This window comes from Sciurus vulgaris (genome assembly GCF_902686455.1).
Source record: "Sciurus vulgaris genome assembly, chromosome: X".
Lineage (NCBI taxonomy): Eukaryota > Metazoa > Chordata > Mammalia > Rodentia > Sciuridae > Sciurus > Sciurus vulgaris.
The window spans coordinates 123426135-123546158 of NC_136471.1; the positions used below are offsets into that span (position 1 = coordinate 123426135).

Consider the following 120024-nt stretch of genomic DNA (forward strand, 5'->3'; position numbering starts at 1 on the left):
AGAAAGAACATTCAGCCTTTGGTTTTGGGGAATTGACTTATTTTACTTAGCATGATAGTCTCCCGTTCCATCCATTTACCAGCAAATGCCATAATTTCATTCTTCTTTATGGCTGAGTAATAGTCTGTTGTGTATATGTTCCACATTTTCTTTATTCATTCATCTGTTGAAGGGCACCTAAGTTGGTTCCACAGCTTAGCTATTGTGAATTGAGTTGCTATAAACATTGATGTGGCCGCGTCATTGTAGTATGCTGATTTTAAGTCCTATGGGTATGTGCCAAAAAGTGGGATAACTGGGTGAAATAGTGGAGAATCTGTATTTTTAACAAGACTTCTAAGTAGTTTACATACATATTAAAGTTTGAGGACTGCTAGTTCAGTGGATACCAGTTGAGGGTTGTCATAGTCCATTGGGACTGCTATAAGAAAATACCTTAGAATGGATATATATAAACAACAGAAATTTGTTTCTCACAGTTTTGAAGGCTGGAAAGTTCAAGTTTGAGGCACCAGCAGATTTAGGGTCTAGCCAGAGCCTGTTTTCTGGTCATCACATGGTGGAAGAGATAGGGAGCTCTCTGGGTCTTTAAATAAGGGCACTGATTCCATTCATGAGGGCTCTGCTCTTGTGATCTAATCAGTTCATAAAGGCCTCACCTCTTAATACCATCTCATTTGGAATTAAATTTCAACATTAGAATTTTAAGGAGACACAAATATTCGGACCATAGCAATGGTCTAGCCTGAATCCATTCCTCTCCTACTCCAACTTTCGTTCCACCATATAGCCCATGTGACTCAGGGTATACTGATCCCATCCCCAGCTGCAGAGTTGGTTTGATGGTTCTTCCCCAGTAGGTCTCAATATGGTTCCCAAGCTAACAACATCAGCATCACTCAGGAACTTTTAGAAATGCACAATCAGAAATGTAAATTCTTAGACCCAACTTATGATTACTGAGTCAGAAATTCTGGGGTTGGGACCCACCAATCTGTATTTGAAGAAGCGTTCCTGGTAATTCTGATGTAGGCTTACATTTGAGAACCACTGGTCCTCATCGATCATAATAATCACATTCCCCTTGATAGCAATTGGTTCTTGAACCCAGGCTTAAGCCAATCAGTGTCTAGCATTCCGCTGGCAGCTGTAATTGGTCCAGAGGTGGTCATGCCACCAGTGGACTGAAAGGAAGGCTATTTACTCACAGTAGGAGAAGAGTCCTCCTCCAACTTGTCCTTTCTCCTCCCTCTTGATGACACAACTAAGGTAGTATGTTGCCTTCTTTGTTCCTGACAGCACATAACTATGAAGGAAACCAGACTGAGGACAGAGCTGAAAGTATAACAGCAAAAAGGGACCAGAATCTTTGCACTGTGTATCTGATCTTCCTGTTCCCTGACACAGTGTATTTCCTTATGGTTTAAGCCAGTAGAATTTGTGGTTTCTGATACTTAACAGCCAAAAATGTCGTAACTACAGATGAGACCAAGGAAGTAAAGGAACAATAGGCATACCAAAAACATTTTAAGATAATTTAGGTCAACAGGCATTTTTTTCCACCAAGTTCCAAAACACTAGACCTAGGTAGACTAACTGCTACAACTTGAGAAAAGACACTTAATATAAATAAAATGAACTATTACTTAATACAGTAGGTCCTTGATTGGTTAATTAACTAAAAATGTACAAATGGCAGCCAGGCATGGTGGTGTATGCCTGTAATCACAGCAGCTCGGGAGGCTGAGGCAGGAGAATCACAAGTGCAAAGCCAGCCTCAGCAACTTAGCGAGGCCCTAAGCAGCTCAACAAAATCAAATATAAAAAGGGCTGGATGGGGATGTGACTCAGTGGTTAAGTGCGCCCCTGAGTTTAATCCGTAGTACCAAAAAAAAAAAAAAAAAAAAAGTCAAATTGTTTTTGAAAAGTGAGAGTGGTGGTGGGTGGTGGTAGGGATTTAAAATAAGACATATACTTACATGGAATTAAAACAGACAAACAAAAAAAGAGTAATGTCCAAGATGAAAGTAAGGAAGTGCTCAGAAAAGGATAGGGACACAGGAGCCAAACTGAAAATCTCCTAATGACCAAAGCTATGACAATCTGGCAACAAAATAAATAATAATAGCATTGGTTTATAACCCAAAGACTAAGACAACTATCTATGAGCCTATGTTGAGTTAAATAATAATTGAATAAGTAAAGAAATGAGGAAGAAGATACAGCTCTTCCCTCTGGAAAAATTTGGTGAATTAATGAAGAAACAATGAGGGAAATAGCATCTCAGTGATATTTGTTTCATGCAAGATTCACCAACGGATGCTAAAGTTAGTGGGAGAAGTTTTTAGGAGAAACAGGTTACTTGCATAGTCTCAAAGTACCTTCTTCCAGAGGAAAATGGATACATAAGGCAAACTGGAGGGTATATAAGGGTATATCTGTCCAGATTTGCCCTCTGAAATGTGCCCTAAGAGATAGGAAAAGCAAGAGAAAGATTTAATATTGCAGGGTTGGGGATATAGCTCAGTTGGTAGAGTGCTTGCCTTGCATGCACGAGACCCTGGGTTCAATCCCCAGCACCACAAAAAAAAAAAAAAAAAAAAAAAAAAGATCTAATATTGCATGGTCAGGACTTCATGGATTCCTCCTGGAAACAAAAAAGTCCATTACTATTTGGAGCTCTTCAATTAGCACTAAGCTGGATGTGGCCTGGCCCCCAAATTTGCCTCCTTTCTCACTACTCAAGAGCCCCAAAGGCTCATCCCCTCCCCCAACTCTCTATCCTCAACCCCAAGGCCCTAGGATTGCTCACTGCCAGGCAGGGTAGTGGTGAGTTTCATAAACTAATCTCAGCATGCAGATTGACCAGGTTGCCTTTAGTTTCCTCTGGATTTTCGGGTTATTTGTATTGGCCCAGGGCCACGTTCAGCTCTTCCCAAACTGGAACACATTCTCAGAAAGGGTTGGTCCCACCATCCTCATCTTGGCTGAAGCCAAAGTCTGGTTTCATTTTTCATTAAACTGTCATTCGTAACTTTCATTGAACAGAATGACAACATGTCCAACTGTCTTCATTCAGTATTCACAAAAGAGGGCCTTCTTGCCTCCCAGGAGAGTGTGTGATTTATTTATCTCCTCTGTTGTGCAATTGGTTCACCACCATTACAACTAACGCAATGTTCTGGAGAAAAATGTTGCTGTATCACATGGTGACATCACTCAAGTTGGCAGAGGCTGGTTTCTCACCTAGATCCACCAAAGCCTACACCAATTGAGGAGAATTGCATCACCAGCAATTCTGGTCTGATTGGGAGTGAGTGACTGGAGGGCTGGGGCCTTGCTCATCCTCCTCTGTCCTGGGTCTGTCACATAGCAGGTGTGATAGTCATTGATGCTGTTCACCAAGTGTTTCCAGCTTTTCACTTCCTGGTCTCATAGGGCTGCATCTCCTGGCCCTTGGCACCTAGGTGCAATTTATGTGAACAGTTCCACATGATGAGTTGGGAGCAAAATTGTCAAACATTACTAGTTTGGAATATGTAATTGCTTGTGGTCCAGAGCCCTTTTTTCCCTCCAGTTTGGAGTGCTTGCAATACAGAAAGTCCCTCTTCTAACTATAACCCATAAACCTTTGTTGTGTTAACCACTGAGATTCTCTCAGATTCATTTCCCCCCACTCCTCCCAGTACTGGAGATTGAAACCAGGGTCTCACACATGATAGGCAAGTGCTCTCCAACTGAGCTACATCTCCAGCTCTTCTATATTTTGAGACAGGGTCTCACTAAGTTGTGATCCTCATACCTCAGCCTCCTGAATAGCTGGGATTATACGTGTGCACCATCACCAGCAGCTAACCAGTGAGACTGAGGGCTGTTTGTTACTGCATCATAACCTGGGCTGTCCCTGATCCTTTTGGCATAAATGTTTGTCGAATGAATGAAAGAATAACATAAGCCAGAAAAGACTCTTGAGAAGTATTACACTAGAATGTCTATAAAGGAGAGATACATGCATGGTAGTTTAATTACAGGTGCCTGAGAAGTTAGAGCCATGTTAGCTAGGGAGTTTTTCTTAATTTCTTTGTATAGTATGCAGTTTTTATTAGATGCCTTTTATTTGGAGTGTGGGAATGTTGAGGGAAATGAAATCACCCAAACCAACCAAGTCTTGGCATTACCACTGAAGTTTTGATGGATCTTGCCACCTGCTATATGTTTTACAAATGAGAAACTGCGGCCCAAATTGTCTAAGTGAAAATGCCAATTAGTTAGTGGCAAAACTGATGGACACCAAATCCCTCATTTCCTGATTTTTTGTCAGGGACTTTTGTCATGTTATCATTCTACTTTCCTATGCAGATGTTAAGAAACCATGGGTTGAAAAGTCACACTCTGACCAATTCCAGTCCTGGCTCTACCACTTACTAGGTGTATACCTTGGGAGAAGCTACTCAACCTCTCTGTGCTTTAGTCTCCTCAATCATACAATCCTCAGTGAGTTGCCATGAGAACTTAGTAAAATGAAGTATAAAGTCTGTAAAAGTTGCTTATTATTATTGTTATTATTATTTTTATTGATGCTATAGACCCTCAGCTCTCTGTCTTGACTTCAGTCCCATGTTCTTATCCTGCTCTCCTGTCCTTGGGAAATAATGAATCTGTTTTAGACCATTGTGTGGTATATTTATAGACTATTTAGCCACAGATAAATTGCATTTGAAGATTTAAGGAGAACTGGGCCAGGGCACTGGTGAACTGTCCTCTTCTGCCACCTCCTTTGCTAAGAGTTCACATTACAGGGTCCGCCAATGGAAGGGAGCAAGGAGACAAAGATTTCTGCTCTTCTTACTCAGCCTCTTCCATATTTGATAAGTAATCTGTGTCTGGTGCTCAAACTCAGTTACCAGCTCAAAGAACCTGTGGAGTAAGGGCCAGTCACCCACTCGCCAGTTATCCAGACACCAACCCACAGACTTCGAATAAATATTTAACCACAAATCCTTAGCACCCACAATCTTCCTTCATGTCACCTGTGTGGGAGGCAGGTGATCAGGGCTTCCTGTTGGAAAAGGCAGGGCCCTCAGTTTGAGAGACTAGATCTTCTGCTTGGTCCCAGCCTCTTTTCTCTTCTGTAGGTCCTGATATTGATCTGAGAGTGCTTGTCAAGAATGAAAGTTTGGGGCTGGGGTTGCGGCTCAGTGGTAGAGTGCTTGCCTAACATGTGAGAGGCACTGGATTCGATTCTCAGCACGAAAGAAAAAGAAAGAAAGAAAGAAAGGAAGGAAGGAAGGAAGGAAGGAAGGAAGGAAGGAAGGAAGGAAGGAAGAAATCATGTCCATCTACAACTAAAAATATTTTTGAAAAAAGAATGAAAGTTTGGCTGGAAGTATAACAAAATAAGAATTTTTAATGTTATGGTGAGGACTGACTCACTTTTGGTTTTTAGACATATTTCTTTAAAGTAACTTTTTTTTATTTTAAAGCAAATTGTTTAAAGGAAAATCATAGTCTGGTACCTTAATTTTAGAAATGCAAGCAACTTTTTCTATAAGGTATGAGATATGTATTTTAACTTTTTATTGAAGTGAAACATATATACAGAAAGTGTACATGTTATAGTTGAGCAACTCAATGAATTTTAACAAATATAATAAATTCGTGTAACCAGAGTCTAGATCAAGTTTGTTACGGGCATCCTGTAAGCCCTTCTTATTCTCTCTTTTAACTCCCCGTTACTTCACCAGTGACCACTCTCTTGACTTCTAACAGCACAGATTAGTTTTGCCTGTCTTATCCTTTATAGAAGCAAAATCTCATAGCATGGGCATCTCTGACTTGCTTCGCTCCACATTGTTTATGCAGACCATCTATATTCAATGTTGCAGTGGTTCATGAGTTCTCATTGCTGTCTGACATTCCATTTGGTGACTATACCACCACAACCTTTCAATCCATTCTACAGTTGGCAGGCATTTGGGCAGTTTCCAATCTGGAGCTATTACAGATGCACTGGTATGACAGTGTAGCTCATCTCCTTTAGTAAGCAGACACGCTCATTTGACCTAGAAGGAGAGTTGCTCTCTATAGGGTGAGTTGTACTCTCAACTTTAATACATTCTGCTAAAGAGCTCCAAGTGTTATAAGCAATTTACACTCCCACTATCAGTCTATGAGAGTCCTGATGGCTCTATACAATATGAAGTTTATTTTATAGTAAGTCAAACCAGTAAGTAAGTTAGTTTAAACAGAATCAACTTAACCCTTTGGTTACTCATACACTCTCCCCCCCACCCCATCATTACTTCTAACTTGTTATATAGCCTGAATGCGCTTCCTGACCTCCACTCCCCCTTAATCCAACCAGCCAAAAGTCTCTCTGAAAACATCATCCATTCATGTATCCCGCTAGAATGTTGTGTCAATAAATTGGTGTTTGCAAAACAAATTCAACCCCTTCTGTGAAGCAGAGTATATACCTCATCTCTGATGTGGCAGAGTCAGCCAGGATGTGCTCTGCAGATCTGCCCTTTATAAACATCAGGTCTCCAGGGACGTGAATGCAATTTGGAATTCAGATCATAAAGAAAAACGGTATATTCTTCTGCAGATTTTAGCGAGAGAACAGTGTTCTTAAAGTGATAAAGCATTTCGCAAATACTGGTGTTATTTCACTATAATGGGGGAGGGTAGAAAAAGGAGCCAGAGAGGGAATTCACTGTTTAGTATTTACCTGGTCTCTATGACTAATTCGTATTGTAGAACTGAGCCTTGGGTTTCCCATCTGCAAAGTGGGGTACTTTGCAAGCTGCTTAGGTGATCTGTAAACGTTATCCAGATCTAATTTTTATTCTATGAAAGTGCAGAGGGTGGAGATAATGACAGCATGAAAAGGTGGAGGGGACCAGGGACAATCAACTTCATATACTGCCACCACACCCCTCTAACTGCCACCAAACGCAGAGCGCTGAGGACCCTAGTTTCTAGTTACCCAGTGAATTATGTCCTTCATCAGGAAACCCCGAGTTGAATCTTTTCCCAGGACGTTTGTCCTTTATCAGTCTCTCCAAACCCCCCTCTCAAGTGGTCTGGTTTCTGCATTCAGGAATATTCTGGCAAAGAGGCGACCTCGAGGCTCCCACCTAACACCATACCACAGCACGCGGCGCTGAAAGTAGTGGGACAGGCCTTTGGGTACCAGGGCGACCCCTAAAGGTTAGCCACTGGGCGTGGAGGTTGGGGATCCCGAGAGGAAGCGCGCCGGGTTGGACGCCCAGCATCCGAGGGTCTATTGATCCCGCGAGTCCAGAAACACCGCGGGGGCTCAGGCGGGAGTCGGGTGGGCTCGCGGCCCACACTTCTTCCTACCTCTCCAGCCTCAAGCTCCCTGCAGGGCCTCGGCCGGCGACGCGCCTCGCTCACACCCTCCTCTCTCGGCGCCCCGCCCGCTCCCCACCTCCGCGCCCAGCCTTGCCGCCGCCGAGCGCTGGACGCGCCACGCCGCGCTGGGCAGCTGGAGAGCGGGAGGGCGCGCGAGCCGTCCGGGAGCGGCGGGGGCGGCGCCCGGCCTGCGGGAGGGAGGAGGGACGCGGGCCGAGGGAAAGGGGAAAAGGAGGGCCCGAGGGCTCCAGCGGCCAGCCCGTCGCTGGGACCGGCAGGTAAGCGTGCGGCGCCGAGATGGGTCGTACCCTCGAGCTTCTAAGACCCAGCCGAGAGCTGGCGACAGGCGCGGGAGGCTCGGTCGCTTTGTGGACCTGGAGGGCGACGGGACGGCGGGGGAAACGCTCCCTCCGCGGGCTGCGACTCTCCGCCCCGGCCCCGGGCTGTCCAGAAAGGCAGAGGCAAAGCGCAGAGCCAGGGGGCCGGCACTCCGACAGTGGGAAACTGCGCGCCGTGGGAAAGGGGGCTCCGGCGACGCGTTCTCTGAGGGGGGGCTCGTGTATCCCAAACTTTTCAACGGATTCAAACCCTCCCCGTCCCTCTGGGAAAAGGAGCCACGAGCGTTACTCGCGCTGGAGGTCTACGAGACGCGCGTCCCGGGGACTCGGTTTACCGCGCTGGGCAGTGGGTGCGGCGGTGCCTGAGGAGCGCTAACGCGCCCCGGTCCCCGGACGGCTGGGCTAAGCACCACCTGGCGGGGCCCAGAACAGGTGGCCCCGGGCACAGCGGGATGGAGTCGCGGCCCGGAGCCAGGGGGTGAGCATCTGGCTGGTGGTTTCGGGGTGATGGGGCCTTGAGTTCTGAGACTCCGGAACTACATACAAAGTGAGGGGGAGAAAAAGCGCTGCCCCGCTGCCCAAGAGCCTGATGAAGCCAGAGAAAGAGGTTTTCCGTGGCTGCCTCGACAGTGACACTTCTAGCCTGTACTGTGCACACTAATCCCTTGGGGATCTGGTTAACATGGAGCTCTGATTCAGTAGGTCTCGGGTGGGGCCCCAGAGTCTGCATTTCTAACAAGTTCCCAGATGCTGCTACTGTTGCTGCCTCACGGACTACACTTTATATGGCAGACTACTTTATATGGCAGTACTATATAGAACTACTTTTTGTCCAACAGGTTAAAAATTTTAGGGAAAGTGGGAGATCTGGAGATGAAGCCCTAAGACGTTCCAACCCCATCTGTACCCCAAGCACACACATTTAAAATGATTTAACTATTGCTACTCATGTAATAGCAAAATGTTTTACTTTTCTTACCGACTTTCTAGCCAATACATTTCTGATAGCAGAGCTGGCTTCATGGACGTGCATCCTACACTTGATTTAATGCTGAAATTCTGAATGATTTTTGAACAAGGGCCTTTGCATTGGGCCCCACAAGTTATGTCGGATCCTATCTCATAATCACCATAAGTGGAAAAAGGATCATTTATTTGATCAGGGTTGGAACTGGGTGGGTGATGCCTAGTAAAGTTTTATTAAGCAAGATGTTGCAGTTTTTCTAATCCTTCTTAACTTTTCTTTGATTATTATAAGAAGAACTCCTGAGATTAGCCCCAGTCATGCATGGTATGACAGAATTTATTGCTTTATTAATAATTAACAGTACATTAAGAGTTTCACATTAGTAGACAATACTATTAGGTTGATGTCAAAATAATTTGTAAATTAACAGACAAGGTATGCTATTTCCGACGGATTTGTAGAGTCTTTATTTAGTGTGTCAAAATTTTGCTTAGGTAAAATCCAAGATGAGCTGGACATTGCTTGGTTTGGCCACTTACACAGCTCAAATGCAAAGCTGGAATACAAAAAGTGGCCAAATTTTGTAGCTATTCAGAGGTATTGTTTTACAGGGCCTCAGCATCCTGCCAGCCCAGATCATATTCCCTTCTGCTTTTATCATTCCCACATCCTTGCAAGGTGACTTTCATTAAAAGGGGGATAAAGCAAATTTCGCTACTGAAAAAACACTGAAGAAATGCAGGGCCAGCATCCTTGTTTTGTCTGAATAATTCTTGCCAAAAAAACACAGATTCCAGGTGTGTGTATTTTTCTGGAAAAAAAAGAAAAGAAAAAAAATGAAACTCTAATTATGGCTATGATTTTGTTCAGCTGAAGGAGAAAAAATTCTAAGAAATGGAATTTCATTGGCGGATTTGGCAAGGAAAGGAAAGCCGCTATGTTTTTGGTACCATGAACGGCCTTCCAGAAATGGCAAAGTGAGTTTGCTCAGGTGTTAGGGTGAGCCAGCAAAGAAACTGATTTTCCATGGCTGATGTGGTCATTCTGGGGACTCAGAGAAGGTTCATCACGACAAATGTTCCTGGTGCTTTCGCTACTCAGATGAAACTGACAAATACATTTTTCCATTTTAGAGAGTGCCAAGTCACTTTCAAATACACTATTGGGACCAGCACCATTAAATTAAAAGATTGGGGGGGGGGTGTTTCTGTAATGTTAACAGTTCCAAAAATAGAGATTCTGACTTCAGTAAAAACCTGGGAACTGGTTTTTAATGCCTCACTGAGAAAGGCCTTCTCTACCTCAAGAGAGAGAAAAAAGTTATTTTTAAATGTTGTAAAATGTCTAGACCTTTAATCTTGTGTGGAACTTTATTTGGGGGGGCATGGCGTGAAGTAGAGGGTATTTGAAATATTTGGGAAAAATTATCATAAAATTAATTTCCTCAAAGATTCTGAGTCTATTTCATATTTTTAAAACTGCAATTTAATTTATTATGCTTCACTCTTTAATTTGTTTAAGTTGTAGATGGACATAATATCTTTATTTTATTTATTTATTTTTATGCAGTGCTGAGGATCGAACCCAGTACCTCACACATGCTCTGCAAGCATTCTACCACTGAGCTACAACCTCAGATCATACTTCACTCTTTTTAGTGTACAGTTCTAGAAATGCATATAATCATGTAACTATCACCATATCAAGTTATATTCATCCTGTGAAGATAGAGAACAATTCTATCCCTCCAAAAAATGTCCTATTGACTCTGTTTTTGTAGTCAATCACTCCTATCACTGACAGCCTCTGGAAACCACTGATTTGTTTTCTATCTCTATGATTTTTGTCTTTCCAGACTGTTCCATAAATTAATTCATGTTCTATGAATTTTGAGTATGACCTCTTTTACCTAGCATATTACTTTTGAAATTTATCTATGTTATTGTGAGCTCAATTATTTATTCCTTTTCTTTGGTACCAGGGATTGAACCCAGGGTTGCTTAAGCACTGGACCACATCCCAGCCCTTTTTAATTTTTTATTTTGAGATAGGGTCTCGCTAAGTTGCTGAGGCTGGCTTTGAACTTGCAATCCTCCTGTTTCAGCCTCTTGAGCCACTGGGATTACAGGTATGTGCCATTGTGTCTGGCTTAATTCATTCTTTTTTATTCCTGAGTAATATTCCACAGTTTATCCACTTGCCACCTCTCATTGGTTAATGAATAAAGCCAATATAAGCATTTGCATGCAGCATAGATTTTCATTTCATTCCAGTCAATACTTATAAGTAGAATGGCCATGTTCTGTGGTAAGTTTAACTCTGTATTAAAAACAAACAAACAAACAAACAAAAAAACCTACTACCCAACTTTTCCAAACTGGTTGTACCATTTTGTTTTTTGATTTATTATTTTTTTTTGGGTGGTGCTGGTGATTGAACCCAGGGCTTCAACACATATTAAGCAGAAACTCTGCCTTTGAGCTACATGCCCTGCCCAATCCTTGGTTGTACCTTTTTTTTTTCCTCCCCAGTGCTTGGGATTGACCCCAGGGGTGCTTAACCATTGAGCTACATCCCCAGCCCTTTTAAATTTTAGTTACTTAGGGCCTCACTAAGTTGTTGAGGCTGGCTTTGAACTTGCCATCCTTCTGCTTCAGCCTCCCAGGTCACTGGGATTATAGGCATGCACCACCATGCCTGGCCTGGTTGTACCACTGTGCATTACCACCAGCAATGTATGAGGAGTCTAATTGCTTGGCATCCTCATCAGCACTTGGTATTGTCAATTTATTTTATTTTAGTCATTCCTGTGGGCTTGTGAGGCATCACTTTTGGTTTTAGTTTGTTCTTCTCTGAAAACTAATGACGTTGAACATATTTTCATATGTTTTTTGGTCATTTGTGTATATTCCTTTGTGAAGTGTCTTATTTTTTTTCAGTGTGTTTGATTATTGAATCATGAATTTCATGCAACTGGATGTAAGATCTCTGTTAGATATATGTATTATGAATACTTTCTTTTAGTCTATGACCTACCTTTTCATTTTCCTAATGATGTTTCTTTGAAGAGCAGAAGTTCTTAATTTTGTGGGCAGGGAAGGTACTGGAGATTGGACCCAGGGATGCTCCACTACTGAACTACATCCCCAGCCTCTTTGTTTTGTTTTGTTTTCCTTTGGTACTGGGGATTGAACTCAGGGGCACTCGACCACTGAGTCACATCCCCAACCCTAGAGAGTCAGGGTCTCACTGAGTTGCTTAGCACCTTGCTTTTGCTGGGGCTGGCTTTGAACTCACAATCCTCCTGCTTTAGGCTACCGAGCCGCTGGGATTACAGGTGTGCGCCACCGCACCTGGATATCCCCAGCCTCTTTTATATTTTTTTTAATTTTGAGACCAAGTCTCATGAAGTTGCTGAGGCTGATCTTGAACTTGTGATCCTCCTGCTTCAGCTCCAGAGTTGCTGGGATTACAGGCATGTATGGTGGTGGCACATGCCTGTAATCCCAGCAACTTGTTCTCAAAATTGTAGTTGTATCATTTATATGTAGGTCTCTCACTTCATTTCAAGCTTATTTTTGTATGAAGCAAGGGTCAAGGTTCACTTTTTTCCCATAGAGATATCCAGTTGTTTCAACATCATTTGTTGAAATGATTCTTCTTTCCCTCCATCATGCCCCCTTGTCCCCTTTGTCAAAAATTGACTGCATATGTGTGATTCTATTTATTTCTCTATTGTGTTCCATTGATCTGTGTGTCTATCCTATGCCAGTACTACACTGTTGGTCTTATGCATCCTTTTAGATGAATTCCAAAATTGTTTTTTTGTGTGCAATTTTTATTGCTTTTAGAAATCATATCCTTTTTCTCATTTCATCTTCTGATTACTATACTATTGAGTAAGAAGGCTATTTACTTTTTTTGGTAGACCTATCTTATATTCAAGCCATTTTACTAAACTTTTATTCATTTCATAGTTTTTCTATTAATTTTTGTGCATTTTCAAAGTAGATAAGTAGATCATCAAATTGTCTGTGAATGGCAATAGTATAGGAATCTCCTCTCCCCGATATTTTTACCTCATTTTGTTTTCTTTTCTTAGTGGCCAGGCTTCCTTCTAGGATAATATTGGATAGTAATTTATGATTTGGGTGGGAATGCTTGTTTAACATTTTGCCATTAAGTAAAGTATTATGCTTGCTGTAGGAGTCTGGTAGCTAATTATCTTTAGGAGGTTTCTTTTCATATTTACTTTCCTGAAAGTCTAAAGTTTAATTCAAAAATTTCTTGTTCTGCTTGGAATTTTTGTTTTTCATTGAAAGCTTAATAGATTTATAGCCACTCAGTCTTCCTTACTTTGGGGGTTCATATTTTGATCTCTTTAGAGAAGTCAGTATAGGACTAAATCAGTGGTTTTATTTAGTTAGATTAGGAAGAAACTACATTTGGGGAATTTTCATAATGTGCTCCCTTGGGGGGATGCTGGAGGCAGTGGGGAAGGGAGAGAATAAAGGGATAGTTATAACCTCCTCATGTATAAATAAATAACTTTTCATAGTGTTTTTCAAACTCTTCTTGCCCACCATTCGTAGTGAGAAGTGCATTTTATATTTCAACCTAATATAAGCATACCTGCATATAATTGCAACAAAATCTCAGTGTTACATATTTTCCCCATGTGCAATGTATATTTCATTTCCCATCTGTTCTACTTTATTTTAAAATAATCATGATCCTCTAAATTGATTTGACTACCCTTTTACCTTTTCATTTGATTTTTTCATTTGACCCACAGTCATGCTTTATAAAACTTTTCATTTAGGGTTTTTGTTTATTTTTTTGTTTTGATGGTACTGGAGATTGCACCCAGAACCTCAAGTCTCCTAGGTAAGCACTATACCACTGGGCCACTCCCAGCCCCTTTTATTTTTATTTTTGATTTTGAGATAGGGTCTCACTAACTTGCTTAGGCTGCTGATCCTCCTTTCTCAGTCTTCCAAGTAGCTGGGATTATAGGCAGGCATAAACATGCATAAATTAATGAATTAGTGAATTAATTAATTTTTGTGGTGCCAGCGATTGAACCCAAGATCGCACACATGCTAGGCTAGTGTTCTGCCACTGAGCTACCTCCTCAGCCCTTCATTTAGTTCTGAAGCCCCTAAACTGCTGGATCATGTCCAAAACAGGTTTGTTTTCTATCAGATCCTGCTGTGATGCAAAGTGAGTTTGTTTATATTACCCAGAGATAACTGTCACTACCTACATTTTTCTCTGGAATGATAGTTGAGCCTTTAAGCCACCCTCCCACCATCCTCTCTTGCCCCTACAGACTAACCAGTAAATGCAGTCTTATAATTCCATGGTCGAAAACTTTCTAATGACCTCCTTCCACACTTAGGATGAATTCCCAGGTCTCCAATGTAGCCCCCTTTATCTCTTCTCACACTTCTCCACACTGGTCCTCACCCAAGCCAAGCATTTGCCTGCCTCTGAGCATTTGCATTTGTTGTTCTCACTGCCTGGAACACCATTTCACCACATAGTCCCATAACTTGTTCCCTGGTTTCATTGGGATGTTCTGTAACTCTTGTTCTAAAAGAGCGTTCTTCATCTACTACTGGAAAGGCCCATTCTCTTATCCCATTTTTGTTAACACTCTTGCAATTCTATTTGTTTACTAATTCCCTATCTTTTTTTTTTTTTTCTCTGCTGGAATATAAGTCCCAGGAAGTCAGGGACTTTGTGTATCATTGTTGTTTTGTCAGGATCTAACACACTACATGGACATAGTTGGTGCTGAATGAATATGTGTTGAATGAATGAATGAGCATGAATAGAATCTAGAAGAAATCAGACACTAATTCTAAGAAAAATTCAATACTCTGAGCCTTTCTCTTCATATTTAGTGTGGACATTTCTTTGGGTTCAGCATTGAGTCCATTTTAATGTAAACAGTTTATTAATCCACAGACATTCATCTAGTAACCACTACATTTCTGACTGTGATTATCATAATGGTAGCTAATAGTTGATATTTACTGCTCAGGCACTACTCTTAACTGCTTCACATGTATTAACTCATTCAATCCTAACATCTTGAAGCAGATATTATTATAACTTTACAGAAGAGGAACCTGAGGCACAAAGAAGTTAAGTACCCAGTCTAAGGTCATTCAAAAGGTGAGTAGTGGGTCCAGGTTTTGAATACAGACCATCTGATTTCAGAGCCTGTGTTCTCCACCCTAAGGTTCCTAGCAGTAGCAAGGAGTGTGCCTAATTCCTGACCTTTAACGATATGTAATATTTATAGCTTTTGTGCTCCTAGCATAGTGGTTCTCAACATGTGTGTGATGTGTGTGTGTGTGTGTGTGTGTGTGTGTGAGAGAGAGAGAGAGAGAGAGAGAGAGAGAGATTTGTAGCAATGTCTGGAGACGTTTCTGGTTTCTGGTTGTCATGACTGGCAGGGGTGGAGATGCTACTGGCATACTGGCATCTAGTGGGCAGAGACAAAGAACGTTGTTGAACATCCTATAATAAATAGGACAACCCCATAACAAAGAATGATTGTGCCCAAGCTTCAGTAGTACTGAGGTAGAGGATCCTTGCACAGTAGTTCTGAAAGCTTGACTACATGTTAAAATCACTTGGGGAGTTCTAAAAATAAATACCAATCTCTAGGTCCAGTTCTTGGCCTTAATAAACCTCAGTGGACCTTCAACATTGCCCAGCAATCCTACTATGCTTGCCTAGTGGATTTGCCTTTCCATTCCCCAAAAGAGCTGTTTCATACTTTTATTTCCTCTGCTCTTCCCACATCACCTGCTGTCTCGAGCTCATTCGACAGGAACCTCCTCACATTCCTACTGCTCAACATGCCCACATCTGTACAAAGACTCACGGTGTTTGGCCATTGATTCGTGAAATTATGAGTGAGATGCCCCTGATGTGTTAAAAACCAACTTTTCTAGGCTCTTCTTTGTCTTCCCAAGTGCATGATTCTTTTGTTGATCACTTTTACCTTTTATTTGGAAATAATTTTAAACTTTACAACTTTTTCACTTTTTTTGTAGAAGTGAAAACGGTATAAAGAATGCCTATACACTGCTGGGTTCAGTGGTGCACACCTGTAATCCTAGCTACTTGGAAGGTCAAGGCAGGAGGATTGCAAGTTCAAGGCTAGCCTCAAAATAAAAAAAATATATCAAATAAATAAAAGGCCAGGGATGTAGCTCAGTGGTAGAGCACCCTTGGGTGCTCTCTAATAAATAAATAAATAATAAACTAAAATGGGCTGGGTATGTAGTACAGTGGTAGCCCTCCTGGGTTCAATCCCCAGTACTGAGGAAAAAAAAATACCTATATACCCTTTATCCAGATGCATCTATTGTTACCATTTTACCCTATTTGCTTTATCATTTGCACTCCTGCTCATGTACTTAATTTTTTCTGAATTATTAGAGAATAAATTACATACTCCATGGCCCTTTACTCCTAAATACTTGAGTTTCCTAACAATAAGAATATTCTCTTACATTATCACTGTACTGTTATCAATTCTGTAAATTTAACATTGATAAGATACTGTTATCTAATCTTCTATTTCTATTCCAATTTTGACAATAGACCAGATAATATCCTTAATAGCACTTTTTCCTTCTAGTACAGGATCCGGTTTAGAGTTGTTTCTGTATTTAGTTATCATGCCTCTTAGCCTCTTTTAGTCTGGAACATTTCCACAGCCTTTTTTTGTCTTTTAGGACATTAATATTTGGGATGAATACAGACCATCCCCTCATTTTCTTTTTTTAATAGAATATTCTTCACTTTTGGTTTGTGTGATGTTCCTTGTGATTAGACTTAGGTTATGCATTTTTGGCCAGGATACTACATAGGTTATGATGTGTCCTTTTAGGGCATTTTATCTTGGGGGCCCATGATGTCCATCTCTTCCTTGTTGGTGGTGTTAATTTTGATCATGTGGTTATCTAATTTCTCCACTGGATAGTTACTGTCTTTTCTTTGTTCTTCCAAATCAGCGGTCTTTGGGAAGACTAAATATTCTACTCCTCCTTAATATTTTTCTCTAGCTTTAGCATCCAGTGATGATTTTCGCCTGATCCGATCTTTAATATGATGGTTGAAAATAATGATTTTTCAACTTTAATATTCCCTCCTCATTTACCAGTTAACTCTCAGCAAAAGCCATTCCTTTTGCCCTATTTATTTATGTATTCACCTATTCATTATTGATATGAACTCATAAATACCTATGTTTTTGTAATGGTTTATAATTTATTGCCATACTTAACTGGTTTGTTTGCCCAACTGTAAAGGACTTAATTCTTTATTTTGTTTCCTTTTTTCAGGGCCAGGTGTGTAGCTCAGTGGTAGAGTGCTTACTTAGCATGGGTTCCATTTAGTACTGCTTTAATGAACTCCTCTCTCTCTTTTCTGGATCATTTCCATCAGCTTACAATCATACTCTAATATCACCATTAATTCCGCATCCCCTTTCACTATCCCCCCCATTTCTGGTCATTCCTCCTCAGAGGAACTTCTTCAAGGATGCTTGTACTTTATTGCTCCACATTCTTCCTTTGTCCAGTCTACTCAGGTGTGTCAGTCCTCCGTGAATTCCACATTGCCAAATACAGCTCTTACCTGACTTACCATGCTCCACTTGACAGCAGCATTTAATACAAGTAGTCGTTCCTTCCTTCAAATACTTTCTTCTTCTGGCCTTCATTATCCTACACTCTCTTAGTTTTCCTACTCCTATTGTTAACTCATTCTAAGTCTTCATTTCTGTCCAGTCCTCCTCTGCTCAGTGTACAAAGGTTGACATCCCTCTAGGCATTGGGACTTAACTTCTTTTCTCTTTCTACACATTCTCCTGAGATGACCCCATTTAATCCCTGTGGCTTTACATTCCATCTAGATACCAGCACCTCTAGGCATGACCTTTCCCACCACCCAAGACTCAATAATCTGTGTGGATATCTAACAGGCATGTCAAACTTAATGTTTCCAAAGCAAAATTTGAATTCTCTGTCACCCTTCATGCAAAATCTGATCCTCTCCCCATGAGACCCATCTCAGTCTGCGATACCACCATCCACTCAGTTGTTCAAGCCCCAAACCTACCAAGTTACATACCTCACATCCAATCCATCAACAAATCTTGGCAATTTAACTTCCAAAGTATATACCAAATGTTTCTGCTTCTCTCTACCTACACTCCTCCACATGTGTCAGCTCACCACCATCTCTTTCTTGGATGATTGCAGTGACTTACAATACATATACAATATTTACAATATACAATAATACAATATTTACATGATAGCTAGAATAGTTTTTTAGGCCACTAATTGGATCATGTCATTCCCTTAATGGATTATGGTGTTCTGCCATGTCCTGGACCCTGCTGTTCATCTCTCTGTCTGGCCCACTGTGCTTCTTTAGATTCTGCCGGCACATCAAGCTCCTTTTGGCCTTTTATACTGTTTGTTCTCCTTGGATGTTCTCTCGCCTTCTGCATCTTTCTATGGCTGATTCCTCATTCAGACCTCAGTTTTCACCTTACGATTCTCAATACTGTACTTATTATCTATTAGTTTCCTTGTTTATTTGTATTTTTATTGTGCTACTATCCTTTCCCTCCCCCATACTTAGGTTACCCTTAGTGCCTAAGAAAATATTTGGTATATAGCAGGTATCCAATAAATATTTGGTGAATGAATGATACATTCAAACCATCTGACACACCACATTAAAGACACCCAGGAAATGTTCTCTTTCTCCCATAGTGCACCCATATGTATGGGACTAGTCTAGAAGCTTCCGGTGAGGAGAGGGATCTGATGAAAAGATCCACATTTATGTGTTAGGATTCTAATTATTCGGGTTTCCAGAAAAAAAAAAAAAGGGGGGGAATTACATTTTACCAGGAAAAAAAAAAGTGATAGAATTCCAGAGATCACCAGTGTCACAGTTTTCAGTGGGGGACTTTCCTAGTCCTCCTAAATATAAGACTGGCTCTTAGATTTTTAAAAAGTTGGAATATCTTGGGATTCAGGCATGTAAATTCTCTAAATGCTCTATTTTGGAGGACTGCATATGGAATTTTAGATGGGTAGAGGGGATAACAAAAGAACTGACATTGACGTCTGCCTTTTGTTAATAGTATAATCCACTGTGTCCATTTCAGCGATTGTTCTGGAATAACACAAGTGATAAGCTGGTGTGTTACTGGAATTTGGGAAAAGGACATCAAAAATGTTTCCTAGTAGGTGGTTCTGGTCTGACAGTCATAAATTGAATACATGGGGAGAGGGGGAGGAATATTGGGAGGTTGTATACTGAAATGATTTCCTTTTGGGGATTATTTGAAGTTTTTTGTTTGTTTTTTTGTGGTGCTGGAAATCAAATCCAGGGCCTTGTGCTTGCAAGGCAAGCACTCTACCAACTTAGCTATCTCCCCAGCCCTATTTGAAGATTATTGAAGTTCTTTTCCTGGTGCTGAGAATGGAACCCAGAGCCTGGGGCATGCTGGACAATTGCTCTATCACTGAGCTACAACCCCAGCCCTTAGCTGTGGTTTAAAAAACCAAATGAAACCTCTAACAGAGGACTCTATATGATAAAAAAAGCTTTCAGGAGAGTCAGTACAAATGAGCTCAAGTAGTGATTTTCTTATCCAGATGATTAACTTTATGACAGAAGGCACCACATGTTTTGGTGTATTTGGAGAAACCATTACCCTTGATCCAGTAGGGTCTGATTTTCTAAATTGGGCCAAATGCTTGTTGTATTCACAGTTCATACCGAAGTCAAGAGATGTGTATCATTATTCACTCTCATGATATTTATCACCTATGCGTCACTGTTTGTCATTTTCTTTCTAGCACCCATTCTTATGAAATAGGCATATTTGTCAAGTAGCATTTCATGGACCCATTTAGAGACTTCTTTTTTTTTTTTTTGGTGGTAAATGGACACCTTTTAAAATTTATTTTGATGTTTTTATGTTTTATTTTATTTATTTATTTTTATTTTGACTTTTTTTATTTTTATTTTTTATTTTATTTTTTTATTTTTATTTTCATCTGTGAAAGTGGATCAAGTGCACATACATCTATTTTTAAAATTACACTTGTATTGAAGTACAAATTATACACATTATAAATATATAGCTCAGCATACCCCTGCCACCAGCTCCCATATCAAGAGTCAGAACATGAGAAGCTCTCAGAAGCTCTTCACACCCTTCCAGTAACTACTGTCCTGACTTAATGACATAGATTAGTTTTGCTTGTTCTTAAATTTCATGTGTATGAGCCCAGATAGGATTGCTGACTTCTTCCACCAGTTATTGGTTTTGAGATCCTCCATTGTCCTTTTGGATAGTGGTGGCTGGATCACCTCCCTGCTGTGAGGTACTACATCCTGTGATTCCCGCAGTTCATCCTTTCTGCTGTGAATGGGCCTTTGGTTTGCTTCCAGTTTAAAAACAATGCTGGGAGGAACACTTGCATATCTTTTGGTGAATACATGTGGGCATTACTAGCAGGTAAATACTGAAAAGAAAGCTTTATAAAAGCTTTTAAAATATTTTAATTGTTTTCACATTTGTCAATTATTTTTGGTGCACGGCTTTGGACATAGCTCATACATCTCTATCCATATACAAGTGAGTCTTTTAAAAAATACATATATATGATTTGAAATAAATTTTGGCATCAGGTTATTTTGGGTAAGAATCTGTTTCTATGCTTCTTTATTCCCTTACCAACTACCTATATCAAAACATCATTTTTAAATGTCTTAAGAATTTTGTGTTGCTTTTTCTTTTACTGCAAACTGTCTCTCTCTTTGAGTCGCTCTTGTTTTTTGAAATAAAAAACACTCCTGGAACTGTTGAAATGTGTTCTGCAGTTACAGAGGCACAGATTCACCACCTGAATGGACTTAAAATCATACAAGTGTAGTGGGCATTGATTCCTCATTTTGCTGGAAAAGAAAAAAGGGAAAACAAGGGAAGAAAGAAGTACCTAAAAATGGTCCTGGGTTTCGTTTGGAAAAACTAAGGTATGCTTTCTTTTGTCATGATTCCATCAGGTCAGTAGGTTGATACTTTTTCCTTTTCTCCATTCAGCAAATCTGGTTTTTCCAACACTAGAATGGAGCAAAAGCACCACTTGTTTTTGGTGCAGACACATTGCCTGCACGTACTTTTTATGCAGAGGGAACAATTAGCCAAGAGTGTCATCTACAGCAGTGCTTTTCAAATTCCATTGTGCTTAATGATCACCTGGGGATCGTATTAAAATGCAGATGTCGATTCTGCAGCCTTGGGTTGCTGCAGGAGATTTGTGCATTTCAACTCCTAGGTGGTGCAGATGCCGAGTGAAGCTTTAGAGCACAGCTGCTTCTCAGTTCCTGGGGATTTTATGGGGGCATTTGTCTATTGCCCACTTATGATGATAAACATCCCTACCCAAGTGCCTTTCTAGACTGGTCCTCCCACGCTGGCTGAAGAATCCGGTTATGTACAGTCTGCATTACAGCGGTGGACAAAGCCCGATGTGCTTTGAGCACTTCTTTTAATCTCAGTTAGCAACTTCTTTCAAAGCAACCCCCGCCCCTCCCCCCCACTTGTTTTCTCCTCAAATGTAGCAAACAACTGAAGAGAAACCACTGAACTCATCCAACACATGCCAAACCACAATGTGCACATGCACTCAACCCCAAGTACTGAGGTGAAGAAAGGAGTGAGGTGGGGCCAGCATGAAGCCACCCTCTTTTCTCCTGGCTTTAATATTTCATGTTTCCTCGTTGGTTCATTCCAGAGAGCGTAGGCATCCATTTCAACCTCCCTGACCACTTTGGCATACACCAGCCCTCCTGCCAGCTGCAAATGTGTCTGAGCCTGTTCAACCCTCAACCTCACCCCTGAGCTGCCTTCAGAAATTGGATATATATACTACCCCAAGTTCCTTTGCCTGCAAGAGGGATAATTCCCAGAATTCCTAGGACTAATCTCCAGTTGCCCCCCCCCCCACCCCCGCCACCCAGGGGTAACTGACTTGATGATGGTGTGTGTTACCTGCCTGCCTGCCCCTCTCACATTTCCCGTTCTCCTGTGTTTCCTAGAATCATGTCCTAAATAAACCACTTTCTCCTCAATCCATGCCTCAGAGTCACCTTCTGGAGGAACCCAAACTAAATCAAGGCTCTTCAAGGCTAATGCTCATGAAGTACTTTTGTTTTTTTTTTATTTTTAAGAAGTCCTTTTATAAGAAAATAAGATGGGACCCCTCTGGGGTTTGTTCTAAGGCCTGGTCAGGGGAGGGTCACCAATATTTAGATATTTTTTGGCTGGAAATAGGCTGATAATGGAGAGAATGCTTCCATGTTCCTGGGATCATGTCAACAGAGTTGATTTTCAGGGCTCCCCAGCCAAACTGGTTCCCGTCTTTCTGTGCCCCTCCCAGGATGGTGGATGTATGAGTTCCCCCTCAGAGCCTTGACCATGCCCTGGCTGCATCCTGTTTCCATGCTCTTTTCACAAGGCTCTCTGCCTAGCCTCTTGTGATGAGGAGTCCTTGGACATTGACTTTACTGAGTGGAGGCCCATGACATTAAGTTTCAAGGATGCATCTACACACCCGTTTTTCCAAGCTTTGCATCAGTGGTAATTGCTTCTCCTAGCCACATTCTTAGCTTTCTCCCTCCCGCTTTCTTCCCCAGACCAGAAACACACCTGAACCTTGTCATAGTTTAAGGTTTTCAGTACATTTTAGGGGATTTTATGACTGCCTGGTCCTTGATTGGTGGTTCTTAGTCCCCCTATATGTTCAGAATTATGATACACAGCCTTTCCCCTTCAAGATCTTGTATTCGAAGTTCTCCATGGTTCCTTTCATGTTCAAAGCCCACATAGGCAGGGATGTTGACCTGACTTGTCACTCTGGACTGAGTTTCTCATAGTTTTGTTGTCCTTGGCCAGGTTGCACTGCCCAGCAGACTAAGTCTCTGTCTCTCTATTTGGGTTTCATGGAGGTGCTTATTAGGGACCCTTGGTCCTTTGGACTTGCTATCTTATGAGTATATGCTGTATTGACAGGGCTAACTCTAATGTGAACAACTATTAAAACATCCAGGGTGGCTAGGTAATTGCTTCTCCATGATTTGGGAAACCAAAGAATATAACTTTCTTTTCATTTGTTTCTGGTAGTTAGCTACAAGGACAAATTGCTATAGACTGGATGGCTTAAACATCAAATTTATTTCTCACAGTTCCGAAGACCGGAAATCCAAGGTCAAGGTGCCAGCATGGTCAAAGTCTAGTGAGGGCCCTCTTCCTGGCTTACAGATAACCACCTTCTCTTTGTATCTTTACTTGGCAGAGTGATAAAGAGAAAGATGTCTTTTTCATTTCTTATAAGGCTATAGGTCTATCAGAGTAGGTCCCCACCCATGTGACCTCATTTAACCTGAATTACCTCCTAAGACCCATATGCAGTTACATTGTTAGTTAGGACTTCAACATATGAATGGGAAGGGGGTTAAATTTGGTCTATAGCAATAACTGCCCAGCTTTCCCCACTTCCCCTGCCAGCTTCTCACCTATTCATCTGACTGAAGCCTGAAATTGCTCAATTAGAGATTCATTTTTTAATGTGTTGTTAAAATATAAATGGGTACAGAATCTGGTTGACATGCCTCGGTGTGCCCTTTTCCTAAGAGCAGGCAAGGGTTCAAAAAGTTTGTATTGGGTACCTACAAGTTGGGAATGGGCCCCATCTAGAGGACAGAAACGGTACTAAAGAGGGAGTCGGTTTTCTCTAATGTCTGCTTGTTAACTTTGGGAAGCTGTCCTAGTCTTCAGAGTTATTTTTTTTTTTATCAGTTTCTGCAAAATCGCCTTTATGATAAAAGAATTGAGTACTTAACTTTGTTTTCTTGGATGTGCGAGTGGTCAAGAGACTTCTTTTTTAAAAAGGGAGTCATATTTAGAGAGAGGTAGGAGTTCAGCTTTTGGTTAATCCAGCCTTCCATCAACACAAACTCTTCATTAACCAGCAAATTATGTGTAAAGACAATAGGTGTTTGTAGTAATGATTCTATGTGCTGCTGGAGCCTAAAGTACTTTTTGAAATGTCAAAGATTAATTACGTATGGATGATTTTTATATTAACTATGATTTTGAGAAAGTCTTAATTACTGTTTTTTACCAAATGGTAATCTTTTTTCAATCAGAATGTTTTCATCTGATTACTTCATTTCCCTCTGCTGCTGGCATCAAAATGGCACCTGAAATGAAGTGAGCCACTTCTGGTGGCTCCTTATTGCTGGGATCAGCTGCTTATGGACAATTAATTCAGTGTGTCGCCATTGGGCACATAACTCTGCTGCCTATTTGGCCTTTATTCTCAGAGGGACCTGTTGAGGTGGAGTCAGTGTTGGGTCAGTACCTGGGAGCAGGGGAGGAATGCATATGGAATTCTGTCCCTTTTGGACTGCTCTAACAACCCTGGCTGTGCATCAGCTTTTAAAAAATGTGTGAATATAAACACTATTCTGAATTTGGAGTTTATCCTTCTTGTTTATTTCTTATAGTTTTCCTGCTTCTAAGCAAGAGAGAATACCACTCACATGGCATGACTTTTTTTTTTCTTTATTCTTTAAGACAGGGTCTCTCTAAGTTGCTGAGGTTCTTGCTAAGATACTGAGGCTGGCCTTGAACTTTTGCTCTTCCTGCCTTAGCCTCCTGAGTGTCTGGGATTACAGGCATATACCACTGGGCCTAGCTCACTGGAATGCTTTTAAACTACTTCTAATTGTTGTTTTATTTTTTTGGTACCAGAGATTGAAGTCAGGGGCACTCAACCACTGAGCCACATCCCAGCCCTATTTTACATTTTATTTAGAGACAGGGTCTCACTGAGTTGCTTAGGACCTTGCTGTTGCTGAGGCTGGCTTTGAACTCTTGATCCTCCTGCCTCAGCCTCCTGAGCTCCTAGGATGACAGACATGCATGCATCACCACACCCAGCATGATTCGTATCTTTTTTACCATCATTTTCCTATGCAACTTTCATTTCATTCAACGTTATTTTTGTCAGATTCAGCCTCATTGCTCTATGTAACTGTAGCTCATTTCTTTTCCTTTGCTTTACCTCTGAACCATTATCAGTGAACAACCAAACCCACATTTGCCAGAATGGGGAGAGAGCAGGGATTGTGCGCTCGTGCATGCACACGCGCTTGTAATTAGTTGATCTGGAACAAAACTCAAGCTATTCTCTTAAACCCAAATCAAGCCAATAATTCATGTAACTTTTAACTAGCTATTTTAGAAACTGTTTTGTAGGGCTTTGGTTCTTCCATATTATTCATAACTCACAAGTTTGGTTTAGGAAATAATCCTTTTTCCCTTTGTCTACAAAGAATGGCAAAGTTGAGTTTGAGTTCATTTGCAGTAGCTTTTCTTCCCCTAGGTTTTCAGATAGTGTTATCTTTCTCTGTTTCCTTTTTTGCTTGGCATGGATTTGCCCTCCTCTCCCAAAAGTATGTCCAATTCCTTCATAATCTCTCCATTCATTCATCTGTGCATTCTTTTGGCATGTTTATATCTCTACTATGTGCCAAGCACACTTCCAGGTACTGGGTGGTGGATAGTGAGCCAAACAGACAAAAACCTCTGCCTCAGTGAAGCTTAATTTCTAGTGGGGGAAGCAGATGATAAACAAGTAAAGCATACAGTTTGTTGGATAGTGAGTAATGCCATGGAGGAAAACAAATCAGGTAAGGGCATAGAGAGCGCTGATGGGTTGCACTTTCAAATCGCATTTCTCTAGGCCAGGGGTTGGCAAACTGGCCTGTGGAACTCCACCTGTTTCTGTAAATAGGGTTTCATTGGCACGCAGCCACACGTGCCATTCATTTCCAGATTGTCTGTGTCTGCTTTGGCACTGCATTAGCAGAGGTCAGTGGTCACAGCAGAGACCATGGGGACTCCAAACCCTAACATGTTTGCTATTTGGCCTTTTACAGAAAAAATTTACTATTTGCCTTTGTATTAGGAATGCAGGTTTTTACACATAACTTTTGGGAATTGTTTTCCATGTTATGTTTTTCCGTATCCAAAAGATTGTCATAAACACTGTCCCATCTGAGTGCTACGCAAGGTGGTGTTGTGAGGCAGGTCTCAGTAGTTTTGTTTCACAGGTGACTGAACAGAGGCTCCGCTAGGTTAACATGGTTGTCCAGGGTTACCTGCCTTGTAAAGTGGTGGTGCTTAACTCTAAAAGCTGATGCTTTTTACAGCCCAATCTCCTACTTCCTAGTAATAACTACAACCTGGTTTTTACCCTGTGGAGCTTCCTATCATATGAAACACAGAAAGGCAATACCCAGTACCCCCCAAAAAGGGCAATATCAAAAATAACAAAACAAAACAAAAACCAACCAAACAAATAAACAGAAAGGCAATACTGGATAACCATGGAGCATGGGCTCTGAAGCTCCACTACCTAAGATGAAATGGTCACTCTGCCACTTCTCTCTGTGACCTCAGACAAGTTGCTTGACCTCTCTGGACCTTGTCTCAGTTTCCTTGTCTATATAGCCATCATAATAGTATGCCTTCTAGGTAGGGTGATAATGCATCTGATTTGTTCAGGGAAGGCCTGATTTGTGCCTGTTTTCTCCACATTAATTAATAGTACCCCATTTTACTCTCAGGTATCCTACTTTGAACATTAAACTTTATGCATACGCTAGCTAGGGTCATTGCAGAGATTGAGTCCATACAAACAAAGCAGTTAAAATTATGCCCAACTGGAGTAAGCATTTATTAGACTATGGCTGCCAGTTCTTATCAACACCATGCCAGTCCTATCACTTAATTTTCTTCTGACCCATTACTGGGTTTCATTTGGTCCAAACTGATTACTGCCGGAAGTGATTATTGTCTGGGTTAACAGGCCATTCAGGATTCTTCTTGCAATTCACAGTGCCTCTGCCTTCAACCATTGTCCCTAGGGGACCTTCTGGTGTACCCCTGACCTCTTGTAGCAGCTCTTGAGTCTACCTCCCTACGGTTATCACCAGCCCTTCTCCTGACACACTTCCTATCCTTTCCTGCGTTGTATTTCTACTTCATACTTATGATTAACAGACAGGTTTTACTGAGCTATTAATATTTCTTGTGTTCTTTTTTTTTTTCTTCTTCTTTAACAGTCCCAGGGCCTTGAGCATGCTAGGCAACTAACTGCTCTACCACTGAGATATATCCCCAGCTCTCTAATGATGTTGGTTTTATTTGGTTTTGTTTTTAGTACTGGGATTGAATCCAGGACACTTTACCACTGAATACATCCCCAGCTCTTTTTATTTATTTATTTTTAATTTTTATTTGGAGGCAGGATCTCGCTAAGTTGCTGAAGCTGGTTTTGAACTTGAGATCCTCCTGTCTCAGCCTCCAAGTCACTGGGTTTACAGGCATGCGCCATTGTGTCTGGCCCTGATAATGTTTTAGTATAGCTTGTTTTTGCTGCTATGTAGACAGAATAAAAACAGAAACAACCCAAAATACATTATGCCTGTAAGATTTTTCTGTTTTCAAAAATAATGTGTTTTCATCATTAAAATTCTGGAAATTAGAGCTGCGGATATAGGTCAGTTCATAGAGTGCTTGCCTGTCAAGCACAAGGTCCTGGGTTCAAGCCCCAGCACCGCAAAAAAAAAAAAAAAGAAAAAGAAAATTCTGGAAATTACAGAAAACTGTAGTGAAACAACTAAATACAATGCACCCATGGTCCTGCATCCCCTTTCACCACCAGAGTTGATGTTTTGATGTGTATCAAGATAAAAACAGGCTTCCCCAAGCTATAGAGGGAGTACATTTTCCAGTCTAATTGTGTAACTCTAAAACCTTACAGGCAAATGACCATTTCCTAGGTTCTCTGAGTATAAGTTGAGCATCCCTAAATCTGAAAATCTGAAGTCAAAAATGCTTCAGAATCTGAATTTTTTTTGAGTGCTGACATGACACTAAAACCATTTTGGATTTTGGAGCATTTCAAATTTTGAATTTTTTTGTATTAAAGATGTTCAACTGATAAAATGTATGCAAATATTCCAAAATTGAAATAACTCTGAAATCTGAAACTCTTCTGGTCCCAGGCATTCCAGATAAGGGATATTGAACTTATATTACAAATTTGATTCCTTGAAGATAAACTTTTCCCTCCATATTTATATCTGAACATTAATATGAGAGAAAATATAAATACACTGTTCTATCCTGTCTCATCTCTAGAAGTAAAGCAAACAAACAAACAAATGAACGAGTGAAATGGAATGTTCCCCTGCTTGGAGCTAAAGTTTTCTAGGCATGTTGGCAAAGCCTGACTCCTGCCAAATTGAGTGTCTTAATAGAAATTATCATGGGTGTCACACTTTTTATTTGCTTTCTTTAATATATTGAGCAAGTTGTTTTCTGTGTCATTGTCTCCTCTAAGAATATAATTCATCTCCATGTTAGCTTTAAAACTGTGTTAGTTTTAAAACTTAAAAACGTGTCACTATTTCATTGATTTGTCCATTTACCTTTTTATTTGCTTGAATGTCCCACTGGCATGGATGGTCCAGAGGGGCACAGTTGTGTCTGTCTTGTTAACCAGTATGCTCCTAGCACCTCACAGAGTGCCTGGCACATAGTATTTACTCAATAAATATTTGTTGAATGGGAAGGTGCCTGAACATAACAGGGAACATGTGCCCTCCATGCAATGGGGGTGTCCTGCTGCTGGGGCCAGGTTGGGGGTGACCCTCGTGTAAGCCCTCAGCATATGAAAATAAACCCCTAAAATGTGGTCCCTGACCCTCACATATCATCCACACTTTATTCTCCAGGGTCCAAATTCCTGTAACAAAAGACAAAGTTATTAATTCAGCCGAGTCGGTTTAAAGGGCAGATGCCTTTTGAGATAGGGGGCTCCTTAGGGCCTTCACACTAAGAGGTCAAGGGTGGGTATTAGCTGTGTTCCTGGGGGCAGTTGTGATAAGGTAGGAGTGAAGAGGAAGGCACCAACGGTGGGCCCATGGCAGACAGTCTTTTCTAGAGAAGTGTGATTGTCCATTTCGCCCACAGCCCAGGGACAAGTATGGAGCAGTTAGCAGAGTGCCAGGCAATGACGGCGATAACAGCAGTAGCTATGTAGTACAAACTGAACTTCGAGCCTAGCACATTTTTTGACTGACTCACTACCCACAAGAATTATATAGGACACAAATATGATGATCCCCATTTTATGGATAAAGAATCCAAGGTACGGGTAGTAAATATCAGTGACTACTTGATCTAGCAACTTATGATAGGCTAAAATAAATATTGGCCATTATTCTCATGATACAGTGAAAGTATCTCACTCCCTTCCCTCCATCTATAATCTTGTATGTGAAAAGGTTTTGACATTTTTGTCAATGATTGGACGATATTGGGCTGGGGATGTAGCTCATTGGTAGAGCATGTGGTTTGCATGCATGAGGCCCTGGGTTCAATCCTCAGTGTCTCAAAATAATAATAATAATGATAATAATAATAATTAGGTATTTATTGTAGCATAACTAAAGGGAACTTATGATTCTTCTGGAAAGCAAATTTTAAAAGCAGGTATTTGGGGATTTTTATGCACTTACTTTTACTTGTATGAGCACATCATTATTCAAGCAGAATCATTTTTATAACAAATGGTATTATTCCACTTTTTCTTAACTACAATACTGATTGTTACTATTTATTGAGCATTTGCTATGTGCCAGGGAATATTTTGTGGGTTTTACATGTATTGTAGCATGTATATGTCCCAACAATTGGGAGATGAATGCTATTTGTATTATCTTCATTTTATAGATGAAGAAACTGAGGCACATGAAGACTGAGTTACTTGCCCCAAGTTTTAGGGGCAGCAAGTGGCAGAGCCAGAATTTAAGCTCAGGGATTTATGCCCATTTAAAGGCTTCACCACCTGTCCATCTGTAAGTGGACACAGTAATCTTTTCTTTCCTATGGTTAATACCTAGTGACATTGGCAAGGAATTGGGAAGTTAATAAATATTCCTTCTGGAGAACTCCACTAGCTGGCTTTCCCATTTTGGTTCATTTCATTTCAACTCCATCCTTTCCAATGGGAGCTTGGGAGACTGAAATATTCTGTCATATTGACCCTGCTCTTTCTTTTTTTACCATAAAAATTGCCATCTGTTCCTGATATGAAACTGTGTGAATATTAGAGAAATAATGTTTATATTTTTTCTGAGCTTTCTCTTCATCATCGTAATTAACAAGTCACTAGCTTTACCAATAAGACATTTTTGGCTTTCCATGTACTGACTAGCAAGGTGGGGATTGCTGACAGTCAGGGTGACAGAAGACCTATTGGGAGCTGCTTCCAGAGAGTGGCCTTTCTGCTATAAAGTTGCTGAGCACTCATAGTATTCAAGTTCAAAGTAACTGATACACACAGATATCCCACCACTTTCCCTGTCGTGTGTTAATGTGAGTTTCAGACCTGTGACAGATAGGCCCAGTGCACCTCACAGTTCACGGAGTCATTGGGTTCTGGTAGCAAGTGATTTGCTTTGGGAGCAACTTGACTCATGTATTCTGTCTTCTCAAAATATCTGGGGAGCCGGTCCTTTACTGGGAAAAAATAATACTCCTATGCCACTTGGAACACCCCAGTTTTGGAAAAATCACTTAAAAATGTGCTCTAAAGCCACCCATGCTGCATCAGTGCAGGAGGGCCATTTGGGAAAAGGCAATGTCCAGACGCTTGTGGGAGGTAGGATTTTTATGGTCTGTTTGTGTGTCCAGTTTTGCAATCTTCATAGGACTCCATTCAGGCTGTCAATGAAAACCATTGAACCTGTCAAGTTGTTGTTTGCCAGGTCTCCTGGAAAAACACACTGAAAAATCTCAGCACTGGGTGGGTCAAAGAGGATAGTACTAAAAAAAGAAGAAGAAAATGGATGGCCCTGCTCTGGTGGGAGGCCAGGGCTTGGTGCTGCAGCCAAGTTCCCTGGTGATAGAGGAGTTTCCACCATCGGAGGCTTCCCGTTCTGGCTTTCCCCACCCTACCTTACACCATCCAGTCTTTAAAAATAACTCTACTTCTGGTGGAGCCAAATAGAATGATTTGAAGGTGACGTAAGCAGAAGGAGCAGGTAGTGCTGATGCTTTAGGAGAGAATATTCTGATGAGGGAAACAAAGGGAAGGCCAGGCAGCAGCTGGGAGATTTTCCTGGATGTCAGTGAGCTGAGTGGGCTGGCACTTACTCCTGCTTCCCACCCCTTCTGTCATTCTGTGCTCACCAAATGAGGCATTGACTCCATACTATGCTGATTTTTTGTTATTGGTACTTGCCTTATTTTCAAGTTGTTTTATATGAGATAGTATGATGGAAAGGCCAGGAAGTGATGTTAGTTAACTGTATAGAAATTGTATGTGACTGTGAAGGCCAAGAGCATTTTGAGGAAGTATCCCATACACTTATAACCTTACAACAGAAGATTGCAAGGACACTGTGGGGTTAGGGGGCTGTGAATGGGGCTGGCAGATGGACACAGACTGTGGTGGGAAGGCCTGCTGAGCTGAGGATTGATGTCCCCAGTGCAGACTCAGCTACTCATTTCCTCTAAGCCTCACTTACTTCAAATAAACTCTAGGCAGGGACTGCCACTCTCTCCTGGGTTAGCATCCAACCCACATATCTCAAAAGAAAAAATACAAATGACCAACAAATATATGAAAACAATTTTAACATCATTAGCAATTAGGGAAACTTAAATCAAAATTATACTGAAATTTCATCTCACTCTAGTTAGAATGACCATCATCAAGAATACAATCATAAATACTGGAGAAGATGTGGAGAAAAAGGAACACTTTTACACTGTTGGTGATATTGTAAATTAGTACAACCACTATGGAAATCAGTATGGAGGTTCCTCAAAGATGAGGCATGAAACCACCAAATGACCCAGTGATACCACTCCTCAGTATTTACCTAAAGAATTAAAGTCATCATATGCAAGTGATACATGCATATCCATGTTTACAGCAGCACAATTCACAATAGCCAAGCCATGGAACCAGCCTAGGTGTCCCATCAGTGGATGAATGGATAAGGAAAATAAGGTGTATATACACAATGGAGTTTTACTCAGTCATAAAGAAGAATGAAATTATGTTATTTGCAGGAAAATGGATGGAACTAGAGAATGCTGAGGAAATAGGCCAGACTCAAAGTCAAGGGTTGTATGTTTTCTCTCATACGTGGAAGCTAGAGAGGAAAAAGGAAAAGAAAGGTGGGGGAGTAGAATCTCATGAAAATCAAAGGAAGATCAGTAGAGTAGAGGAAAGGGACCTGGAGGCATGGAGGAAAAGGAAAATACCAGGTACTGATATTGGTCAATTATATAGTTACATTGTGTGCATGTATGGATATGTAACAATGAATCCTACCATTATATGCAACTATAATGCACTAATAAGAAATAGGGAAAAAGAGAAAAGAAATCCAACCCAGACCCAAGTCTTATCAGTTCTCCTCCCAAATACCTCCCAAATATGTCACATCACCACCACAATCTTCATCCAATCTGTCATTGTATCTCATTTCAGATACTAGGATCACTTCCTCATTGGTATAGAACAGGGCAAACTGCTGCCCATGGGCCAAAGCCTGTGAGACAGCTGATTTTGTAAATAAAGTTTTATTGATACACAGCCACACCTGTTCATTTGCAAATTGTCTGTGATAGTTTTTGTACTACAATGGCAGAGTTGAATTGTTGCAGCAGAAATGCTGCAGCCTGCAAATCTGGAAGTATTTATTATCTGACCCTTTATAGAAAAGTTTCACTAACTCCTGGTGCAAAGGGAATACTTATTTATATAATTATTTTGAATCTTCCTCCTTTTATGAACTCTAATTCCAATGATATTTTAGTAGATTTTTATGTGTGTATCAAATAAACAAATCTGGAGTTTCTATTTCCTTGATTATACCTCTTATTTTGGATGTTCGTTTTATTGTTCACACTTTGAGAACATTGTTTGAGAATGGAGTGCAGAAATCTGAAACTTTTGCTCTGCTCTGCCTCCAATTAATTTTCAATGCAACACCTAGAACGATCTTGTCAAAATGTGCATCTGAACACATCACTCATTGTTTAAAATCCTTCACCGACTTCATTGCTCTCAGAACAAAGGCACAGCTTCTTACCTTGGCCACCCATGGGATTTGGGCCTTTCTTGCCTCTCGGGCCTCATCTCTTGCAGTTCTCACTTGTCCTTCCAAGTCCTGCCCACTCTGGCCCTTTTTTTCAATTCCGTACATGTACATAGGCTGCACCCTCTCCCACCACAGAGCCTTTGCACATACTTCTGCTTCTACTTGGTATGGTCTTTCCCTGCCTCTGTGCTGGGCCAATTCCTCCCATTTAACCTTCAGGTTTCAGCTCCACAGGGAAACCTTCCATGACCATTGGCTTCACTCAGAGTTCCATATGCTTTTCTTTGGCACTTTGTACAATTGCAGTATGGCATTTCTTGATGTTAACTTTTGTATCACCTCTTTGTTTCCCTAGTAAGATAGTAAATTCCCTGAGGGCAGAATTGTCTTGCACTCCAGTGTAACCCCAGTCCCTAGCACAGGGCTAATAATTTGCCCTGAAGCTACTCTATAAACATCTGTTAGTCCAGTGAGGTAATGTATACAAAAGCATTTTGCTTACCATAAATCATTGTACAACTGGAAGAAATTATTACTATTAATAACAGAGGAGAAGAGGAAAAGTAATTCTTTTTCAGACACTTCCATTATTCTATAGATGGTTTAGGTCTATAGACATAGGAAGGGAGATGTTGGAAGATGCTTGAAACAATGAAGTCTTCCTCTGTTCTTGCAGAAGACTGCATGAGGAAATCAAGAACAGTCCTGGGAAGCCTTCCTAAGAGTATACTTCCTATTTACACTAGTTGATGGAAGCTGAGAAAATATCTGTCCATGTGATATTTTGATTGCCAGTTTTGAAATACGTGCACCTAGAAGAAGAGAACTTCTCCAGGGAATCCTAAGGGAGAAGAGTCCCATTTCAAATATCATAAAAAGAAAAGAAACATTTATCCAACCCCAACATCTAATTTGACCTTTGTAAACATTAATGTCATAACCACAAGCAAATGGTGGGTTCCAAGACACCAGGGAAAAGTAAGTTTTCAAAAAGTCTGTGAAAACATCATTCAGGAGAAAAAAATAAGTTAGAGCGGGAACAAAGTAGAGACTGTAAATGTGGAAGAGGAAAGAAAAGCCTTTTAAGAAACGACCTTCTTCTGGCTTCTGAGTTGTACTGAGTGGTTTGATGTCATTAGCAAGATGATCCTATTGATTTTCTTTTATTTGTGTAGTAAACAAATGGAAATCTAAGCATTTTACCACTCACAGTGCGTTGTTTCCTGTAGTTATATATATATATATATATATATATATATATATATATATATATATTTTCTGCTCTCTTAGCCTGGGCAACCACGGGAGGGAGAGTGTCTTAGGCTAGGCCCCTTAACCCTTGTGTGTCTGGCTTGCAGACCAAGTATCTTATTATACTTCCCCTCCAGTAGCTAGGAATTTAACAGGTAGAAGGGAAATTTAGAACATACTCAACAGGTCACAGTGACAAATGATCCTCCCAGGGAGATTATCTCAAGGAAGTACCCAGAGATGACCTACCAACTCTGCCAAACATCCACCCTATAGCCAGCTGGTCCCATAGGCAACTTGCTTCATCTCTGTGAGTGGGGCCCACACACTGTGCAAGGTCTGCAGTGTTGGCCCTAAGCAGACTTTGTATTCCAGAGAGTATTAGTCTGTTTCCTGTTCCTAGAATGAAAGACCTGAGGCTGTGTACTTATAAAGAAAAGAGGTATATTTAACTCACAGTTTTGGAGGCTGAATGTCTAAATAGCATAGTGCTGCCTCTGGTAAGGGCCACCCCTACTATATTACCTCATAGCTGATGGCTTCACAGGGGTGAAGGAAGGGAACGATCACATGACCAGACAGGAAGGCAAAGAGGCTAGGCTTGTTCTTTTATAACAAACCTCTCACCAGAATTAACTCAGGGGTCCTATAAGAACTACCTTGATCCCTTCTGAGGACTGCACTCTCAATGACCTTTGAGGCCCAACCTCTTAAAGGTCTCATTACCTCTTAACATCACTACACTGGGGACAAAGTTTCCAGTATATAAACCCTTGGGGGACACATTCAAACCATATCCAAACCATAGCACAGAAGGCATGGTTTAGAAGAAAGTGAGAGAGGCTTTGAACTAGACACAGCCTAGGCCAGCATCTTAAACACACTGTGTGCTTACTTGTAGTACTTAGAGAAGGAGAAGAAGAAAAGAGTGGGTGTTGGATTATGATAGAGAGGAAGGGAAAGTGAAGAGGAAGGAAAGGAAGAAGGATGATAAATAAGTTAGCTTTTTCTGTGTTACAGAATACCCCAAAACTTAGTGACCTAAAACAATGACAGTTAATTTACAGTCTGGGAGTGCGCACTCTTGGCTGGGTCCAGTGGAATGGTCTTCCTGCTAGTCTCAGTTAGGTTAACCCAGGCATCTGCCGTGCCATCTGCTGCCAGTCAGCTGCCAGTCAGCCAGATGATTCTGATCCTGGGGGTTGGCTGACTGTCCGTTGGAGCAATGTGGGTGACTGGGCCTGTGGCTTTCATCGTCTGACAGGCAAGCACAGGCTTGTTTCTATACTTACATGGTGACATGAGGTTCCAGGAGCAGCAAGACAGCAAATCCATGCTTAAGTACTTTTCAAGCTTCTGCTTGCATCACATTTGTAATACCCCACAGGGCAAAGCAAATGACAAGGCCAGCCCATATTCAAGGAGTGGAAAAAAGACTCCACATTTTGATAGGAGGAGCTGCAGAGTCACATTGCAAGTGACTGCAGAAGAATTGATGACTAGTTTTACAGTCTACCACGGAAGGGAAGGGGTAGACATTTCTTTTGTTAGCAAAGTCAGTGAAGACATGAAGGTCTTGAATTTTAAAAATGTTAATAAATCATTAAGTTCCTACCTTGCACAATTTATTTGTCAAATAGGACCAAAAGATAATATAACATGTTACTCATTTCAAATGGGAATAGTAAAAACTTTATGGGTAAGAATTTCCTTGTCTTTTACCCCCTAGAACTTAACTAAGGAGCAGTTAAATGTTTAGTACATCTCAAGTGGCAAATATATTTGGAAACAGAAAAATTTTAACACACCAGTCTTAGTTTCTAGTTCAAATACACAACAAAGGAAAAAATTATATGTGTGGTTTTCTTAGTTACTTGGTGGGACCCATCCTACATGTACAATTGTTCTTTCCTTGTCTGTGTATCTTTTCACCATTTTTTTCTCTCATTATTGAAAATACAGCATTGAAACATAATTTAAACAGAGGGAAATTCTCAAAGCTTTTTGCTATTCAGTGGAAAGAGAAGTTCAAGTTTACTAGAAAAAGTCAGTCATGGCCATTGGGATTGATTAAGGGTGTGGTAATTATCTACATTCAGTTTTCCTGGTGAAATGTTTTTATACAAATGGAAGAAAGTTCACTTGTAGTTAATTTTGTACAAACACAGCTTAATATAAGACTGGCATTTAAAAAATCAAGGATAAGGTCAGGGAGTCATTTGAAGGTGAGTCTGTCACCATGTGGTCTCTAATTCTTCTCTGGTGTGGGCAGAGACAACCAGCAGTGTTCCAGCTTCTAGGACACATTTGGCACGCCTCAAGATAGCTAAGGGGAGGGAGGGAAAAGAGAGAAACTGTGGAATGAGCAAGAGTAGAAAGAAGGAAGATGGACCAGGAGAGAAAAGAAAGCTTTTGGACTTGGGAATGTAGCATGTACTAGGTTCAATCCCCAGTAAGGCAAAAAAAAAAAAAAAAAAGAAAAGAAAAAGAAAGAAAGCTTTTTTTTTTTTTTTTTTTTAATTTAGAAATACATCCTTTATTATGCCTTATATGCTGTTACATTCCATTGAAGTATTTTACTTTTATTCAAACAGTAGTACAATTATCAAGACTAAAATTTGTTTTTAAGTTTTAGGTCTAGGAAAAAAAAAAATGAAGCTCTCAAATACCTAACCAATCAGAACTTTAATCTGTATGCACTACTGGTTTTTCTTATTATTAATTATAACTAGTGGGAAAAAATAATTAAAATTGTTATAGGATAATCAAAGTCAAATTTTGATTACACTTTTATGACAAATAACCAGGGTGGCCCTTCCCTGGGATTTAAAAAAAAAAAAAAAAAAAAACCCTAATATTTTAAGGGTATGAAACAAGCATTTTTGTGTGTGTGGTGCTAGGGATCAAACCCAGGGGCCTCGCATGGCAGGCAAGCATTCTTCCATTGAGCCATATCCCCAGACTAAAACAAGCTATCATATATAGTTCTGGACTTAAACAAAAACAAAAAAACTTGGGAATTATTCAAATAAAATAAGCACACACTCAATTATCTCATTTCCTATTTCAGAGAAGATACGTTGAACATTCATGTCATTAGTTTATTTACAAACATATCCAGTATGCTATGAATCCAAGAGTTTGATTCATTTTTCAGAGACTGCACCTCTTAAAACAGTCTTCATATCTGTTAAATGTATGAATCACAACATCCCTATTTCTTAAGCAGTTGGTGTCTTACTATAAAGAAAGGTGCAGCAAAACCTGATCCAAAGAATAAGGTCATCATAACCAGTAAGCGCCACTTGTTTTCCACTGAAAATGGCAAATTCTTCCCGGGGCCCTCCTCATAGTGGCTCCGACGGACCACCGAAGTCGTGAACTTCCGAATGCTCTGTCCCAACATGGCGCTGCTGGGGCCTCTGCGAAGAGCGCTGAAACCGCAGGCGGAAGAAAAGCGTCGAAAGAAAGCTTTTTAATGCTGCAGAAAAAAATAACATGGGTGCCAGTGGTTGAAAGAGACCTACTGGCCACTTCTCTTGGCCTATTTCATTCCTCCTCTGCCTCCCCAGATGGGCTAAGAGGTCACCTTTTGAGGTGGTTCAGAAAGCAGTTCCAAACGCCCCCTTAGTCTTTTCTATAAATTAACAGTGATGGATACCAGGGCATTCTTCTTCCTGATTAGTTTAAGTTCTTTGGCTCTGTGTCTAGGTTTAAGCTATTTCCTTTCTTTGCAATGATCTTTCCCATTTCTTCATGTTAAGAAAGTTGTGTGTTCTTTAGGATACAGCCTGACTGTTACCTCCTTGATGTAACTTTGCTGAATCCATTTTCCCATACTGTGGTAGGGGGCCTTTCTCAGTGCTTCTGTTACTGCCTGCAGCTGATTCGTATGGCACCTCTAGAAAACCTGGCATCCCAGATTCTGCTCCATTGATTCCTATGGCCAGGAAACCTTGTGCAGGGTACAACTTGCACAACCATACAAAGTGGCCCTGTTTGGGGCACAGAGTAGGCATATGGTACACACTTGTTGAGTGAATTATCTTTAGAATTTTCCAGAGCCATCTCACAACTTTACCCCTCTTGAATGGTGGTGTCCAGAATGAAACAAACCAGCCTGTGCAGGTAAAGGTCCTATGATGAAAGGAGCAACTTTGAGATTCTAGAACCACTCTTGTCTGCTCCTCAATGGCAATACCTACCACTCTAAAACCAAGAATCTATACATCCCTGACTTTCTGGATATGCATATGCCTATCCTTTACCATCATCTCCATTATGCAATTTGTTTCTCCTGTGATGTAGAGAAATTTCTCTTTGCCTATTTCTTTTTTCTTTCTTTCTTTTTTCTTTTTTTTTTTTTTTTTTTAGCACTAGGGATTGAACTCAGGGGTGCTTTGCCACTGAGCAACATCTCCAGCCCTTTTTGAGATAGGATCTTGCTGAGTTCCTTAGGGCCTCACTAAATTGCTAAGGATGGCTTTAAACTTCTGATCCTCCTGCCTTAGCCTCCCCAGCCACTGGGATTACAGGTGTGTGCCCCTGCAGCTGGCTCTCTTTGCCTGTTTTCTGACCCCATTCCTCAATTATCAGGGCCTCTTTGTCTTCTAATCCTTTCTCCATGGTATTGGTGTCATCACCAGGAATTGCAAGCCAGTCTCTGCCCCTCAGTCTGGGTCACTAATTAATCACTAAATTCTAAATGAAGCATTGAGCCTCCCAGGATGATGCATGTCACCATTGTGTTTTGTTTTGTTTGTTTGTTTTGGGTTGCTCCCTGGACCAATGTCACATTACCCCAGAAGGCAGTGGGACAACTCCTTGAAGCTGCTGTTACCTGTGGACTTTCCTCATTGGGTTGATGATTACCCTCAGGATATGTGTCTCTGTGGCCAGCCACCCAGCGCAGTTCTGATTCTTGGATGCAGCCTCCCTGATGGCTTCCTCTGCACTGGGGCAGGGCTGTAAGTTTACCCAGAGAGGTTTCCTTCCAACCCAAACTATTTATGAAGTCCGCTTGCCTTTTTTTTTGTTCACACTGGTATTACCCTATGTTTTAGCCAGCTTGATAAATAGAGGAAGTTGGAGACATTCCCAGCCTCCCTGATGTCATGGTTTGGGGCACTGCAACTGCAGGAGGTTTCAGTTAATCCTAGCAATTGGTGAGTTTGCTGTTCTCTGAGAAACTTTTCTGTTCTGTGCCATGTCTTACATAAGTTGATAGGGTTCTTTTTGTGACTTGCCCTTTCCTTTCAATGATGTAAGAATCCCAAACATTGGCAGTCACTATGTTTTGTTACTGAATTGCTGGTGCTGATTAGATTCTGCTTCCTGTTTAGTTTCTCTGGTAGATGAAGGCCAGTGGGGGTGTGGTGGTGATCAGGGTGAGGAGGAATCAGCGGTCCCAAGGATGGGCAACTCATTAGTTAAGTTTAGGCCTTAGCATCCATCAGGCATGTTCACATCATTGCTTTTGACAGTATTTTCCACAACTTGCTCAGTGAATTCTTGCTCTCCAGCTAGGAAGCTAGTTTCTTGGCTGTAAGACCAGAAGTCTTTGTGTCCCCAACTGGGCCTTTGTAATTGGGTTAGAGCAGGGTGAAGAAAGACAATGTTGAGTGAGCAAGTGACAGCATTCCCTTCCATTTATCCAACCTTGACCTTGATTTAGGAGCTCTTTTTGGCTCTCCCTCTGTTCTCTTTTTCCTCACTAGAAGAAATATTCTTAACTGTAAATAATGTTTGAATACATTGCTGTGTTCTAGAGTAAAAATGTGGCTTCATCCTTTCCTCCATCACACTCCCATCTGTGGAGGCTTGGTAGGTTTCCTCCCAGGTTTTTTACTATGCATTCACCTCTGTCACTATATAACTATACACATATATCACTTTGATTGTTTCCTAACATGTCCTATGTGTATATTAGTATAGTAAGAAACTTGCTTTTTTCACTTGACTTGATATGTATTATATATATTGACAATGTCTGTACATTAGTACTAAATCGGCTTTATTTTTTAGACATTGCATAATATTCCACAATGTGGCTGTACCATCATTTACCTATTCATTTACTGATAGATATTTAGTTTTCCTCCTGTTGCTGCAGTGATAGTGTTTGGGTTTATATTTCTGTGTATATGTGTCAATATTTATTCAGGACAATCTCGAATTAGAATTTCTACACATGTAAAAACAATACTTTTGGAAATGTTCAAAAAATAAAAGTATGCACATTTAAAATTTCAAAATCTCAAAATTTAGATTTCCACCAGTGGTGTATGCAATTGTTTATATCTCCACATACTCTCCAGCATTGGATATTATTATTAGAATTTTTGATTTTTTCATTCTCTCGGAAAAACAAATGTCATTGTTGCTTGCCCTATTTTTCTACCTGAAAGTGTTCCAAAGGAGCAAACAGAGCCTCCTGTTGTTCATTAATAAACTGGATTACCAGGAACCATTAAGTGTGCTTTATTGTAGTCATCCATAAGATTTTGGAAGAGCCAGTGTGCTTGAGTGGTGAAATTTCATCAAAAATATTATCAGAAATCCATATGTAAAAAAAAATCTTTTTAATAGGTTATTTTATAGAAATTCATATCCCTTTGAAGATATGAATAGTAAATAAATTATGTTTTCAATATTTAATAAAGGATTTAAAGACAAAAAAAATCTTAATTTTCACAAATGTTCAGTGAAATTATTTCCATACTCAAATCACAATCAATTTGTTTCTTTGATTATTTTAAAGTTTTTTTGGTTGGTAATCCTACATCCATTCCATGTTGAACACTGGAACATGTGTTTATAATTTGTTCATCCTAGGACAGGACCAAATGCTTGGCTTTCATTTTTTTGTCTTCTTTAAACATTGTTTAATGAAGTCTTTCTGGCATAATGGACTTTAATTTATAAAGAAGCATTCCTTTTTTTCTTCTTAACAAACATACTGTGATCAATAGAAACTCACCGAGACTTCTTATCTCTTCTTTGAATTCATATCCTGTTCCTCTTTGAGCATTAAACTTCTGTCATACCAGTTTATTGACAGAAGCCAGGAGTAGGTCAGTTGGTTCCAAGATGACCCTATAGATTGTTTCCTCTGGTAAATCTTGATTTGAAAGTCATTTCACCTGAGAAGATACCATTATTTGAAGTGACTGTCATCTTGAACTAATAGCTCTACCAGTGTTTTGGTTTTGAAGTGAAGTGTGATGGCATATTCTAAAGGATGCCAACCAGGTTGTCAGCAGTGCTCTCTGCCTCAGGTGGGCAGCCCGTTTCCTTTCCCCAGCATGCATCTGATCTTTCCATCACTCATGCCATTGCCAATGCTCCCCCTCCCCTTTTCAGCTCTGAACCAGACTAAATAATCACAGAGAGTAATTTATTCAGCCTCTGAGGATTAAAAAAAAATTTACCTCTGGCTTTGGGGACACATGAGACATAAATGACCTCTTGATATCAAGGAGTTTATTTCTAGGGAAGTTAAGACACGAACACATGAAAAACTACCTAGGCAATCAAGGGTTTTAGAAGGGAGCACCTCACTCCAGATCTGCTCTGATCACTTCATTGTCTAATGCTCCTATGATGCTGTTAATGAAGCCTTAGATTGAGTAGTAATTCATGCTACTAAAACGTTAACAAGATCAGCCCTGAACTGGCTTTGGGCTTGTTCTGTCTTACCTAAGGTCCATAAGAGCAGACCTTGCATTGTCCATTTCTTTTGTAACTCTGCTGCCAAGTTCAAACCTCAGATGTGCAGCTGGAGATCTGTAGGGCCTCACTACTATGCTGACTGCAGGATCGAGGCCTTTTGGTGCTAAGAGGACCCACTTTCCATTGGTCTAATTTTCTATTCTTGTCTTGTTTTCATTTTCAGATGTGTGCAGTTTCTCCACTTTTTTTCTGAACTTCCTTTCAGGTGAGTGAGGCTTTCTGTGTGATAATGTAAAAATGATGAACATGTTTGGTTGGTTTTCTTTTCTTTCCCCTCCTTTATTCCTAATGCCCACCGCCAAAGCAACTTTATTCTTTCCAGTTTGTTTTGTTTTTAACTCCTTGCTCCCATTGGAAGCTCTGTTTTCTTCAGACATTTTCTTGCCTTAGGGTTTCTGTTGTGGACCCATTTCTTCTTGGTTCCTGAGTAGACTCTCAGGAACAGGTGCACCTTTTGAAATTATGTGGTGCAGTGAAAGTTGAAGAAGAAGAATTATTTATGTCGAATTCTTTGGGATTTTGATTCACCGTTTTCCCCTTTTCCGCTCTTTGAACTTGTTTTCCGAGCCCCGACAGCTCTTGTCAGATTTCAAAATGGACTACTGACATCTCTCTTACCTAAGGTGCTGTGCAAGTGCCCCTTTCAAAGCTCTCAACCAGATTTCTGCTCTCGACTTCCTTCTGGGTAGGAATTCTGAAGCCACTATTGACTTTCATGCTTCTTCTTCTTTTTTTTTTTTCTCTAGTGTTGGGGATCAACCTTGTTCATGTTAGGCAAGTGGGCCACCAGTGGTACCCTCCCCACCTTAGTGCTTCCTTTTTACTTTGAGACTAGGATATAGTCATTATTTCTGGAAATTCATTGATTTTTTTTAAATTTTCAAAATCTTATAAATAATGTAAATATGTTTATAATTAATATTAATTAGAATTATCCTATCATAATTTATAGGATGAATAACAGTTATTACAATAGGTACTAGTAGTTATAAAGAAGATTAAAACATCTGAGCCCAGTCACACGACTAGTAAATGGCCAAATTGGTACTTCAAGTAGGAGTGGGCATGGTGTCATGACAAAAACAAGGAAGGCACACAGTATTAGTGGTGGCAGTGGAATTGGCTTTCCTGAGTACCTGTCTTCCTCTCCAGTATGAGCTTCTGAAGGATCCAAAACGAAGTGCTTCTGTCCCAACCCTGCCCCCAGCCCCCGTACAGATCAACCCCCTGAGGATGCTTTGCATTATAGTCTCATTTCTTTCCTTTATATAACCATAGAATTTTTTTCTAGCAATAGCTTCTGGACTAAATCAATGTTTAAAATCTTTTTTGAATGTCTGCTGTGGGAGTGAGGGCGAGGTACAGACCAAGCCTAGACAGGAGATAATGGCATTCTGGTGACTTGTTTTTGTTTTTTAGGCCAAGTTGAGCTTTGTCAACCATGAAAAAGTGTCCTTTAAGTTTGTTTTTTTAAAAATCACTACTTATTTGGCTATACCAATGACTGATGAATCTAAGTAGTGACTCTAAGCCCTCAAAGACAGAAAAGATTTCTGTCTTATTTATTGCAGTATCTATAGTCCCTGGCATGGCACCCTGCATATAATAGAACCTCAGTAAATATTTACAAACTAGATGAATGAATGCAGGAAATGACTCCAAAATCAGTTTACATTGCATTGGAATATACTATAAACTGATCTTCTGATTGTGCTTGTAATCACAGCTAATACCTGTTCAGTATATTAAGACATTCGTTATATTACCTCCTTTAATCCCTGTAGAATCCTATGACAATAGTCCTATCATACCTACACTTTTTCGAATGAAAAATTTAAGGTCCAGCGAGGTTAAGGAACATCCCAAGGTCATACCGCAAGTGGTGACGCTTAGATTTGAAGGCAGACAGATGGCTCTACCACACATGCTCTTAAACTCTGCAATTCTGCTCATTTATGTGTATAGACCATATTTAGTATGAACATTGGGAGTAGAACCTGAAGGGTGAGGGGAGAGAGGTGAAGCAAGCTTTCATCTTGCCTTGGATAATTCATGTACAGACAATCAATAGTGTGGTAGATTGCAGGTAGGAGAGTGGGGAAATTTGGGGATGTGCAAGGGAGTTTAAAAGCATAAAATGCCTCTCAACAAGGTTTCATGGTTACGTGTTTAAGTGCATAATTTATTTCTAATTTTGCACATCAGATATTGATTCACTTGTTTTATTACATAAAACTTCTTTTGTCTGCATTAGAAAGCACTTAAGGCTTATTAAGAAAATCATTTTGCACTATAAAGAATAAACAAATCATTTTCCTTCCATTTGCTTCTAGAGATTTGAAAATTTCATATTGCAGTCATGCCATATAGTTCAGCATTGACTTTATGCTATGACAAATAGCACACAAAACTGTCATTTTAGGGTTCATATTCAGCACTTACCAGTTAACCCAGTTTCTGTCATCTGTAGGACATTTTCTTTTCTTTTTCTTTCTTTTTTGGCATGTGGGATGTTATTTCTCTTACTAGGCAATACTGGCTTTAGTTCTTGGTGACCTTATCTTCAAAGAATTTTGTTGCTAAAATTCAGAATGGTTCCTTTTGTCCCTACATCTACACAGATTACCTCAGTTTACAAGATTTGAAATTTCTCTTAGACATTTCTTGAGCATTCCAGAGAATTCTATAAATACTCTCATTTGATATATATAATGATAAAAATGTGAGGACTTTTTCTTGTTAAGTTTTTGGCATGGGTTTTGCTAGTCTTGTAAAAATGAGTTAAGATGTGCTCTATTTTTCTCTTCATTGAGTTTTTGTGAGATTGGAATTATTGTTCCTTAAATATTTGATAGAATCATCAGTGACATTTTCTGGGCCTGGAATTTTCTATGTGGGGAAATTTTTGAGATATTTAATGGTTATACGTCCTATTTAAGTTTACTCTTTCTTCTTAATTTTTTCTTGGTAAGTTGTATTTTTTCCTAGGAATTTGTCCATTTCTGTTCAAATTTTCCAAATTATTGAATAAAGCTAGCCCTGAAGAACTTTATATCTGTTTTCATGTTTATAGCATTTGAATTATGTTGTTTTATTCATTCTTTCTCTTGGTTATTTTCTCTCTCTGTCTCTCTCTCTCTTTCTCTTTCCCTTCTTCAGCTCTCTCCCCATCCTTCCTCTGTCTCTTATTTTTGCCAGAATTGTCTTTTCAAAAGAATAGCTTTGGATTTATTAACCATATTTATGCCTTTTTTCTATGTCACTACATTATGCTTTTATTATTATCATTACTTTTCTTCTTTGAGTTTATTTTGCTGTTCTTTATCAAACTTCTTGAAAAGGACCTTAATTCATTAATTTTAAGCTTTCTCATTTTCTAGTATGTATATCTAAAATATAAAGGTCACTGTGTCTTTAACTCTATCCCACATATTCTGATATATAGTGTTTTATTATTGATCAGATCAGATACTTTCTAATATACATTATGACTTCCTCTTTGACCTGTAAGTTATCTGTTAAATAATGAATTTAACTTTTTGATAATATAACTTAATTGTGTTACAGTCAGAGAACATGCTCCTTTCCTTTTTTCTAATTCTATAAAAAGTTTTTGAGACTTCTTTGGTCTGGCTGGTTTTCATATACATTCCATGTGCACTTGAAATCACTCTGCAGTTGTTGAATGAGAGGTTATGTGTAAGATCTTTAAGCAAGTTGATTAAATGTATTATTTAAATATTGTTTATCCTTATGACTTTTTATTTGATTTTTACCAATTGCTGAAAGAGATATGTGGTTATCTCTCTCTGTGGTTGTGAATTTATTCTATTTCTTTGTATTCTCTCCTTGTTGCTTTGTGTATATTGTGGCTATTTTAGTTGCATTCACATGTAAATTTTTTCAGTCTTTCTACGGAATTAAATCTTTTGTGAATGAAGCATTTTATTTTTAGGTACTGTTTTTTGCTTTAGAATGTAATTTGATATTACTATAAATACATTGTTTTAGTCAACTTTTTTTCACTGACCAAAAGCCCCAACAAGAACAGTTTAGGGGAGGAAAAGTTTATTTTGGCTCATGGTTTCATGGTTGGTGTACTCCATAGCTCAGGGCCCAAGTCGAGGCAGAAGGTCATGGTGAAGGGCATAACAGAGGAAAGCTCCTCAGTTGATGATAGCCAGGAAACAGGGAGCACTTGAGTGCAAAGAGCCAGGGATACTATAATCCCCATGGGCATGCCTCATTCAGTTACTTCCTCAAGGCGCACCCTACTTGACTACAGTTATCATGCATTAATACAAATTATTAACCCATCAAATGGATTAATCCACTGATTAAAGTCATTAGTCTCAAAATATAATCTAGCTATTCTACCTCTGAACATTCCTGCATTGTCTTACACATGAGCTTTTGGGGTATACTTCATATCCAAACCATAACACATTACTTTTCTCTTCATTGGTATAGCATATCTTTTCCATCCTTTTGCTTTCAAACTTTACCATTAGATTCCAGTTGTGTCCTTGTAAATAGCACATAATTGGAGTTTGTACTTTTTTCTAGTCTGATAATCTTTGCCTTTTAATGGAATAATTTAGTCCATTTATATTTAATGAATCATTGATATATTTATGTTTTTAAATCTATCATCTATTTTTCATAAACAATCTTTGTTTTTTTTCCCCCTTTCTTGCCTTCTTTTAGATTGACAGAATATTTTAAAAATAATTTTGCCCTCTCCACCATTTAGGAAGTTCTATTATTCCTAATACTTCCCCATTTCTATTCTTTAGTAGCCACTAGAGCAATTATAACATGTTGACAGTTGAACATGGTGGCATACTTGTAGTACCAGCTACTCTGAAGGCTGAAGCAGGAGGATTGTTTGAGCCCAGGAGTTTATGGCCAGTCTGGGCAACATACTGAAACCTAGTTTAAAAAAAAAAAATTACAACATGCTACTCAACTTTTCCATGTCTTTATCTTCCTCTAGGATAACATAAGGACTTTGAAAGACTTTTTAAAATTTTATACTTTTATCTCTTTATATATAATATATATATATATATTTGTGTATATGCGTGTATGTACATAATTGTCATATGTTTTCATTTTATTGTGTTTCACTAATCCCTGCAAGATACCATTATTACTGTTTATTAATAGTCAAAAGTTCATTTGGATATGCCAATATATAGTACTACCCTTAGATATGGGAAATTGGGGCCTCTGGGTTGTGTCTTATGATTTAGAGGTCCCCTCTCTGGCTGTTCACTAGTTTTATCTGACTCCAAAGGGTAAGAACTCTGTGGCACCAGGAAGACATGCCTATCTGCAACCTGTCTCCTTCCTCCAACTCTTGTTTCTTGATCATGCTCTGGGAACCCAGGACCCTGGAATTCCCTATCTAAACATTCTCAGCCTATTTTCAGGGCCTGAGCAGGTCTCTTCCCCCGAGCAAGCCATGCAGCAAGTATACGTACTTCTAGACCCCAAGGAATGAATAAGGGATATGGGCTTGCAGGAGGGGGTTGGATATGTGGGCTGGGATGACCATATGCACATGTACAAAGCCTCTTGCAATTTGAGACAGCCTTAATGAAAGAGTAAGGACAAACTGTACCTCCTTTTAAACTCTTGACCTGTATCTTACAAATGTTAGGGATGGGCCTGGCTCTATACTAATCACTTTCTTTGTTCTTCATTCCTTCTTGCATCTCAGATCTTACATCTTCTGCCTGAATACATCTTTTAGAACCAATTTCAGGGTAGATTAGCAGGAGGAAAAAACATCATAGTTTTTGTCTGAAAATGTCTTCATTTTGCCCTCATTCTTGAAAAGTATTTTCACTGGGAGTAGAATTTCTAGGTCAGCAGTTATTTTCTCTTAGCACACTGTAGATAATATTCCATTGTTTTCTGGCTCTCTTTGTGGCTTCTGAGAAGACAGTTGTTAATCTAACAGTTGTTTCTTTGAAAGTTAACTGTCTTGTTTTCTCTACTTTCAAGATTTTCTTTTTTTGTTCTTCTAGTTGTTTTTTTTTTTGTTTGTTTGTTTTTTTCTTTTTCAATTTCACTATGACATGTCTAGGTACAGATCTCTTTTTATAGATTATAATTGAGATTATTTGGGCTTTTTGAACCTGTGAATTGGTGTTTTTCACTGGTTTGGGGTCATTTAGTCATTATCATTTCAAGCATTGATTCTTCCCCATCCTCTCTTCCTTGAATTTTATTCAAATATATGTCACTCTTTGAATTCTATTTAAATATGTATTTTCTCCATGCCTCTGAATTTTTCTCTTGTATTTCGTGTCTGAAGCTCAAGTTTTCCCCATGGACCCCTACTTCTAGGTATACATGGCTTCACTGCTCATGTTACCTCACTGGCTTTCAGCTTTATCTTTAACTTTGTCCTGACAATTCCTTCCTATCTTGTCAACTCTCTGTTATTGTTAAGAAAATGCTTTTAATATTTTATTCATGATTTTTAATTGTCTTTAGCAGAAGGTTTTATCTAAATAACCTAACCCAAGCTATTCCTACAACACCAAAGACATTTTTGTGGTTTTTTAAAAAATATATATATTTGCTTTATCAAGGTCTTTTAGCAGAATTCAAATAGAAATTTAATTATGCTTTTACACACAGCTTCCTGTTTCTTCCCCCCTCCTTGACTTCTTTGACAAGTTAACAATCTAAATCAATTTCTTTGTTCTTGCTTTGCCCACATTGAGAACCTCTTTAGTACCTCCCTTTTTAAATTTCCTCATGTGCTAGTCTTGTTAGCCAACACTAATGACTCAATGTAAATATGTAAAAGGCATAGAGTTTTCTAGAAGACTTAGTGAACAATCATACCTCTTGTTACTTAGGTTAAAAATATTGATCATTGCATTTATCATAGCAACTACGGTATAATTAAATTATGGCAGTTAACCAGAGATAACAGATATTAACCTTCACCCAGACCTGCCCTACAATAGCATCAAGCTATTTGCCCTCTTTTAAATCTTACTTATTTTTAATAATTCTATATCTTGATAGATTAATCATTTATTGTCATTAAAGTTTGTGCCAAGTATTAACATTTTAAAAAATAGTGACAGTGATACTGTTTAATGTAATTGAAGAGCTGTAGAACAATTTTTGGAGTGGTTTAAGTAGGTGCATGGCATACAGTCATGTAGCTTGTGCACTGTGCAACCCTAAGGTTGCCATTCACATCAGCATACAACCTAAAGGAAGCCCTAGACTAAGATGAAATTTGGGCTCATCTTTAGTGAGTTGATTGTCTAATGTCAAGGTCTAAATTTTACTGTTCAAATGCTAGCAAATACTTTTCTGTGCAATTGAGGCTATCTTACTAGCCATTCTTAACACCTAAAAATTTTACTGAGAGCTGATAGCTACTCAGGTCATATCTGTTGATGACCTAGATAACATTTAGCTAACCTAGATTATACCAGAAGATGAGGAAATATTTCAGTTGAAAAAGATAAAAATGACTTATGTAAGGCTTTCAAAAACTTATAGATATCCCTCTTTGATCAATGATCCCAGAGACCTTGTGACCTAGCAGGACATTCTCACTTTATGCAGTAGTAGCCACATTATTTCAAATACCATAAAACTTCTATTGGCAAATATATTTTTAACCTTGAGGAAACATATTTCAGACATGACAATGGAAGCAGTCTTTTCAGAGGCTCTCAGTATCTAGTAAGTTCTTGACCCATATTCTCTTTTTAAGATGATTGCTGGGATCATTCTTCATTGTGGCCTTTCCTACTCTCACCTGGGAATTGAGTACCTTCCTTCTTCAGTATAAAGGCATGGTTTATTTTGATCAAAGACCCAAGTCACAGTACACAATAACCAGTCACTGTGTACACTAACTTAACTTTGACCATATCTTATATACCACTTAGGCCCTGCCCTAAGAATTGGCAAAGGTCAAGAATGAGTTTGTAGAAAATTTGAAGTTGTATAATAGCATTTTGAAGTTGTTGATTGATTTTATCTGAGGACCAAAAACTTACAAGGAGACAGATTCTCAGGAGGCTGGTATTGTGGCCTGGTAGAAAGCATAGAGACTCACCAAATAGTCAGATGACCTTGACTCATCTTCTAGAGCATACTGGGCCTCTTTCTTCATCTGTAGAATGAGGGTTTGAAGCTAGGTGAATTCTGAGTTCCTTTCCAGAATAAACTGCTCTTACATTCTTACTAGAGCTAAACTTAGATACATGTGCATTAAATCTTCTAAGTCAACTCTACCTATTCCAGATAGAGTAGAGCCTAAGGCATTTGTATAGGACAGAGTTTTTATAGCACTTTAGTTCACTAAATAATGACTTTTTAAAAAGAGCAGTGCTTTTGGAGGTGGAACAGTGTTCAAAAACTTAAAAAATAAATTCATTTCCAAACTTTTAGTTGGAACTTCCTTAGATACACATATAAATGTATAATTCATTGAATTTCACAAACTGAACCCACCCATGTAACCAGCACACAGAATATTACCTGTACCTCAGAAGTCCTCTCTCCTTGTGTCCACTTCTATGATTATTGCTATCCTCTCCTTTCCAAGGATAACCACTCCCCTGACTTCCCTATTGATTAGTTTTGTCTGCTTTTGTTTCTCATATGAATGGAATCATGCATGGTACATTATGCATTATTTTATGTGAGATTTTCTTGACTGATATTATACATCTGAGACTCATCAATATTGTTGTGTGTAGCTATGGCAGACACTCATGTTTCCTTCAGAGAGACTGATACATCTTTGCACAACTGTATTAACATTCTCATTTGAGAAGATCAATAATATGCCATTATGAACAGAGGATAAAAATGCTCAAGAGAAGGAACAAATGAGAGGTATTTTATAATTTATTAACACATTATGTTAATATATAATACAATTTATTAATTTAAAAAATGCAAGTCCTCTTTTGAAGGAGAAGTATTCATTTCTTGGTCTAAAATATTATCATGCCATCAAGGAAAGAATCACTCTTCTGGTACTGGTTATGGCTACTAAATTACAGGAGTCTTAATGAGTGCCAACTTTACCTTGAAACTTATCCCCCTCTTTCCCTGCCCTTATCACCTTAATCCCTGCACTACCTGACCCTGCACATGCTGGGTGCAAAATGAAGATTTGCTGAATGAATGAATGAAGAATATGGCTAACATTTAAAGTGCAATTCACAATGCCAGCCAGAGTGCAAAGATCTCTTGTTTACTCATTGTTTTAGTCAGTTTTTTGCTGCTGTTACCAAAAGTCCTGACAAGAACAATTTTAGAGGAAGAAAAGTTTATTTGGGACTCACAGTTTCAAAGGTCTCAGTCCATAGATAGCCAACTCCATCATTACTCTGGGCCCAAGGTGAGGCAGAACATCATGGTGGAAAGACATGGTGAAGGAAGGCAGTTCAGGACATAGTACCAGGAAGGTGAGAGAGAGAGAGAGAGAGAGATCTCCCCACGGTTAAGGCTCTCATAACCCAGTCATTTCACCTGTAAACTTTCTTGCATTGTCTTACACGTGAGCTTTTGGGGGACACTTAATATCTAAACCATAACACTCATCATAACTTTTATAATGTTGATGCCTTTATCACAATTTGCTAAATAGGGAATTTGACCATTAGAAATTACTTGCCCAATGTCATTCACATTATTTGGCAGAGCTGGATCCTTTCAACTCATGTTCTTTAGTCTTCACCACTGTGTATGCACACTCTGCCTCAGGCTTTTAGAAGTTGCCTTGGTGGCTGGATTCATGGGTACTTTGGGCCGGTAGGATAGCCAAAACCAGTATGGTCTATTGCAATCCCTTCCCCTCTGGCTGTATAAGAGTGTGTTCTGTGGGCTCTAACTGCCTCCCTGATTGTGCCTGAGCTGGTGAGTGCATTGCAATTTCCCAACTGGCTTCTTCCTCCCTGAGCATCCACGATAGCTTCTGTGGCATGACTATCATGGGTTTTGTTAGCCAACTCCTCTGCCTGAGCAGAATAGAAGCAGTCTTAGCATTTGCAGTGCACTACCACCACTACATGTAATTCTTCTGGTTACCCTATTCAGTCCTCATGTCTCATCTGGTACTTGTTGACCCTCAATAAAGATTCATTGAATGAACAAATAAGTGAATGGTAATTGAGGCCTTTAAATTCAATTCTGATATAAACATTGTTTTTTTTTAAAAGGTTGACTCATGGACTACTAAAAATGCAAGCAATGATAATAAGATGCAATAAAGAGGAAAGTACCTAGACTTTTATAGTATAAGACATAAGTAGGGTAGTTATTTAGAAGATTCTGTGAATCCTTCTGATTCTTAACATAATCTTAACCAAACTTTATATAGTAGTTATAATTATATTCATACCATTTTGCTTTTTAATTTCTTCTGATATTTTGCAAGTATTGGTATTTTCCATAGATCTACAGACTACCTTGCTAATCATTTTGAATATAATGTACTACTGTATGACTCTTCCCTAATTAACATGGTTTTGTTTTTTATAGCTGGTGCGCACCTGGCATTGCTGATTTTCTGGACTCACAGTACTAAAAGGAAGCAGTGTGGCAGGGTGCCTTGGTAGAGGAATGATCCTTTAGGCATTGCTGTGTTGTGATATAGCAGCTGTGATGATCTGTTGTACCCTTCTTTTATTCCAGGATGTTTTTCTCTGGTGGGCAGTATGGTCATGTTGGCAGACCTGAAGAAGTTTTACTGACATTCAAGATATTCCTTGTCATCATTTGTCTTCATGTTGTTCTGGTTACATCCCTGGAAGGTAAGATGTCTGTTTTTCTTTGTTGGCTTTTTTTTTCCTCTCTGTGCGTGTATGTGTGTGTGTGTGTGTGTGTGTGTGTGTGTGTGTGTGTGTGTTGTTATTTAGGATTATTTTTCACTATGGTAAAATATACACAACAAAATATTTACCATTTTAACCATTTCTTAGTGGCATTATTGGCATTAAGTACAATCATCATTTTGTGCAGCCATCACTACTATCCATTCCCAGAATATTTTCACCATCCCAATTAGAAATTCTGTACCCATAAACAATAACTCCCCCCGCAACCTCTATTCTTTTTGTTTCTATGAATTTGCCTATTCTGGGTACTTTATAACAATAACAATATTTATCCTTTTCTGTCTAGTTTACTTCAGTTGGCATAATGTTTTTGAGGTTTACCTATGTTCTAGCTTATGTGACAAATTTTAATTTCCTTTTAAAGTTGAATAATATCCCATTGTGTGTATATACAATTTGTTTATCCATTCATACATTGATGGGCATTTCAGTTGTTTCCATCTTTTGGATGTTGTGAACAATGCTGCTATGAAGTTGGGTATACAAATAACTATTTGAGTCCCTGCTTTCAGTTCTTAGGGGTATTTACCTAGGAGTGGACTTGCAGGGTCAGATGGTAATTCTCTGTTTAACTTATCGAGAAACTGCCAAACTCTTCCACAGTGGCTGTGCCATTTTACATTCCTATAAATGAAGCACAAGGATTCTAGTTTCTCCACATCCTTGGCAACACTTGTTATTTTCTTTTGTTTTGATGATAGGTATGAAGCAGCATCTCATTGTGATTTTGATTTGCTTTTCCTTAGTGATTAGTGATGTCAGCATCTTTTCATGTGCTTATTGGCTATTTGTATATCTTTGGAGAAATGGCTGTTTAAGACTTCTGCTCATTTTTTAATTGGATGGTTGTGGTTGTTGCCTTAGGAGTTATTTATATACTCTGGATATTAATCCTTTATCAGATATATGTTTGGCAAATATTTTCTCCCATTCTGTGGAACATTTTTTTTTCATTCTCTTAGTAGTGTCATTTCATGGATAAAAGTTTTGATTTTATTTATTTATTTTTTATGTTATTAGGGATTGAACCCAGGGGCACTTTATCACTGAGCTACATCCCCAACCCTTTTTATTTTTTTTATTTTGGGACAGTGTTTCTAAATTGCCCAGGCTGACTTTGAACTTGCTATTCTCCTGCCTCAGTCTCCCAAGTTACTGGGATCATAGGTGTAAACAACCATGCCTTGCAAAAGTTTTTAATTTTGATAAAGTCCTTTGTATCTATTTGTTCTTCTTTTGTTTATGTGTTGGTGTCATACCTAAGAAATCACTGCCAAATTCAGTGTCAGAAAGATTTTCCCATTTTCTTCTGAGAGCTGGGGATGTTGCTCAGTGGTTAAGCACCCCTGGGTTCAATCTGTGGTACAAAAAAAATTAGGGGTAATGGAAGATTGGAGGAACTTTGTATTGGGCAGAGGGGAATGCAAGGGGAGCAAGGGGGTAGAAAGATGGTGGAATGATACAGACACCATCACCCTATGTACATGCTTGACTGCATGAATGGTGTGACTCTACATCCTGTATAACCAGGGAAATGAAAAGTTTTACTCCATTTGTGTACAATGAATTGAAATGCATTCTGCTATCGGGTATAACTTAAGAGAATGAATTAAAAAAAAGACAGAGATACTTTTTTTGGGAGAGGGGTGCTGGGTATTAAACCCAGGGCCTTGTACATGTAAGGCAAGCACTCTACCAACTGAACTAGATCCCCAGCCCTAGAAATACCTTTCTTATTCAGAAGAAGGTGGCAGGACCAAAGAACCTTTGTTGGATAAAACAAAAATCTACTGGCTGCAAACTATAGCAACATAAACAAATAAAACACACATACCACTATACATACTTGCATGCAAATTAAATGGAAAACTTCCCAAAAAGCTAAAGCACAATGGGCACTCCTTCACAAAATAGGCACAGGGGCATGTTGTCAAGAGGCCTATGATTTAAAAAAAAAAAAAAAAAAAAAAAAAAAAAAAAAAAAAAAAAGATAAAAATTCAGTGTGTTCTAAGGATTACAGTGTGCCAGGTCTCTGCTTTGCACTTACCCACTTTCTTAATCTTCTCAACCAGATCTGATCCTAGTCTTCTGTTTTCCAGAACAGGAAGCTGAGGCTCAGAGAGATAAGTAACTTGCCCAGGGTTGTTAGCCCTGGGAAGTAACAAAACTAGGATTTGAACCCAGGTGTTTAGCTCTAGATTTTGTGCTCAGAACCATACAATGAGGGTTCTCAAATGAATGTGCATCAGAATGACTTCCAGAATTACTTGGAAAGCTTGTTGAAACATTTATCACTGGGCTCTTGTTCCAGAGTTTGTGATTTAGAAAATATGAGGTGAACTTACATCTCTAATAAACTCCCAGTTGGTGCTGATACAACTGGTTTAGGGACTACACTTTGAGAACCACTGTTTACACAACTGGCAGAAGATAAATAGGGAGAGAAAATGCCTCCTGATATATATTATGGCAAATAAATTCTGTTGTGGCCATGCAACATCCACATCAACTATGCTCACACACATCATCTTGGGGCATTAAAACATCACTGTAGGATTGGCAGGGCACAAATCTTGTGTCCCCTCTTTATTGATGAGTAAATGTCCCAGAGATCTAATTGGTTAGGAAGTGGCAGAGTTCAGGCATGATGCCAGATCTTCAGTCTCACCGTTTTGGTTATTTTCCCCCCACATGGGACCAAATGAGGCAGGAAAGTGGAACACAGGAAAATATTCATCAGAATGAAAATTGTTTGGTAGAAATAAGACTTTTGAAAATTTATGTTTAAAAACGATGAAAATGAGCAGGTAAATAGGAAAGCACATAAATCTGAAGCAAACCTAAATAGGGAAAAGCAGAGTGGTAGCTAAAGGCAGATGAATGTATTTCTTGCTCAGCATTCTGCTTATGTTAGTCAGCTTTCCATTACTAAAAACTACCTAAGATAATTAACTTAAAAAGAGGAAAGGTTTATTTGGGTTCACAGTTTTGTAGGTTTTGGTCCATGGTCAATTGGCCCATGGATTTTGAGCCTGTGATGAGGCAGCACACCGCAGCAGGGAGTGCAGGGTGGAGGAAACCTGTTCATAAAGAGAAAAAGGAAGAAGAGATGGGTGTTCCATAATCCCCTTCAAGGGCACCCCCCCCCAATGACCCAAAACCTCCCATCAGGTCCAGTCTCTTAATGGTTTCCACCAGCTTTCACTAGCACCAAGTTGGGGACCAAACCTTTTAATACATGGGACTTTGGGAAACATTCTAGATCTGAACTATTGCACTGATGAATTTGTTTCTTAAAGTACTGGCTCTTAAAGTGTGGCCCCCAGACAACTAGTATCAGCATTACCTTGGAGCTTATTAGAAGTGCAGATTCTGGGGCCCATGCTAGACTTGCTAAATCTGAAACCCTTGGAGAGGGGCAGCATTCTGTGTTGTAACCAGTGCTCCAAGTGATATTGATGCATGGTAAAGGGTAGAACTGGCTAACAGCCTGCTGGCAGCCTGCTGGAGCAGAAAACTAGTGAGATCTGGGGTTAGAACCCCCTCCCTCATGCCTTCTGCCTGCTATGTGCATGATCTTGATTTGCCACTTAACTAATATAAGCCTCTGTTTCCTTACCTTCCCATCAGGGGGACTGTGTAAGGCTCAAAATATATGTTAAAAAAGAAACTCATGAAAGCAAAGGTTTTTCTGAATTAAGTGTCTTGGAATCTCAAAAGGCTAAATAGGAGTTTGTTATTATCTCTCAGAACTCCCAGTAAGAGTATTCATGTTATTTAATGATCACATTGATTGCCAGTCACTGGTCTAAGCTCTTATAAAAAACTAACTCATTTAAAGCTCACTCAGTAACCCTTTGAAATAGGCACTGTTATTAGCTCATTTTGTAGCTGAGAAAACTGAGGCACAGAGGAGATAAGCAACTTGCCCTTTTACCTTTTGTAAGCCTTTTGACATTCTTAATTACTCTTCTGTGCTAGACTTAGTTGCTTGCTGGTGGTACATTTGTAGATTAAAAATAAAGGTGGAATCCATAATTGTGAGAATTATGAATGTTGGTCTGGATCACCCAGGTGGCTCAGGGCCACCATTTCCCTGAACAGCTTTGGACTGAGACCGTTTCTTTTCAGTTCAGGATGGTTTGGGTCTGATATTTATGAAGGCCAAGGGGACTGACTTGGTATTTCAACATGGAGTTATCAATTGTGTGGTAGCAATTGCCTGCTTTGGGCCTAGCAGTTCCAACTGCTGAGAAAACATCATCTCTGACTCCAGGGAACTTACACTGCAGTTGGAGGAACATGACTACAACACATAAGGACAATACTAATATAAGTGAGTCCTAAAGCATGGATCAGTGCTAATGAACTCTAATATGTGGCCCTTGCCAAAGCTGTGGATTCGTGTAGTTAAATGCTAAGCCACATATAGCGGATGCTATTAGTGCCTTGCCATAACACTCTGAAGGTCACCTTCAGACAGTTCCTGTGGGTGTTGACTGCTTTATGTCTCTCTGAGACTGATCTGTGTCCATGGGAGCATACTTGGCTTGTACATGGGACAAGCCATAAGTGTCAGGGAATTAACACCTCAAAACGGTGAGGAGTGGGAATTGACATTTAAATGTGTCCTCTTCCTTGTCCCTTGGTGGGAAAATGCTAAGGAGTATTGTACATTGTCTGCCAGAGTTCCCCAGTTGGATTGTACCCCAGTTGGATTGTTCCCCAGTTATGCAAAGTAGTAAGCTGCTTATTAATGTACCCATTATTGGCTTTACTCCCTTCCCTATCTCACTAAATATGCCCCTCCCCTTCCTGGGGTCATCTCCATTTGGAAACATTCACCATCCAAGGTTCAGCCACATTTTCCTATCTCTATAAAACCTGCTGTGACTTCCTCAGAAGAATGAAATCTCTCTCCCCTTACTCTTTATCTTTTACCTGGTGATACTTGCCTCCTTGGATTATGTTCATCATAGACTTCCTTTGCACCATGAGTCCTATGAGTTTATTGTCAGTGCAGCTGAGAAGAGAGAATGCAGAGGTGGTAGAGAGTGTGAACTGATGTGAGGAAACCTGAGTACTCACAGCCTGCTCTGGGCCAGGTCCTTATAGTGCTTTATGAACATTATCTCATTTAATCTCCCCCCGCCAACTCTTCACAGTGAGTATTTTTCATCTCAGTTTACAGATAGAGAAACTGGGTGTCAAAGAAATTAAGTCATTTGCCCAGAGTCATACAGCTAAGAAGACTTGCCATCAGCATCTGTAGCCAGTACTATTCATACTCCATCTGGCTGCCCAGGGTACCCTCAGTAAGTGTCTGAAGACTGAGGCACAGGTAGAAGGTGGAGAAGGAGCCCAAGGTAAGCCATTGGAGTGCAGTCACTTCCCTGGCTCTGGGGGATCTGGGCTGCAAACATGGTAGCTTCATCCTGGGAATGACTCACTAGCTTATGTCAGCAGGGAGAGGTGGGCCTGATGCTCTTGTTAGGCCACTGGCCAACAGAGAGAATTCTTAGACCTGAACACTTTCAGTTGTCTAACTTGGCAACATTTGAGGCAATCATTCCCTGTCTACCAGAAACCCAAATGGACTTTGGCAGATAACTATACTTACCTCTGGCCTCTAGCTCTCCCGGCCTGTGCCAATGCCTTTCTTTCTCTTTTTTTCCCCCTTTTTGGTCTTCAAAGGAGGTCTTCTTTTAGGTAAAGCTATTCTATTTTCCAGAGGGTAAGATGACATAATAGTGGAAGATAGTTATAATTTCATTCCTGCAGAATTGTCTTCCCCATGTGGAAACAATTATACATTTCAGCCAGTTGGGTGATCTCATAAACAATAATCCCCAACTTTCTCTCTCTCTCTCTCTCTCTCTCTCTCTCTCTCTCTCTCTCTCTCTCTCTCTCTGTCTCTCTGGGCTGGGTCTATATCCTTCTGTACTTCAAGCATTTCCAGTGATAAGTCTCTCTCCACTTCCCCTTCTCCAAGGCCTTACTCTCTCATGCTTTGTTCCCCTGAGTCTATTCTTACTTGTGCAAAAGATGTTTGCCCTGTAGGAGGTAGGCGCTATGCTTCTAAAAAGCAAAAAACCTGTCTTATTTGACTTTTTCTTTTAATACCAAACCCAGTGCTGGTCTCCTTCCTCTGCCACAATATTCTGTCTGTAGAAATGAGATCATAAATACTTACCACATCATTGATGTGATGTTCAGACAATCTCACAGCCCCCCAAAACCTAGTCTCCACACCCAGGCATGAGGTCACTTCTGTTGAGCCCTGACTCTTTCCCTGGCAGGTGGAAGTGGTGACAAGGAGTGATAGAGATTCTAGACAGATTGGGGGAAGGGGCTGAAAGTAGACAACATTGTATCACACTTTTCACTTGGAACTGCTGGTAAGAGCTCCTCACAGAGCAGTTGTAGAGATCAATGGTGAGACTGTGTTTAGGCAGAGAGAAGGTCAAAGGCAGTGTTCTCTCCAATTTTCTCTCAGCTCTCATTTGCCAAGGTAGGAATTCCAAATGGCCTCCATTTTCCTAGTGGGCAGCTGTGTTGAGAGCCAAGGGTCAAGACAAGGCTGCACAGACTATGGCATAAATGACCTAGACCAGGGGCCAGATGAAGAATGTGACACAGTGTCTGTCAGTGGTGACAGCTGAAGGGAGCTGGGTCAGCAAGAAAGGAACTCCTAGGTCTAGATGGGATTCAGAGAGAATCGACTGTGGGGCCCATTAGAAGCAGCCTTTAGTTCTGGGTTTCAGTTTTACACTGAGGAACCCTGCAAGACAAGGGACATGTCTGGAGAGTCCATTGAGAATCCTGGGCTCAGTACTAGGTGAGTTCACAGATCCAGACTATTCCCTGCTATCAGAAGGTCACTAGCACCCCATTCCCAAGCGTGGATGCCATCTGGACTACCTGAAGAAAAAGGCAGGAAAACAAAGATCATGAAATTATTCAAAAGACATGGAGTTAACTAGAGATAATTTTAGAGCAAGACAGACATAGCTTCTTTTAATCATCAGACTTAAGGATTTCCTTTCCTATACCTCTGGAATGGAGGCTCCAAAACACAATTAAGCCATCTTAGACATTAATGGAAGCTGAGGGATTTTTGTTTGTTTATTGTTTCAATTGTTTCTCTATCTCAGTTGTGTCTGTAAACATTAAACTTGCTCTGAAGCTAATACATAGCAGACACTTATGAAGTGTGAGGACACTCTGCTGGAAATTGTTGAAGGCCATCATTCTGAATTCTACTTGTCCTCCTGGTTTTACCTTTTCACGTATATAGAAATATCTGTCCAGATCCTTGAGGGTACGGATAACATCTTTACTCTTTCTGGGTGCCCTCCATAGTGTCTAGCATATAGTAAGCGCTCAGTGAACTCTGGTTGGTTGATTGGTTTTGATTTGTAACCCTAATATAAAGCCTAGAGATATTCTAAAATGTGAGCCCCTCCCTTCAGCTTATATCATCAGCAATATCTTCATCTGAACCCAGTGAATTCTAATATAACATATACTGCCCCTCCAAACTTTTGTATAGACTTCAATGAGGTAGGTGTACACTAACTAGAATTCCCATTAAGGATGTACTTCTCCTCCTTTATATGATGAAGAAGCTCAACTGATTGCTTATTAAGATTCTTTCACAGTCTGACATTCTGTGAGTTCAAGCACCCAGTTTAGATTCCTAATTCTTTGTCCTGAGAAACTGAGGATCCTTGGAGTCTGCCTCAGACATAATGTCATTCTGAAAATCCTTGTGTGAGGTCTGAGCTGTTGCTTATATATGCCAGGTTCTCATGCTTGGCTGTACATTGTAATCACCTGTGGAATTTTTTTTTTTTTTTTTGGTGGCGGGGTACCAGGGATTGAACTCAGAAGCACTCAACCACTGAGCCACATCCCCAGCCCTATTTTGTATTTTATTTCAAGACAGGGTCTCACTGAGTTGCTTAGCACCTCACTTTGGCTGAGGCTGGCTTTGAACTGGAGATCCTCCTGCCTCAGCCACCAAGGCAGTTGGGGTTGTAGGCATGTACCACCATGCCCAGCACACCTATGGAGTTTTAAGAAAACCTACTGCCTGTATCCCAACCCAAGATTGTAATGTCATTGATGTGAATGTGCAGCCTGAGTACTAGGGTTCTTCAAAGTGACCCAAGTGATTCTAGCTGGATTGGGAACCACTCATCTCTGCAATCGCATTTTTAGGCTGTTCCCCTATATGAAGCTCCTAATGTAAAATTAGAAACAACTTGAAAGTCATATTTTTTAAAGCTAGATTTCTAAGATGAGTCAATTTCAAAGACTTTTCAAGTTAGGATGAAGCCAATAAATACCTTGATTTCAAAATTGATAAAAACTCCAGAGTGACTCTTGGCTGACTGGTAAATCCCCAAGTTGCAAGTGCTATCATTGCTTGGTGCTTCATGGAAAAGTCACCATGTCTCTTTATAGGATCCAGTAACCACAAGCTCATTCATTGTACATTAACAACAGTAACAGCAGCAACACAACTGAACATTGTTTTTTTTTTTTTTTAGATATGCATGACAGCAGAGTGTATTTTGACATACCTATATGGTGAATAACTTCCCATTCTTGTGGTTGTACATGATATGGAGTTTCACTGGTCATATATGAACATAGAAAAGTTATGTCTGATTCATTCTCCTGTCTTACCTATTCCCATCCCCTGAACTTCTATTCTCCCCACCCCCCTTATCACAACTGGACATTTCTACAGGTATTAATGATTTTCAGTACTCCTTAGCCTAGGTCATCTTACTGTGTCCCTAGAGGTAGACAGAGAAGTTTGTATTATCCTCACTTTGCTGATGAGAAGACAGAAGCTCAGAGCAATGAAGTAACTTTGTAGGTTATCCAGAAAGAAACAGTGCTTAGACCCAGAAAGTGGCTCTGAAGAACTCTGTCCTCTCTGCCAGCCTGCACAAAATACTTATTTTGAACTTGGACAGTTTAATTCCCTTCCAAGTTCAACACATCTGGAAAGTGGAGGTGGTGGGATTCTAGAACTTCTGTTCTTAACCGCTTCCCCAGTGTTTAGTCACTGAGACAGTTGAAAATGGTTTTTACACGACTTTCATGATTCATTCATTCTGGGATGGATTTGTACTGGGTCAAGATTTAAGAGAGGTCTGAGAAATGAAAGCAATAGTTCCACTGATTTAAGTTACTGGGGATTAAGTTGATGTTCCAAGAGAAAACACTGTTGAGATATGCCTTGAGAATGGGTGCATCCTTACTTCAAGAAATTACAAGAAGCACATTGATCTTGGCAGGAGATCTCATGTTTATAAGATTACAGTGCTGTTTAAAAAATCAAGATAAATTACAGATGCTTTCTCAGTGATGTCTGTGGCAATTGTGTTAGTCTTGAACATTGGTGTCCTATACTCTTTCCTCTCCTTGCCTTTTAGGAATGTGCAAAGCATAAAGTAAAAGTTATCCTTATGCTGCTAAAGTATTTAGTACAGTACAGATTTTTTTTTTAATTTAAAGAAGAGATAAATGAAAATACAAAATGGGTACTAATCTTGCTTTAACAAGTAAGTTAAAATTGCTTATAATGATCTGATTCATTGAATGAACAATAGCCATACTGTCTTTTGACTACATAGACATTTTTGCCTTGTGCCCAATATAAAATATGATTTGTCATTAGACAGATTTGGATTCACAGTGAAGTCTAACAAATTCTGTGTTTTTGTGTGTAAGCAGGAGTGGATAACTTTGAATTACTGAGAACTTTTCAATTATAGAATGTTTTCAAAGTGGAATTTTAAAACTTTCAAGTAAGTTGAGAATTATTACTCAGATGTAAACTCTATTTAGGCCAAGGACTTTGTTTTATCCCTGCTATAACCCAGTGCCTAGCACATAGTAAGCCTTCAAAAGATGGAATACATGAATAAACTTTGGGCAAATCACTTCATATTTCTGAGCCTGAGTTTCCTTACTTATAGACAGAGGTGGTTGGACTATTTTGGTATCTGGCCTTTCCCCCACATATGATCTGTTTTATAATTCCCTTCTTCCAGGGAACTCCAAGTCCTAAAAGATGCTATCTTTTAAACAATTTATTTAAGTAAAGATTTTTCCCCCATTGTTGTGTTGAACAAAGACATATCTGACTATATCCAGTGTCTGATTGGCAGTAAAAAACCAGTATTGATATAATTCCAAACAGAGCAAACATAACACTCTAATTTTCTTTTGCAGAATATTTTGATAAATAAACAATTTTTGAAATAATGAAAGTATGGTCTAAGTGACTACCTTTGCAAAAATTTCCAACATGTAACTGGATCATCTTTGCCTCTGAAATGGATTTCCATGAAGTACAATTTCTGATGTGTAATATGAAGGGTCAGAACCCCATGATCTTAAGCTATGGAATATTGAATTAGACAAACATTGTGTTCTAATAGATATTCTCACTAACCAAGCATTAGAGAATAGATAAAAATATTTTATAGTTAGAATGGAGATCACATACATGCAAATCATGAAAAGAAATTATCTTCATTTGTTTTTAAAAATGCCCTTTACAAATTACTGATATCACATTATTTGCATAAGGTGGAAAACTCAGTTTATTTTATAAAGGTAAACTTCATCCAAGGATATAGAATTATATAGTCTGAAGGAATAATAATTATGATTTCCTGCTAGTACTATGATAAAATGCTTTGTAAGTAATATAATTTCATTCAAAGTAAACAATCCTCATTTTACAAATAAGGAAATGCAAGCAGAGAAATGTCAGGATCTTTCTCAAGGCAGAGCCAGAATCTGAACCCCAGTCAGTCTCCCTGAAAGCCCAGTCTCTTAATCAGGTTTGCAAGTCTTGGTTAGCAGGCACGTTCTTTGCTCCATTGGAAATAAATGGACACGGGCATTTTATTCATATGGAGAAGATTATGAAGTCAGAGAAACAGATTGTGAAAAGTGAGGAATTCCAGATCAGGCTATCAAAGCTCATGACAAGCCAAAGATAATATAAGGAAAAGCCATTAGAACAGGAGCCACCAACAAACAAAGACCTAGGGGCCTCCTAAGGGTTTCTATCCAGAAGTAACACAGCAAAAGTTAAGGGTAAATGTGGCTTCAAAACAAAGACAAGTAAAAAATGCAACTTTTCCAACTAAATAGGATTTCCATGCAGCAGGAATATCCATAATTTCAACCTCTGTTAGTGGTTTTTACCAGTACATAGTTGTTTACAGAACTGGCTTGTCACTCTCGAGGGTCCTGGAAGAATGATGATCTGGATGTTTGCTGGAAGCAAAGCTGGGAGCATGAGTCACAAAGAAAGGGGAATTCATATTCGGCCCCAAAGAGACAAGTATTCCTCCTCCAGTTTATATTGATTCCCTGACTTTTGACCTTGTCAGTATCATGACAAAGAGAGAGAGAGAGAGAAAGAGAGAGAGAGGAGAGAGAGAGAGAGAGAGAGAACGAATGGTGGCAGGGGCAGGGGAGAGTGATTTGAACATTAGTCTTGTCCGATCATTAGTTTAACGGGCATTACTTACTTAATGACATTCATTAAATCTGATGTGGCAGGCATTAGCTGGCATAGTACCAAAGCTTTTACTTTTTTCCTTAGTACACAGCTGGACTACATTTCCTAGTTCCCTTGTAGTTGAAAATGGCCATGTGACTGAGCTCTGGCGGATGGATGTGGGTAGATCTAAGGTGTGCCACTTCCTGTCCTGGCCATTAAATATCTCTCACCTGATTTCACTCATTCCCTCTCACTTCCCTGTTTGTTTTCCTGATATCACTGTCCAGGGTACACTTAGAATCTTTGTGTTTAAGAAAGTAGTATCTCTGTCAACCCGGGTTCCTTCTCCCTGCCTCCCCCACCCCCAGTGCTCTACTCTAGGCTGCTGACTGAACTTTAAACATGGAAAACAAACTATTACATAAAGCCCCCAAGATTTGGGGATTTACTTATTGCAACTGCTTGCATCACCTTAACTAATGCATTTGATTGTACCTTCTGGCTAGGGTCATTGGTACATCTCATTCAGCCATTGGAGGGTGGAATGGGATGAGGTTGGCATCCTTTTCTTTTTGAGATCATATAAGAAGCTAAGTTCATACAGTCTAAGGATACTGGAGGAGTCCATTATGGGCACTACTGACATGCTCATTGTCCAATCTGGAAAGTCATCTGGTAGGAAACTCTACCAGAACTACCCACTCCCTGCATGCTAAGCCAGATCACTGGGACCTTCATAGTGTGGCATAAGGTTGACTTATAAGCTCTGAACTTTGTAGGGTCAAATCTTACCTCCAACCTTAACAAAGTATTTAATCATTGTACTTGAATTTCCTTATCTGTAAAGTGAAAGTACCTATCTCATAGAGTTATATTAGTTAATGCATATAAAACAGATGTCTGTAGTGTATCTGCCACATTATAAGAATTCAGTAAATATTAGCCATTATCATCACTACAGACCAACACTGACTAATAGATTTTTTTCATGGTCCTGGAAATGTTCTGTATCTGCATTGCCCAGTACAATAACCACCAGCCACATGTGACTATTGAGCACTTGAAACATGTCTGGGGGACTAAATTTTTAGTTATACTTAACTTTCATAAATTTGAATTTAAATTTACATAGCCACATGTGGCTAGTGGCTACCATGTTGGATAGCACAACTACAGACAATTTAAGTGCTTCAAAAATTTCTGTTTCAAGCTGTGTAAATCTGGGTTCAATCACAGAAGGAGCACCACTAATGTTCATATTCTCTCTCTCTCTCTCTCTCTCTCTCTCTCTCTCTCTCTCTCTCGGATTTATTATAAGGATATGATGATACAACTATGGGAGCTGGTTAAGCAGTCTTTATAAAACTGTTATCTGATGCTAGAACTTGACATCTATAGGACAGGCAGTCTGAAAGGTAGGATGAATTTAAGATGGAGAGCAAAAACAAGCTGGAAGCCACAAGCCTGAGTTGTAGCCTATGTTAGTTCTTGTTGCCTTTGGCCTTGGTGGTAGGGATGTCCCACAAAAGCCAGGCCCTTCATCACAAAATTAAGTACTCACCTGGCCCAAGAGTTGGCACAGCTGAAGGAAGATCCAGGGAAAGGTTGGAACAGTTGTAGGCCTGACAGCAACTTCATATTAATAAGGTGAAGCAGCTGATAATTGCCATTGTGTGGGAACTACAAAAGGGCTCTACTGTTCCATATCTGCCCAGATTCCCCATAAGAAGTTCTCATGAACTTCTTATGTGAAGAAATGTGGTTAGCCTACCCAAGCTGAAACTACCACACATACTAGAAAGCTAATGAGCCCAATTTTCTGTTAATAATTTTAAATAGAAGATGATGCTAACATCTCAAGGCCGTATTTAGTTGTTTCAGTTCTACAACTGACCCAAAGATATTCTGAAGATCCTTTCAGCCAGCTAGCCTTATCTTGGAATGGTAAGACTATGAGGTGGTTTTTTTTTTTTTTTTTTTTTTTTTTTTTTTTTTTTGTTGTTGTTGTTGTTGTTGTTGTTGTTTGTTTTTGGTCATTGTTATTGTTTTGTTTTTAGTTTTTTGTCAAATTTTTCTGTGGTTTGGAGTTTTCTGCAAACCCCACATTATGGTTATAATTAGAAAAATATTAATATTATGTTTTACGAGCCAAACAATGACCCTTAGAGAGACTGCACATCCTATTCAAGGTCACCCTGATAACATCATGAGTAACTGTGCCTTCTACTTCCTTCCTTAAAATTTCACCTTGTCTTGACTTTGAATGAGAACTTTTGAAACATGTCAGGCTCATAAGTTCTCCTGAAGCCCTTCTCCTTTCTCCTCCCATGTTTCCAAAGTAATCCCTAAAATATTTTGAGAATTGGAAGCAAATAATATGAAGAGAAAAGAAACTGAAATGGAGCTCTTGAACTGGGAGATATCATTTTCTGATGAGTCACTGAGAAAATGAGGAATAGGGAGAGCATCAGACATAAGCAGTATTTACTGTGTATTCTTCTCAATCCTTTAACAATAGTACCCAGGAAGTACATCCTAGTATGACTAATTTTAGCCCTAACTTCTAAATGGAAAACCAAATTGTAGATGGGCTAAGTAAATTGTCAAAGGCCCTAATAGTAAAATGGGGATGACTTATATGGTTGTTATATGGACTAAATAAAGTGAACACTTATACAGTGCCAGGTCATAGTAATACTATGTAAATTCCTTTTTTGGAGGTAAGTACAGAAGATTGAACCCAGGGTTGATTTACCACTGAATTACATCCCCAATCCTTTTTATTTTTTTATTTTGAAACAGGGTCTTTCTAAGCTGCTGGGGCTAGCCTTGAACTTGTGATCCTCCTCCCTCAGCCTCCTGAGTTGCTGGGATTACAGTCCTGCACCACAGCACCCGGCATATAAATTCTTATTAATTAAAAATATACTCCCTTTTGGGACTTTACTCTTCCCAGAAAAAAAAAAAAAAAAAAAATAAAGGCCTATGAACACACACATAAATTTGCATTTTATTTCAGGGAATTTAGGGAATGCATCTTATAGACCCCTTGGCCCATAAAGCCCTGAGGGAGCCAGGATCAGTTCCAGAAGATAAAGGACTGAGAGAATGTGAAGTGGGCTGTGCCTCTTCCATGATTCCATTCTCACTGGTCAGCCCTCTCTGTGGTCTCAGCTCATGCTCTGTGGCTTTCCTCTCCAGGATATAGTAACTTCACCTCACCCCTCCTTCCTCCATCCCTGGAAGTACCTGCAGCTTCCTGCTGTTGCTGTCCTCTGTGGATTGCTCCAGCACTTCACCTTTGCACTATTTCCCTGAGTTAAATTCATGCTCTTGAACTGCCTATCATGGGTTCCTGGCTTGATCCCTGAAGATGGAGATTTCCCCCGCCCTCCGCCCCCCCCCCCCCCCCAGTGCTAGGGATCAACCCAGGGCCTCACACATGTTAGACATGTGCTCTACCATGATAGAGATTTCTTAATGATTTCATCAGTTAATCTAAAAATACTTTTTAACAAGACACTGGACTGGATTCTTGAAAGAAAATAAAGCATTAAGCTGCTATGTATCTAGTTGGGAAAATAATGTTTCCTGTGTACTATTGTTTGCATGTCCTGTGGAACTCTCATGTCCAAATTAGATTACCATTATGGTGGTATTGAAAAGTGGGACCTTTGAGAGGTGACTAGGTCATGGGGGCTTTGCAGTCATGAATGGATTAATGCTGCCATTCTCATGGAAGTGGGTTACTATCACTCTATCTCATGAGCTCACTTGCCCTTCTGCCATCTTATGACAGAACCAGAAGGTTTTCACCAGATGCAACCCCTCAATCTTGGACTTCCCAGCCTCCAGAACTATGAACCAAGTAAATTTGTATTGTTTATAATTGACCCAGCCAGTGGTATTCTGTTATAGTGGCAGAAAACGGACTAAGACACAGTGGGAATATTAAGTAACATATATCCAAATGCCAAGTGAATAATGTAGTCAATAAATACCTTAAGATATGAAGAGGAGAAGCCATCTCCATCTTCTTCTGTAGTCAGAGCATGCTTTAGAGGATCAGAATCGATATAAGGGGGTCATCTTCTAAAACTTCCAGTTTTATAAGACAGGGTGAAAACTTACATGGCAAAGGGTGTGGGTATAATTAAAGTTAAGGACCCTGAGATAGATTATCATGAGGTGCCTGAATAAATTCAGTCAAACCATACGAGTTTTTTAAGATGTGATGAGGAAGTGAATCAGAGTGATGGCACATGAGAAGGACTCCCCCACCCTTTCCCAATATTGCTGGCTTTGAAGATGGAGGAATGAGACATGAACCAAGAAACATGGGTAGCTTCTAGACTCTGAGAATTGCCCTCAATTGGTCACCAGCAAGAAAACCAGGATCTCAGTCCTATAACTGCAAGGAACTAAATTCTGCCAATAACCCTAATCAGCAGGAAACACATTCTCTCCTAGAGTCTCCAGAAAGGAATTTGGCCTATCATCACCTTGACCTTGACTTTAGGCTGGCAAGATGCATACTAAACTGATGACCTGTAGAACTCTAAGATAACAAATTTGTAATTCATTACAGCAGCGAGAAGAGACTAATACACCGAAGTTCTCAATTTGAATTATTTGGCTGGTGTTACCTATTAAATTCAAGAATGATCAAGTATGGCAATGATGTACGATGATGAGGGCTGAGTTCTTGGGTGTATTGAAGTAATGACAGTGGGATATTCACATAGCAGTTCTGGGACCACAGTTGACCATGTGGGATTGGAGTTCGGGAGATGGTGGCAATAACTGAAAAATAGTGCCAGGGAGGTGAGGTAGGGAAAGAGTCTCCATGGAGGGGGCTCAGTTTCTTGAGTTTCTGGTTCCTCTAGCTCTGTTTGGCTTCCATTCTAAGCTTATGCTCACCAAACTCCCGCTCATCATAATTGTATGGACTTTTGTCTAAAAAAAAAAAAAAAAAAAAAAAAAAAAAAAAATATATATATATATATATATCTCACAGGGAGTCATATTGAGTAAATTTTTTAGATGGATCACAAAATTTTATTTATTGACTTAGACTAAGACTTCAGTAAATGAATAATGAATACTTTAACATTTGCTCTTTATAGGCTTCCAAAGGAAAATCTGAAAATTTTAAAATGCTTTTTCCTTCCTTTGTTTATGAATCTTTTTAACAATGGAAATGTTTTGTCTCCTAAGAGTGGCATGGAGCTCAAATATATGACTCATTGGAAATGACGACCACCTCTTTATTGTAACAGATGGGAAGTGAATTGGGAGAGATACAAGAAAAACATAGGCTGATATTCAGGAAAGTGTAAGACCTGTGAGGATATCTTTATCTTGGACCGGAAGGAGTGATATGGAACATCATAATGAGAGATAGAAAAAGTGAATACGTGTTAGTTACCAAGCATTTGGGTCCCCAAAAGCAAACAAGTAAACAAACAAAACCAAAAAAAAAAAAAAAAAAAAAAACTGCCAAAAGAACAAGTAGACAATAACAATTTAACCCATTTTGTCCTGTCATCCCAGATGTGGGACACCTATAAGAACTTAAACCACATATAAAAACATGCCACTTGTGATAACTTTGAAATAATATTTGAATATTTATTATGCATACAAAATTGAAAACTTGGGACTTTTAAAAAATATTTTTTAGTTGTTGATGGACCTTTTTATTTTATTTATTTATTTTTATGTGGTGCTGAGGATTGAACCCAGTCCTCACACATGTGAGGCAAGCGCTCCACTGCTGAGCCACAACCACAACCCCCAAAACTTGGGACTTAATGGGTTAAAAATCTGAAGCTTTAGTTTACTAGATTCCCTCTCTTCATCAAAGCAGATTGCTGTCTATCCCGTTGGAACTGCTGGGAGCCCTGTAAGTTCCAGCCTAGAAGATGCCAGCTCTGTCTGCAGTCAAAACCTATAAAATCTACATGTTGATCAAGTTTTAGCTCTTAATTATGAGCCCATCCATGCTCATCAAAACTGTCTACCCAGGGATGGCAGACCAGTTTTGTGAGTTTCCCTAGAAACTTCAGTCTCTGCTCTGACTTTCCTCTTACCCTTGGGTTGCCCATTTCCTCTAATATTCAAGAAAGAGGTGAAATTAACCCCTTTCCCTGTGAGTACACAGCTTTGGGTTAAAAGATTTGGCAATAGAGAAGATTGGAATCATTGGTACTTATGGTCAGTCATGGGGTAAAATTGTTTCGGAAGCCATGTTGGCTTCTGTTGCCCTTCAGCATCACTCTCCATCCCTATTCTCTGGTACTCCACTATTCCCAGTACCTTCATCCTGTTCCTGCCTTTGCTGTACTCCTGCCCCCACAGCTTCACCTATGCACACTACTAAGTGTCATTGTCAGAGATGATTTTCCCCAGTGCTTTCCCACATTACCCAGTATGGTAGGTCTTTTCTAGATGATCAGAAGAATTCAACCAATTCAGATTAACTCAATCTCCAGATTAACTCATACTAACATGCGAATGACTGATCGACCCCTAGTACTCCCAAGAATATTTTTAAAATTAACCCTTTAAAGGTTAACTCAACAGATTCTGATCAGTAGAATATAAAAGTAGCATGAGGAATATACTGAAGAACAGAGATTAAGGAAGAGGTAATTCTAAGTACACTAAGGTACCAAGACAATCAACCACTCTGCCCACATTTGCCTTGTTGACTGCAGGGGAAGTGGGGAATTAAGCAATCCCGCTTGCAAGAACAACTATGATTTTAATTATCCCATAAAATAATAAGTACCTTGCCATTATTTCAGGAAAATAGGCTCCCATATGATACTAGGTATAGGTATAATGTACTATGCAACTTTACTTTCCAAACATACTTAGTCTTTCCTATTAATTGCAGGTCAAAATACCACAAAGAAAATAACAATTCCTTTGTAATTAGTTTTTTTTTTAAATTTGTAACACCTCATGTAGGTGAAGACTTGGGGAAATAACATTCTTGTGTATAGCAAAGTGTACTGTAAACTAATTGAAGTTTTCTGTAGAGCATTTTGACAACCAAAAATCATGGACTTTCTGAAAGTGCCTTGTGTGCATGCAAAAATCCAGCTTTGTTTGTAATCATGAAAAATTATCCACACCAAAATGCCCATTAAAAAGGAAATTCATCATAGATAAATGCTACATCCAGTCATTGAAATGCTATGTAGTTATCACAGTTTTTAATGATGTAAAACAATTTTCAGGATATACTAACATATGAAAAATCAAGTTATTAATAGTTTTGTATAATATGATCCTTCTTATCATTAACATAAATATATACATGTGTACATGTATATACATTTATATACATATGTAGATATACACATAGAAAATAATATATGCTAAAATATTAATGTCATTTATCTCTGGGTGGTGAAATTATAGGTGGCTTTTATTTTCTTCTTTTTTTTTGTCATTTTGAAGTTTCTCCAGTAAGCATGTATTATTTTTCATAGAAAAAAAAAAAGGAGAATTACTTTAAAGGGACATTAGCATTTTATCCAAATTAAATAACTCAATAGCACTTGTAGTTTATACACTGAGAGGTGTCTGATCTGATTGAAATCATTAGCAAGAGGTGGCAGGATAAGCATAGCTAACATCTATGCTAAAAAGAAACACAGTGCATGGAAGTTTAATTTATGCAGATGTACACATTTACTTCTAAACTTTTTAAAGAATATTAGCCAGCAGCTGAAGTTCTTAGTCATTGTTTTTAGTTTGAAACGTACCAAACCATTATATAACACAATATATGGAGCACCATCAACAGTTCAAAATCAGAAGGATTGCTTCACTAAAGAGATGTCTTTCATAGAGAATTAAAAGGGACTGGTTAGTGATGAGAATAATAGTAAATTAACATACTGCCCTCTTTTGGTAGCTGTTTACAACTCAACTTACATTCATTGCCACTAAGGATGTTAATCTCTACAAATTTGTGCATAAAGTAAACTAACTTTAAATCACCTTTTTCCCTGACAGAAAATGCTGATAATTCCAGTTTGTTGTCACCATCTGGTAAGACTATTATTTTATGACTTTGGGGAATTTCAGAAAAAAAATGACCAAAAGTTCTCCACACAGTATGGCACATAGTCAGATATAGCAAAATTGTTTTCCTCCAGGTAGCTTAATTAAATTATGTCATTAAACCTACACCTGGAAAATCAATAGGAAACATAAACAAAAAGACAGCTATATTGATTCTCCCATATCGCCAGACAAAGCTGAGGAGTACACTGGTGAATACATTGTGGTTTTCATTATGGTAGCTGCTTAAGTTCTTCAGTTCTTTTTGGTGTTCTAGTTAACAAGTCTTCTGAACATAAACATGCCAAATATCTTTACATTTACATGATGAAATATTCTCTTAAACATGCTTCCTCAGTACCCTCATTGAGTATTTTTCAAAAGGCTTCTAAGAGCTTTGCACTCATTGGAATAGGGAGGCAAAAAACTTACAGATAAAATTTATAACTGGAACCCATATTGACAGGAATTAGGAACAGTACCCTATTTCCAGATGGGCTAGCTGGAATGGAATCTTACAGATAAAGTAGCCCCGCTCCAACCCTTAGTTGATGAGAGATGAAGCCCAGAGCACCTCAATAACTTGTCAAAGATCTCACAGTTCTTGCTCCACATCACACAAAGGCAGCACATGGCTTCTCTAATTCTTGCTTCTGTATTCTTCCTGCTATACCATATAGACTAGAATGATCTCTTATAAGGAATGAGCCAACTCACATTCTATCCTTAGTTGTATGAAAATGAGCTTCTACTGTTATTCATTTAAGTTGAATTAATAATAATGGCAATTATTTTTTGTGCACATACTACATTCCTGGAAGTCTTCAAAATATCTTCTCATTCCTCTCAGTCTTGCAGGATAAGAATCATTATATGCATGTTGTAGGTAAGGAAACTAAAGTTCAGAAGGGAAAACTTGCTCATGTTCGTATGTTCTCTGGAACAAGACTATTGGAGTTTGAATTTGGCCACCACTCTCCCTCCCACCCCATTGCCAGCTCTGATTTGCGGCAACTTCATTCACCCTTCTATGCCTCAGTTTCTGCCTCTATACATTAGAATAATAGTACCCTGTTTCACGGGGTATTTGTGAAAATGAAATGACACATGCGCTTGGCACAGAGTAAGCCCTTAATAAATTAACTATCGTCAGTATGAGTTATTAAGTTATGGGGTAAAGATTTGTATGAGGACTGCAAGTCACCAAAGCCCAAACCCTTTATACCATGCCAATTTGCCCCCCTAGTTATTAAACTTCCAGGGTACAGTAAGCCAGTGTATTTTTCTTTTAGTAGAGTAACTTTCAGAAAACTTGATCATGATGATATCTGCAAAACCCTATGTGCATAGAATGAGGAACAGGGCTTTGAGGGTGCACACTGGCACTAGTCACAGCCTAGGTACTGAATGCCCTGGGGAAGAGCCAGTATAGCATTGAAGGGCAAAGATAACTGTGCCCACAAGTCTCTTCTTTGTGTGATGTCACCATTCATTAACATTTGGAAGAATTAATAGTGATTAATTAGAAACCAACTTTGACCAATTTTTTTTATTTTTACAGACTGCATTTTGATTCATTGTGACCATTTATTTTGTTCTGCCCCAGTAGCAAAGGAGTTCATATCCACACTTTGATTGTATCATTCAGGAACTATCTTATTCCTCATGAAGTATCCTTGCTAACTTTAAAAAAAAATAAATGTAGCAAATGACAAAATATGGAAGCAATAATGTGGGATGGACAGACAGGGTGTGTGTGTTTCAGCCAACACATGAGCAGTCTTAAAACAGACAGGCCAGCCAAGCATCTTGACACACCCAAAGTTTGTCCATACTAGCTGAAAATCAGGCTCCCTACTGCAAAACTTGATTTAATTGTAAAATGTTTGTGCTTGTTTTTCCCATGTTTAGGTAGAGGTCAAGCCATTGGATCTTTTCAATATTTAAACATGTAAAATGTGTGTAGTAGCTTGACCTCTTAACCTAAATGGAGTCACTCCACAGGAAATTTATTACTCAATTGATTGTGTTAATAGCAGCCGTATTTTAAAATAGCTTACTGGGAAATTGTGTTAGGTAGTATAATATTGAGTGGTATCAATTTGTTTTTGTAATCCTAAATTCACCATGGGATGAGTTGCCAGGCACCATTGTAACAGAATGGAGCCAATGTGTGAATAGATTTCGTGATTGTAGTTCAACACATTATTTTAAATGTTTTCTGTAATTCTCTTGGCTAAAAATTTTGAAAGTAGTATTTCTTTTATTTTGGTGTGGTTCCTAAGATTATTTCCATAGGTAGTAGCAGGCTTTGTGATGGGTCTCAGAGCATGTTTTCTTTTTATATTTATACCTCAGAAGTTCTGACTCTTAAAATTTAATACATAATTGTTTCAAAGTATTTATTTTTAAAAATTTCTTTTTCTTTCCTGCAGCTGAATCATCTCTTGTCAGTTTTGTCCCCTACTCCAATGGTACTCCAGGCAAGACTTTGAAAAAATTTAAACCTAGATTTAGCCCAATTTGTTAATTTTTTGTTTTAATTATACCTTGTATTGTTTTTCTCCTTGTGACAAAAAGTGGCTGAAACTACAAGCCTCAATGGTAAGATTTTTTCTGCAGCAAGTGAAAACTGATAACCCTTAATATGAACATAAGTATAATAAATGGTGTGGAAGATTTCCATCTCTAAATTATTTCTGAATACATTAAGTAATTTCAAAGTAACCAAAAAAATCAAACCAAAACCTATCAACTTTTAAAAGTGACATAAACTTTCTGGTTAAATGATAAAATTATTATGATCATGGAGGGAAGACAGCCCTCCACCACTCTTAACTGCTCTAGAAAAGAATTTTGAGTATTCCATTTCACTTGCTCTACAACACAATGCCAGCAACTTTTGCATGACAGATTGTTTAAATGTGAAAAGCACATCCAGTGACTCTAATGTGATTCAGCCTGAATTTGAAGGCACAGAGTGTTCAAAGACAGCCTTTTTACAGATGATTTTATCAATTTTTAAAGAGTATGAAATGAGGAAAAACTGGCTTCCTCACTGTGCTAGAGAAAAGGACAAAGCATTGTGCTGTATTCAAGGGAGGTAGGCCAGGCAGCACATTCTGTTCCCTCCTCTCTGTGGGTAGATAACCTTCCATCTTGCTGTGGTCAAACCCCAACACTCTTCAGAATCGCTTAGTTAAAATAAAATCTCACCATGTGGTTGGTGGTTAAGGAGCTAAGTAATCATAGTTGCAGCTCAAACTGATCAAAACTGGTTTAAATCCATATTTGGCCCAATGGGAAGAGCCAAAGGTTATAATTTTTATGTGTAATTACTTTGTACAGTGAAAAAAACATCTTCAATTTAACTTTGTAGCAGTGTTTGGATCCGTGTGTGTGTGTGTGTGTGTGTGTGTGTGTGTGTGTTTTAAGTGTGATAATGTAATACCTTTTTTTCCTAAAAAATTCATCCAGAATAATAAATTCTTGAATGCTTTTCATTTAAAGAAATACCAATAGAATAGATTCTAAGTTGAATTTTAGATCAGACACTATCAAAAAGAGATTTTTCCTAAAAGTTAGTTGAATGTAATGTTTAAAAACTCCAAATTTAAATTAGAACTACTTAAAATTACTTTATAAGAGTATACCACTGGAAAAAACATATTCAGCCTCCCCACTACTATCTACTCAGGTTGGTATCAACATTAGAATTTTCATTTCCCTGAGGGACTTTCATTATCATAGAGGACAAAATACTAAACAACATAAATGGGTTTATTTAAATCTGATAATTACCAGAGTATTGTTATGTGTTAGACATGTAACTGGCATGCAGAAAACACATTTTGAAAGAATAAACATTTGTTCAATAATCTTCAGGAATGGGAGAATGGATAGTAGTAAGGGGATGGGCAGCAAATGCATTCTTTTGTGAAACTAACTTCTGGATTTTAGGAAAAGTGGAATGTTTAAGGAACATAAGAAGAGTCATGTTTGTTAACCATGCCAGTAGTTACACTAATTTTTATTATTTTGTTTCAGATGCTACTTCAAGTGTATTGTCTACGTTAAATAAGACAGGTAATATCAAGTTATTTCCAAATAGCATGGCTCTTCTATGATTTCTTGAGTTTTTCACTTGTGTGGTCTACTGGGTTAGTAAAGAGTAGTTTTCCTTTGCCTCTTTGCTAACTTTATTGTGCCTTCAACTATTGACTTACTATGCTTTGACTTTGACATTGAACTATAATTCTGTTGTCACCACTCTCAAACTTCTGAACTATTATGGCAGTAGCACTTCATTTAAAATAACATTTGTTAGTTTTGATTATCATAGTGATACATATTAGCTCATAAAAATGGAAAATATAGAGAAATATAAAGAAAAAGGATAGAAATCATCTTTAATGTTACTTTTCTAAGACTATTGCTGTTAAAATTTGGTATATTTTCAATTAGTATAACATATGCAAGTATTTATATACATATACCTTATGTATATGTCCTTTGCAAAATAGTCATAGTTTATGTAGATTTTTATATAGTGCTCTTCGGATTTAATATTGAATTAGAAGTATTTGCCAATATCGCTTGCTTTTAATGACTTGATAACATTCCATTGTATACCATATGTTGAACACTAAAGTTGTCTCTATTTTTTTAATAGAAGTTATTCCAATGAACATCCTGGTGCCAATCTTTTGCATTCATCCTTGATTTCTGTAGGATACATTCCAAGGATTGGACATAATGTATGAATATTTTAAGGCCCTTGACACCCACTGTCCAATTACCTTCCAGAAAGGTTGTGCTCAGCAACATTCCTTCCAGCAGGGGATGAGGTTACCTTTGTGTCACTGTACCTTTGCTAAGGTTATTTATAGTATATATGATTAATTTTTTTCTCTCAATTCCTTAGGTTTTCCTTTTCTTTCTTTTTTTTGTGGGGGGACAGTACCAGGGATTGAACTCAGGGGCACTCAACCACTGAGCCACATCCCCAGCCCTATTTTGTATTTTATGCAGAGACAGGCTTCACTAAATTGCTGAGGCTGGCTTTGATCTTGGGATCCTCCTGTCTCAGCCTTCTGAGCAGCTGGGATTATAGGTGTGTGACACTGTGCCTGACTTATTTTTCATTCTTGAATATTAGTGAGGTTGAATATCAAGTCAAACAAAACTATATTTAAAGGATCATTAATGATAATGCAAAATATTATGAGCCTCTGTCATTACTATCAACCATTGCCCATAGGTCACACAGTGAAATGAACTCATCAATAGCCCACACACACACACACACACATAAATGAGGTTTCTGAAACTGTCAGTATAACATCATCATTCATAAGTGTATCTCCAAGCTTCAAGCTTGTTCTTTTATTCAGATTTTCCCATCTACACTAGGAGACAGAACTTTGCAAATCTATGCCCTGAACACAGCCTCTTGTACTTGGCCATCCTTATGGCATGGGTTGCTGAACCTAGTTCTCCATTATCTGGCAAATGAACCATGGACTTTGTATTCCAACTGTGCTGGAAAGATATTTCTAAGGTTTGCTTCTTCTTTAGAGCATGTTGATATTTGCCTTTGAGTCCCTAACTTTGAACAGTTCTGGTTCTGCTGTAGGCTTTTTCTGTGACTATAGTTGGATAGTCTTGACTTCCCCAGAATAGTTTTATCTATCAGTACAATAGGGATAACTATTAAAGCAGGCAGCAGGATGCTTGATTGTAGACTACAGTAGCAGCAGTTTAGATCCTATGTGTATTGATTCACATTAATTTTGACTCTGAATCACCTACCCTTTACAACCTATCACCCAGAGGTCCTGAGAGTGACTTAATTCTACATATCTGAAATTTACATTTGTTGCTCTAGCAGCAGCGCCTAGAAACTGGAATAGAATTACACAAGCAGTGGGGTGTGTAATGGGTGTGATCTAACTGGGTAAACATGGGAATCCAACTCCCAGGCCCACCCCATGCCAATGCTACAAGTTCCGTGCAAGTCCCATTCATTCTGCTGCTGAGATGACTGATCATGTCTTAAAGATGTCAACAGTGTGATTTTCTTTGCACTTCACTAAAAAATTATACTCATGGCAAATTGTTTTTTAAAAACAGCAACAATTGTGCTCTAATATTTAAATTGCTTCTTTGCAGAAAAAACTAAAATCACTATAGTAAAAACCTTCAATGCATCAGGTATGACTTACTATCAATATCAAGACTTTCTTCTTTGTAACTAAGGTAAAATTAAACAAATGGCTGGTGTTTATGATCTCTTTCTCTTTTTTCCTGCTTTTTAAAAGTAAAATATTTTCTTAATGAATAGATGGTTATGCACTGGTATCTGAAATTGTACTAGGCCTTAGGGGCTGTATAAAAATGATCAGGCACAGTGCCCACTCTCAAGAATCTTCTAGTCTAAGAGGGAGACAGGGCAAAGAAGCAGGTAACTAACATGAACATCGTGTAGATAAAGTCAGGGATTCCATAAGGATTCCTCTTTCTCATTCTCTTTTTCCCCCTGGTGCTGGAGATCAAACCCAGAACCTCTGGCATGCTAAGCATGTACTCTACCACTGAACTACACCCCCAACCCCACAAGCATTTCTCATGGTTAAGAGGCATAAGGGTAGAAGGACTGGTGGTAATGAGTTTATGAACAGGATGCAATTATTGAAACAGAGGAGTGAACCTCAAATTCTTTCTAAAGCAAAGCAAGGATATACTTTTAAGTACCTGATGCAGGACTAGGCATACAAGACATACTTAACAAAGGATTTTCTCTTCTTTCTTTCTTCTTTGTTTTTATACAAGGTCTTACCAAGTTCTCTAGGCTGGCCTCAAACTTGCCTTCCTCCTAATTCCATCCCTCAGAGTGGCTGGGATTACAGGCATGCACCACTGTGCCCAGTTTAACAAAACCCTCTGATTGAGTTCAGATGGGGTTGGCCAACTATTGCCAATGGGCCAAATTTGGTTCACTGCCTGTTTTTGTAAATAAAGTTTTATTGGAACACTTCCATGTCCATTTGTTTACATATTTTCTATGGCTACTTTTCTGTTACATAGAATGGTAGAGCTGAGTAGTTGCAGCAGAAACCATATAACCCACGAAGCCTAAAATATTAAGTATCTGACCCTTTTCAGACAGTTTTCTCTCTCAGGATTTAAGAAATGACCAGTAAGTAGCTATGTACTTGAGTGAAATTACAGATAATGGCCCTAGAAACAGGAAAGAAAATTCTCGGTATAAAAGAGTGGCAAAAAGATGCACATCACTAGAAATGGAGATGCAGGTAGAGATGGTAGAATGAAAAGTGTAGCAAGAATGGATCAGTGCTTCAAAAGACTTTGAAAGCATTGCTACCCACCATCTGTATATTCTATAACATTTGCATATAGTGAGCTACAAGTAACTATATTTAAAGTGAAATCTTTCTCTTCTGGTGTGGGTAACATTGCTATAGAAGAATATAGAAATTCACATATCTAACTTTGGGCACCTAAATTCAGTTTGTTCACAGAATCAAAACTCTTAGCTGAATCATGATGCCCATATACCAATAAATCATTCTGACCAAAACCATATCACTTGCATTAAGTCAAATTATAGTTTTAATTTGTGTCCAGACTACTTTTCTCATGGGACCAAACTAAGAACTCACAATATGTAATGGAAATAAACTAGTAATTGGCATTGCATACATAATTCTGACCAAACAGAACCTAACAAAGAGACTGAAAGATTCCTTCATATAACGATCTTTTCCCCTTAGCAACTTGCTTAGTACATTGTGAGCATTTGCCCCTCCCATGTACTATGGATTTCTTATGCTTCACCAAAAGGATGCAATTAGTGAAGGAAAGATTCTTAGAGAAGTAAACCTTGAGCTCTTTTCAAATCAAAGAGAAGTACTTCTCCTTTCACTAAAGGAGAAAGTGTTTCTAAGATTTATCTGTATGGAGTTTTTGTTCTAACATGGTTCATTTCATCTCCTGTTCATCTCTGCCTCTTTGGTATGCTTGTGTGATCTGAGGTCCTGGCTAGCACTAAAACTTTTTATATACTGGCCGGTATCAACCTCTAGACTGTAAGCTCCTTGAGGGCAGGGTCTGTATCTGAAACCTCCCAAAGCCTGTAGAATATGGTAGGTGCACAGCAAATACATTTTCAGTTTTGCTCATGAAACAATATCATGACATTAATGTTATTTCATACATACATTTACATAGAGAGCTAGGACTAACATTAGAGTATTTGGGGACTCTTCTATCCAGGAAGGGAAAGAGGATCTGTGATTGAGGCCTATTCCATTTAAGGTTTCTATACTTGATTTGTTACATGGTGCTCTGTTGATATTGGACAGGCAAGAGTTTAATTGGGAGTTCAACAAAGAAATTTTAGGGAGGAGTAGAGAGGGTGAGACACTGACATATTATAGAATAGTAAAGAGTCAAGTTCCATAGCTGACCAACTAAATGAAGACTTTCTCATTCTTTTAGTCTTTGAGGAATTCATCCAGCCAATTTTATCCAACTTCTTAATATTTTTGGTCCACATTTGATGCCTACATTTGTGAATATTCTTGACAATGTAGTATATAACTGCAGGTGTCGACATGCTTAACCAGCTGGGTTTTTGTTGTTGTTTTTGCAGGAGTCAGATCCCAGAGAAATATCTGCAATTTGTCATCTATTTGCAATGACTCAGGTTAGTTCTTGTGTACATTATACATTATCAGATAAATTTGTTTCATAGAGAAAAATGATTTGATTTGGTTTTCTCCTGTTGTGTATGCATGTGCCTCTCTAACCTGTCTCTTTTCACACCACCTGGCTACCAAGAGACCCTAATAAAACAAAAGTGAATCTTAGATCTGTCTAAAATTATCTTCCCATTGTCTAGTGAAGGAATGAATTAACTTACTTAATATGAGACATAAAGTGCTACAACAAATATTTTTCACTATAGCTTTAAACTCATAAATCATGAATAATAATGAGGTTATTACTAATTATTGAAAGTCACTTTTTGTATATAAATCCCTTGAGCTTTCCTATAGGACCTTAAATAATATAGCTTAGAAACAGGATGTTGTCCTTTGCTAAGAATAAAACAAACCAGACTACAAGAATGTTGAAACCTCATATATACCTGGTTCAATTAAATGCTAATTCCAGTTGTTTCCATCATGTGTTTTGCCATTTCTAACTAAGATTGCTCACTATTTTTTAATTTGAGATGGAAATCTCTTCAGAAAAGCCTATTTTTGAAATAGGAATATTTTTCTTTCTGACATGGGCCAGAGGAATGAAACAACCACTTTTCTCACATTGATTTGGCTCTCTGGGCTCCCTACCTTATTAAAACCAATGAAAGCAAATGTGAAAAACAGAAAACAGAAAAATATGGTGTGGCAGGTCAGAGAGGGTTAGGAGATCATGGGAAGAGAGAAGAGGAAGGTAACAAGGTATTTTATGATATTAAGATCTTGGTATGTCTCCAGTAATAAACAAGCATAGGTTTTCCCCCTTATATTCTGTTCCTTCTAATAGTTTTAGAGTTTGTTGGAAAATCATAGGTAACAATTTCAAGTAAATAGCTTAAGGTTGGGTAGATTAGAGAATGAGAAAACTTCCTATTAAAAGAATACTCTACAAACACTTTCTACTGTGTGGATGTGAGATTTGCTCATCTGAGCTATCTGCTGATATTATGCTCTGGGTGGAATATAGGAAGGAAATATCAGCTGGATTTTACTAAAGAATTATAGGATACATTATATAATAAATAATTATATGTGTGTATACACACACAACACATATATATAGCTTCTCTTTTCTTCCTCCTTTCCTCCCTCCTTTTTTACCCTTCTCTTTACTGAATTCCCCATAATGTCATTATTTTTGTGCCTCATCCATTAGGCTGGTGACTAATGTCTAGTTCCGTGTTGTGTCTACATGTTTGATAACTGTTTGAAAATTGAACTTGTAGTCAAAAAAGAAAAACCTGGTCATCTTGAATAACAGATGCCAGAAAGCTGGTTGGTGTAATGTTTTCCCCAATTAAGTGACTGAATTGACCATTTGTTTTAGTGTCTGGTGAAAACAGCCTCATCAGGGAACCAACTCTTCTGGCACAAGAAATACCATGATATCCTGCCAGAAACTAGAAACCTTTGCTTTTTTCAGGTTTCCAATGTAGGTCCATTAAAGGAAGTGGAGGCTGGTGAAGAAGCTGGGAGCTGACCAGGAAGAGTCAGACTAAGGGTCAAAAGGTGGTGGCTTCTTGGTTGCCCTGTGCAAACCAGAACTACTGTGCTCCCAGCACATTTATGAAACTCACTTTGCACTCAAGAATGTGAGGGGGAGAAATTGTGGGTGTCATTGTCCACACACACGCAGAATCTAAATAAGTTTATAAAAGCTAAAGGTTTTTAAAATTTTTAAATGGATAATTAATTCTATGCAGATATCATTATATACTGCATTAATTGAAATTTCAGTATCAATATACAAAAGTTGAGGTTCTCAGTAGAAATAGATCATGTTAGTCACTAGTTGGGTAGCTTTGTCAGCCATTTTTAAGTGGAACTGGATCACAGGATACATGGCCATGGGAATGACTTGTAATACTTTGGGGTGCAATAAAAAAGGATGAGTTGAGGAGACTTTCAACCCTCTAGCTGAGGGGTTGGCAAACTACTGCCCAGAGTCCAAATATGGCCAGCCACCTGTTTTTGTAGATCAAGTTTTACTGGCCTACAGCCATGCCCATCTACTTACATATTGTTTGTGGTTGCTTTCATGCTCAGTGGCAGACTTGCAATAGAAACCTTAAAACCTCAAGTATTTACTAACAGATCAATCACCAAAAACATTGGCTGAACCCTACTTTGATATATATGACATCCTTGTGCCATTATTCAAAAGGCCAGGTTTGGGTTCCTATAATGAAATGCATACTTTTCTGTTTAGGAATCTCTATTTTATTTATTTTCAAATAGAGCCCCCTAGGTGTACCCTGTAGGAAACAGTTTGACTGAAATTGAATTTAATATTTCTCCAAATCAACATTTTAAAAATATTTTTTAGTTGTTGATAGATCTTTATTTTATTTATTTATTTATTTATATGCAGTGCTGAGAATCGAACCCAGTGCCTCACACATGCTAGGGAAGCACTCCACCACTGAGCTACAACTCCAGCCCCCTAAAGTCAGCATTTTAAGAATAAGGTTTTCTGGCATTTCTGGAGAGAAAGCAAAAATGAGTTGTTCAACTGAAGAAAGAATTTCCCTGCACACTAGTCAGGGTTCAAAGCAAAATCTCAGCTGTGTTCCTAGGAAAGATACTGCATTTGGTAGCTGTATTTTAAAAACAAAAACTAAATTTAAAAAACTGGTGAAGAATAAGTAGACTTCCATAAGTTTGCTTAGCTGCTCAGAAACCCTTTCCCCCTCTCTCCTATGTAACTGCAACTCTAACTTTAAAAGATACTTTTGTTTAAGTTAACATTAGAGCCACTGTTCTCCCAGGTTGTTTTTTTTGGGGGGTGGGGTGGCGGTTTTTGTTTTGTTTTGTTTTGGCTGTATTAGGGATTGAACCCAGAGCCTCACATTGCTAGGCAAGTGCTCTACCACTGAGTTATAACCCCATCCCCTTTTATTTTATTTTGAGACAAGATCTCATGAAGTTGCCCAGAGTGGCCTCAAATTTGTGATTCTCCTGCCTCCAGAATCACTAGAATTATAGCCACTGCATCATGATCCCCCACTTATCATTAAGGAAGACAAAGTTAGTTTTTGTTTTTTTAAAAGCAGGTTGACAGGTTGGGTTACACATTTCTTCACAAGGAGACAGTTTCCTCTCATTCTGAATTTCTACAAAATTTATAGTTTATATTTTCTAAAAATTATGTTGATTACTATTGAGTAGCTTATGGATAGGAAAGAGGGTAAATGGGAGTAAAAACAAAACTGTTTATAAAGTAATTTGCTAATATTTTCATGTGTTGTATTAATCCTCAAATTGTAAGGATACAAGTCTCAAATTCTTTTTGAAAATTTATTTTTAGTGTTTTTTAGAGGTGAGATAGTGTTTCAATATGATGAAGAACACAACATTACCCAGGTAGGTTTTAAAGATTTTTCTTACTACAGTCTTAAAATGTGAATTTGCATGTATTTAGATTTGTTGAAGGTTCAGATTATTTATCGTATTTGGCATATTTAGTTTTATGACAAAGTTTAAGTAAATATGTAGCTTTGCAGTAAGGACTTCCATAATCATAGTATCTTATTAATAACTATAGTTTAGTTTTCACTAGGTTTGCTGCTAAATAAGAATGTTAATATAATGTGATTCCATTACCAGTTAAAATTTAAAATTATCTTAGAAACTCATAGCAACAAGAAACATCTGTATTGACTCTAGGAATAATCTTCCGAATCTAATTGTGTTCCCCATATGGGGGATTCAGATATAGTGGTATCAACCTTCCCATAATCTACATTGGTTCAAAGAATCCCAGAGAAATGTGTTATTTATTTGGTGAAAATTTCCTGGGCACCTACTATGTGCCAGGCCATGAATTAGGCACTAAAAATGTAGTGATGGCTGTTATTGAGTTTCTCTTTACATTGGAGTCTTGTACTTAAATCTGGGGCTGTCATGAGGAGAGCTTTACTAGTGTTCTTTTGGGGGGACCCTTGAACTGATGAAAGACAGAAATTAGCACATAAGAGCTGCTTACTCAGGTTTTTTTTTTTAGTTGTTGACTTTTCATTCTTTTCTTGAATGCACTCCATGCAATGAATTTTCCTCTTAGTACCACTTTCCTAGTGTCCCAGAGATTTTGATATGTTGTATTGTCATTCTCATTGACCTCTAAGAATTTTTTTTATCTTCTCCCTGATTTTTTCTGTTATCCATGTTTCATTCAATAGCATATTATTTAGTCTCCAGGTGTTGGAGTAATTTCTGTTTTTTATTTTGTCATTGATGTCTACCCTCATTCCATTATGATCTGATAGAACACAAGGCAGTATCTCTAATTTTTGCATTTCCTAAAGGCTGCTTTGTGGCATAACTTATGGTCTGTTTTCAAGAAGGTTCCATGTGCTGCTGAGAAGAAACTGAATTCGCTCGTTGATGGATAGAATATTCTATATATGTCTATTAAGTGTAGGTTATTGATTGTGTTATTGAGTTCTATGGTTTGTTTGGTTTTTGTTTGGAAGATCTATCCAGTGGTGACAGCAGTGTGTTAAAGTCACCCAGAATTATCGTGTTGTGGTCTATTTGATTCCTGAAATTGAGAAGGGTTTGTTTGATGTACAGGGATGCAACATTGTTTGGGGCATAAATATTTATGATCGTTATGTCTTCCTGATTTATGGTTCCCTTAAGCAGTATGAAATGTCATTCTTTATCCCTTCTGACTAACTTTGGCTCAAAGTCCACTTTATCTGATATAAGGATGGAAAGCCCCGCTTTTTTACTGAGTCCATGTGCACAGTAGGTTTTTTCCCATCCTTTCACCTTTAGTCTGTGGATGTCTTTTTCTATGAGATGAGTCTCTTGCAGGCAACATATTGTTGGATCTTTCTTTTTAATCCATTCTGCCAGTCTGTGTCTTTTGATTGATGAGTTTAGGCCATTAATGTTCAGGGTTATTATTGAGATATGATTTGTATTCCCAGTCATTTGGGCTTGTTTGGTTTTTAACTTGGCTTGGTTTCTTGAGTGGATTTTTCACTAAGGTAGTTCCTCCCTTTGCTGACCTCCATTGTTGTTTTTAATTTCCTTCTCATGGAATATTTTGTTGAGAACATTCTGTAGTGCAGGCTTTCTATTTGTAAATTCTTTTAACTTCTGTTTATCATGGAAGGATTTTATTTCATCTTCAAATCTGAAGGTTAGTTTTGCTGGGTATAGGATTCTTGATTGGCAACCATGTTCTTTCAGAGCTTGAAATATGTTGTTCCAGGCCCTTCTAGCTTTTAAAGTCTGGGTTGAGAAGTCTGCTGCTATCCGTATTGGTTTCCCCCTATATGTAATCTGATGCTTTTCTCTTGTGGCCTTCAAAATCCTATCTTTATTTTGAATGTTAGGCATTTTCATTATAATGTGCCTTGGTGTGGATCTGTTGTGATTTTGTGCATTTGGTGTTCTGTAAGCCTCTTGTAATTGATTTTCCATTTCATTGTTCAGGTTTGGGAAATTTTCTGACATTATTTCATTGGATAGGTTGTTCATTCCTTTGGTTTGTATCTCTGTGCCTTCCTCAATCCCAATAATTCTTAAATTTGGTCTTTTCATGATGTCCCATAGTTCTTGGAGATTCTGTTCATGATTCCTTACCATCTTCTCTGTTTAGGCAACTTTATTTTCAAGATTAAATATTTTGTCTTCATTGTCTGAGGTTCTGTCTTCCAAGTGGTCTAGTCTTTGGTGATGCTTTCCATTGAGTTTTTTATTTGGTTTATTGTCTCCTTTATTTCAAGGATTTCCGTTGTTTTTTTTTTTTTTTTTTTTTTTTTTTTTTTTTTTTTTGAGAATCTCTATCTCTTTGTTGAAACGATCTTTTGCTTCCTGCAGTTGCTCTTTCAACTGCTTATTGGTATTATCATTCATTGACTGCATTTACTCTCTTATCTATCCTTTGCTTTGTGAATCATCTTAATCATGTATATTCTGAAGTCCTTTTCTGACATTTCTTCGACCATACTGTCATTGGATTCTATTAATATAGAATCTAGATTTGTTTGGATCATTTTCTTCCCTTGTTTTTTTCATTTGTTCTTGTATCTTCCCCTCTAGCAGTGCAGATCTGGGGTATTGCAGATTCCCCCCTATAGGCTTATAGTGGCCTTATAGGTTTCCTAAACCTTTTCTTTAAGGGGGAGATCAATATTAGCAGTGCCCAATTCAGACAGTCTGCAATCCTAGACCAAATATATCCTATGAGGACATTAACAGTATTGTCATAATAAACAGAATGAGTTCAATTATTATCTTCAGTATAACAAACAGATTTGCAATATGGTCTGCATTTTCTAATGGAGGACAAAGAGGATGCAGAGGGATGTAGGATGTAGCTGTTAATGGGATAGGAAAAGAATATACAGAAGTTCTAGATAATAGAAAGGGTGAGAGTGTAATCAAAAGAAATTGGTTGTTAGCATGCAAAAAGGGAGAAAGAGACTCTGAGGGAACAGGTAAACAAAAGGAAAAGAGAGCAAGAAAAGTAAAGAAATTTAATTTAAAATTGTTCAATAAGGAGAAAAAAAGAAAATCTACACTATTACAGTCATATAGTATTCAAACCTCCCAGTCTTCAGTAGCCTGATGCATGAGAGGTACCTGACAGTGAGCTTCAAGTCTCCAGCAGGCGTCTCAGGATGGAATTTGCCCCACTTAAAGATGGGAGATACAGCTTCCAGGATTATCCAAGATATTTGCTCTGGCTTCCAAATGTGTTGGCAAATGGGGAGCTGCAGCTCGGGGTGTGGATATGGTTAGCTGGAGGTCCTGGAGGTGGGGTGTGGTTGGTTGGGCAAGGATCCTGGAGGTGTGGTGTGTTTCATGTGGTTGCGGGATCCTGGAGGCGGGGTGCAATCAGTCGGTCTGGGGGTCCTTGTGATAGGGCGCAGTCAGTCGGTCTGGGGGTCCTGGCGGCAGGGAGCAGTCAGTCGTTGTGAGGGCCCCGGAGGCAGGGAGTGATTGGTTGGGCTGGGGGTCCTATGGCCTGGCTATTGTCTCAAAATGGCGGTAGCCACATGTAATCAAACCTGCAGGTACTGTAACAGTGAACTTCCAGGCAACTGCAGGCAGCTGGCACTCCACTGGCGGTCGGCGATCAGTTTGCTGACTGTTGTCAAATGATCAGGAGGTTAACCTTGGGCGGTGGCTGATGGATAGGTGTAAGGCAGGCGATGGACAGGCAAGAGGCAGGCAAATGGTGGGTGATAGGTGCCTGACAGCAATCTGGGGATTTTTTTTTTTTAAGAAAACATAAACCAAAACTGGCTTAGCCAATTAATATTGGTTAACTTTTGAGTACCACTCTCTCCACCCTTATCTATGTAACAACAATTTGATTATCTGATGAACAATATTCCATGGGATTAGGATTCAGTCTTTGGTGTGTAATTCTTTGAGTGGCCAACAAAAGTGAAAAACAACTCCTTGTTAGAGTGTGTAACAAACAAAAACAAAAACAAATGCTGTTCATTTTATTCTCAATTTTTTGCTTCCAACAGAATCAAGATATAACTAATGGCACCTACTCTGGAGTGCTGTCTCTAAGTGAACTAAAGTGAGTAATCTGCTGTTTGATTGAAAACTTCAGACATCAACTGTGGAAAGATACTTGTTGAGCTATCTTTGCTTTTGGAAACCAAGAATGGGAGGAGACAGGCTGAAAGGATATAGTTAATTTGTTCTTGCCTACTAACCAAACTCACCGAAGTCATCTGTCATCAACTGTTATCCCCATGAGGTTGTTCTCTCTGATGCTCTGAAATTATACAACAATTTCATTTGAGTTGGTATTTACATTTTAATGTGATTTGGTGTCCAGCATGATTGAAAGAAGGGTTCCAGATAGGACTCCATGTATATCATTTGTTCATATTTTTCATGAAGCATCAGTGATTCAAAAGTCAGAGAGAGATTTTTGTTAAGTAGACCTCGGCTTACAAGGACAAGCACAATGAGAAATGCATTATAAATAGATGCCCCCAGTTAGAGCAGAGGTTGAAAGTGGCAGCCAGCAGGATGGCCTAGAACATAAATAGTCATACTCTGTCACAGGGAGAAACAACTTCATGAACAGGGCATATACAGAGTGCCAAAAGACATTCTAAGAATCTGACTATAGAGTAGGAGGAGCAGTTAGGCCTACTTGGAGGGACCATGGAAACCCCCAGGAAGAAGATCTCTGAGCAGAATTATGGAGGAGTGGCTCCCGCCAGCTTGAGGAGCTAGCTGACTACTTCCAGGGTCCTCTTCTTCCTTCCAGACCTTGCCTGGAGCAGGGTTTCTCCCTCTCAGCAGTATTGACATTGGCATCAGCACTATGAGGCCTGAGGATTCTTTGTTATGGGGGCCTGTCCTATGCATTGTAGGACATTTAACAGTATGCCTGGAGTAGCACACCCCACAGTGCAACAACCCAAAATGTCTCCAGACATTACCAAAAGTCCTCCTACCCCCATTGAAAATCCTTGTCTTAAGGTGAATTCTTTAATTAGATTTCTTCCATCCTAACTTCAGTGAAAGTCTGCCATGCTGAAGAAATGAAAATATAGTTGGAATGGGAATGGAAGAAAGGAATGAGAGAAATTCCTAAAGGGGAGTCATGAGGAGAGGAAGGCAGGGCTGGAGAGTGCTAGAGAGGACAGGCTGCTTCAGTTGAAGAGGAATGAGGAGTTAATCAAAGGCACAGGGTGAGTGGCTTGCCCCTCTCAGAAAAACTTGCCTGGGGCCAGCTCTTCCTCTGGCCCTCTGCCAGAAGAAATTACCTGGGGGGTTGCACTAGCTTAATGAATAGCAAGATTGTTCCACCATAATTTATATCTTGCTTTTAGCTAGAACCAATACAGCTCCTGTCTGGTAAATTTCCTTTGACATATAAATAGTTTATTTTTCCCACATAGTAATCTCTCATTATGTCCTGCGTTTCTTCAAAGTGAACACTGTGAGCAATAAATAACACGTGCTTGATTTAATTGCTAAAAATCTACCTTGTTTTGAATTTCACATCACTAACAGTTGCCTTAATGTCAATTTCTCTGATTTTATTAACAGACGATCAGAGCTCAACAAAACCCTACAAACCCTAAGTGAGGTAATCATGATATACCCTATACCTTGTTTGTAATCATTGTTATTATTTGGGGGGAAACATGGAGTTTTTTATTCCCTGGGAGAGATGTATTCAAATTCTCCCAAATCTGTCATATAAAAGAGTGAACACACTAGTTCCATTATTCCAAAAATAAGAACTAGGAGCAGTGGGTGGACGTTAAGGAGATAGATTTTCCTTCATTTAAGACCAAATGTTTCTTAAAATGAAAACTCCAGGAGAATGTGCTCCCTTGTATACTACTGAGCTTTCTGACGCTGGAGGTATCCATACAGAACTCATATGGCCTGAATAGCTTTTATCCAGCAGGAGCATAAAAGCGGTGATATCTAGGGGTTCTCAAGGTTCTAAAATTCTGTGATTTACCCTGGGTCATCTTTTCCAGCTGTCAAAATAACATATATTTTTGTTTATTTCAGACTTATTTTATAATGTGTGCTACAGCAGAGGCCCAAAGGTCAGTCATTTTTAATTCTTTAATAAATATTCATTATTTCTCCATTCGGGAGAAATAAAGTATTAAGGAGTCTTAGTTAAATTGTAAATTCAAAGGCTTTCCTCTAACATAAATACACATCGGAGACATTTTGGATTTATATATTTTTATTTTTCCAAATACTGATCATTCCATCACTCCATGTTCTCATTTCCTTATGAAGCACTGAGGGAGAGGTTTCTGACATCAGATCATTTGCCTCTGATTCTATGAGCTGAGGATCATCAGTGTTCTTATCTCTGAGAGCCACAAGTATGACCAAAAAATGGCTCATAGTGGTCCAGGCATGGTGAAATCCAGACAGAAAAGAGAAAACATAATATGAAACTCAGAAGGAGGAAAGAGGAGGAAGGAAAAGATTGGGAAGAAAAAGAGAAAAGAAGAAATCATACAAGAGTAAATCAGAAATTGTCCAATAATTATTTGGGGTTGCACTGATAAGTAACCCTTTTAAATTGTATCCATTGGTTGTCCTGGGTAAGCCCACATTAGCCAGTGACTGATACAGTAATAGTCTCACCACCTGAACCCTGAGCATTCCACGAGAGTCCAAGTCCTAGAAAATGATAATTTCCACTGATTGAACTGTTCATTGATACAAATCACGGCAAGTCTTCCATGAAATTATAGGTTGACTCTATCCCCTATATGTTTTTAGTTTACTTCCCTTGCTTCTTTTCATTTTTTTTAGCATTAATTTTTTTTTCACCTACACCAAGTCTAAAGTAGAAAGAAATGGGGAATGTCTTAAATTCTTAGTTATCTAATAATTTAGATTGCCAGAGAGATTTGGGATTTAAGAGACCCTGACATTTATCTAGGTTTGTGAAAGGGCTCCCATGATGGAAACTTGAATAGACACCAAGCCAAGTAGCCAACTGTGACAGTAGTGAGACTAAAGGTGCCAAGGTGCTTATCCTTGCAGTCAAGTTTCACCCAGTCTGTTCATTGTATAGACAGGCAAAACAAACCAGCATCTGTGTGTGATCAGAGGTTCTCTGGTTTGCAACAGCTGTGAATGTGAACCTCTATAAATGTCTTATTAAAGTTCAGAGCATGGTAAATGGATATTTATAAGCTTATTGAGTGATGTTCCAAGTTAACACTGTCAGTGCCCCCTTTCCTTACTCTTGTTTGCAAAAGCAGTTGCAAATACATAGGTAGGTTTCCAGTGTAGTAACATTCTGGTATATATATTTCTCTTTACAGCACATTAAATTGTACATTCACAATAAAATTGAATAAGACAATGAATGTGTGTGCTGTAATGGCTGCTTTGAAAAGAGTACAGATTCGACCAATGGGTAAGTTGCCTCTATTGCTGTGTCCATTTTCATATGACTTTTGATGTGTCCTTTTATAATTGAAAATATAATTAATAAGTTTGCATATGTTTCAGCTTTCTGTTTGACTCTTTTGTCTTTGAGCAATTTTTAGAAGCTCAAAAAGTTCATTTTTCCTGCTTTTTTGTAAAATTTCAATGTGCCATCCAAAAATGTGATAAAAACAAGCCCTGCTGAGAGGGGGAGTTGTTTGGATTGCTACTGAAATATGTTTACTCCTTTTTCGAATTAACAAGTAAAAGTTGTATGTGTTTTTGGTGTCCAATATGATATTTTGATATACATTGTGGAATGGCTGAATCAAACTATTTAACATATGCATTACCTCACATACTTATCATTTTTTGTTGTGGTGAGAACATTTAAAATCTACTCTCAGCAGTTTTCAAGTATACAATATATTGTTACTTAGGATAGTCACCATGTTGTGTGATAGATATTTTGAACTTATTCCTCTAACTGAAATTTTGTGTCATTTAACCAACATCTCCCCAGTCTGGTAACCACTATTTCATTCTCTGTTAGACTTTTAGATTCCACATGAGAGTGAGATCATGCGGTATTTGTTTTTCTGTGCCTGGCTTATTTCACTTAACATAATGTTCTCCAGGATATGTTTACTTCTGGATTCCTCTTAGGAGTTTCTAGAGAGTGATTGATGTTAAATGAATATAACCAAACAAGAAAAAGTATTCACTCAATAAATATTTTTGAGCACCTACTATGTAGTGTGTGTAATTGCCAATACAAAGGCATTTGATTAATTTTACCACCAGTTACAGACAATCACTCTTTAAAATGCAGGCAGTATATGAACCATTTAGTTGATGAATCTTAGTTTCTGCCTTACTTTATTCTTCACCATGATTTTTTTCCCTTTTCCTTTTGTCTCCTTCAGAACAGTGCTGCTGTTCTGTCAGGACACCCTGCCCTTCCTCACCAGAAGAGTTAGAAAAACTGCAGTGGTACGTAGCAAACTCTTTAAAAAAAAAAGTGATAGGTATATCGTTTGATCTCCAGGCTAGATAATGATTGCTGGAAATAGGGGAGTGAAGAAAAGCTTTGAATTTCAGGGATAATATCATTTTCTGTTATGAAGTTTCCACTGGGACCATTGCCTTAAACCAGTGATTTGTAATCTTGACTGAGCATTAGAATTACCTGAGAAGCCTTACAAATATTCTGACTCTGCACAATCTCACCAATTAAATGTTTTGTTATTAAAAAAAAATTGCCATGCTGACAGATGAGAAATGGCTTTTCAGTGCTGCTTCAATTAGCATTTCTCTTATTTATACTGATTCTGGATATTTTTCATATATTTTGTATCTTTCTGTGAATTATGTTCTCATATCTTTCTCTCACTTTTTCTAATAGATATTTAATCTTTTTTTTTTCTTTTTTTTTTCTTTGCCATAGCTGGGGATTGAACCCAGGGCCTTGTGCTTGTGAGGCAAGCACTCTACCAACTGATCCATACCCCCAGCCCTATTTGATCAGTTTTTAAGAGGACTTTATATATTGTGAGTGTTAGCTCTTTATCTGTGATATATGCTAGGGATTGAGCCTAGGGCCTTACACACGCTAGCCAAGCACTCTACCACTGAGCCACATTCTTAACCCTCTCTGTTGTCTTTTGAATTTATCATGGTTTTTTTTGTCCTGTAAATTAAAAAGAACTTATGTGACTAAATTTATCAGTCTTTTCTTATATTGCCTGTAGATTTGGAGGCATCATTAGGAAGCCTTTTGTTGTATCTAGGTGGTACAGGCATTCACCCTTTTATTTTTATATACTTGTATGGTTTCATTTTTCACATTAGATTCATTGGAATCTATTCTTATGTGTGGTGTGAGATAGGGATCTAATTTTATCTTCTTCCAAATATTTAGCAGTATTTATTAAAAAGCATCATTTAGTTAAAATTTGATCTTTTTCCCAGTGGTTTGAGGTGACCCCTTTGTTATATACTAAATTTTGATAGGCTTCAGAAGGCTGAGGTAGGAGGATCACAAGTGCAAGGCCAGTCTGGGCAACATAGCAAGACAATGTCTCAAAAGAAATAAAACAAAATAAACAAATTCTGGATGTTAGATGTTAACATTGGAAGAAACTGGTTGAATGGTACATGGAATTCTTAGTATTGCTTTTGAAGTATTTCTGTAAGCTAAAATCAGTTCAAATTAAAACGTTTTAAAGAAGTACTGATTCTCAGTCACCACCTTCAGAGATTCTGATTTAATTGGTCTGGGACACAGCGTAGGTATTAAAAGCCCTTCTCTTGATTCTAAACTGTAATTCAATTGAGATTTACCGCTCTAAATTTATCTCTTCAATGGAGAAAAACTGAGAGATAGATGCTTCAAAATAGCAGAAGATTCTGACAGTCACCTATGATGTGATCACAGGAATATAAAAATATACATAGGGGGGCTGGGGTTGTGGCTCAGTGGTAGAGCACTTACCTAGCATGTGTGAGGCACTGGGTTCGATTCTCAGCACCACATATAAATAAATGAATAAGATAAAAGTTTATCAACATCTAAAAATTTTTTTAAAAAATATACATAGAAGAAAATAGGAAAGAAATGAATGAAAATGTTCACAGTGGTTACCCATGATTGACCTGCCTGCTGCATGATGAGTATTTTAGTTTTTTACTTTTTCTTTCTTCTTCCCACCTCCTACTTTTCAGCATTTTCTATATTTTTCTATAGTCAGATAAAAATTGTATTTGAAAAAAAAGACATACATTTTTTAAAACATGAAGACTTCCTATATGGAACAGAAGGCTAAGTGTAGCCTGTCTGCTCTGGGTGGGTTATATTTCTGGGATATATTAAAACATTGGGTTCAGCAATAGCTAAGTCTTTAGTTAAGGATTTATAGCATTTTTTTGCAATACAATGTGAAGAGTAACATACCCCAATAAGCTTGACATCCCCTATTAAGCTGGAAGGTTGAGACCTATTTGGGGGATAGAATTTCTGGAAGCATCAGAATGAAAGAAGACCAACCTTCTTTTGAGGCAGCCCTGTGGGCTACACATTCAGGGAGCTATTAGGAAGAAGAAGCAGGACATCAAAAAGAAGGCAGAATTTGAACAAAATGTCTGGCTAGGGCCGTATCATTAAGTAGCTGTGTATCCAAGTTCAAGAGTAGCTGCTTTTTTACCTTCAAAGTTCCAGGTAAAATGAAGGAACAAATTAGATCTCCATAAAATTAGGAAGTGGATTAGACAAGCACATCTCAAATACTCCTGTGCCTATCACTCACTGAGGATCAGTTGAATTGCATATTATAATGCAGTAGATCTGGGGTGGGGGTCCTGGGATTGTGTATTTCTAGCAAGTTCTTGGATAAAAAGCCAGTGCTGCTGGCTCCTAGACCCCACTTTGAGAATTGAGGATCTAGGCCATAGAGCAGTGCAGTGGTTCTCTACTCTGGCTGCATGTTGGAAACATTCAAGGAGTTTCAAAAACACCAATGCCTGCCTCCCACTCTCAGAGATTGGTCTGGGATATAGTCTGTGCTTCTAGGTTTTTAAATCTCCTTCCTGAAGTGAGATGATTCTAATGTGCTGCCAAGTTTGAAAACCACTAGGCTAGAATTGGATGATCACCAGGATCTTTCTAATGTATTGGTTCTTAAGATGGACAGTATGTTAGAAACACCTGGGACACTTTGAAACTGTTCTGGAAACCCTCTATGTTGAGATCTAGATGGTGATTATATAGGTCTATACATATATAAAAGTTTATCAAGCTCTGAATATCAGGTGAGAACACTATGTAGGCCACACTTCTGTGAGCAAGCACATTCAGAAGGATACTGATGCCCAGGCTCACTGCCAGAGTCTGCAAATCAGCTGGCACTTCTCTTTATGGTTGTGACTGGCCTTATGCCCCTTCACGTAATAGTCCTCTCACTCAAGAGAAGCTCTAGGACACATTCTCCTTGGTGTTCTAAGTCTCTATCTAAAACTGGGTCTATCAGAGGCATCCCTGGGTGATCATTTGTTGTCCCCTCAAATTTTTCCTCTCTCAACCCCCCTCCAGACTAATAGATCATGTGCTGAGAGTAGGTGAGTTCTTCTCAATCTTTGATACTCAGGAAAATCACCTGAGAGTATAGAAAATACAGGGGCCTGGGACCTCCACACCCCAAGACCAACTGCATCAGACACTGTTGGGGGCTATGCCATGTGGACTCGCCAAGATGGTGCCTGGCAGCCAGCCAGAAGTTGTTTTGATCACATCGGAGGTAGCCTGCACAGGTGTTCCCGAGTGCTCCTGCTCGTGCCTGCTCGTGATTGGGCAGCTGGCTCTGCGTCTGATCTCAACTGGCGTGGCCCTGCCCTCTGCCTCTTGGAGGGAATATAAGCAGGCCTTAGGCGGAAGGCAAAGGACAGCGGAGCAGCAGCTAGTAGAAAGAAGCGGAGAGAAGCCATTAGCAGAAAGGAAGAAGAAGCGGCAAGCAGATAGAAGCAACGAATAGGGGCATCAGCGAAAGGCAGATCGCAGAGTGGAGAACTGAGAACACATCTTTAGGTTGCAGATCACAGATAGGCAGATTGCAGTACACGGGACACATCACTAGGAAGCACCACAGATAGACGCACCCTTAGTTCACAGGATGCAGGACGCACCTTTAAGAAGCAGCATAACTAAGAAAATATAGATATCTCTGAAAGTGTAGTCTCTCTCTCTTAAGCAAAGTCTTTCTCTCTGATAAGCAAAGCCTCTTTCTCTCTCTCCTCTCAAAGCAAGTAAGCCTCATTTCCTCTATCCTCTATAAACAAACAAGCAAGCAAGGAAGCAGCCGGAAGATAGAAGTAGCTCAGTTTCCAGTCCACCACCCATAAGACCCGCGCAAAATGTTGCTGCAGGCAGTGACAAATATCCGCGGATTTGGTACCACAAAGAGCCAGTGACAAGACACTAAGGAGTAAACCACGGAAATCAATCAATCTATCTAGTCCCTGCCCCCATGTGTATGTATGTATATCTTTAAAAGTTCTTTGGATAGTTCTCATGCACAGCTAAAGCAACATTGAGGGCATAGATCGTTTACAAGCTGGGGACCGCATTCCTTTGGCTCCAGTGTGATTTATCTTTGCATTCAACCAACATTTCTTGGTCATTTACCATGTGCCAGTACCACTGTCAGACATAGCAGTATAAAGTTGATTTAGACAGATTCCTAGTATATGGAAACCAGTTGGGTCATAGGGCATTTAACAGCTCCCTTCCCTAGGAACACGTGGGAATGCTATAGGATCCCCTCAGTGGAGTGATAAATGATAAGGCAGAGAGCCCCAGAGCAGCTGCAAATTGGTGAACCAGAGTTCTAAAAGAATGTTAACATTCCTCCCCCCAGAAATTGTTGGTAAGCAGGCAGGGGCACAGAGGGTATGAAATGGCAGAGACTGAAAATGATACATCTTTGATGTAACCATGTCAACTTGGTGGTATCAGATGGTTGCCAAAGGGAGGAGATTCACTCCTCTGTAGCACATTTGTGTCTCACATGCATCTCTGATTTTTTTCTTTCAGTGATCTGCAGGATCCCATTGTTTGTCTTGCTGATTATCCACATGGTCAACCATTTTCTTCTTCCAGCAAACCCATCCCAGTTGCTCCTCAGACCACCATCCTTTCCCAGATCTCTAGTGCCTTCTCTTTTGCTGAACCCCTCAATCATCCCCCTGTGACCCAGAACACTCCGTCTCTGACACAGGAGAATCATTTTTCTCTTCCCCAGCCTTCAGCTCCCATAGTTTCCAACCCTGCCATGAATATACCCACCCAATCTGGAACTCTCTCTTCCCCTCTGCCTCAAACCAGTCCTTCCCATACCCTACCACCTGTGAAGTCCTCACTTCCCTCTCCCACCACACCTACCTCATCTGTATCTTCAAATGACATCAACATCAGCACACCTCCAGGCAAGACAGGTAAGTATAAGGAGCCAAGCTGCTCCTATGGTAGTTGGGATTTGGCCTGAACTGAAGCTGCCAGCTTGCAAATCAAGATGTATGATAAGACCACGTGGAGCCTTTCTTTTTCTGAAAGGGAAGAAACATTTAGAAGATCTAGGCTTAGGTCCTCACAGGCTGGGTGATCTGGGACAGTTTGACTCCTCCTACTCTTCCTATTCTGTGTAAAGATGGAAATAATAGAGACTGGGGATATAGCTCAGTGTACAAGGCCCCCCCACACAAAAAATATGTAAATAATCATACTAACTGCACTTCGTTGAAAATGATGGCATGCATGAAAATGTTGTGGAAACTGCAAAGGGCTCCCAGGTGCCAGGTAGGCTTAATGGTACCAAGATAAAGGCAAGATGGAAAGAAGAAGAGGATTCTGATATTCTGGAGTTTCAAATCAGTGAGTAAGAAACAGATCTCCCTCTACAATTTGGAAGCTGGGAGCTGGAAGTGGCATTAGAGTTCAGGTGGTGGTCCCCCGCCTCCTCTGTCATGGCTCCAGCATCACCAGGAGATTTGGAGCTTCTGCCAAATGACTTGTTAAGTCTTCAACTTTGCAATACTCTCCCTTAAATAATTTTGAAAATAAATACTAACATTTTAGGCAAAATCATAGGATCATTAGGGCTGTAGTCAAGGGAAGGTTCAGTGGCTGGTAAATAATAAAGTATTATTGAAGTTTGTTAGTCTGGGCCTGCAAAGCCCATCTTTCCAAAGCTATTCCCATTGATACTTAGAATCAACCTAAGGGGTTGCACAATGCACAAAATAAAAAAATCTAAGGGGTTGTACCTGTACTTTTACTCCTGGACCATCAGAAGTGAAGTGATTCCTACAAAAGATACCAGTATTACCTGGTAGCCAAAAAGTAGATAAAACTTAATTCCATAGGAGAAGAATGATCACACAGGATATGCCACCTCAACACAATGACTATCATGATCCATGTAGGTCATTAGAATAGCTATACAGAAACTCGGGGGCATTTTTCAAGTCTGGATGTGAAATGAAAAATTCCCAGTGACAGATATTTTGCTCACCATGTTTATAACAGTGTGACACACAAGGATAAAGATTAGAAGGAGGGGGCTGGGGATATAGTTCAGTGATAGAGTGCTTGCCTTGCATGCACAAGGCTGTGGGCTCAATCCCCAGCACCACAAAAAAAAAAAAAAAATTAGAAGGGAATATGCAAAATAAGTAGAATGTTAGTGGCAAAAGTAAGAGACTTTTTTGTTGTTAAAGATAGGCTTATATCAGGCAGGTTTATATTCCCAATTAAATACACTATAAAAATCAGACTTACCTGAGAGTCCAGCTGTTGATTTCATAATTTTTTCACAAAAGGACTTCTAGTGACCCACATGTCTTGTGTACATGATATAAATTAAATGCAAGTATATTTGTACTGGTGTGAATATACATTAATGTATAATATAATCATAATGTATGATGTGCTTTTATATTTTTGAGTTAGGCTTATTGAAGTATAATTTACATATAGTAAAATTTATCAGTTCTATGGATAAGTGATTTTTTTTCTCTCTCTCTCTTGGTACTGAGGACTGAACCCAGGGATACTCTACCACTGAGCTATACATCCCCAGCCTGTTTGTTTGTTTGTTTGTTGTCTGTTTTTAATTTTGAGACAGGCTTTCCCTAAGTTGCTTTGGGTCTCACTAAATTGCTGAGGCTGATCTTGAGCTTGCCATCCTCCTGTCTCAGTCTTCCAAGTTGCTGGGATTATAGGTGTGCACCACCATGCCCGACTAAGTGAAATGCTTTATTGTTCTGTGCAGTGCATAAGTACCCATAGTCATGTAACCATCATCGCAATCAAGATATATAACTTTTCCACTATCCTGAAAGTCCCTTGTGTCTCTTTGAAGCCAATACTTACCCCCAGCCCTTCCACCACTGATGCGTTGTTTCCTATAGTTTTGACTTTTCTGGAATGTCATATAAAAAGAATCACATAATATGTGGATGTTTGAGCTTGGCTTCTTTCACTTGGCATAATGTGTTGGGCAACTGGTGAGATCCATCCATGTTGTAGACCACACAGGTCATTATATCCTTTTTATCACTAAGTGATATTCCACTGTATTGATATATACCACTGGGATTACAGGTGTGTGCCACCATGCCTGGCTCATGACTAAGCTTTCTTAAGACAAGTTCTTTTCTCTGGGGCAAATATCTAAGAGGGAGTTGATCAGATCACAGGGTCTATGTATGTTTATCTGTGTTTATCTTTATTAGTGACCTTTCCATCATGTGTTCATAAAACAGTTTTCCTCTTTGATACAGAAATTGTCAACACCAGCAGTGTTTCTGATCTTGAGAACCAAGTGTCCCAGATGGAGAAGGCTCTGTCCTTCGGCAGCTTGGAGCCTAACCTTGCAAGCGAAATGATAAACAAAGTCAGCAAACTTCTTCATTCTCCTCCTGCCTTGCTGGCCCCTCTGGCTCAAAGGTATGGCTTAACAAACTAAAGAGGTGCTAAGAGAGGCCCTGTAATAGTTAAGATGCCATTTACATGATTAATTACAGCCAATTATTTTTCTCTCATGGACTAAGTTCATTTGACTTCTCAAGTTGATACTATATGTACTGCTTAGAATAGGGGAGATGAAATGAAAGTGCTTAATTTAAACTGCCATCTCTATTTACAGGTTGCTGAAAGTTGTAGATGACATTGGCTTACAGCTTAATTTTTCAAACAAGACCATAAGTCTAACCTCCCCTTCTTTGGCTCTGGCTGTGATCAGAGTTAATGCCAGTAATTTCAACACAACTACCTTTGCGGCCCAAGACCCTGCAAATCTGCAGGTACAATCTAATTTTTTATGGAAAAGGTATTTGACTATTTCTGTGTATCCTTAACATGTTTCCTTTCCTGCTTGGAGTCTTCATATCATTATTTCATATCCTCTCTTTCATTTAGTAGCAACCAGAGAGAGAAGCAAGAGCCATTTTATGTAGAAATACCACAGATCGAGCCCTTACAGGACCCTCCATCTTAATTAGTCATGTTTTCCATCTCCTCATTATACCAGCTCCAGACATTTTCATTATCTCTTCCTTGATTTTCAGGTTTCTCTAGAAACTCAAGCTCCTGACAATAGTATTGGCATTATTACTCTGCCCTCATCATTAATGAGTAATTTGCCAGCTAATGATGTGGAGCTAGCTTCCAGGATTCAGTTCAACTTTTTTGAAACACCTGCCCTGTTTCAGGTAAAGTTGCTGCTCACTGCTTTTGGTTTGGGTTTCATTTAGAGGTGGGGAATTTTATTCCTTTTAACCCTTGTGTATTTTTACACCTGCTACAAGTCAAAGGAATTGCTGCAACTCTGCAGTTTACATTTACTCATAGTCTAATGGTGCTGGTGATGATAACTAACAGAAGCAGACACTTACATAGTATTTACCAGTTGCCAAGCACTACCCTAAGCACTTACTAATGTTGACTCATCCTCCCAACAACCGTCTGAGGGAGGAACTATTCAGTAGAGGCACAGAGAGGGTAAGTAACTTGCTCAAGGACATTCAGTTCAAATGGACTAATGTTATGTTCATTTAAAGATCATAAGGTCCTGTTATGTCAGTCTATGCAATTAAACTCAGTATTTACAGCACTGTAGTGGAATAAGCTCTGCTTCTAATTGTGGTCCCTTAGAAAAGTCACTTTACTCCCCAACCCTCAATTTCTGACCTATTTTATTGTTTTTAAAATAAACAATGTAGTTTCAATGTCCGTTGTGTCCCTTCTAGCTCTAAAACTCTGATCAAATTTTATTTTCCCTTGTCATCCTGATGATTCTTTGGTGTTCTAGGACCCTTCCCTGGAGAACCTTTCTCTGATCAGCTATGTCATATCATCGAGTGTTGCAAACCTGACTGTCAAGAACTTGACAAGAAATGTGACAATCATGCTGAAGCACATAGACCCAAGCCAGGTGAGGAGAGGCCAGTATGTGCTGTTCGTTGACCAGGAATACCTTATGCAAACTATGTCCATAAGACATGACTTGAGAAAGGCAGATCCAGCAAAAAGAACCTTGAACTCACTGGAGTGATGTGTGAGACTAGAATCACATAGTTACTCTGTAGGGTCTTAACACACCCAGTAATTGACCACCTAGTATCCAAGAAGGATGGATGCAAAAGCAAGCTCTTGTCAATTGCTGAATTTCAGTGCATGTAGATCTGTAACTCTAGGTCTGATTTTCACCTCTAAGAGACAACCTCTCAGCTCAGTTCACTTTGAACTTCAGCTATAACCTCTCTACTCACAGTGTGGTCTGCAAACTGGAAGCATCAAAATCACCTGGGAGTTGGCTAGAATGTAAGCTCTCAGGACTCACCCCAGGCCTACTGAGTCTGACTGTGCTTTAACAAGGCCCCAAGGCCATCCCTATACATGATCAATATGCTTAAGGAGTGCTGACCTAGGGCCCACATAAAACAAGAACTTTCAAAAATCAAGCATGAAATTCTGAAATAAAAAATACCATAGGGTTTTTTTTTTTTTTTTTCAAATTGCTTTTCAGTTCAGGAAATTAATTAATTATAATTTATTTTCCTATTGCAGGATGGCTTAACAGTGAAATGTGTATTTTGGGACTTGAGCAGAAATGGTAGGTTCTAGTCAGAACCTTGTCAAAATCCTAAGTGGGTGATTGGGGAAGGTGGGGAGTCATTGGTGCTGTGGCCTTGTTGATAGGACAGATATTCTTTCTGATGCCAACAGGTGGCAGAGGAGGCTGGTCATCTGATGGCTGCTCGGTCAAAGAAAGGAAGCTGAATGAAACTATCTGTACCTGTAGCCACCTTACGAGCTTTGGGGTCCTATTGGTAACATGACCATGCTCAGTGGCCTTATATTATGGGACTGAGGGGTTGCTGGGCATTATATCTGGATGTCTAATCTAATGTATGACTTGGACAGATAAGCAGATAGCATGGTATTATGGCAGAGTTATACACCAATGAGATTACTTTTCTAATAAGCAAATACATCTGAAGGAAAATGTTTGAGTATGCATACAAATGATTTTTCACATTCCTTTTTTAAATCTTTTTCATCACTGGGGATTGAATCCAGGGCCTCACTCTCATATGGTAGGCAAGTGCTCTACCACTGAGCTACATCCCCAGCCCTTTTAAAATTTTATTTTGAGACAGGGTCTCTCCAAGTTGCCCAGGCTGGCCTCCAAATTGCAATCGTCCTGCCTCAGCTTCCCGAGTCTCCGGGATGACATTCTATTGCCAGGCTCACACTCTATTTTTACATTAAAAATTTCTCCTTTAGATGACTGAGAAGATCAAGGAATGCAGATTAAATGGACAATAAAAATTGTTTAGTTTGCAAAGCATTTTAAAAATTTGGAAAACAATTTGACATAAATGATCTTTAATCTCTTCAGCCATCCTGAAAGATAGGTAGCATGGGACACTGTCATTGTTTTACTGAAATTATAATCAAAGCTCATGGCAATTGCCCAATCATAGAACTAAGAAACGTAAGAGTCAGGAGCCAATCTTTAGGCTCCTGGTCCAGTGCTTTTCCCATGCATTGTAATGCAGTGAACACATATATGGGCTTTGGAGTCAGGCTCACCTGAATTTGAATGTGACTGCTCCACTTCCTAGCTGGGTGACCTTGGGCAAGTTACTTAACCTCTGTCAATTTCCTTATTTTACCTGATTATAATAACTGTGCCTACCTCATAGGTTGGTTCAATGGACTACAAATGGGTACCTAGCACACTCAATAAATGCAAATCATGACTCATTTGTTTATATAAAAATATTTGATCATTGAAAGTAATGTTTTCTTTTCCAGGATCTATCTCGGACATCTTTACCGCCTGGTCAAATGATGGCTCTGACATTTATAACATATATTGGTTGCGGGCTTTCATCAATTTTTCTGTCAGTTACTCTTGTAACCTACATAGCCTTTGAGTGAGTATCCACAACTAGAAATTTGGATTATAGGACTTGATGCTCACCTCCATCATCAAACTGTATTAATGAAGTGCTTTCCTGAGCTTACCCTGCCCTATACACCCACCTAGTGGAGCACCTAGGTGTGAAACTTCATGAGGCTTTTGGTTTCTGTACTTGCTTCCTTCCATAAGTCTTCAAGTTCAATAAAGGCAAGAAATGCAGCATAATCATCTCGGTACCCCAGAGTGATGCCTGGTACCCAATCGACATTTAGTGTGAAATGAAAAATAGACACAGACCCCGAAATCCAAGAGCTTATGGTCTGAAATAGGCCATAGCACCACATGCAACAGAAGAACTATGAATAAATTAAGCTTCTAAATTATACTGAACAAGCATAAAAGAGTAACTGTATTAACTGTTTTAGAGATAGTGAAAAAGGGTGTAAAAACCTCACTGCAAAAAAATAGATACTTGGTGGGTGTGGCTTTGTAAATCAAAGCAAAAATGATGTTTCAAAAAATGGCTTCTCCTTGGCTCACCAGAAAGGTTCCTCTGGTCACTTTTTGGGAAGAATTCTAAACACATATCTATTGAAAAAGAAAGAACTAGGCATTCTTGTTACATTAACTAATTGAAACAATATGTAGGTTCTGGAACTTAAATTTTGGATTCTGATCAGGAAATGTACAAATTTATTTTCACTGCCAAATCTAGGGTCCAGCTGTGACTACAGAACTTCTAGTCTAGTGGACCTTTGGAAATATTCTTAGTGAGACTAAATTACCATAAAGCCAACCATTACTCAGAATGATTTCACCAGTTCTAATTTTGCACACATAAACATGTACATGTCATCAATTAGCTGTATTTTCCTATGCCATTACATTTAGCTATAGTTTAAACTCTTTCCATGACCTCATTTTAATTAATAACATAAAATAATATGGGAATCTGGCTGTATTTTGAAGATCTGAATATTATAGTCTATTATATGGGAAGTAGCAGCAGTGTTACTAGAAGTAGTTTGGGAGAAATTGGGTGGGTAATCAGTAGAATCTACTACAAACTATTTAAAAGTATGGGTCAACAGTCAGCATGTAAAAAGTCCCACAGAAATCTAGACACAAATTTTCCATATGGTTTCCATAGATGATTTAAGATTTTTCCTTTGTTGCTGGTTTTAATGTCCCCCATACACATACCTACTCAAAGAGAGAAAATTTATACATATCTTAGACATTCACCAAAGAATAAAAATTAATTGCTTAGAACTCAGAGATAGCCTGTAGAATATGCTCACGTAAGGGTTGACAGAATGTAATGTTAATCTTTTCTTGTCCTTTCCTTTTAGAAAGATCCGGAGGGATTACCCTTCCAAAATCCTCATCCAATTGTGTGCTGCTTTGCTCCTGCTGAACCTGGTGTTCCTCCTGGACTCATGGATTGCTCTTTATAACACACAAGGCCTCTGCATCTCAGTAGCTGTATTCCTTCATTATTTTCTCTTGGTCTCATTCACATGGATGGGCCTAGAAGCATTCCATATGTACCTGGCCCTTGTCAAAGTGTTCAATACTTACATCCGAAAATACATCCTTAAATTCTGCATTGTTGGCTGGGGTATGTATAAATTTGCTTTCATGTTGCCTGGACATTTCCTCCAGTATTTTGACTTTTAATAAGGTAGAGACATGATGAAGCAGATCACACTTGGCAAGTTTCTAAAACAGCTTTATATTCCCTACAGGCTGCACTGTCCACGGAGCAACATTTTTTAATATTTTTCTAAGACATAGTATTTCCTCTAGATACATTATGAATGTAGAACTCTTTGAGGTCAGGCCATGACTTCTTGTGTGCCTCCAGCAATTAGAATTGGAGCTAACGCAGAAGGTGCTAGAAGGTACCAGAATGTGCTCAATACAATGAAAAAGTTAGTTTGTGGTAATGAGGCCAAATTTTCCCGTCCCTGAGCTCTTGGCTAGCCTTGCTGATTTGTACCTCCCACATACCAGACACATGTATGACAATGATAAACTCCAAAGGACAGAGTAAAAGGATGTACACGTAAACCACTGTAACTTCACTGCCACACTGGCACAATATTTCAGATCATGTTACCTATTGCTGGTGGGTCACAAAGCCTTCAACTTCCTCAAAATCTTATAGGCTTCTTCCTTCAATTCCTCACCCAATGTAGGTGCCTCGTCAAATCCACCTGATTTTCCTTGACTAAAGATATCCAACTGCTACATGAACACTTCCATTATTAGGGAGTTCATTATCTTACAAAGCAGTCAATGACCACTTTCCAAAGTACTACAGTTCTGTTTTCCTATTAAATTCAGTTGGCTCCCTGGGGATATTTACCAATGGTTTTGATCTCATACAAAAAAAAAATAATGATAATAAGCTGATACCTCTTCTGCCCAGGAATCCTTTGGATTATCCACAAGTAATACAATGCCCAATTTTTCAAGGTATTTTCACACAAGTCACCTTATTAAAATCAAGCCAGAGAGGTTAAGTCAGTTTTTGTCAACTCCAAGGTGAAGAAACTGGCTCAAAGTGCCAATGTGTTTTATCCCCAATTCAGAAGGCTATAAAGCAGCCAAGCCTGCCTTTCTGATTTCTTGGGCATGCCCCTTCTACAGTATTCCAGCTACCACTGCCCCTCAGACTCCCTCTTCTTTAGGCTAAACAGTCCCTACACACCAGGAATACAAGTCCTTCTTTACTCTTGTCACCCTGTCTATCATTCTGTTTTTGTGAAGAACAACAAAACAACCATTTCCCCTAACTTGTCCCAGAAAGATAAGTCACTGTTCTGGATATTGGGCACAGATTCTGTCTTCTTTAGAGAAAGCTGAAAGGTCAGATGCCCTTGTCAGGGACAAGCTGCACTACTACCAGTATTTTATTTTAATTTATTTTATTTATTTTGTGGTTCTGGGGATAAACCTAGGATAAACCTTGCACATGCTAAGCAAATGCTTTGCCACTGAGTTATATCCCCAGCCTTCTGGTATTGTGTTTTTAGAAAAATATCTTGCTTAGGAAATTATCATATGTCAGTATTAGAAGGTTCAAATACAATGGATTTATGAAATATTACATTAGATTGTGCCAGGCACTCCAGCCAGTCTGTGAAAAGCAATCATTTTTTATTTTCCAGAGCCTTGAGATGAGATGGCTGGCTGGTCTATGTGCCCAGGGTGAGGTAGTGGTACAGGGCAGGTGGGTGATGACCTGGAGGGGTGAGAAGCACTCTTTCCCAGCCAGAAAACATTTTAAACTTGTAGGAACCTTCTCATTTGACTCTTCCTATATGCAAGGGCCCTTGAGGGAGCCAGCAATAGTGGCAGTCACCACCCCCATATCAGCCAGGATAGGCTCCCCCATCCATCATTGGGTTCTAAATAATCAGGTTTTCGGTTTCATTATGAATGATTCACCAGGAGTTGCTTACTCTTAAATTTACATTCCAGTCATGTGTGAGTTAAGGGTAACACTTGCTGCTATAACAGAAAAGCCTTGAAATCTCAGAAGATCATCTCTTCCTCATACATGGTCCAGTTAGAAGGAATAGAAGAGTCTCTGATCTTGCAGTTATTCAGAGATCCAAGGTGATGAAGACTCTTCCTAGAGATGGGACTTCCAAGGTTACTCTGAGTTTTGGGGAAAATAAAGTAAAAGATCTCACAAGGGCAGACCTGGAATGGAACTTAGCATTTTTGTTCAAATTCCACTAACTGACACTTAGTCATTGGTGTTACAGGACTGGGGACTTCTGAGAAACTGAGGTAGCACAAAGCTGCCCCCTGTTTCAAACCCCAATTCTAGGGATCAAGTCAGAAAGATTCCAGACAAATCACTCAGAGTTACAAGCATAAGTTTATTAGAAGGGGTAGGAAAGGAGAAAGGGGACACTCTCAAGGGAGAGAATGTGTTGTTTGAGAGAGGAGAGGGACAGCATGCCTCTCCAGCCCTCCAGATTTTATTGAACATCCCAGGGAAGTTTCCAGAGAGACCCACCCAGGTCCACCTCTTGACTTTTGACTGACAGCAGATGACATCAGAGCTTCAAGTCCCCACTGCAATGGCAACTCTAGGTCACTTTGGCCCATGCTGACCAGTTCTAACTAGAACTTGTTCTTACAGATTTTATAGTTGGGGGAATTATCCTTATCTCCCTGGGTTCTGGGATCTGGTCTATGTAAAGGTCACAAAAGTCCCTACTTTGGGGTAACTCGTGTTCCTCTTATTGGCATTTCAGGGCCTGAATTTCTCCTGCAGGTAACAGGTAATTTGCTAAGGAATGTAACATATCCTGTCAGCTTAAGTCAGACAGGGCTACAAGTAAGTAACTTTTCAAAAGTGAAAGCATGTGGAGATCAGCACAGTGGGCCCCATTTATAGAATTAATGCCCTAACCTCATGTTGTCACCACTTACATCTGTCCATCTCCTATCATGGCCATGTGCACCTGGCTGCCAGGAGGGCTGAGAGGGTCTAGCCATGTGTCAAAGAGCAAAAGAAACTCATTTGCTGAATAGAGAGTCTCTGCCATGCCACAAGAAGCAAATAGGATGATCTCTAGTCTTTTTTTTTTTTTTCACCACCTTTGTTTGTTAAAACTATGTGTGACCAATGTTTCCCATCTTCCAGGGGTACCAGCTGTGGTTGTAGCTATTGTCCTGATTATATCCCCAGATAATTATGGGCTTGGATCCTATGGGAAATTCCCCAATGGCTCACCAGATGACTTGTGAGTACAACCCCACACCCGAAGTATTGTTAAGTAAATTGGAAAATAAAATTCTCCAAGAAAATGGAGGATCTAATCAGCATATCAACTCTGGCTGTCATCATATTAAAATCTAATCATATTTAACAACAGTCTTTACGGTCATATGTAATGAGATAAGGTAGTTAGAGATGCCATGCGATTATTTAAGTAATGAATTAGGAGAAATTATATTGGAAATATTTTATTAGCATCTGATAAAAATGAAAGTTACTTTATATTAATAAAGACTCATGAAATAGAATTATTAGAATTTACAAGGGTGAAATCCTGTATGTTTAAAAATATTTTCTGAAAATATTTTTAATCACCAAGTGTCCTAAGATAGATTCTTTTCCTTAAGAGTCATAAATGGTTGTGGACAACATTATCATTTTTTTCCTCCTGAAGAAAATGTTTTAGTAAAGCATTATAGATCCAGCATATCATTTAGAACACTAGTTCATCATAGTAATGTGTTTTCCCCTTTTTCTCTCCCCGTCCCAAATTCCAGTTGCTGGATCAACAGCAATGCAGTATTCTATATTACAGTTGTGGGATATTTCTGTGTGATATTTTTGCTGAACATCAGCATGTTCATTGTTGTCCTGGTTCAACTCTGTCGAATTAAAAAGAAGAAGCAACTGGGAGCCCAGCGAAAAACCAGTATTCAAGACCTCAGGAGTATTGCTGGCCTCACATTTTTACTGGGAATTACTTGGGGTTTTGCCTTTTTTGCCTGGGGACCAGTTAACATCACCTTCATGTATCTCTTTGCCATCTTTAACACCTTACAAGGTAAACTCTACACCATTAAATATGAGCTGAATGATCCCAATTGAATATTAAAATATTTCTACTAAAAGAGTCTCTGCAGAGTGGCTTAGTGGTTTAAGATCTATTCATTGTAAGATTTATCACTGAGAAGAAGAGCTTTGAGATTCTTGGAAGAAAACTGTTCACTAAATTCAAGAAATTGTGCCTTTTTTCTCTTTATCCATTGTTATCTCCTTGGAGAGGGAAACCTGCCAGGAACTCTTCTGAGAGGGCCAATTACTCTTCCTTTACTTGCTGCTTCTTTCCTTTTTTTTTTTTTTTTTTTTTTTTTACCTTTTAAACTAATTTATTGAAGTAGAACCAGAAAAGCACACATATTATAAATGTCCATATGAAGGCTGGCCACTTCGACCTAGGCCAGCATTTGATTTGGAGACATCAGATGATAAATGGAAAGGCAATAAACAGACTCAAGGGGCACAGTCTTCCCAGGGGCTAATCCTTAGAAGTTACTGAGCTGACCTCACAGCAGGAAAGGAGCAGGCTCTGCATGTTGCCTTTCCCTTCTGAGCCTTCCATTTGTTAATGAAACTCAGCCATCTTCCTTTTGGAACCTCATAGTTGTATTCTTTATAAAAGCAAATGACTAATTCTTTTAGAGTAGTTATAAAAGACTTGTCAGCTGTTAATTTTTAATGGAAGTGCTTTGACATTAAAAGCCCAGCAGGCTAATAGGTTTTCATTACAATAATTCACTGTCCCTTGGCTTCCTTTTATTCCAAATCCTTGCTTGAGATTTTTCATTGCATTCTCTCATCTGCTTGTTTTCCTCTTGCTTTTAGCTCCCCTAGCACCCTCTTGTAATTCCATCAGGCACTAGATCGTTTGCTGGTTTTGAAAGAAATCCCACCCTGAACCAGAGTGGTGGTACACACCTGCAATCCTAGCAACTAGGGAGGCTGAAGCAGGAGGATCGCAAGTTTGAGGCTACTGTGGGCAATTTAGTGAGACCCTGCCTCAAAATTTTTAAAAATAAAATAAAAAAGGTTGGAGATGTAGCTCAGTGGTGGAGTGCTTGGCTAGCATTTCTCAAGGCCCTGGGTTCAACCCCCAGGACTGAAAAAAGAAAAAAGAAATCCCACCCTGATATGAATTCAGATACCTAATTTGGCCATTGGTTCTTATTTTATTTGGAGGAAGCCCCAAAGATACTCGTTGGTTACATATGGTTGTTAATTTTTACCTAGAATATACCAGTTCCCAAATTGATATATCCAGGTATCACATTACATGGTATTAAACACAAAAACAATAATAAAAAAGAGCAAATTCTTTCTAAGGATTTTGAGAAGATTTATTTGCAACAATGGCATACTAGAAGTAGTATATACTTTAAGAGAAACAATTTATATGACCAAATCTCTCATTAATCATTAACACAAAAACTAGGTATCCACCATCACATGTTTAATGTGGAAAACAAACCTGCCTGTTTTTCTGCATTTCCCCAGAATATCTTCTTAATTAAACATAAACAAATAGAAAAAAATTTCTGCTTCTATAAAAGAGAACTAATGCCTAATTCACAGTGCTTTTGAATTGATTAAAGAGAGCTATTCATAGGTTCTGATTCAGGCCATGTGCCTCTCCATTTTGACCTCTCTGACATGTTGTTTCCCCCCTAATGCAACCTCGAGTGATCTCCCAGGGTGACACTTTGAGAAAAGGGATATGATATCCAGGCATCAGTCTTGAGGGTAGGCTTGTGTACCCTATTAGAAGCAAATCTGGTACTTCAAAATGAAGATTTTAAAGGGGTTGGAGAGAGAAAACTCAGAATTCATCCATACATTCAGCAAATATTATCAGGAGTGCAGAGATGGCACTGTGTGGGGAACCCAGGCCTGCATGACTGGGGTTGGAGGGGTAGACAAGAGGTAGATAGAGTCTGAGGGCTCCTTCAAATCTTCAGTTTGCTCTCCTTGCTGAGGCATCGGGAGAGAATTTCCTTGAGCAGGTCGCTGGGAAGCAGGAAGATAGTTAATGAGTGCATTGGTGTACCCCCCCAGGCAAGGCACACAGAGGGAAAGGCCAAGCAAGGGACCTGGCAGTGGGCAGAAGAGAAGGATATGAGACTGTGGAGGAAACAACATTTGACAAAACTTGGAAATGGATTATGAATCCAGAGGGAGGTAGAGGTAGGAGCCAAGGTCCCACCTAGGTGGATGGCTTGTACTACCAAGACAGGGAAGTCCAAGGACAGGATGTCAGAAGAGAGAGAGTGAAATTATCATTTAATTCAGAGAAAATCAGAGAGAGTGAAGTTATCATTGTTTCTATACTTTTTTTGTGTGTGTTTGTTTGTGTGCTTGTTGTTATTAGGGATGTAACCCAGGGGCGCTCAACCACTAAGCTACATACCCAACCTTTTTATTTTACTTTATTTTATTTTTTATTTTTGAGACATAGTCTTGGTAAATTGCTTAAGGCCTTGCCAAGTTGCTGAGGCTGGTCTTGAACTTGTGATCCTTCTGCCTTGTCTCCCAAGTCACTGGGATTATAGACATGCACCACCACTCCCAGCTATAAGTATTTTTTACCTTACAAAGATTTTTAAAAAGAGGGGGCATTCTCTGGGTGCCTTTCCATAGCAAGCTTTGGGCTTAGGAACTTTTTAGTAAATTTGCAAAATTTCACTTTGCCTAGAGATGCCAAAGATTTTATCTTTTGTGCAAAGTAAGTTCATGATATTCAGATCTCATTTGAAATTTATTGTGTTATGGTTTGTTTTTTTCCCCCCTTTAGGATTTTTCATATTCATCTTTTACTGTGTAGCAAAAGAGAATGTCAGGAAGCAATGGAGGCGCTATCTTTGTTGTGGAAAGTTCCGGCTGGCTGAAAATTCTGGTAAAAATTGACCTTACTTTTTCTCTTCCTCTTAAATCTCAAGGAGAAGATGCATAAATTAAGATCCAAAGCAATCATTGCCAAGGGACCCTTGAATCTGAAAATGAACAGAACCCACACAACAGAAACCTGTGGATTATGAACATTAGTGGGGAAACTTCGTGAATTAAAAAACAATTACTCATATTTGGGAATTTTGCAAGCAATAGAATTAGCAGGCTGTCTGCTTCTTGAATGAAGGAAGCAACAGTGACGTTTTTAGAATTTATTTCCTATTGAGTTCATGTTTTTCATTTCCCAAAGTAATTTTTAATATTTTCCTTCATAACTTTTTAAGGGTTGACTCAACTCTTTCTCCACGAGTCCTGGTTGTCTGTCACTTTATTTGTTAGCAGGCCAAACTTTATATATAAGCTTTGGCACACATTTGGTTATTTGGAAGTTATTTTCCCATATGTTCTGTTGGGTAGTAGAGCAAATAGCTCATTTTTAAGAAAATGAGAAAAATGAAGTACTATTTTAAAAAGCTTAGATTCCTTTTGTGTGAATATCACCCTTGGGGGCGGGGGAACAACAGCATCTGTTTTCAGGAAATGGCAATACACAGGTCAGTCATTTCTATGGATTCAAGAAGATTAGTCATGGCAACACAGTTGATTTGTGTTCTTGTTAAGACAGTGTGAGGCTTTGAATTACTACCTAATTCAGTAGCTATTTAGAGACACAATCAAATGAGCTTGGCTTTTAGTTCCAGGAGAATATAGGTTACTTTTAACCAGGCAGTCATTTGAAGGACAAATGTAAATAGTCTAAATGAAAAAAACCCTTTTATCACACCAGCTTGTGAAATGTGTGACTTCTCTGTAAGATCTCAAAGTGAGAAATCAGTTGCTAGAACTTGTTACACTGTAATCTGTCTCTTGCATTTGAGCTTCAACATACGGCCCTGTTTTTCTGTAATGCTTATTCTGCTGTAGACTGGAGTAAAACTGCTACTAATGGTTTAAAGAAGCAGACTGTAAACCAAGGAGTATCCAGCTCTTCAAATTCCTTACAGTCAAGCAGTAACTCCACTAACTCCACCACACTGCTAGTGAATAACGATTGCTCAGTACACGCAAGCGGGAATGGTATGTATGTCTAATAGTATTTCTCAAGCTAGTGTTTATTTTTTTAAGTAGTTTTATCCGTTAGTGGTATTTTTGCGAAGCAAACTGAATAATTACATATATGACTAGTTGATCAAAATGGGGTTCCCTTATATAAAAGAGAAAGTTTATTTATCCAAATTTTTAGAGCAAATACCAGAACTTTTTTTTAAGATACATTTTTTTTGCAGTGGGAATTGATGATGACCTAAAAGTTTTAATATTTCAAATCCTAATTTAAATATCGCCCAAAGATTTTAATACTGTGCTCTTTCTATGAGAGCAGTACCTAAAATAGTCCTTAAGACTATATCAATTTTTATTACATTTATAATCATACACATCTTCAACACTTTTAAACCTTCCTGTTTTTCCCTTTTCATGTTTGTTAATTCTTTCCCACAGTGTAGCTGCCTTGTGACAGCACCAAATCCCCACAAATATATCAAATACTAGAAGATGAATTGTGACCAGTTTTGGTGACCATATATGTCATCAATATATGAACAGATTATTGCTGCTATACCTCCTGCACTCATTAATTCTGACATTTCTAGCTAAAACTTCATTACATTTTCTTTCTTTCATAAGACTTGGCTGTTCATTACTCATAAAAGCTTGCCTTCTTCTGCTTCTTAATATTACCTTTTGCATTTTATAAAAACCTAAGTTCTGCCAATATACTTTCTCCTTAGATGGAGAATTTGCCTTTATTCATTGTTTAAGGGTATTAGTTTTTTTCATGACTAATCCAAATAAATTTGTGAGAAAGTTCATACATTACCAAACCATTACCAAATGGTTTTCCAGTCTCCTGAGGGTCCAGAAGTCCTGGTGGTTTCTTCAGATTTTTAAAATACAATAGGATGCCTTGAAATCAGTTTCTTGACTTCAGACACAGGGGACATTTGGGGCTGGGTACTTCTGTTTTGTGGAATTGCAGGATATTGAACCCAGTAAAGCCGGTAGTGCCCTACCCTCAGGTGTGGCAACCAAAAATGTCCCCAAACACTGTCAAATATTCCCTGGGAGATAAACTTGCCCTTGGTTGAGAAACCCTTCTGTAAAAGATGAGAAACTGCTGCCATGTGACCTTAGATCTTTACTGTCAATACCAGAAGGAAAGTTCTGGGCTCTCTGCCAAATACCTATATCAAGAATGATTCAATGTAGGGAAACAGAGTAGAGGCAGTGGGAATCAAGGCTGGTTAATAACTTATTGTGAGAGAGCAAGTAGAAAAGAGAGAAATCAAAGAGTGGTCTGGATCATCCAGAAGTCTTAAAATCGCATGCTTTGGGTGTTCTTGGTGCATAACCAGAGTTTTCTGTATTCTACAAAGAGCTCGGAGATGAAGCTTCACCTGCCTAGCCCCATCAATATTTTGTCATTCTTTGGGGAATCAAATTTGACAGAAGTAGCACATTTGACACAGTTGCTTGACACAGCTATTTTTGATGCCTGACGGTGAGGGAGGGGTACATTTTAAGGCCACCAGAATGGCTGTTTCAGACTACATAATAAGCCTGTCAGATGAACATCCCTGATTTGTCAGTCCTCACATCAGGTTCAGGAATGGATGAGGAATGGAATTGGCAATTTTAAAAGAGACACTAGCAGCTGAATTGTTTGTTTATTATACTGGGACAAAGTGTTCCTGCACCAAAATGTCCTCAGACCAAAATGCCTAAGTCAGAACAGCTGCCTCAGACAGTCACATGCCCTGTTTGAGCTGTGACACAGATGGAGCTGCATTAACCAAATCCACCACGTTGTCTGCATGAATGTGACATATTTCAGTTCTGTGCTACCTTGGATAAATCATATCATAGGGTCACAGGCTCACAGTATGGAAGCAACATCCCTGTTTACTTCATCACTTCTGAGCCATGGAACTTTGGGCAGAGCACTTAATTTCTGCAAACCTAATTCCATCACCTGTGAAATGAGATTAATAATAGTATCTATCCCATGGAGTTATAAATGGGATAATATTTATCCAGTGCTCAGTGCTGATATAATTATTGTTGTTATGATTATATCACCAACCAACAAATGGTTTATTATTCCACTTCCTACATGGTCTCCCAGTGGTATAACTGTCAGAAGGATGGTGCCAAGTAGCTAGAAGTTCTTGGCAGCTATGTAGCTCTACAATCTGGGGCCTACTTGGGGTCCGGAAGGCCTGGGTCCAACCCACAGGTGCCATTGAATACTCAGCTGCTTCTTTCCATGACTGTTGTGATTTTTTGCTCTAGCTTTCTCGGCTGGTACAAAGTTCCATTTTATAGGAATCTTAGGGAAGCAAGAACCTTTAAGGTATATATGGGGATCTCTGTTAGCCTTAACTTTTTGGGGAGATCAAAATATTGCCTTAGGCTATCTTATATGTTCTTGAAGTCAGTATGTTTAATCAGAGTTAGGAAATGGGCCTTTTTAAATAAAATATATTGGCTGAGTACGGTGGCACATGCTTGTGAGCCCAGAGACTTTGGAGGCTAGGGCAGGGTGATCACAAGTTTGAGGCCAGTCTGAGCAACTTAGCAAGGCCCTGTCTCAAAATAAAAAATAAAAAAAGGGCTGGGGGTGTAGGTCAGTGATAAAGCACCCTGGGGTTCAATCCCCAGTACCAAAATAAATAAATAAATACATAGATAGATAATAAATAAATCTTGCTTTGCTTCATATTTTGGTCATTTCAATAAAAAGAAAGCTGTTATAGGAAACTCATTTCTGAATTAATCTCCAATTTGGTTAGCTTACTTTGACCTTAGGAAAGGGATAGAAAGAAAAATAAAATATGAATATATATCAAATATTTTTTAAAGCTGTTTCATGTATGCATATTTAAAATTAAGGTGTTTACATTTGTTTTTTAATGCATCTGTGGGTACTTCATGATACCCACTTTGTTTTTCTTTATACAGGTAATGCTTCTACAGAGAGGAATGGGGTTTCTTTCAGTGTTCAGAATGGAGATGTGTGCCTTCATGATCTTACTGGAAAACAGCACATGTTTAATGACAAAGAAGATTCCTGCAATGGTAAAAGCCGTTTGGCTCTCAGAAGGACTTCAAAGAGGGGAAGCTTACACTTTATTGAACAAATGTGATTCCTTTTTTCTAAAATCAAACATGATGCTTGATGGTGTGAAATGTCCAATTTTACCTTTTACACAATGTGAGATGTATGAAAATCAACTTATTTTATACTCAGCAACCTCTGGAGGAACATAAGCTAATTAAGGGCAATAGTTACTATTGGAAGAGGAAACCAAGACAATATCGTGGTCTTTAGACATTTGCAATTTGGTTTCCAATCCTTCATTTTAAAAGAAGGTTGGTTTTAAACAACACAGTAAAATAAGACTTGTATAAACAAGAAGTAGTTCATTTCCAGCTACATTTTAAAGAGGCTCAGTTATCTTTGATAACATCCTAGAAAGCAACTGTTGACTTCGGACTTTTGGTGAGTTTAGTTGTGCATGCCTTTGTTGTATATAAGCTAAATTCTAGGGACCCACATGTCAGAAATCTTCCTTTTTTGTATTTATTTTCTACTGTGTAGATTTATTCTTTTGTAGAATCATGGTTTTATTGTTTTGTCTAATGTGATAACTCAGAAAATCTTTACTGATTCAGTGAATTCTAAAGCTCCTTTTGGAGATTATGTGGATGTGAAATACAGAAACTTCATTGAAATCAATAAATAATGATGCAGCCAGACTCAAAAAATGTAATCAGACAGTGCCACAATTAGCTCATACAGTGCCTTTGAGTGAGTTAGAAAAAGGTATCCCCACTAGGAAGACATAGCCTGGGGTTTGGCAAGCAGTGTGGGGTCATTGTATTAGCCCCAGTCATCTTCGTGGGGGCATCTTTATGCAAGGTATGATGTGTACAACCATACATGACATCCAGAGCCAGTACCCTGGACCACATCCCTATTAATCAGATTATGAGATCTACACCAAGATGTTGAGCTTAATACCTTGATCACAGAAAGGAATGAAACTCTAATCTGAACCATATGTCAGGAAGATTGCGAATGTGGAAGAGATACACACACTGCCACATCCCAAGTCCCCAGTGCCTTTCGGAGAGGGAAACAGAGGAGGATTACTTTTTAAAAGAGGGATATATAAGGGAAACAAATCATACTGCTGTTCTTTAAAAGGCAACTGCATGGTACATTGTTGATTGTTACCACTGGTACACTCTGGCCCAGCCAGATTTCTAATTGTATTTTAAAATGTGTCAAGTCTTGAAGAGTGTATAATGACAAGGGGGAGCAGCTACTGAAAACAGTGAACTACCCCATGATACTGTTGTTTCTATTTGTATCAAACCCTGATTGCTGTAGTCATATAGGATCTATCCTACTTCCCACCTACACCTGCTTGAGCAGTACCTCAAGTGTGTCCTTATTAGGAACATTTCAAAACCCTTTAGTTAGGTCTTTCACTAAGGCTCCCTTGCATATATTTCATGTGAATGTTGTATCCCAGATTAACCATGATAGTAAGATATTTCTGTGAGTGCTGATTTGTCTTTGCAGTATTTCTTCCCTGATTTATTTAATTGTCTTGTATTTATGTGTTAAAATCAACAAAAAAATGTTAAAATGAACTAAATAAATTTAGTTAAGTCCTTTAAATTTGGTAACTCTTGCAAAGAGAAACCTTTTGCAACTTCTTTCCCTGGCAACAGGGTGTGCGAGTAGTAAGGCATGACTGATGAAGATCAACACAACAGTCATATCTTTGGGGAAACAGCAAGCACCCTGGGACTAAGAAATTAGAGCAAGAGTTGTCCTGCCTCATGAGATTAGTTTCTGTAATCTCTTTTCTTTTTCTATTACTCTTTCAAGAATTTCTCTTTAGGGCTGGCAATGTGGCTCAGTGGCAGAGCACTTGCCTAGCATATGTGAGGTCACAGATTCAATCCCCAGCATCACAAAACAGAAACATACTACTACAAGAGTTTCTCTTGAACATTTGTTGCCATTGACCTGTAGGCAATTTATGAGGCCCAGTACAGATTCCCATCCAAGTGTCTGCTTCCTCAGCATCAAACAATAGGATTTCAGGAAGGTGAGGACAGGATTTAGGAGGGTCTGTGTTGCTGGTTAGCATGCTGAAGCCACAAATGGGGAAAACTGGCTTCACCCAGGTAATAGCATCTGAGCAATCTCTCCTTCCAAGATCCTCAGCCCCCACAAAGAGGCGAAGTACTAAACTAATCAGGAGGGTGTGAGACCTCAGTAATCAATCTCCCAAAGCATATTATATAACCAGAGCGCACATAAAAGGAGGCACAATGTCCAATGTCCTTTAGTTCCCACCTCCCCTTATTTTTCCTATTATATTTTACATCTACCTGTGGTTCTTAAGCCAATTTTTTTTTCTCTCTCTTTTAATTCAGAGAGATAACAGGACAAGATAGAAAATGTTCCCCCGAAGTATCCTCCTTTGGGTTTAAAGTTGGTCCCACAATCTATTATAAGAAAATAGAGGTGTTGCCCATATTAGGAGGCAGGGAGTGTCAGAGTAGTTGCCAGTCTTTGAGGAAGTGTTTCCTCAGAACATGAAGAAATTGTTTCCCAAAACACACTGTAATCATTAATCCCATACAGGAACTCTGTTGACTATAATGAGCAGCATTATGATTATTCTCATCACAAATGGTAAAACTGCTCCACTTGTGTCTAACTAGGTCACCTAGGAGATGTCAGTTTGTTAAAGACTGTCAATAAGATCTAATTTACTGAATGACCAATTCACCAAATGGGCTTGTTTGGTCTTTTTGTCTCCATAACAGTATTGAAGGACAATTAATTTGTCTCCGTCTCATCTCCTCACTGCTTCAGTTGGAGTCAGAAGGACAGGAAAAAGGAAAAACTGGGTGGACATAAGAACATAATCTTAATGTGAAGAATTCTTATTATTATTTTCACCTCATTCTCCCAATATAGCATCAAGAAGCCAGAGCACTTAGACCTTAAGCAACTTAGTGAGACTGTTTCAAAATAGAAAAATTATAAAAGGAACGGCTGGGGATGGAGCTCAGTGGTTAAGTGCCCTATATTCAATCCCTGATTACTCCTGCCCCCAAAAAAGAAGTCAGGAGATAAAAACTGAATATTTATTCTTCCAGAATATCCAGCATACATATGCTGGGGATCAAACCCAGTGCCTTGCAAGTACTCTGCTACTAAGCTATATCCCC

At 38.9% G+C, this 120024-nt stretch overlaps 2 protein-coding genes across 13 annotated transcripts; one reads left to right on the plus strand and one right to left on the minus strand.

Moving 5' to 3' along the window:
- Positions 1-7572: 7572 nt before the first annotated feature.
- ADGRG2 (adhesion G protein-coupled receptor G2) lies at positions 7573-118483 on the plus strand. 12 transcript variants are annotated; one of them, XM_079122828.1, is made up of 29 exons: positions 7573-7655; positions 42143-42184; positions 52675-52793; positions 72452-72487; positions 74935-74982; positions 75080-75103; positions 76547-76585; positions 78671-78712; positions 81174-81227; positions 84593-84648; positions 88782-88837; positions 90331-90370; positions 90808-90845; positions 92094-92188; positions 93126-93192; positions 97784-98184; positions 100531-100696; positions 100896-101052; positions 101317-101460; positions 102060-102182; positions 102818-102863; positions 102977-103080; positions 104072-104193; positions 105533-105801; positions 108850-108949; positions 109482-109765; positions 112550-112651; positions 113629-113781; positions 116725-118483. In XM_079122828.1, the coding sequence occupies exons 3-29, from the start codon at positions 52676-52678 to the stop codon at positions 116907-116909; spliced, it is 3069 nt and encodes a 1022-aa protein (XP_078978954.1). In that variant the 5' UTR covers positions 7573-7655; positions 42143-42184; position 52675; the 3' UTR covers positions 116910-118483. The 12 variants fall into 12 exon arrangements, with proteins under 12 accessions (XP_078978954.1, XP_078978959.1, XP_078978961.1 ...); XM_079122833.1 differs by having other exon boundaries at positions 74935-74973; XM_079122835.1 differs by lacking the exon at positions 78671-78712.
- Positions 37325-37711, minus strand: LOC306650589 (cytochrome c oxidase subunit 7C, mitochondrial-like). Its single transcript, XM_079122658.1, has one exon. It carries the CDS (start codon positions 37652-37654, stop codon positions 37463-37465), a length of 192 nt encoding a protein of 63 aa, XP_078978784.1. The 5' UTR covers positions 37655-37711; the 3' UTR covers positions 37325-37462.
- Positions 118484-120024: the final 1541 nt, after the last annotated feature.

Bases quoted from the DNA above. Each gene is read 5' to 3' on its own strand.
- LOC306650589 (XM_079122658.1), bottom strand. From the start codon at position 37,654: ATGTTGGGACAGAGCATTCGGAAGTTCACGACTTCGGTGGTCCGTCGG.
- ADGRG2 (XM_079122828.1), top strand. From the start codon at position 52,676: ATGTTTTTCTCTGGTGGGCAGTATGGTCATGTTGGCAGACCTGAAGAA. The intron at 76,586-78,670 runs GTAATATCAAGT...GCTTCTTTGCAG, and splicing joins GTCTACGTTAAATAAGACAG to AAAAAACTAAAATCACTATA. The intron at 88,838-90,330 runs GTGAGTAATCTG...TTTTATTAACAG, and splicing joins CTGTCTCTAAGTGAACTAAA to ACGATCAGAGCTCAACAAAA.